This window comes from Lynx canadensis, chromosome A2 (genome assembly GCF_007474595.2).
Source record: "Lynx canadensis isolate LIC74 chromosome A2, mLynCan4.pri.v2, whole genome shotgun sequence".
In the NCBI taxonomy this organism is placed as follows: domain Eukaryota; kingdom Metazoa; phylum Chordata; class Mammalia; order Carnivora; family Felidae; genus Lynx; species Lynx canadensis.
The window spans coordinates 55,690,014-55,832,387 of NC_044304.2; the positions used below are offsets into that span (position 1 = coordinate 55,690,014).

Here is a 142,374-nt window from a genome sequence, read left to right on the forward strand (position 1 = left end):
TCGCCACAGGCTGGGAGTGAACCCCGAGATCTTCAAGGAGCTCAGACTGATTCTCCTCCTGACTCACCTGGGCTGTGCCACTGAAGGTGGGAAAGGCAGCTTGCACTGAGCTCCAAAGGCCCCCCTGACACTTCCTGCCCCATCAGGGCAGCTCACGCAGCCTCCTTGTGATGAGAGGGTGATGGATCCAGCTTACAGAGTGGCCTTGGGGTTGCACTGGCAAACACAGTGCCTGGCAAACAGTAGGTGCTTAGTAAGTGCTAAGTCCCTTCTCCCTTTAGTCTGGATGCTTGTGAATGCACGGTGGGGGCCGTTATCGTGCATAAAGGGAACCTTGCACGGGAGGCTGGGTGGGAACTACAACCTCCACTTGACAGATGGGAAAGTGGAGGTCTGGGGAGGGCCACGTGGACACAGGTTTAGAGTCCAGCACTGCAGGACTTCAAAATGCAGCTCGAGGCTGCAGCTCAGGGCCTGGGCTGGAAGGCCTCTGAGAGAACCTGTCACCCAGCCCATTTCCTGTTCACAGGTGGGAAAACCAACAACCGTGGCCCCGAAAAGGTCAAGGCAGTGCTACAGTTCACAGAGCAAGTCAAAGGCAGAGGCAGACAGGGGCTGGGTGTCCACACTCCCAGGCCAGTGGGGAGGGGAGGTCTTCAGGACCCAGGACTGGAGGGTACAGAGACAGGAGGGGCCCTCCGCCATGCTCTGTCCTCACTGGGCTCCTGGGGAACTGATCTCCCCAGGGCATGCTTTACCAGGAAACTGGGTCCCTGCTGCCCAGCCCCCACCAGCTTCGGCGCCTGGAGTCGGATGGGAGGGGCAGAGGGTAGGGAGGACCTGACCCTGACCGAGTATGTATGCGAAATCAATGCCCAGGTGCCAGGCAAGCAACAGGAGAGAAATGAGAGAAGCCGTTGGGGCCGGCAGACTGGAGGGGGTGGTGGGGACTGAGGCAAGCAGGACCGCATGGGCCCCATCAAAAGGGAGGCGGACTCAGTGCCAGCCAGTTGTTGCTGGAAATGTGGGCTGGGGTGGGGGGGGGAGGGGGCTTCTGGATTGTTGTCATAGTGTTGTCAAGAAAAGCAATAAACACAGATTTTAATTTAAAATCTCCTCATTGAATCACTGAAAACGCAGTCTCAGACAAAACCCACGTGCAGGCTGAAGGAGGCCTCTCCAGAGAGGGCGGGGGCAGGGGGAGGGACAGGCAGGAGTAAGCATGGTGGACAGGAAGGCACCTGGGGAGCGGCCAAGTGGCCAGGCCAGTCAAGGGAGGCCAGTGGGGAACCCAGGGGGCCTACTCGGGGCTCACCACTCAGCCCCAAGTTCACTGGGTGATTGTGCACACGCTTCCTGGCCTCTCCAGAGCTCCGCACGCTCCCTTTCCCCTTTGCTTTTCTCCAGCTTCTGGAAAGGAGGCGTCCATCCCTGAGTGGCCCACCCTGCTCTCTGCAGCACAGCGTTCGGGCCACGAGGCAGCACTGCGGGACAGGGACCCTCGCGCAGGCACCCTGAGATTCATGAGACCCCCGGGAACAGCCCTGAATGTGCGGGTTTGGGATAATTCCCGGTGTCTTTGCTGATGCCTTTCCTTTCTCTCCCAACCCAGGGAGCAGAGGGGGTCTGCTGAGAACCGGGATAACGTGGATGTGTTCTGCCGGGGGGTGGGGGGCAGTGAAAGCAAACCCTCGCACCCCTTTTATTCAGGGCACAACCCACCCCCTGCAGCTCACTCTCACTGGTCCAGATCCCCCCAGAGGACCCTAGTCCCTGGAGCCCCTGAATGTGTTACGTCCCACGGCAAAGGAGACTGTGGATGCGGTCATTAAGGATGTGGATGTGGGGAGACTGTCCTGATTATCCAGATGGGCCCAGCATCACCATAAGGGTCCTTAAAAGGTGGAGGCGGGGCGGGGGGCGGGGCAGAAGGCCAGAGTCACAGAGAGACCGAAAGCTGCTGGCTCTGGAGGCGAAGGAGGAGGCCACCAGCCAAGGAAGGCAGGCAGCCAACCAAAGCCAGAAAAGACATGGAAGGAGATGCTTCTCTCCTGGTCAGTCCAGGAGCAGCGAGCCCTGCTGACACTTTGGGTTTATCCCCATCCAACCCATTGTGGATTTCTGACCAGCAGGACTGTAAGGAGAATAACAGCGTTAAACCACAGTGTTTGCGGGAATTGGTCACAGCAACAATAGCAAATAATGCAGATGCCAAGTCGGCTAGAAGAGGGAGTGGGAGAAGAGCGGCCGGAGGCTGGGGGCGAGGGGGTCCTAGTGCTTCGGCCCAAGCGGCAGGCAGCCCCGGGAATATGCCCCCCGGGACAGCGCCCTAGCCCCCGGAACGGCTACACGCCTTCCTTAGATGCAGCTGTGGGGAGACGGGTGGCCTCGCCTCACCCAAGCTAAGCTGGCCTCTGGCATCTAACCCAGGACAAGGCCAACAGGAACATGCACCCTCCTCCCCCAGAACTGCCGCAGGAAGGGCCCAGTCCGTGTAAAGGCCAGAACCTTCCCTAGCTCTGCCAGAAACCCTGCCAAGTGAGGCCTAGAACCACGGCAGCCCCTTTGCCGTCGTGAGGATGATAAAGCCCAAGGGGGCCAGGACCAAGACAATGACCAGTGAGAGCTGAGGACAGTGGCTGCGGAGAGGGCAGAGGGGCAGAATGAAGAAGACTGGGGAGAGAGAATGGGAGACACTCCCTGTCGCTGAAGAAGGGAGGACAGCCCGTGGGGACACTGAGCCACCAGCACCTCGCCTACATTCTCCGCACGGGGGCCAGCGGTGTCCCATGAAAACCTAGGTCCGATCGTGACACTCCTCTGCTCGGACCTCCCATGGCTCCCACCTCCCCCTGAGCAAGGCCAAAGTCCTTCCTGTGGCCACAAGGCTCTGCACCATCTGGCCCCATGGCCTCCCCACCTCCTTCCCCCTCAGGCAGCCTGCTCTGTAACTCAGACTCACCAGCACAGGCCTGCCTCAGGGCCTTTGCCCAGGCGATGCCCTCCGCCTGGTTCACCCTCTCTCAGATGCTCACTGGGCTCACCCCCTCCTCCCTCTCTTTCAAGTCTCTGCCCAAATGTCATCCTCCCAGGAGAGTCCTTCCCTGACCCCCAGGCATCAGAACTGCAATCCCTGCCATCACTCGCCACCCTAGTTCCTGCTCGGTTGGCTCCCTAGACCATTTATTCACTAATATGTTTTCTTAATCGACTGTAGCTCCCCGAGGGCAGTGCCTAGAGTGCTGCCTTACACACAGTAGCTGTAAAACACACACCTGAGCCAGAACCTGGAGGCCTCCAGGTGGAAGTTCCTGCGCTCTGACCCCACCCTCCCATCCCCACCCAGGGCCCAGGCTTGCTCTCGGGCGCCCCCCACTGCCCGAGCCGGCCCTTGGCGCCAGACCCTGCAGGCTGCACAGACAACTCCGACTTAAAAAGAGCAGGCATTCCTGGGCGGCCCCCCTCCCATCAGCCCTGGCCCCAGGCCTCCCGTGCACGAAGGCACGTGTGCTGACAGGCCGCACGAGTGGATTCCAGGAGCCGAGGGAGCAGCCCGCCGGGCCCAGAGAGGCTGTCCACCGTGGGGCACCACCTGCCCCTGCCCCCCAAGAGCCCCAAATCTGCTACTTGAGCAGGGGGGGAGGGGGGGCTGCTCCTTGGCACACAGGCACGCACACACATGCACACACACTCTATTCAGAAGTTCTACGACCTCAGAATCTTAGGGGTCGGGAAACTTGTTTAATCCTTATTTAGCTTGCGTGGTATTCTTTAAAGTCTGGGGCATGGCGAATTGTACATATCCAAACCCTCAGCCCCCTCATGAGTCCACGCACAAAGGCCCATGAGATCATTCTGAGGCAGAGTCAGCTGGTAGCCCCAAGCACCGTCTTCCCCTTCTTTCTCTGATTTTCAGCTGGGCTCCCAGAATAAAGGCCTCATTCCCAGCCTCTCTTGTATTTAGAAGTGATCACGTGACTAAGCTCTAACCATTGGGAAGTATGAAGTGATGCCCAGCATCAACTTCCAGGAGCCTGTCTTAAAAGAAATCTCATACCTGCCCTTTGTCCCTTTTTCTCCTTCCATCCTTCCTCTGTCCTTCTGCTTAGAACTCTGATGTGACGGCTGGAACTCCAGCAGCCATCTTGGACCACAGGAACCAGATGTCCTTGGTTTTGTGATGCCAGAAGCTAGAAGAAGGCTGGTCTCCACGCCAGAACTGTACCACCTAGCTCTGGACTTAAATATGAAAGAGAGATTTCTTCCTCATTGAAGCCATTGCTCTTTGGGGTTTTCATTTACAGTCCGACCCTCTTGTTGCATAGATGAGGCAAGTGAGGCTGGGGTCAGGCACAGACCGTGAGTCAGAGCAGGGCCAGCACAGAACTGAGGCACCGGCCTTATCTTCTTGTAATCCCCTGGGTGGATTCCTCTTGTGATCCCCTGGGAAGTTTCCTCATTTCTGCTTGAGTGGATTACAGAACCCACTTCCCTCAAGGTCATGCAGGCCAGCCTTGGGACCTTCCACTCATGGAGGTCCCAAGGCCCCCAGAGGCAGCCCTGGGCAGAAGCCACCCAAGGCCTGGGCTCCATCAGAGGCATCTGTGCGAGCCTGGGCAAGGCCCCCCCGCCTCTCTGGACCTCATGTGCACTTCATCAGCCCCAGTAACTTCTCTCCATGTCTTCCTTCCCTCACTTCCTCCAGAACCCAGGATTCCTGGGTTCAAGACCAGACAGAGGTCACCAGGGGTCCCCCAGCCCAACCCCTGTCCCTTTCCTGGCATCCCTAGTAGATGGTCACCCAGGTGCTGCTTGGACACGTCAGGTGCCAGAGAGAACACTTTCTCCCCAACAGTCCACCCCAGCCCTGCTGAGCTCTGACTGGGACACCTGGGCTCCCAGGCCTCTGTCCCGACCCCACCCCCTGAGCTCACCTGAGGACAGAGGCCAGGACCCGAGGCTGCTCCTATCCTTACTCATGGGCATTTGCCGCCCTGCCACCCTCTGAATTCTGCATCCCTGGAAGACAGGAGAGTGGAGGGAAGGGAATGCCCACTGACTGGGCTTCCCCTCAAGTGCTGGATTTTATTTCCGCAGATTCAAGGCTGCAGAAGCTGACCCGGGCCCTGCATGCTGAGCCCTGGCTGTTCACCCCGCAGAACACTGAGTGCCTCGTACATCCTCTGCTCTAATTTTCATAACAGTCCTCTAACCCCATCATTAGCCCCATTTCCGAGATTAGGAAACTGAGGTGCAGAGAAAGTCGTTCATGGTCGTGGCCCTAACAAATCCAGATTCGACCCCGATGTGCCCGACTCCAAGGCCCGGGCTCCTTCGGGGAGCCCAGCCGCCCCTTGCCCCCAGAGCAGGCCTCGGCCACGGGGTCTGAGCACTGACTGGCCCACCGCCTCCAGGGCCCCTCCCGTGGCCCTCGTCAAGACAAGACTCCAACTTGCAGGAGAAATTATGAATAAGGCAAAAGAAAGTTATCCTGGCCCCTGTGCATGCCTTAAGTATTTAAATTCTTTTTCATAATTATCTCAAATAGTAATTATTGCAGGAGCAGATGCGCTTATCACAGACAAGAAACCACCTGCCTTCCCATTTTTGTCAAAAGTGGAAACACTGACATTATTTCTGCGATTTGCTTCAATAGCTGTTTTCACTGTAAATACCACCTTAACCACAAGAAAAATACCCTGGGAGACGCTGGAGGTATTCGAGGTTTCAGAGGAATTATTCCAAGTGGGCTGTAGGTGTTTCACAAGGACGCGGAAAGAGAGGGGCACAGGAAAGTGGCTTCCCCTCCACGCCAAGGGAACAAGGGCACGGGCCGAGAGAAGGCCTTTACCACTCTGGGAGGGAGTTCGCATGATACTTACTCCCCAACACCCCATCCTCCTCTCTGCCCCCAGAGCCCATCCCACTGCCACCTCCCTGGGCTGGCCGGCCTCTGGAAACACCTCATGTACCCCGAAGGACATCAACATTAGGAGGCTCCCTTCTGGGCTCGACCAGAAACGAGGGGACCCCCTTCTGATGGAAAGTTCTAAGAATTCAAAGACCGAAGGAGCAGGTTTCCAAGCACAGAGCATTGCTCTCTCCTCTGGCACCGGTGGGCACAGGGGAGGCTGGGAAAGACAAAAGAACCTCAGAAGCTATGGCCTGAGAAGCGCCCACCCTAGCAAGCTCCTTCCTCTGGGAGCACTCCCTCTGCCAGAGCTGGCTACCTACCGCCTACAGGGAGTGTGCAAGAGGGCCTGGGTGGTCCAGGAGAGTCCAGGGCTGGGTGAGAGGCTGGGGACAGGGGCCTTGAAGGGGCAGGTGCCAGCTCCAGTCAGCATAAGCTGTGACCAGGAAACTGGCATCTCAGATTCTAGTCCTGTGTCTGCCACAGGGTGGCCCTGGCCAGGCTGACAACGGGGTCCCCATCTGTCAGATGGACAGGCAGTCTTGGGGGGGGTACAAGTTAAGCAAATCCCTCCTGCTCAATATTCCCATCTGAATAGCCAATCTCCCTCCCTCCCTCCCTCCCTCCCTCCCTCTCTCTCTCTCTCTCTCAGCTCTACACCCCCAAGTCATTAATCCTCATCATTATAAATTATCATCACTGAGCATTTACTAAATGCCAGGTACTGTGCTGAGTACCTAGCATGCATTATTACGTCAGCTGCCTTGCACAGGATTCCCGCACCACAGCCCTACCATCAGCCCCGTCTTCCACATGGGGAAACCGAGGGCCGGGTGTAAGCAAGTTGCCCAAAGCAAGTTAATGAGCCAAGGCACACATCACTGCAAACGATGTTACAGAGACCTACGACGGCCCCCACAGAGATGGAGCTCTGACTGTCCCCATTTCACAGACGCAAGCATCAGGAGTTTAGCACGCACTGTTCCTGCTGCTGAGGAGGGAGCAGCTGCAAGGACCGGCACAGAGACGCGGGGGCTCTGTCCCCAGCCCCAGCTGCCCGACCGCCCCCCAGCGCTCAGGTTCAGCCCTCTGCCCCCCATTCTCTCCCAGTCGTGTTCTCTGCTGCCCCCGTGTGGCCACCAGAGCTGACGCAGCCTTTCACAGCCTTTGGGGTTCTGTGAGACGGCTTGAGTGAAGAAGGGGTGGCGGGAGTGGGAAGAAGGCAGGGGGGCTGGGGAGTGGGGCACAGCCCTTCTCTTGAGTCCCTGTCAGCCCACTTCAGCCACTCCAGCACATTCTTACTTCCGGCCTTCGCCCCGCAGGTCCCTCTGCCAGCCACGTCCTCCTCATTCAGGCTTGCAGCCCTACGATGCCACCTGTCTCCTACCCAGGCCTCCGCTGTTGCTCTGCTCCCCCGTCCATCTTCCTACTTGTCACCACCTGCCATCACATTCTAAACTTATTTGTGGACTGTCCATTTCTCCGGCAAAATAATGTCAGCTCCAGTGTCTGGCACACAGTAGGTGCTCAATAATGACTTTTGAACAAATGACTGCTTCAACATTCCCATCCAGTGGTCATTCCAACTTGCTCACCCCCATTATGGGGCAGCTGTGACTAAAATGGGAGCACTTACTCACAAACTTGGGTCCTGTCTTCCTAAGGGTCCCAGCCCTACCCACAGACCTACTGACCCCTCCTGTCCCTCCTGCCCCAGGACAATCTTGCCCAGAATGAGGGACAGGAGCTGGGACCCCTGGGGCTGCACTTGTCCTGGCTGAGCCACTCCTCACAGACAGGGGTCTCCAGGGTTCACTGCACATCTCAGAGTCCACTGAAGGGTCTGGACCTGAGCACAGGAACCAGGGAGCTCAGAGAAGAGCAAAGTTGAGCTGAACATCTCCTTCACGGCAAGCATAGATCTTTGGTAATGTGGCCTGGCAGACACAGCCATGCACTCAACAAAATAAATTCATGCTGTTCCATGCCGATACGAAGAGGTTTGCAGAAATGAATTTGGTCTGGATATTGATCATGGAAGAGACATATAGGCTCAGCCATCTTCGTCCCACCCACCTCTTTCTGGCCATGTGACCTTGGGCGAGTCCCTTAGCCTCTGACTTCGGTTTCTCTCAGGTACACTGAAGGGCTAGTGAGAATGGCCACCAAGTTCCTATACAAGCCTCTCTCATTATGTGACGCAGCTAGGGGAGGCTGCCGCTCAGGTCTGTTGAATACCTACTGTGCGCCATAGCCCGTCCTGGATGCGCCCCCTCAGCCCCGATGGGGGAGGTGACTGCGTCCCGTTCTACAGGTGGGGACCCTGGAGCTCCGAGTGCTCAGCAGCTGCTCACAGTCGTGGCCTGGCACAGACCCTGCCTTCTGCAGCTCGACCTGCTGGGGCCTGCCGTGTTCCTTTTTTTCCCCGGAAGGGAAAGTTTGGGCCAAAGGTCTCCTGGATGCTCCCGGCCCTGAGGATTTATCCATCTGCTTTTCTCGACTTCCGGAGGCTCTGCAGCTCCTGCTGTAAGTGTCTCGGTTTCCGAGCCCGTGAGTCAAACATGATGTAATGAGTGATAATAATTCCCACTCCATGGAGGCGGAACTGCGCTGCCTCCTTCGGCCCTCCCCGCAACCCCGTGAGGCTGATATTGTCATCAACCCCGTCTCACGGGCCAGGAAACGGAGGCACAGAGAAGGTAAGGGAGTTACCCACAAAGAGCTGGTACCTGGCAGTGTCGGGGTTTGAACCCAGGGCCTGGCTCCAGGGTCTGTGCTCCTCACCACTCTATACCATACTGAGATTCAGAGCACACGGAGTCCAGAGTTCTGATGCTGAGATATGAAAGCTGCAGTATCACAGACACAAAAGAGGGCGTAACCTCCTTAATCCAACGTCCCCCTGATCTCTGCCTTCCCTCTCTGGGAAAACGGGGGTGCCCAGAAATCTCTGGGTGCCCATGCCCTTCCGAGAAGTGACCCAAGATCTCTCACTACCTCTGGGCGGCCGCTTCCTTGAGAAGGGGCACCCCAAGGTGGGCTTGGGGCCGCTGCTCTGGCTCCCTCCAACCCCAGTCCACTCACAGAGGCACTACTGGGGGAAGTCTGAGTCGACCCCATCAGCCTCCCCACCGGCAGTGGTGAGTGGCCAGACCAAGGAGAGGGTGGGACCCCACATAACCCCGGTCTTGGGGAACGGCGGCGAGACCCTCAGGGCCAGGCCCGCCACCCACGGGGCCTGGGCTCCTGTACACATTTCCCACGGCGCCGCAGCGCCCCCTGGAGGCGCCTGGCTCCAGCGGCGCCGGGCTCTGGCCTTGGGCGCCTGAGGCCCTTCCTGCTGGAGCGCCGGCGGGGAGTGGGGATGCCCTGGGCGGCAGCGGGGCAGGGGCGCGCCCCGGGAAGGGGAGAGGCGCTCAAGGCCTGGCTGGGAGCCGCTCAGGGACAGGGCGGCTGGCTCCCTGGAGGGCTGGGCCTCACCACCTGCCAGAGGAGACTGACTGGCCCTTCAACAGAGCCCTGGGCTTCTTGCCCCCTTCCCCACACCCCGTTCCCCAACCCCCACCCTCACCCCTTCCAGGCCTGGGCAGCAGCCAGACACACCGGAAGACAGAGACCACACCCCCGAGCCCAGAGGTCACGGACCTTCCGGCCGGCAGCTCTGTCCTGGGGAGGCATGGGCAGGGGTTCAACCTCCCCACCAATCAGTTGTGCCCAACAGGCAGGCCCTCCCTTCCTGCAGCGCCTGAGGGGACAGCCGGAGCCCAGGGGATGTCTTCAGTTGCAATCCTGCTGACAGCTGTCACTGTGGCCAGTGACGCCCACTCAGCAGGGCCCACATTGTGCCTCAATGGGCGCGGGAGCAGGGAGATGAGCTCAGCATTGATTTTTCTTAAAGCAGAACCGTGTGCGGGTGGAAATGCCAGGGCTGGGGACATAAAGGAGGGCAGGGGAATGGAACACCTAAACACAGTGGGTTGGGGCCATGCCGGTGGTCCAGATGCCCTGGGTTTCCTGTTCCCCTGATCCTTCACCTCTCTGCAGTACACTTGGCCCTTTCATCATCTGCTTCACACTCGAGACGAAAGGGAGGCTCAAGGGTAAGGAGGATGGCCAGACTGGGGGTCCCCAGTCTTGGGCACTGGCCCTCAACGAGCACAGACCTCAGGCAGAGTTCCTTCCCCAAATCCAGCAGCAGGTGGGGTGGCCCCCATCAGGCAGCCCTTCCCGGATCTCACAAAGGGAGGTTAAGGCTCCCTCTGCTGGAGCCTAGCGCCTCTGTTTCCATGGCAACCTCTCTACCCAGGACAAAGCGAGGCTTCTGAATTACCCACATCATGCTGGCAGGCTGCCGGAGAGGGAGAGCCCAGGCCTTAGGGTACAGACGGGGAAACTGAGGCAGAGGCTTGCTCTGAGCCCCCCGCAGCCTCCTGTGTCTTCCCCATCATAGCACTCATCACGCCACAGAGTCCATCTACGAGGGACCCCCAGACAATAATCGTACAACTAAATACATAAAATAACATCAGTTGAACATGTTTGGAAGAAAAATATAAAAGGGTAAGGATGTGGGGAATGATACGGGGGCGGGGAAGGGCAAGGACTTACTGTAGATACGAGGACAGGGAAGACCTCCATGAGGAGGTGACAGTTGACAAACGAGCTGATACAAAGGAGGGGAATCTTATGAACACCTGGGAAACAATGTTGCAGGCAGAGGGATCAGTAAGTGCAAAGGCCCTAAAGTGGGAATGTACTAGACAAGGTTAGGAACAGCGAGCAGCACTATAGCGGACGTGGAAAGAGACTGAAACGAAGATGAGGTCAGAGAGGTGAGCAGGGGCCAGAACTCAGAGGCCTTACAGACCACGGGAAGGAATTTAAATTTATCCTGGGTGTTATGGGAAACCACGGAAGGTGGGAGGCATTGAGGACGGACAAGTTATTTACAATAAATGTTCAGGCAGCTTTGAGGAGAAAGGGTGGCGAGGATGGGAGGGGTGTGGATGAGGGAGGAGGCAGGTGCAGGGCTCCAGGTGAGAGATGAGGGCGGGAGCCAGGCTGGGGGCAGCACAGGCAGGGGACATGGCTGGGTTCCGAAGTGTTCTGAGGACTGATAATGAAGGAACTGCCTGTGATTGGATGTGGGGGTTAGCAAGAAGTAAAAGCTAAAGAAGAGGTTGGGTTCTAGAATGTTCTGAGGGTCCAGCAGGCCAGACTCCCTGATGTAGGTAGGGGGCGAGAGAGAGGAGCCTGGCTACTCCAGGCTTCTTTTTTGTTTTAATTTTTTTTCATGTTTCTTTATTATTTTTGAGAGAGACGACAGAGCACAAGCAGGGGAAGAGCAGAGAGAGAGGGAGACACAGAATCAGAAGCAGGCTCCAGGCTCCGAGGTGTCAGCACAGAGCCTGACGAGGGGCTCGAACTCACGAACCAGGAGATCATGACCTGAGACAAAGTCGGACTCTTACCCGACTGAGCCACCCAGACGCCCCGCTACTCTGGGCTTCTAAATGAGCAACTAGCTGACCAACGGTGCTGCGTCCCCTGCATCCCCAATCCCTCTCAGGCTTGCCAGCCCCTCCCCCGCCCCCACCCTTCCCACTGTGACTTCTGGAACTCCCGGTGAGGCCAGCAAACCTCTCCCCTTACTTCTTCACCATCTGAGCTGCCACTGTGGCTCCTGAAGAGCCCTGCTGAGGGGGCTTCCTCTCTGACTCCCGGGGCCTGGAGGGACGGGTGGGCAGCGGTGCAGGGGGACGGTGTAGCTAAGGCCTTGTGGCTCGGGGGTGGGGGGAGCTCCCCCAAAGTTAACAGTGTAGGGGTGGCCGGTACAAGAAGGGGAGGGCCACCAGGCAGACACGAACTACTGGTGCCCCCTGCAGGTGCACTCGTCAGTGAGCACACACCGCCCCTTATGCCTTCCACGCTTGAGGAAACTGAGGCTCACGGAGGCGGGATGTCCTAGCCATTGTCAGTGAGACCAAGGCTGGACTGGCCTCAGGCCCCACCGGTCGGAGACTTGCCCCTCACCATGGCTGCTGGGTGGGCCTGCCCGGAGAGTTCCCGTCCCACGGCACTGATAGGGTGACTTGTGTTCACTTTGGGCCCAGTCTGCAGGGGGACGGTTGTCTCAGGGTGCCTCTGCTCCTCCTGCCCCCCTCCTGGCCAGCTCCTCCAGGCCCCCAGCTCTTGGGGTGGGAACATCAAGGCATAAATCCTGACTCGGCCGACAGCGCCCTGGGGCCGACACAGAGACCCACTGTCCCCTTCCTGTCCCCACCCTTCCTGGCGTGTTTCACAGGGTCAGAGTGGCTGGGGTGGGGAGGACCAGCTCATAAACCTTGGCCCCGGTCGGGCCGGACCAGCCTTGAGCTTCCGACCTGATACACGGATGGAGGAGAGGATGAGGCCTCGCCCAGCAGTGACCTTTCAGGGCAGAGAGAGAGAGAGAGCCACCGAGGGCTGAGCCCCACTGGGGACCCTCAGGGGCCTGTGTGGAAGAAGCAGCAAAGCCCCCGCAAGGTGCCTACAGAGAGGAACCTAGGGCAGATGCTTCAGTTACTTGGTGGCAGTGCCACAGACAAGCCCCAGCCTAGGACCCCCCACCCTGACTGCCGCTGTCACCACCACTCCGCCCTGCTCCTCCCTTCAGCAGACAGTTGGACAAACTCAGATTACCACCTGAATAGCTGGAAAGGCCCCAGCCTTTCTCCCAAGCAGCTCATGGGGGTGGGGAATGCACAAATATGTTCGTTTATTCACTCAGCAAACATTCATTAGTGCCTCCTTTATGCTGCACCTGGAGCTAAGTGCTGGAGAAGCAGAAATGCCGTTTATCCGCATAAATCCCGAGATTTACGGGCTACCCTGCAAGGACGTGTGAAGGCAGTGGGGGCCGGAGCAAGGAGGTGCCAGCTCTCTGGGGGCAGTCCAGACGAGTAGGAGTTCGCCAGGCACTCCCAGCACAGGAAACAGAATAGCGGAGGCATGGAGGTGCGAAGGTGCTTGGAGGGGGTTGGGAAGGGCTGGCAGCTGGGGTGGCTGGAGCGCAGGGAACAGATCGAGAGTGATGGGTGATGAGGCCGGAGAGGTCAGGGTCCACAACGCAGGACTGAGGAACTTGGACCCGATGCTGTGGCGAATGGGGAGTCATGGTGGGAGTTACACAGGGGAGACCGAAGCTGAGGGCCTCGTCTGCTGGGTCAGCCTCAGACATCTCCTGACATGGCAGGTGGAGACAGCTGAGGCTCAGAAAGACCAGGCATGCTGCCCCTCATCATCCATGGCTAGACAACCTGAGCAGCCCTGGGCAAAATACCGAACCTCTCTGGGCCTCGGTTTCCACATCTGTAAAATGGGAGTGGTCACAGAAAGGAGGATGAGTTTGGTGAGGCGAGGAGGCTTCACTTGTAGCCCACCTGCCTCTACAGCGGAGGCAGGGAGGCAGGGCAGGCCCGCCCCCCCAGACCACTCGCTAGCCCTGGGCACTCCCGGGCAAGGTCTCCTCCAGAGGCCAGAAAGACCGGGCTGAACAAGGGGCTATAGGTCAGGCGGCCGCCAGAGCCCAGGCACCAGAGATCAGCATCCCCCCCCCCACACGCTCCCACCCCTGCCACCAGAACAGCGGCAGACCCCCCCCCACACACATCGGATGCTCCCTGCCGAGTTTCCACTCGGCCACAGAAACACAAGCACAGACACCTCCACTGACACAGATACCACTGTAGGCCCCGGATAGAGGGTAGCCCTTGAGCTGGTGTGCTTGTGAGAATGCATTTACAACTGCCGTCCCTGCCTAACTGTTAGTGGTGCCTCTTTCTCAAGTGTACAGACCTAGGGGCTAAATTATATGCACGGCCGCCTCATACTGGACAGACACTCACTGCTGTAGCCTTTCTTCTTAAGAGGGCTTCTCAGCTAAGTAGGTGTGTACATATGCAAATTTGTTTTGTGTGCAAATTTGTGTCCTTGTGTGTGCAAATACGCGTGTTTGTGTGTGCACGTGTTGTGTGTGTATACGTGCACACGTTTGTGTATACGTGTGTGTGCCCATGTGTTTCTGTGTGTGCATGCCCGTTTGTGTGTGTGCCAGAAACGTCTTTGGCCATATGGGGGCATCTGTAAGCTTTTAAATGCCAATTAGACTGAAATTACGGTTATCAAAATACTAAAAGGAAATCCATAATATGGCATTATGCGGGCTCCCTTCTTAACACAGTGAATAGCACGGTCTGGCAGCAGGTCTGACACCCACGGTAATTTCAAAGTACTGATGAGCTTCGATGATATTTTGAGACAATCCGAGAGGCGGTGTGAACACACCTAATGCTGCTGTGGGTTTGCTGCCTGTGTGAACAAGGAAAGGAAACTCTACAACTCCATTAGGTGAGTAACGAACAAAAGATGTCGGTCTTGCGCATCCTTAGACACAGATCCCCTGATTTCCGCCCTGGGATGCTGAGCCTCTAGCCCTCTGCCCCAGCTCCCCCGCCCCCTCAGGGACTCTCCCCGTCGGCGCCTGCGCGGCCGCCTGCAGTCCCGCTCACCAACGCCAGGTGTCGCCGCATACACGCTCAGCGGGCGGCAGCCTCCGCAAGCCCAGACCTCGCTTCAACCTGGGACGGGATCTGTGAGGCTGGAGGGAATGGCACCCAAGAGTCCACCGGCCCGCCTCTGGGGAGTTACCGCTGCGTCTCCACTCCGCGCCTGAGAACTTCCGATGCTTCCCCAAACCTCTCACTTCGGTGCCAGCGGGTTCCCCTCCCTGGAATGCCCACCCTGCTTCTCCACGTGGGAAACTGGGCAAAACCCACTGGAGGCAGCACGTCCTCTAGGAAGCCTTCTCTGATGCCAGTGTAATAGCCCCCTCTAAGAGTCCACAGCCCCCTGCGGCTTCCTTCTCATCGCAGTGACTGTGCAAATGGTCGTACCTGTTTCTATGTCTAACTCCCCAGTAGACTGTGAGCTTCTGGAGTCTGGGTGGGGCAACACAATGAGGTTTTTCTTTTGTTGTGTTTCTAAGAGACCGTTTTTCAGGGTGGTTGTAGGCTCGCGGCAACACTGTGTGTAAAGTGCAGAGCTCCCATGTACCCCTTTCCCTACACATGCACAGTCTCCCCTACCATCAACACCCATCCATGAATCTATGTCAACACGTCATCATCTCCCAAGTCCACAGTAGACAGGACCACTCTTGGTGGTGTACATGCTTTGAAGACGTATGATGGTATGTGTCACCATTAAAAGTATCATACAGAGTGGTTCCACTGCCCTAAAAACTCTCCGGGCTCCCCTCCTAGGCATCCCTCCCTCACTCCTAATACCTGGTGACCGCTGATCTTTTTACTGTTTCCCTAGTGTTGCCTCTTCCAGAATGTCATATTGTTGGAATCACACACTATGTAGCCTTTTCAGACTGGCTCCTTTCACTTAATAATATGTATCTTAGGTTCCTCTGCGTCTTTTGTGGCTGGATTGCTCATTTCCTTTTAGCACTAAATAATTCCATTGTCTGGATGGACCACTGTTTATGTACCCATTCACCTACTGAGGGACAGCCTGGCTGCCTCCACGTTGGGGCAATTATGAATAAAGCACAACATCCATGTGCAGGTTTCTATGTGGACATAAGTTTTCAACTCCTTTGGATAAACGCCAAGGAGGGTGAATGCTGAATTACACAGTTAAGAGTATGTTTGGTATGGTTAAGAAATTGCCAAGCTGTTGTCCAAAGTGGCTGCACCACTTTGCAATCCTTCCGACAACGAATGGGAGTTTTCACTGTTGCGCATCCTCACCAGCATTTGGTATTGTCGATGTTCTAGATTTCAGCCACTCTACTACATGTGTAGCGCTATCTCATTTTAATTCACACTTCCCTAATAACATATGATGTTGAGCATCTTATCTCATACTTGTTTGCCATCTGTATATCTTTTTTGGTGAGGTGTCTGTTCAGGTCTTTTGCCCGTTTTTAAATCAGTTTATTCATTTTTTTACTGTTGAGTTTCAAGAGCCCTTTGTATTTTCTGGATAACAGTCCTTTATCAGTGATATCTTTAGCAAATATTATCTCCTGGTCTGTCACTTGTCTTCTCGTTCTCCTGAGCCCTGAGCTTTTGCAGTCAGAAATGCCTGGGCCTGAATCTATACGACCTTAGGCAAGTCACATGCTCTAAGCCTCAGTTTCCACTTCTGTAAAATAGGAACAGAAGCCCTCCCTTCTGGTTGTAGAGGGGTAGAGTGAAATCTTAGCAATGCAGAGCTTCTAAGCACAGAGGCTGAAACCTGGCAGGGGTTGCCGGGTAGATGCTGGTGGAACGGAGGCATGTCCGTTCTCTGGGTGGTGCACTTTGCCCACAGTTCCACCATTACGGCAACTGGCCGTCAATAGTGGCCCCGTCCATGGCAGTCCAGGCCCGGCCAGGTCAATAAGTCCATTTGCCAGGAAAATTCTTGTGGGTGGGAATTCTTGGTCCCACAGGCGAGGCAAAAGAGCAGACCCCAGGGCAACCACAGCCTTGGGGCGAGGGACACACCTGCTGTTCAAAGGGAGGGTTGACCACTCTGCCGAAGTCAGGGCGCCATCCAGGCCACGTCCCCTTGAGGACCATTCCTCACTCAGCATCCAAAGCTCTTCCCATCTGGCCTCCCCCAGACCTCGAGCCACTACTCCTGGCATGCCCTTCCCCCCAGCCACATTGGGCCATGGGCAGAGCCTCTAGTGTGTCCATGTGGTATCACGGTCCTCCTTACCATCAAAAACACCTTTCCCTCATGCCCACTGGTCCCCATCCATCCCTCTCCATTGGAGGTAGAGCGTGGGCTGAGGCTGAAGCCACCAGGGGGCACCATTGCTCCACAGATATGCCAGAACTCAGCTGAAAACTTTGGAAGGAGCCGCCTTTATCCCACTGGCTGCACAGCAGCAGGGAGGGGAGGACAAGGGACCTAACAAAACCATGGGATCTGGCAAGACAGAACTTCAAGGCTCCATCCTGTGTCCTGACCCTCCAGGCCCACCTTGCATGCCTCCTGTGACGGGGCACTTACTACCTCTAGTCAGGCTGCCTGGCCATCACAGGCTGGCTCTTGTGAGAAAAGCAGACTTTGATCTTTACGGACACCATGAGGTTTTAAGGGACCACAGGGGCTGCCTCATCAAGATATTTTAAAAGAACGGCTTTACCCTGGGAAACTATAAGCTGATGTGAAATATTGGCTCAACCAAGCAATGGAGCACATGGGCCCAGGCTCACCGGACGGGGCCCTGGTTTGTGGTGTAGCTCAGGGACTCGGATAAAGCAGGCCTTGGATGCCCGGTGGGGTGCTCAGACACCCCCACCCCCACAGGGGCCACGGCACTGCTCACCCCGTAGCTTGGCCTGTGTCGGACAGTGAGGTCATCCATGGGGACAGAGGCTGACGTGCTGCCTTTCTGGAAGGCAGCGTGACAAAATGTGGCCAAAATAGGGGTGCAGGCGTCCCGTGACCTGCAGTTCACTCCTGGTTTCCTGTCCTGAGAAGTCCCGAAAGAGGCCCAGAGGCATGAGGACGTGGACGTTCACGGTGGCAGAGTCTGGGGCGTCGGTACCCAGGGGCGGCCTGGGTGTTGTCACAGGGTAAACTGTGGGGTGTAGGGGGCGCCCCCGGAGGGCTCTGCAGCAACAGGCCAGACACACGCAGCAACAACAGTAACAGTTTAAAACGGGACGAGTGCAAAGCGATTAAGCAACTGAAGGCCATCTGTAACACGAGACCGTCAAAGAATTAAAAATATGTGCACAAAAGAAGGCAGCAGGGGAAGAGGGAAAAGGTAACTTTACGTGGGCGAGACCGACAGACACGACCTCGGCCAGGTGGTCAGGGTCAACACCAACAGTGATGTGTCATGTTAACAGCACGCACCCTTGATATGCTGTGACATCCGGAGTCTTCCTCCCCCCAAACCACAGTCCCTGTGGAGTCGTAAGGAAAACAGCAGACGAGTTCCGTGGGGCGGCATCTTACAATGCACCCGATCAGCACTCCTCCAATGTCAATGTCATCTCAGACAAGGAAAGTCTGACAAGCCATCAGGGCCAAGAGGAGCCATGACTAACGGTAACGTGGTACCCTGGGTGGCGTCCGGGGACAAAGAAGGGCACTGATTAACAACCCAGGAGATCTGAACGAGAGGCGGACTTCAGTTCATAAAAGCATATCAGTGTTGGCTCACTCATTATGACGAATGTGTGGAACAGCGTAAGACGCTAACAATAAAGAAAACTGGGCGGGGAGGTGTGCAGGAACTGTCTGCACTGTCTTTGCACTTTTTCTGTAAATATAAAACTACTCTAAAATAAAGGGTTTGGGGCACCTGGGTGGCTCAGTCGGTTGAGCATCTGACCTCGGCTCAGGTTGTGATCTCGCATTCGTGGGTTAGAGCCCTGGGTCTGGCTCTGGGCTGACAGCTCAGAGCCTGGAGCCTGCTTTGGGTTCTGTGTCTCCCTCTCTCTCTGCCCCTCCCTGCCGGGAAGGGCAGGATGGGGATGCAGACCCAGACCCCAGGGACATGCGTGTGGGAGAGTGCCAGCCCTCCCCCCAAGGTCTGAAAATCAGTGCAACAGAAAGGCCAGTGGCCCCGGTGTTCCCCGCACGGCCCTCTGTGCACAGACACACCGGCCATCCCTCGTGGGTCCCAGGAGGGAGGTAAGTATTGTGACGGCACATCGGCACAGACACCCCTCCCAACCCCACCGTGCGGGTGCCTCTGTTTCTAGTTGGCTCTGCCCAGAGAGGGCAGGCAGGTTGAGCACAGCTGGGCCCCAGAGGCACCAGGAAGCCTCAGAAGGGAGGTCAGGGGGCAGGCGGGGGGCCTGCTGGAAGGTGTGTGTGTGTGTGTGTGTGTGTGTGTGTGTGTGTGTGTGTGCGTGTGTGTGTGTGTATGTTTGCAGGGTGGCTGGCCTCCACCTGACACACTGCTGTGAACTGCCTATCCCCAGGGTCTGGGGGGGGGGTGGGGTGGGCAAAGTGCATGCAGAAGAGCAGAAAACAAAAACAGGAGCTTGAATGTCACCAGTTTTGGCTAAGATAGTTCCAGCAGGCTTGTCTAGTGTGGTGAGTGAGTCACTGGCTTGTCCCGGAGGTAAGGAGGCAGGGGCCTGGGCATGAGATAAGGCTGGAGTGATAAAACCAGGTCCAGAGGCCTTAACCCACCAAGGTGCTTACCTCCCCAGAGGGATCGACCCCTCTAAGGACCTGCCTTCAGCCCTGTAATCCATTCTCCAGACTGCAGCCAGGGGGATGTTTGCACAACACAAATCTGGCCCTGTCCCTGCCCCACAGGGGCTCCACAGCGCCCCACGCCGCCTGGATGAGATCAGAGCCCTAGCCGAGGCCTCCCTGTCCAGCCTTCGGTCACTCCCCGCACTCCTCACCCAGTCTCCAGGCATATCAGACTTTGTGCCCATCTCGGGAGTTTGCATGTGCTGTTCCCCTTACCTGGCACACCCTTCCCCACTTTTTACAGCATCCCGTTGGATTTTCCTGTTGCATTTAACGGACGACTCAACCAAACTAGTTTATGCAGAAAAGAAAGTAATCACAGGAAAATTTAAAGGCCATTGGGACCGCAGGGCTGGTGGGGCTTGGGGCTCAGGTGCTGCCGTGGGGACTGTTGGTGGCCTTTAGCAGGGCTGGCTCCTGCCTCAGCATTCACCTGCAGCAACATGGGGGCAGCAGCTCCAGGCCTGATGGCCCCTCAGGTTCAAGGTCAGCCCAGTATTCCCAGGAAAGGTCTCACGGCACCTCCCTGCCTCTCGGACTGCATCAGGGGCCCACCCTGGAACCAATCACCGTAGCAGGAACACGTGTGCTAATGGGTCGAGGCTGAGCACAGACGGACTCCAAGGTCAGGCAGGGAGTCCCAAACAGAAAGTGAGGCGCTGTGCTCAGAGCCAGGGGCTTGCAAACGCAGATGCCCTGAAAAGCCCACCCGTTTGGCCTCCCAGCTTTATACACACTTTCCTCCCTCTGCAAACTCCCAAACACGCTCACACATCAATCGAAAGCATCAAAGCCAAGCACCACTGAGCCCAAGCCTCGGCTCTTTGGCGGCCGTGCAACGTAGGTATAACTCCTCATGCCGTAAGTCACCCTCCACACCTAATGTCCACGGTAGAAAGAGGCAGAGAACAGCCACAATAATCCCCATCGCATTCGTACCCTTGGGTGCTTTATGATGAGATCAACTTCAGGTTCAGCTTGTCTCTTGCTGTGGGATCGCAAGGACAGCAGAAAGAGGTGCCTGCTACTGTCTGACCTCCTTATTTTTCCTTCTAAGACCTTGGATGATATGGCAGGCGGACCGTCCAGCGCCTTCACCACCACCAGACGGCAAGAAGTACCATCTCTGGGCCACGGCAGGGGCACCCCCACCTCTCCCCATCACTCAGCCAGCTCCACATTCGGGGCTTCCCCTTTCTGACACCACACTCCCGGCCCCGGTTTCTGCACAGGCCGTTAAGTGGTGAGTGAGAGAAACCCCAACCTAAACCAGTTTATGCAGAAAGGGATTCACAGACTCACATAACCCAAAAACCCCAGCGTAAGCCTAGTGCCTCTCTCCCCTGGTCCCTTGAACCTTTTGGCTAGGATCGGTTTGCGACAGAGATGACATCACAGAGTAACTATCGCCTCTTCAGCGTCATCCATCCGTGAGTGTGCACGAATTCAGCTCTAAAATCAATGCCAAGACAGGATTAAACGTGCCAGGACTTTGTTAGGGGAAGTGCCTGAGATAGAGAATGGGGAGAGGTCTGGGCAAGAACCCGGGGGAAGGAGAGGGAGAGGGAAGTGCCGAGTGGAAGCATCCCTGACGCCATCAGTCTGAGGAAGGTGAGCAGCACTGTTGGGGATCCTCTGTCCAGTCGGCCATCCATCAGAGGACATCAGCAAGGCGCCTGCCTCAGTATCCCTGCAAAGCCCAGCCCCTACTGGGAGCATCCCTTGGGAAGTGTGTGTTCTTGTAACATGGCAACGGCTTGCAAAGCTTGGCAGCTCCGGGTGGGGGTGGGGCGCCTGGGTGGCTCGGTCCGTTGAGCGTCCGACTTCGGCTCAGGTCACAATCTCGCGGTTCGTGGGTTCGAGCCCCGCGTCGGGCTCTGCGCTGACGGCTTGGAGCCTGGAGCCTGCTTCGGATTCTGTGTCTCCCTCTCTCTCTGCCCCTCCCCCACTTGTGCTCACTCTCTCTCTCTCAAAAATAATTAAAAACTACATTTTTTAAAAAGCTTGGCAGCTGGGGTCTTGGGTCGCTTACACACCCATACTTGGAGGTCTGCAAGGCGTATCCTCATGGCGCCCTCCCTCTCCACACAGAGGGTCTGGTGAGGCCATCTGTGTGGCAGGAAAACTCAGAAAAGGGAGGTGAGGAGGGTGACCACAGCTCCTGTCACTGGGGCTGGCCCACAGGTGACCGCCGATACTCGTCCCCTCCTCCCTCTGCCATCAGAAAGTCCCCTCACACCTTTTTCAGGAGTTGGGGGCTCAGCTGGTGGTTTGACCCAAACCACATCCCGAGATAGCTTTTGCTATTTCACACCTTGACCGTCATGCCTGTCACTGTCTGGGGTTGCTGCGTGCGTCTGTTCACAGGCGCAGGGGCGCAAGGGCTCCTGAGGCGGTCGGGGCTCCTCACATACCCTCCCCGCCCCGCTGTGTCAAAGCGGCCCTGCCCCCTCTGCTAACTAGGGTCAACGACACCATCAGGGTGGAGGCCCCACTCATCACCTACTCGTCCTGGGCAAATGAGGAGACCAACGCACCTGGACAGCGGCTGTCACGGGTAGGCCGATGGGACCTTTGCCGTTCCCCCTGGGAAAAGTGTGCTCCCCTTTAGGGACCAGGACCTCCAACCCTGGGGGCCCCGAGTCGCAAGGACAGGAAGACAAAACCACTCAGTGGCAGGCAAGGCCTCTTCTGCTGCCTCAGATCCCAGACAGCTTACCCTTCCTTGGGGACACAGCATCATAGGGGGTCTCGGATTTAACGGGGTGCCCCCACCCTCGTCGTGTTAGCCTGCTTCCCTCCAGCTGGCACTCCGCTTGCACCTTCAGAAAGCCGTTCCCACACTCTGTGAGGCTGGCGGCCTCCGGGTCATGCGGCATGCACATGACCCGTGGGTCCCCTGGTCACGGGCCGGTGTCTCAGCTCTTCCCCTGCGCCATGTGCCGGAGGGCCACATACTCTGTAAGCCTCCAGACGATGCTTCTTGCTGAGCAACCATCTATCCCAGAATGGAAGGGGGAAGACAGAGTCACCTCGCTACCAAGTGGTCCGTTGGTCTCCTTGCGGAAGAGAGACGAACGGGGGCTCCGCGTTCATGCTTGTTGTACTCAGAGGCACATGACCTCAAAATTCGTGTGCTCATGTAGGGTGGCCAGTCGTGAAGACCGGCTAACGTCGCCCGGATGAACCATTTTGTTCTCCTGGCCGGCGGTCATCCTTCCCCGGCGGACGCGCACTCGTCGGCATTAACGTGTCACGCAGAAATCCTCATGCTTGTGCCCGCTCCCACCTCTCTACCCACAGGCCTCCACCCAGAACCCCTGCCTCCAGTCATCCCGCCCTTTCGTGTCTAGACCTCTGGCCAGATGGCCCGTCAACGGCCACCACCCACACTGCCTCGCCTCAGGTCACTTCTCCTTCCACACAAAGTGGCTGGCTGGGACGCTGCCCACAGCACCACCCACTGGGAAGGTGCTCCCTGTCCGCTGTCTTCCCAGGTCACTTCTGGATGTGGCTGTTAGGCAGGTGCATCCGTTTCCAATTCACACCTGTACTGAGCTGACCGTTCCTTTAACCAAGCTCTGGCATTTTCTTCCTCTTCCAGCTGGTTGTAGAGAAACTTCCACAAGGCAAAGGGAAAGGCTTGGAACATGGGTGACACGGGGGTCTGAACCGCCTGCTCGTGGAGCCCGCTCACGCCTCTGGTCCTGCTCAGGCTGACCCGTGGATATGTTTCCACCTGACGGCGGACTATGATGGGCTCATCCAACTTTATGACTTGGTGGGTCTGACAGACCCAGCATGGAGTGAGTGGCTCCAGACGCACAGCCACGTGGTGCCTGTGGTCGATTGTGTGGCCTCCACTAGGGCCCAGATGAACACACATCTGGCCCAAGTGGGCAGGCCGCCTGTATGTCTATCCGGACCCGCTGCAGACCCCTTTCCCGCTGCAGCCCTGCCCAAAGCTGGCAGCTTCTGCCACGGAATCAGCCATCAGTTTAGTCCAGGCCGCGAAGAGACACTCTGGCAGTGAGTATGCCCCATCCCCCAGGTTCCTTGCCCAGGTGTCCCACAAAAGTGCCCCGAGCTCAGTGAAGTCCTGCTTATCCAGCCTCTCATTCTGGCTCTGCTGGTCAAGCACCCTCAAAATCCATCTCAGGATGGCTCTTCTCAGCACCTGCTGGAGTTTTTACAATTCTTGGGTGTGCAGTCTCTTTCCTTCTTTATCAAGTCCAGCACATCTCCTGCCAGGTTATGCTGGGATTTAACCCGAGTTATTGGCCCGGCAGCCAGGAGAGGTGAGGGTGGCTCCCGAGGGGGCATGGGCTGCCTCACAGGGTAGTGGCAAGCCCTCCCCCCCCCCCCCGCGCATCTCCAGAGGGTCAAACACCCAGAAGTTTCCCTCCATTTTCAAGGCCTCGGGTTTCTCACCCTGGGGCCCGTGGGTTCCGACTGATCTTGGCTGAGCAGCAAATGTCCCTGGAGCTCCGTGACTCCCACAATCAACCAGGTCTGCAGCCTGCCACTCAGGGGTGTCTGTCCTTCCCCTGCAGCAGGCAGGTGCCTCTTCGTAAGCTGCCTTTGAAGGGCTCTGCCTCACCGTCAGCCATTACCTGTTAACAGCCCCAGATTTCTCCTTGTCCCTCTGCAGGCCAATACAATCTAGCAGTAACCGGCCAGTTCTGCTGTCTCTATGAGCATGGCTCCCTCATGTTTTTCAAATGCGTGCATCATCGCACCTGCTGCAGCATCCCCTCCGCTGGGACCACACGCTCCAGGTGACGTCATTAGCAATGGTGCTGCCACCTTGTGCCGGGGACTTTGCGCGCCCCAACCACCCATCAGCCCCAATACAAACTCCGGACTCCAAAGGTTCCTGTGAGCATCCCTGTTGGGTGATCGTCTGTGGGGATTATCACACATTGAGCCCAGGAGGAGGTAATGCCATCCGGGAGGCCACAGTGACAGTGTAACCAGAAACCCCATACTCTGAGACTCCTGGATTCTGCCTTGTGCGTCTCTTCCATTGGCTCGCTTTGATTTGTATCCTTTTGCTGCAATAAAGCTGTGAAGATAAGCAAGACACTTTCTTGAGTTCTCTGAGTCATTCCAGAGAGTTACCGAAACTGAGGGTGGTCACAGGACCTCTGAGTTTGCAGCCGGCTGATCTGAAGTGTGCCCGCAGCGGAGACCAGCACGGTGGCCGAACCCGCCGTCCCTTCCAAAGGCGGAAGAAGTGGCATACACACGGAGAGAAAGGGCATTGTAGCTGAGGGGGAAGAAAGGAATGGGTTATGCGGTGAGGGAACCCTAGCATTCCACTTATCCAGCGTTACGTTAATATCTCAGGAGAGGCTTGGAGGGAGCGGTATGGTCTCTTAGCTCGATTATACCCGATGGGCAAAGCCAAGCCCTCTCCTGCCTCTGGAACCTGCCAAGGTCGAACGGAAGCTGCCAACCTGAGTGGGCTGGCCTGGGAGACGTTTAGTCCTACAACACACAATGGGCTGGGCAAGGTGTCAGTGACAGCGTGGGACCCAGCCTTATCAGCCGGGCCTCACCCACCTGCTGGACACGCTGTAGCACCCGCACCGTGGGTGGGTTTCCATGCGGCATCGACGGCCCTGCGGGTGGCAACGCTGAGTTACAGCCTCCTCGGGATGGAGGAAAACAGCCGGGCTGAGCAACAGCTGAATCTGGCTAACCGCTAGCTCATTTCTGTGCTTCACAGCTCTGCACAAGCGTATCTTGAGGTACCAACGGCGGCAGATCAGGGGGTGAGAGAAGTAAGCTACACGCAGATGCCCAAACATGACCCCTCCGGGGGCTAGAATTCGGCTTACCTAAGGGCAGAGCCCTCAGCGCCTGGGAGGTGAGCTCTAGGCCCCTGGAATGTCCCGACAGGACTGGCTTGGCCTGGGGACGTGGGGCACTGGACAGTCTAACAATGTGACTCATAATGGGGGCTTTGGGGCAGGCCAGATGGCTCTGACCTCCAGGAAGGACTGGACACCAAAGGTCAGCCGTGCTGTCAGTATGACCAAGCTCCAAAAAAGTGCTGGACACCAACGGCTTCCTGGTTGGGAACACCCTGTGTGCGAACTGTCACCCATCACACCAGGAGAGGCACCCCTCCTGGGGATACGGACCCCTCCTACCCTATGCATCATTCCCCTTGGATGATTCTACCTCGTACCCCTTTGTCGTAACAAGGCTATCATCCTGGACTTGGAACTTCCCCGAGTTGTTCAGGTGAATTAATGAACCTGAGGGTGGTCATGGGGACTCCCAAGTCTGTGTCTGGCATCCTAAGCAAGAGCAGTCTTGTAGAGACAGTCCCTCAAACTATGGCTTGCTCCTCGCACTTGCTCCTCAAACTCCTCACAGACGTGGAATTCTAGAATCGCTGAACCTTAAAACCTCTAAAGTCAGAAGGAAATCTTGCTCTCCGAGACCCTCCGGGGGAGCCAGGCACCAAGTCAGATCCTGTGGGCGGGTCGTACAGCAGCCCCGCGAGGGAAAAAGTGCGGGCACTCCCCTCCACTGATGACGCAACTGCAGCCCAGAGAGGCGATGTCACTTCGAGGGTGCACAGGGAGTCTCCCTTGAGCTGGGGGAAGAAGACATAACCATGTAGGACAGGGCCAGCAGCCACCAGCCAGATGCTGCCCTAGCCCCTGCTGGTGTCCCTAACCTGCCTGTTGAGTGGGGGCCTGGCACCTGCCGGTCCCCACCTGCTAAGTGACTATGCCTGACACGGCCACTAGCCCTGGTTTCCCTTGAGGATGGAGCCAGTGAGGGGGGCAGGGAGGGGAGGAAAGGCCATGAGACAGTGAGGCCTCCCCGGCAGGCTTACAGCAACCAGCTTTGAGGCCGGCTCATGCCCACTGTTGAAAACGTTTAAATAATCGCCACATCTTACATTGGAAGATTTTACATCAAAATGTGGTCTGGGAGCTTGCCTTGAAGAATGAGAACATCTCGCTGAGCGGTGGGGGTTCCCAGGTGGCAGCATGGCTGGAGCCGTGTGGGACATGTGTTCGCGCACACACACACACACACACACACACACACACACACAGACATGTGCACTGCTGTTCCGTGGCACAAGCCTTCCTTCCACTGCCAGGCACAGAGCACTGTGATTCTGTCTCTGCTGTTTCAATGCCGGCTGCCACCCACCTGCCACCCACCACATCTCGTTCAAGGCCCCTGGAGTCACACACTGCCTCCATCTGAAATCCGCTGGCTTAGAGAAAGAGCCAAGGGGGGCAGCAAAGGTGCATGTGGGGGACTCAGACCTGGGCCCAGACGCCCGGGTGGCCTTGGGCCTGTCTCTTCCCTTCTCAGCCCTCCTCCTCTGCCCCAGCCTCAAGGCCCCAGAAACCTACATGGGAGAAAAAAGATGAATTCTCATCTTGGGGTTCCTGTCCACATCCTCTGTCTGACCTGATGTTTTCAGGCCCCCGTGACCAGGACCAGTCCTGGAGTCTCTAGATGATATCCCGAGTGACAAACCAGCAGAGGTCCACATTTGGGGAAGGAGGAGGAAGAAAAGGAAGAGTAGAAAAATAAGAAGGATCCCAAAGCTGGCATGCATTTATACTGCGATCCCTTCACCCCCAAGGGAGCTCCTGGTTCGGGGCAAACTCCCTGAGTGAGGCCTCGAGGAAGGTCCTGATCAACAGACGCATGGGTCAGGCTAGGGAACCCTGAGACACGCAGATACGGTCGTCAAACGCAAACACTTTACAAAAAAAGTAAACTTTTTTCTTTTTTCACTTTATAACCCTTTGTTACTATTTGAATATATTTTTTTGCAATGTGCACGTACTACAATTCAAAACACTTAACATGGTTTTTTTTTTTTTTTTTTAAAGTAAAGAGCAAATCACAGTGGGATATGAAATGGAATATCAACTTTGGGGACAGGTCACCCAGCGAAGTCCAAACAACGCGTCGTGGCCGCTGTGTTTCCTCTTCAGTCACTGTTCGGCCTTTGGCCCTCTGACTCCACCCACAGAGCACCTACAGTGACCCTGAACTGCCCTCAAAGCTTCCTCCCTCGGGTTGGGGCACGGGAGAGGCCCAGGAATCCAGTAGGAATCGAGTCAGCAAAATTAAGTTAATTTACAGAGTTATAGTAAAACCACCACCGTCACCCGGCCCTACACATGCGGTGTTCAGCAACCACGGAAAGGTGTGCACCGGCAGGGGGCGCACGGGTTGGTGCAGGGACACAGCAGGAGGATCCTGGGGTTCCGTGGCCCCCGTGGGGCGCTCAGGCGGGCACAGGCGGGCAGGCGTCTCACAGGGCAAAGGTGGTAAAGAAGATGTGCATCTTGGCCAGGAAGGTGGTGACGGAGCCCTGACGCCAGAGCTTCATCTCCACGTCCAGGGCGAAGTCCCGGGGCTCACGCACCAAGCGCTGCAGGTAGACGACGCCCGTGAAAGCATTGAGTGGGCGCGTGCCAAAGTAGCCCTCCTCGTTGCCCTTGGTGATGGTCAGGGAGATGGTGTCGCCTGCGAAGACGGGCACCGGGCTGATGCGGAAGATGTGTGCCGGCACGAGCAGGCCCGTCTGGAAGTTGAGCTGGTAGTATGTGATGCGTGCCGGCGAGTTCTGGCACTCCAGGAAGTCACGGCATGTGGTGCGCTCGCACTTCCTGTGGGATGCACGGGGGCTCGGTCAGCGGGCCCGGGGGCTCGTGTGCGTCCGCGCCTTCCCGCCCCTGACGTCGGACCATCCGCGACACGGCGCAGGCCTCAGACGCGGGCTTGAGGGCCGGCCAGCCCCGGCTACCGAGTCACCTTACCTCTCTGGGCCTCAGTTTCCTCATCTGTAAGACGGGCTATTAGCCCGTGGTCTCGCCAGCTGGCTGGGCTGAGTTAATAAACGTGCAGGGCTTCGCGATAGGCCTGGCACGGTGTGTTAGCAGCCCTCGGTCATGCGTGTGTCCCCCACTTGCCTTCTTCCTCCCTCCCTTCATTCTTACCCACCTTCGTCCGCCTTGTTTGCACTCGCACGCTTGCCATTTGCACAGATTCCTTCCCCGGGCACAGCGTTTTGATGGTTTTAATCATTTTCCAAATTCCTTTTCTTCTGCAACTGACTCTCCGTTGGAGCCATTTCCTCTCCTCACTCGGAACGGCCTGCCCTTTTCCAGGGGAAGCCTCTCCGCAGACCGGGGCCAACGGCCCGCGTGGGGCTCCACCTCACCCCCGCCTGAGGAAGCCTGGAGGCTCGGCCAAGCCACGCAACAGTGACAATGGGGGGTGAGTCTCCACCAAAGCCACCGGGGGCCTCGATTTCTGAGCACAGCACCCCTCTGTCCCTTCCTGACTCTCGGAGCCACTAAATCACCGTCTACAAGCTCACTGCTTCCAAAACGGACACTGCTCAGGCGCCAGGCCCCAGCAAGCAGCTGTACAGGATCCTCTGAGCAGAGGTCCCCAACCGGCGAAGCGCGACAGGCACCACGACAACCACCACGTCACCAGCCACAAGTGACTGAGGCCACAACTCACCGCTGTCTTTCCTCATCTCAGACGCGTGCCTGCCCCCAGGTGGCGCTGCTCTCATCCCCACGTTGCAGAAGGGGCCACCAAGACCCACAGAAGGGAGGCTACCTGTCTAGGCCGCCCCAGCCACACTCCCCTAAATGTCCCAGCGCGCATGCACGTGGATGCTACGGTGTATATGGTGCTGAAAAACGGCAAACTGCCAGCAGGGCAGCCGGGAATCATGAACGCATCCATACTGCTCGTGGCGTGCCGCACGCACAGACGTGAGACAGCTAAGAGGGAGAAACTTGTGCCAGGCTAAGAGGGAAGGTGGACACGCTCAGCAGCCATGAGATTTGGCTGCAAGGGGGGGTGGGGAGGGGCAAGAACTTTGGCCTTGCCCACTTGTTGTTGAACTACTTTTTTTAAATGTGTATTCATTTTTGAGAGAGCGAGCACAAACAGAGAAGGGGCAGAGAGGAGGGGGAGAGAGGATCTGAAGTGGACTCTGAGCCTGTCAACACGGGGCTTGAACCCACAGACTGTGAGATCATGACCTGAGCCGAAGTTGGACACTCAACCAACTGAGCCACCCAGGTGCCCCTGTTGTTAAGATAGTTTTAAAAGCGGATGTCATGTTTGCAATTCTAAAAATGTACATCTGGAAAATACCTTACAAAGTAAAATAAAGTGGGAAACAACTGAATTATAGGGAAAACAAAAGCACTCTATGAGAACGTATGTTTAGTAAAGAAAGGACAAGAAAGGGGAGCCTGGGTGGCTCAGGCGGTTAAGCATCCAACTTCAGCTCAGGTCATGATCTCGCAGTTCATGAGTTCGAGCCCCACGTTGGGCTCTGTGCTGACAGCTCAGAGCCTGAAGCTGCTTCGGATTCTATGTCTCCCTCACTCTCTGCCCCTTCCCTGTTCATACATACTCTCTCTCAAAAATAAATAAAACGTTAAAATTAAAAAAAAAAAAGGGGGACAGGAAGTATGGCAAAATGCCAAGAAGTTATCAACAAGAAGTGTGGTCACCAGTCCGTAAGATGGTCCCGGGTGTCCCGCCTCCTGATGGTCATGCCTCGCGTGGTCCCTCCTCAGGGTACCCACCTCTCGCAGTGGCGAGCTGTGTGGCCAGCGGCAGAAGGGATGGTATGTCACTTCTAACATTAGATTAGGTTACAAAGGGCTGTCACCTGCTCTCCTGATGACCCGTGCCAAGGGAGGCCACATCACAAGCAGCCTCATGGAGAGGCCCACGCGGGGAGGAGCTGAGGCCTGCTGCCCACAGCCACGTGAGCGAGCAGCAGGGTCCTGCAGCCCCAGTCAAGCCTTCAGATGACGCGGCTCCACGAGACTTTGAGCTGCAACCACCCAGCTAAGCTGCTGCTGGCTTCCTGACCCTAACAGTCATTTGTCTGTAAAGAGGCTGAGTGTTGGGATAATGCATTACACAACAGCAACTCGTGTGTGTGTGTGTGTGTGTGTGTGTGCACGCGCGCGCACGCAGGAGCAGAGATTTTCCGCGAGTTTTCTTCCCTTTGCTCTCCACACCCTGAGCAAGGTGCTTCTAACTTGTACCACGTGTGGTCAGTTAGACCACAGACCCAGTGGCTGGGGCCTGTGAGGAGCAGGAGGGGCGGAGGCAGGCGCCACGGCCTCTCCCCCAGACAGCACGAGATGGGTGCGGGGGTCCCGGGCCTGGGGCCGGGCGGGGGCACTCACGTTTCGGAGACGCGGACGTAGTTCGGAGGGCACTCGAAGCGCAGGCAGCGGAAGCCGCCCCGGATGTTATAGCAGGTCTCGGCCTCAGAGCAGTTGTGGGTGCCCAGTGCACACTCGTCCAGGTCTGGGGGGTGGGGGAGAGGAGGGTGAGGAGTGGGATCCCCCGGCCGGGGGCAGGAGTCCACACCACCCTGGCCCACGCTGCAGGCCCGGGTCTCAGGGCAGCTCATCCCAACTGTAAGCACACAGCTCCCAGACCACCCTATGCCACACGTACCCACCCAGAGGCCGAGGACCCTGTTCTAAAAACAATCATTTGTGTCTCCTGAGGGCTTCCCATGCTCCCGGAATAAGAACCTAGTCCCTTCATGGACACCACAGGCCGCTCTGGCCCTTCTCCGTCAGAGCTTCTCTCCTTCTCCTTAGGCTGCAGCCCTATGGGACTTGTCTGGGCCGCTCCAACACCCTGACCCCTATCCCACCGCAGGGGCTTTGCATATGCCGTTCCCACTACTGGAACTTTCCCCACATCTTCCCATGGCTGGCTCCTTCTCATCTCTTGGGTCTCAGCTCAGGGCCACCCCCTGCAGGATACCCTCCCCGTCCACCCTATAGTGGTCCCCTCCCATTTCATTCTCCTTCTACTTCCTGTCCTGCTCTGAAACACACTACTTAGTATGTCCTGTGTCCAGCCTTCCCCTCCTCAGTGTGAGCTCCAGAAGGCCAGGGGTGTGTGTCCCTCTTGGTCCTGTGGTGTCCCCAGCATCCAGCAGGGTGCCTGGGACACAGCAGGTGCTCCACACATACGGCCAGATGGAAGTGAGGGACCCCCCATCCCTTGTAAATACAGACTCAAAGATGCACGGCGACGAATGCCCCCCCCCCCCACCGCACAGACGTGCTCACACTCCCTGCGTGCACACACACAAACAGGCAGATGGCTGAGCACACCCATATGCTCACGCATACCCACACAGATACACAGAATCACAGCCACAGGCATACGAGGAGGGCCCTTTCAGGATGCTGAAATACACACACGCACACACACACGCACACACGTATGGATACGTATCTGACAAATGCTCAGAGAAGCACCCATGGGTGTGTGTGTGTGCACACATGTTGCACAGGCAACCTGTAAGTCAAGTAGGATACAATAAATGGGTTCCGGAGACCCCGTCCGTGAAGACCAGCTGCTCAGCTCAGACAGCGTGGCCCCCGGGGGCCCCACAAGGGCTGCCCCTGGGGTGAGGAGCAGAGTTCCTGTCAGGAGCTTCCCTGGGAAGCTTCTGGTTTCTTTCTCCAATCCTCCACACTGATCCAGTTTAGGGGTTTCTCCTCACTCAATCCTCATGCCAGACCTGTGGGGTGAGGGTCGTGGGCCTCCCCAGACACAGGAGGGGCACAGCCTTGCTCAAGGTCGCACAGCAGTCAGCAGGCAGCTGGGGCCGGAAGCCAGGGGTCCAAATGCGATGCCACGCGGTGGCAGTTACAACAACGGCAGCCAAGCTGCATCCGGAGTCTGCCGCCTGGTGTCCATCCAATGCTTGAGGCCCTGCTGCACTCACTCACTTGTCCCCACAACCCCACGAGGCAGGAACGGTGTCACTTCCCACCCTCACGTGTGCTCAGGGTTCAGGGCTCGAACCCCCAACCCGTCCCAGACTCCAGGCTGTGGGCCACCACCCCCTGTGGCGACAGATCAGCTGACATTCATTCACCTCTCCAAGCCTCCCTCCCTTTCCTCCTATGCAAACTGGGTCACGATCCCCATTTCCCAGGGTGGCGCAAAGGCGAGTGGGAGAAAACAGGGCAGGAGTCAGTGGGACCAGGATGGGCGTGGTTGTCGTCCTAATGGTTCATTAACTGAATCCACATGAAAGGAGGGCCTTCTGCTCTTCCCCCTTTGGCCCCAGCTATGCTTGGGCGGCCCACAATGGGAGCAGGAAGTCCTGACCTGAGCTTGGGCAGGGGTGTGGCGGGAAGCAGGAGGGAGCTGCTTCTTGCTGTCTGCCCACCCAGTGCTGATGGAGATGCCTAGAAGTGAGCAGGAGGAGCGCCAAGGGTCAGCACCACTGCAGCCTGGCCTCACCACGCTCACAGGAAGCTACCAAGGACTTCCCTGTGAGCCTGGGGTTGCCGCCCCTCAGTGCTTCCAGGCCCCTCGTATCTGCGGGGCCCTTGACCCTGGAGCCTCTCTCGGAGAGGTCAGGCCAAAGGGAGAGCTGGACAAGGCCATATACCCAGGGGGTGTATGTACACACACACACACACACACACACACACACACACACACACACACGTATCTATACTGGCATAATGAGACTGGAAAAAATGCATCTAAGTATCAGGAGTAGTTGCCTCTCCATTCAGGTGAGTGGTTGAATGTTCAGTAAGCACCTACTGTGTGCCGGGCACTGCCCTACATGCCGAAGAACGAGTCACAGCCCCTCCTTCACAGAGCACGTTTCTAGAACACGCTGCCGAGTCTCAATTCCTTCACATTTTTCTGTCCTTTTTTTTTTTTGACCACTGAAGAGAGGCAGGATTTACTGTGACATATTAACCAGCAGGTTCTGTTCTCCGCTGGCTGTGCTCCTATCCTCCCGCTGGAGCCGTGAGACCTCGGTGGTTGGCCTGAGTCACAACAGGACCAGGGAGCACAAAGAGGGTCACCCCTTAGATCTGAAGGTCAGCGGGCTATAGATGTGGGTACCACTGGTGACTCAGGAAGTGGACATAACCAGGCAGAACCACCAACCCGTGCTCTGTCCCTGTCCAGCCTGTGACAGCACGGAGACTTTTCCAGCAAGAGAATCTGGAGGGGAAGCAAAGGCTATCACATGTGCAGTGGGGCCCCCGTCTCACCTGACCTCCTGGTGGAGGCTACAGATGTAGCAGGGACAGAAGAGAGGTGACCCGTGCCCTCCACCTTGCCCAGGTGGCTTGCCAGGCCTAGCTTTGGTGGCTTCAGGAAGTCCCAATGGAACTGAACTTATAATCATGACTTCCCAACTTAGAAGGAAGATTAGAGGTCACAGAACCTGGTCCCCATCCACGGAAGTAGCTGCAAACTGCAAAAGCAGGTGACTGCCCACCTAGTCTGTACATCCCCAGTGACGGGAAGTCCCCCCTCCCCAGCCCCGTGTGGCCCTACCCAGCTCTGCATAGCTCCGGCTGGGACAGTGTCTTTCTGCATGCAAGCTGAGTAGACGCAGCTGCCTGCGGATGGACATTACAACCCCTGAGCTACAACCCTGAGGCTGCTCTCCAGGTTCCTCACCCGCCTTTTAGGACCACCACTCAGGATGCCTGTCCCTGCCCCAGGAGAGGGCCCAGAGCTCAGCCCAAGCCTGGAAGACTAGCCTGAGCTGAGTCAAACAGAAGAAGACTGTCTCCTTCCTCATCCCGGGCACAGACCTCAGTTAACGTGGCCACCAGCGGCATCGGCCATTCCCTGTTTATGCACTAGGTGTCGTAGCTCCAATCGCACAGCAAGCTGTGTAAGGCTTTCTGGGCCTGCTCAGAGCCTGCCTGAGGCACTGGTGGGGCAGGGACCCCTTGCTTACCCTTGCAGGACCTCCCATTGGCCGTCATGGCGTAGCCGTGCTCCGGGCATGCACACTGGTAGCTCCCTGGCACGTTAATACAGCGGAAGGTACAGAGGATGCCGGCTCCCTGAGCACACTCGTCAATGTCTGTCAGAGAGAGGTCAGCCCCTCGTGAAGCCCCTGTACCCGCAGGGCCCAGCCACTGACAGTCATTCTGGCCCTGCCACAGCCCCGGAGCCCAGGGGCCCATTTTACCAATGAGGACAACAGGGCACAGAGAGGGGGAAAGAGTTGCCAAAACCCACACAGCAAAACGGGACTCCCATTCCAGTGCTCACTCCCTGGGGCTGCTCCATCATTGCTGCTATCAGCGTAGGGCCGAGAAGTTACCAGGCACAGGCCTGGACAAGGTCTGTTAGCGCAGCCTCCGTCTCACTGAAGCCAGGACCATCGCCGCCACTTTACGGCGGAGAAGCCTGAGGTCAGGGCTGGGGAGCTCCCGCCCCGGGTCACGCAGCCGAGCAGATCGCAGGGCTGACTCCAGCTCTGATGTGACGCTAAAGCCTGTGTGTGTCCCGCGTGTCCCCGCCCGGCACGGAGCCTCTGGGGGCCCGCAGGGGAAGGCATGCCAGTGGGTCAGGGGGTCCCCGGGCAGGGGAGGGGTACCTGTGCAGGTGTGCCCATCCTCGGCCAGCTGGTAGCCTTGACGACAATAGCACTGGTAGGAGCCATAGGTGTTGGTGCACTCCTGGCTGCAGCGCCGGGTCTCACACTCGTTCACGTCTGCAGGGAGACCGGCCTGTGGTCGAGGCACAGTCCTCCCGGCCCAGCAGTGAGGGCCAGGGCCCCAGCTGACCTGGAGCCTTAGCTTGGGAAGCCACTCGTTCCAGCCCCTCTCAGGGGCCAGTGGGGAACCAGAGACCCCGGAAAGGGCAAGGAGCCCACGGGGGGAATGCAGCCGAGGCAGGGGCGGGGCTGGGGCTTGCTGGCAGAGTCTTGGCCTGCTGCCTGGAGGAGGCAGCTACAGAAAGATGGGGCTCAGGTCTCCCGGGCGGGGAGTTAGATGCCGCCCTATGGAGAGCCCGTAGCGCCTGGGAGAGACGGCTCTGGGAAGTATCATCTACGCGCCAACCCCTCGAGGGCTGGGGCCTCGCCTGCCTGCCCTGATCCCCAGGCCTGCCACTGCATGGGGCTGGGGGGGAAGGGTAAGAGCTGCACGTATGGGCGTATGGGCCAAACGATGTGGCAGCCGACAAACGAGAGGTCAATTCGTGGCTCCGCTTGAACATCTGCATCCTGAGCTCCTTGAGGGCAGGGACGCAGCTTTCCCTCATCAACCAGGAACTGCTGAGCTCCTACAACATCCCGGGTCTGTGCTGAACTTGGGGACTTAGCCGGGAACAAGACGGACAAAACCTCCACTTTGCGGAGCTCATGCTCACACGTGTGCTGGTAAAGAAGGGGGAGGGGTCAACTAAATGAGTAAAATAACCAGTATGTCAGAAGGGGCAAATGCTGCGAGGAAAGAGCAGAGAAAGGGACAGGGAGTGTGTCTGGGAGGGCTGAAGCTCTGCAGGCATGTGGGCATCTGGGGGAAGTGTTCCAGGTAGAAGGCACAGTAAGAGCAAAGACCCTGGGGTGAGCGTCTGCCTGGTGCCCTCAAGGGACAGCAGCAAAGAAGCCAGTGTGGTCAGAGCAGAGTGAGCCAGGGGAGGGGAGCAGGAGAAGTCAGTCATGTGGAGCTTGGTCACACTTCCCTGCCCCTGGGCTGGCCCTGTCCCACGGGAGGGCCAGCCCAGGGGTCTCAAAAGGCTCTCCTGCCCAGGAGGGAGGTAAGAGCCCCTAAAATGGGAAGGGCTGGGGAAGATGGTGCCAGCTAACCATGGCTGGAGACCCACATCCCCTTCCTTCGCCGACCCCCTCACCGAGCCACCTCGGGACTTCCCTCTGTCCCAGTCCTGCCAGGCCTGGTCCGACCATGCCGCAAACACACATGGGAACAGCATGACAGTCCACACATGTGAGAACTTGGCCTCAGATGCCAGCCCGTGGGCAGGGTCCAGCCCGTTCACGTGCTTGGCTTAACTCACAGTGTGTCTTTGAAAGTTTAAATCCGGGGCGCCTGGCTGGCTGAGTCGGTTAAGCGTCTGATTTCAGCTCAGGTCATGATCTCATAGCTTGTGGGTTTGAGTCCCACATCGGGCTCTGTGCTGACAGCTCAGAGCCTGGAGCCTGCTTCAGATTCTATGTCTCCCCCTCTCTCTGCCCCTCCCCTGCTTGTTCTCTCTCTCTCTCAAAAATAAACATTAAAAAAATAATAATAATAAATTTAAAAAATAAGTTTAAATCCATTGTAACATGTAAAAACCCAGCAGATTTTACACAGATACCTAAATGTCTAGCATCTGGAAAACCAGGAAGATCGGGTCGCCCCAGACTGGTGCTGCTGGGTGGCACCATCCACAAGTGCCGTGCGGCTGCTGCTGTTTGGTGGCCGCTGGGCTCTCCGGGTGGCCAGGAACCCTGCCTCATGTTTCACTCACTTCTGTTCCTCGCCTGGACCCCCAGGCTGTGCGGTCATGACCAGGATCAGAACCCACGAAGGGGCAGAGGCTGGGCTGCCACCCGGGTCTGAAAGGAGCTGCTGTCCGGGGGGTACGGACGCCTCAGAAACCCACCCCTCTGGTCCGAGATGGCCGGGCCCTGGGCCCTCCAGGAGGGCCCATGGCAGGAAAGAGCCGGACCAGCTGAGGCCAGGGTGCGTTTGCAGAAGTAGGGAAGTGGCATGAGGTAGGGACGGGGTCTGTGAAGCTATGAGGCCAGGGCCCGGGCAAGATGGCTTTCCATGGTGGCTGTGCATCTGTGCGGGGTCGGAGGTCGGGGCCAGTGGTACCTTCGCAGCGCTTGCCATCGGCGGCCAGCAGGAAACCGGAGGCGCAGGAACAGCGGTAGGAGCCCAGGGTGTTCTCACACGTGTGCTGGCACAGGCGGCCGGGTGAGGTCCAGCACTCATTCACGTCTGCAGGCGAGCGGTGGGCAGGGCGTGGGTGTCCCGTGGCGACGGCAGGGGTGGCCCGGAGCCCGCTACCCCCACCCCCAGGTAGAAGAGGGGGCTGGGTGAGGACAGGGACACAGACACCCGGGAGGGACAGGGAGGAACCAGGACAGGGAACGGCAGAGGCAAAAAGACCAGGGCAGATGAGAAAGGCAGCAAGGGTGTCGGAAGGAGGCTGCAGGCAGAGCCAGGGATGGAGACGGACACAGCAAGGGGCGAGAAAGGAGGGTGGCAGCGACCAAGACCGAGAGAAGCAGGGAGGACAGCAGCAAGGAGGCACCGCTGGGCAGGATGGCAGCAGGCGGTCCAGCCGGGGCCGCCCAGCGTGCCGGCAGAGCAGGGCGGAGGGAGGAGGAGGCCTGAGGGCCGGGCGGGGGCAGCCGGACCCCACGGGGGGGCTCCCGGCCACCAGCGCCCACCTACCGACGCAGGCCCGGCCGAAGGCGTCCCGCTGGAAGCCAACTTTGCAGTCACAGCGGTAGGAGCCGGGGAGGTTGTGACACACCTGCCCCTCGCCGCACTGGTGCACGCCGGTCTCACACTCGTTCACGTCTGCCAGGGGAGGCGAGCAGGGCACCCTGAGGCCTCGGCTCTCCCTCTGCGAGGGCCTCCCACAGGCAGAGGAACCCCGGAAGGCCCAGGCTGGATGGGAGGCAGGGAGGGGGGAGGTTGGCCTCACCCACACACTTGGTCCCGTCCTGGCTGGCGTGGTAGCCTCGCCCACAGAGCAGCGGGTTCCTCTGGCACGTGTAGGAGCCCACGGTGTTGACGCAGCTAAAGCCTGGCCGACAGGGCTCGGACAGCGACGTACATTCGTTGATGTCTGCAGAAGCGGTGCGGGTGACGGGGGGCCTGGCACAGCTGAGTCCAGGGTCACATAGGGAGGTGGCCGGTGTGGGGCTCCAGACCAGCCCTGGATAGGGCTGCAGGCTCACACTGTCCCCGTCCCGTGTCCTATGACCCCAGGGCCTTTTCCTCCAAGAACCTCACCCGCTGGGCGCTTCCTACATTCTCACAGTTGCCCTGATGAAGCAGCTGAAGGCAGAGGTCCCCCTAGGACTTCGAGCTGAGTCCTAGGCTACCTACAGTAAGTTGTGCCCCTGCTCTGCATTTTCCCACCAAACCATCAAGCTCATCGTCCATCTCTCCCTCACACTCTGCCCTAGCCTCACTGTTTCCTCATCATCCCATGATGCCCCAGCCCACCACAGGGCCTTGGCACATGCTGCCCCCCCCCCCCACTCTCTGGCCAACACTGCCCTCAGATATTTTCAGGGCTGGCTTCCTCTCTTCCTCAGGTCCCTGCCCCAATGCCACCTCCAACCATTCTAGGTAGATGAGCCCGCCCCCCTTTTTAAGACTGTTTTCTCCACTTGCTTTATTATTTATCAAAGCACCTTTGAATAACTGCCACTTCTATAAATATGTTTGCCTATTCAGTCCCTCCTTCTCCAAAATGTCTCATTAAAGTGCCAGAACTCCCTGGAGCACCTGGGCGGTCCAGTCAGTTAAGTGTCTGACTCTTGATTTCGGCTCATGATCTTGCAGTTGTGGGATCGAACCCTGTGCTGGGCTCCGTGCTGAGTGTGGAGCTTGCTTGGGATTCTCTTTCTCTCTCTCTCCACACCCCCAACCCCTCTCCTGCTCATTCTCTCTCTCTCTCAAAATAAAATAAACTTAACAGGAGTGCCAGAACTCCCTGACATCTAGAACCAGGCACATAATAGGTGCTCCGAAAATGTTGTCAACGAACGAATCAGTGAGGAACTGTTGGCCATCAGGCAGACGCCTCCCCACCTTGCCCTGACCCCGGCTGGGTATCCCAGGGCAGATCACAGGGACCTTCTTGTGCCCACGACCCTGCAGTGACCCTGTGACATTGCTAGGGTCACACAGTGAGGAGCTGTAAAGGCAGTGCCCCAGAAAGGCGTGTGACAGAGCCACACTCTCACACACCCCCGGTTTCCGTCCACACCCAGCGGCCGGCCTTGCACACCTGCCTGCCTTCCCACCTCTCTGTCTGCATCTTTCACCCCGCCCCACCCCCACATGGTTGAGCACAGCCTTGGCCATGCCCGCACCAGACGCCGTCAGTCCCGCGGGGGCTCTGGCGCCCTGCCTCTGGGCCAGACGCACTCAGGAGCCCTGGGGGAGGCGAGGCTGCCGGCCAGCAGCTGTGCGGACGTTGTCGGAGAGTGTGAGATCTCAGACCCACGCAAGGACAACCAGGCCACCGTATGCAGGCCTTAACCCAGGAGTGCGGCACGGCACGAAATCAGCCCGTCCTTTCGCCTCATCCGCCTCGCTAGCATTCTCTACAAAAAAAACTGTAGCGAGTATCACATATAGCAGAGAGAGTAACGTTTTGTGGCGTCTGTGTTCCGGCCGCATGTAAATGTGTGTCTACCAAGTCAAGATATAAAAATATTCCCTGCGGCTAGCTAGGCTAAAAGAATCTGAGACGCACTCATGCCCACAGATGGGTAAGCAGAGGCCACAAGACAAGGAGCTCAGCCAAGGTCAGACAGCTCGGGATAGTAAGCGTTCTGATTACCAAGTGCCTCCTGGGGCACGGACATGTCTATTCACGGGTAGGGACGCCGAGGCTGGGAGAGGGGACGAGCATCCAGCAGGGAGGCCCCAACGCCCCCTCCCAGAGACCGCCCTCCCCCCGCCCCGCCCCTGGGCCCTGCTCACCCACGCAGTTGCCCTCGGGGTCCTGAAGGAAGCCATCCATGCAGCGCGGCCGTGCCTGGCAGTAGAAGGAGCCCTTGGTGTTCTGGCACGTGAAGCCCGCCTGGCAATTGTGTTTGCCCAGCTCACACTCGTCCACATCTGCCACGCAGAGGCGGGGTGTCAGGGCTCAGCGGGGTGGGGGCGGGGGGGGGGGCTGGCAGGCCCCTGTCCGTACTCCCCACCGTGACCTTGACGACGACATCGCCACACTGACCGAGCTCCTCTGCAGTACCAGGCACTGTCCCAAGCACTCCGAGATGGATTTATTTACGCGACGCTCGCGACAAGCCTAGGAAGCAGGTGCCGTGACAAACCCCATCCTCGACAGGGGGGACTGAGGCACACACACGGTTGGAGCACTCGGCGGCACTGGGCTGGGCCCTGCTGCACACTTCCCGGGGCCGGCAGAAAGGAGTGTGAGCTCTCATGCTCAAGGGCCTGTGTCCAGGCCTCTCTGGAGGCGGTGCGGCCGATGGAGCCACACCCAGACAGCTCCGAGCAGGTCACCGAGGGCCCCTCACCTCTGCACGGCACTCCACTGTTTACAAAGTGCTGGCACTGCCCTTTGCCTCACGCTCCCTGCAGCAGTCACACCAGGCCTCCTTCACAGACGAGGAAACGGAGACGGGATGCAGGAGGGCCACACACACGCTCAGCCACGGGGCGGACGCTCGCTCAGGTTTGCCGCTGACTGCCAGACCAGTGCCTGCGTGTGTGTCTGTCTGTGCTCCTGCCACCTGTCCGTCCTTGCCTCCATCCACCCCCTGTCTGGTTTCCAAGGCCTCCACCACTTTGTCACAGCAGCCCAGTCTCTGGGAGGCCCTGCACGGGGTTCCAGGCACCCGGATGTGAACCAGGCACGGCCGCCTTTCAGGGACCACCACATGCCTGCGGAGGCAGCCCCTCCACAGACTAGAGTGGCTAAGAATGAGGTGGCCAGCACCTCGAGGCGAAAGAGCGGCAGCAGGCGTGGGACACGTCCAGGGTGGCGGTGCCCCTTGCCAGGCGTCAGCGTTCTCGGGTTGGGGGTGCTGGCCCTGGATCCATGTGTGCACACATGTGTGCCGAGGGGACGGGGCTCATCTCTCATCCCCCCTCCCAGCTGCCCCCACCCCCAGCTCAGGGCCGGACACGGAGCTTGCTAAGCCCCCCGCCCTGAGCTCACGCCCGACTCTGGGCCACTCCTCATCCACGGTTTCCGGGTTTGCAACAATTACGCACCTCTGTAGGTCTTACCTCTTTGGTGACATCCTCCTGGACATTTTTAGTTAGAAAAAAAACCATGCTTCCCATCACCTGTGAAACAGGCTCTCAACCCCCTCCCTAATGGGGCCTGCCAACCCCACCCCCATCCTTCCACACTCCCAGCCTGCCTGTAACCCCGAGACTTTCCGTTCTTTGACCATGCCAAGATCTCCCCTGTCCCCAAAGGCCTCACACTCGCTGTTCCCTCTGCCTGGAGCCCCATGACTCCACGTCTGGGTTCCTCGGACATCACCTCCGTGGGAGGCCTCTCTGGACCCCCACCGAAGGGAGCACCCAGCCCACAGACACTCCTGCCCCCCCATTTGCTTGTGCAGCCTCTGTCTCCCTCATCAGGGGGTGACAGAGAAGGACACCGTGCCCAGCAGCTCAGGATGTATCTGTTCAAATGGTTCAAGGAAAATTCTCCCTCTTCTTAGGAGACTAGAATTTTCCAGTGGAAGGCACACGAGTGAGCCTTCTGTGGAGCTCTACCCCAACGTACAAACAGGGGAACAACTCCACACCAAGACACCAGCAAAGGTCGCAAGCCCAGGAGCACACTCTGGCTCCCCACCACCAGCCTCAGATGCCCCAACCCTGCCCCAAACACTGTCATCCGTGGGGGCTTCCCACAGGCAAGAAACCCAAGTGCTTGGGGCCTGCCAGAGGGAGAAGGCTCTGGGCAGAGTGAGGGTGGGGCCAGGGGCAGGGCACAGCAGGGGTGGGGTGTCCAGCCTGCCCTCCTCACCTGCGCACTCGCCGTCCTGGAAGGCGTAGCCGGGCTCACAGGTGAGAGCCTTGTAGCAGTGGAAGGAGCCCACGGTGTTCACGCAGTGCTCTCCCCGGCTGCACGTGTGCAGGTCTGCCACACACTCGTTGATGTCTGCGGGGGGAGGGGCCGTCAGGGGCCATGGGGTGGCGGCAGGACCTTGCCCTGGCTCGGCCAGCCCTGCCCTCGAGGCCTCAAGGTGCTCACCACCCAGAGACTCACACGTGGTTGGTGTCCACCTGTCTGTGCATCCATTCATTCAACAAAGATTTATCAAGCATCTGCTGTGCCAACAAGCATTGTTCCTGGCACCAGATCACATCCATCAGTGACTAAGACAGACACAGCCCTGGCGGAGACCCAACAGATAAATACACAAAGTAGGGAGGGGGGTGGTCACGAGTGCTGTGGAAAAGACAGAGCAGGGCCAAGGAAGTAAGGAGTGCGTAGGGGCAGCAGGGAGGTCAGGGAGGGATCATCCGACAAGAGGGCCTTGGAGCAAGTGTCTGAAGGGGTGACAGAATGAGCCAAGCAGACATTCCTGGCAGAGAGGACAATGGACGCCAGGGCCCCGAGGAGGGAGCCTGCCAGGCAGATTGAAGGACAGGCCAGGAGGGGGTGTGGCTGCAGGGGAAAGAAGAGAAGAGAGTGTTTGGAGATGGCAGAGCAAAGTGGGAGCCACGGAGGGTTCCGGCAGAGGACTGGAACGGCCTCGCTCATTTGTAACAGGGTCCCCTGGCTGGGTGGGAATGCTCCGGGGGGGCGGAGGGGGGAGCGTGGAGGCTGTTAGGACAGAAGATGGATGCTGGGGTTCAGACCACCACCCACGGAGGTGAGGAGAAGCCAGCCGTTTCCGGAAATGCAGTGAAGGTAGAACCGACTGGATCCACTGATGGATGAGACGGAGGTGAGCAAGAAAGAGGAGCTGAGAGGCAGGGGTGCCAGCCCTGGCGATGGGGACGGCTTTGAGAACCAGGCTGGCAGGGAAGGTCAGAGCCTGTGGACACATTGCATTCGAGTGTCAAGAGGCAGCCAGGCACACACGTGAGTTCACTGAAGGGGTCTGAGCGGAGACACTAACCGGGGAGTGGTCAGTCGCTGAGGTCACCCAGGGCACAGGACACAGAAGAGGCCAAGAACCCACTCGGGATGAGCAAGTGGGAAGGGGAGAAGCTGGTGACGGTGTGCAAAGGGAGGGCAGGACACTGGAGAGTCAGCCAGAAACTGCCCCAGGCCTGGCGCTCTGGATGACGGCCGGCCCAGTGCCTGCCGCCTCCACGCTCCAGCAGGCAGGGAGGTGCCCCAGTCGTTCGCTGATGCGTTCCTCCCTTCACACACAGTAACCAGCATCTATCCTGTGCCAGGTGGCCAAGCAGGGGCGTTGGCCACAGCGCCTGCCCTCAAGGGAACTGCCAGCCTGCCGTGGGGACGGGACAGGGAGGAGAGATGCTGGGGAGAAAAGCGATAGGCTCGGAGCCCTGGCCTGTCAGAGTCACTTCTCGGGGGCAGCGACAGGTGAGCTAATTCCACGAGGATGCTGGAGACCAGGTGGAAGGGGGCAGAGCAGGGCAGTGAGGCAAGAGACTCCCCCAGCCTCACAGGTGAGCCAAATGGCATACGGGCCAGGCTGACTGTGAGACTTCAGTGGGGGTGGGGAGGTGGGAAAGGGAGAGTTTGGGGCCAGCAGTTTCCAAGGAAGGCTTGGCTGGGCAAGATGAAGACTTCTGATTCACAGGATGGATGGACAGGGGAGGTATGTTCCCACGACCCCAGAAACGCCAGAGCCCCAACAGCCTGGGAGGAATCATGGTAACAAATAAAAGCAGCCGGTGCTCAGTGAGGTTCACTAGGGGCCTGGCGGTTTACAGATGCAGCTTCACAAACGAAGAAATAGGTCTCCCAGAGGGGCTGTGACCGGACCAGTCACACAGCCTGCACGTGGCAGCAGCAAAAACGGAACCCAGAGCACCCAGCCTAGAGCTGCGCCCTTTCCACGCTGCTGTGGGAGAGGCCCCAGAACCCTCCCATCATCTAGCAGCACGGCCCATCTGGGACACTTTTCCCAGGGGCCAAGATGGTCCTCAAAGGGCTGGGCACAAAAGGCAAAGAGCAGAAATTGCACGTCCAGCAGGAGTCTTCTGAACCTGGCCCCACCCGATCCCACTGTGGCTTCCATACCTCCGGTGATGGGGGGCTCACTACCTATGCAGGTTGCCTCGGCGTGACACATTTGTTGACATAACAATGACGTCAAATACCAGGACATTCTTCACACAGACAATCTCTACAGTGACTAAGGTGGATGTTATCACTATCTCATTTCACGGATGAAGAAACAGGCTCAGAGAGCTGAACTGATTTGTCTGAGGTCTTACAACAGGAAAGCTCAGAGCCAGGATTTGAACCCACACAGTCTGGCCGCAGAGGCCATACTCTTCATCCGCGTGTGAATCTCCCATGTCACCGGCCAGGGTTCGTGAGCATGCGTGGAGCAAACAGATGACCGGCAGAAGACATCGGTACCCATTTGTGCATGAATAAATGATGGAAAGACCAAGTGCTAACAGATGGTAAGACAAGCAGGTCAGTGGAACAAGAGGAAGGACAGGAGACGCCCATGTGTCTGTGCAGAATGAGCAAGGAGGGAGACACGAAAGAATGAGAATGTGAGCTCATAAATTTTGCTGAATGAAATACACCTTTGCTCTTCTAGTCCCAGAACCTGTTTTCTGGCTACCTGGTGACCCCTTTTACTGCAAGATCTTCTGTCCAGGCCACCAGGGGAGCCCGCACACCCAGGCACGGCACGGGCATCCTGGGAGGGGTGCTTGCAGGCCTGGGCAGGATCCGCCTTCCCAGACATACACACACAGACATGACCCAGACAGGAAGAGCCGCCCAGCCACTGACAAGCAGGTTCGGGAGGGCTCATGTTGTGCCGACGGCTGGGGGGCCAAGGGCAAACATGTCTGCAGCTGCCCCTCAGCCCAGCGCCGTGGGCCCATCTGCCCAGCGGCGGAGGGTGACGAAGAAGAGGACATGTCCAGGCTGGACATGGTCCCCAAGCACAAAGAAGACAGACGGGGCTCTGATCACGTGCCCTGGACGCGCTCTGCACTGCTCCTACCTGCACACTTGTGTTCAAGCTGTTCCTCCCACCCTGCATGCCCTTCCCGATTTCCAAGTCCCATCCATCCGTGGAGACCACTGCAAATGCCACCTTCTCCGGGAAGTGTGTCCAGATGCCACCAGGTGGAGTGACCTCTCCCTTTGCCTGTGCCTCTGCTGGAGCATTTCCAAGAGTCTGTCCTGAGTCCCTGCTACTTTGGGTCTATCTCTCTGTACAGGACCATCACGTTTCCTCCATGAAAATATCAGACCCCCACACTTGGTGCCCTCCCCACTCCCTGTGGGGCACACCTGAAGCCCTAGCCACTGGCCCACATGTGCACCAAGAGGCAGGAGGGGAGGGCCGTTACAGAGCACCGGCCCCACCCATGCTTGGGCCAGGAGCTGGGTACCACTCGGTACCACCCCCTGCCCAGTCCTCTGGCCCCAAGGTTAGAGGCAAGGAACCAGGCTCAGAGAGGGAGCTCCACTGTTCAGCGTCACACAGCAAATGAACACTGAGTGGGGGTGCAATGCTAGGTCTGCCAGACCCCAGCTCCATCCTTCCGCCTCTGGAGGGGATTCTAGTTGTACCTAAGGACAACCTCGGCAGCTGACATCACGTGCTCACGATGCCCCAGGTCTGGGCTCCAGCATGCACATGTCATATAATCTCCAAAGGAGCGTCAATGTCTCCTCTTTTCACAGATGATGAAACTGAGGCTTGGAGAAGGGAAGACATTTGTTCAAGGCCACAGAGCTACTAGGGGCTCCTGCTTCAAACCCAGGCCTCCCTGCCTCCAGACCCCACGGACCCCCATCCTGCTGCCTGGACGTGCGACCTCCTCATCGCAACGCCCCAGCCAAGTCACGCATCAACTACCTTTCTGACTCGCAGGCACGTATGTCCCTGAGGAAAGCAGCCTCCCAGTGGTGTCAGTAGAGAAGCGGGACAGGACACCAGGACAGACAGGGCATGGCACGGAGCAGGGGGGTGCCGGCCGTGCTGAGAGCTCATATGCAAAGGGCAGGCCCTTTAGCATGTGGCCACGGCATGGCCGCTTGGCGTGGAGCAGAGCAGAGAGCCGTGACAGTGGCGGCAGGCGGGGGCTCTCGCTTACCCACGCACTTCCTGTGCATGTTGAGAATAAAACCCTCAGCACAGAGCACCGTGTGGCTGACACAGTAGAAGGATCCCAAGGTGTTGACACAGAACTGTCGCAGGCTACAATCATGAGTACCCATCAGGCACTCGTCTTGGTCTAGGACAGCCGCAGGAGGGAAAACAGAAGGGCCATTAGAGAGGCGTGGAGCATTCAGTGACAGAGAGGGAAACTGAGTCCCAGGGAGAGGCAGGGACCTGCCCAGGGCCTCCCAGCGCATCAGTCGTACCTCTGGGCTTCGGGCCCAAGTCTGCGTTTGTACAGTCACGTGATATCAGAGTCAGAACCCCAGTAAGGACAGGTGGCAAGGTGAGGCTCAGAGAGGATGGCAGGGTGGGACCAGAGGCCGTCCGTCTCCCACCCAGCTCCGGAAATATTCCACCTCCAGAGACAGCCAAAGGAGCCACACAATGGCAGGTGTTGCAAACTCGAGTGCCTAAGGGACCAGGCTGGCAACATATACAGGAGAAGGGGCCAAGAGGGGGGCTCTATGGGGCACTTTGGGGTCTGTGCTCTGTTCCACTGGGGGACCAGGACTGTGAACCCCTTGTGGGCAGAAGTTTGAAGAGAAACCTGAAATCTTGTTTTTTTTTTTTTTTTTTTTTTTTTTTTTTAAGTTCTTGAGTTTTCACGGTTGGTAACTTGCTTGATTATTTTAAACGGAGCAGAGCCCAGCAGGACTCCCCTGCAGGGCTGGCTGCACCACTCCAAATGCCACCTGTAACCTCTGGCCTGGACCCCACAGCCGTCACCACCAGGGGTCCTGCAGAGGCCTGGAGACACACAGACACTGGCCTGAGGCCTGACTGGGACCCAGAGGAGTCCCGACACAGGAGAGACACATTCCTCACATTTTCAGGGCCCTGAGAGATGGGGAGCAGGGCCCAGAGGGCACTTGAGATCTGCTCCTACTGCCTGGCCATGGGGTGGTTTCATCCACAGCAGAACACAGTCTTGGGATGACCTGGGTGGCTCAGTTGGTTGAGTGTCCAACTTCAGCTCAGGTCATGATCTCACAGTTGATAAGTTTGAGCCCCATGGACATCAGGCTTGCTGCTATCAGCACAGAACCTACTTGGGATCCTCTGTGCCCATCTCTCTCGGCCCTTCCCCCACTCATGTGTGTTCTCTCTCTCTCAAAAATAAACATTCAAAACACAAGTAAAATAAAACAAAACAAAAAAAGTAAAGTAAAATAAAATAGGAACACAGTCTCAGCCAAGGGGCTGGATGTGGGGTCCCAGGATGTGGCAGGGATACGGGTATTTTCTCAGATAGACTTAACCCTTTTAACAAATATCATATGACGTCACTCATGTGGAATTTAAGAGACAAAACTGATGAACATAAGGGAAGGAAAGCAAAAATAATACAAAACAAGGAGGGGGACAAACCATAAGAGACTCTTAAATACAGAGAGCAAACTGAGGTTGCTAGAGGGTTGTGGGGAGGGGGATGGGCTAAATGGGCAAGGGGCACTAAGGAGGACACTTGTTGGGATGAGCACTGGGTGTTGTATGTAGTGATGAGTCACTAAATTCTACTCCTGAAATCATTATTATACTCTATGTTAGCTGACTTAGATGTAAATTTTTAAAAATAAATAAATAAAATTAAAATAAAAAACAAAAGACTTAAATTAACCCTTTTACCCTTGGACACCCATCAAGGTCACAACTCCAGAACCTGAACCTGAACTAAAGCATTTCCTAGCCCGTCCCACGCTCCAGGCCTGGGAGGTCCTGCCACCAGATATGAGGAGGTGTAGTCTAGAGGTCTCTCAGGCATCATTCACTGTGGGAACCACCCCAGCAGGTGTCGGATCCAAACGCCCCCAAGTCCTGGTCCACCGATGTCCCACCGAGACAAGACCTGGTCCTGATGGGGTCGCCGGTGTGAAAGCCACATGCTTTTGGACCTTCTTTGGCCCTTTTGTGAATGGCAGAGTTACCAACATCTACTGCCCCTTCTTTGGATTTAGTAACAGAACTGAGCGCATGCCATTCAACTGGGGCTCCTACTCCCCAGCCTCGCTCCCCATCAGAGGCAAACGTCACTTCCAGGTCCCGCCTTCACAGCGGGTCATGGACATCCCCCTTTCTCTTTCTCCACACATGACCACAACAAGGACAAGGTAGTCACAAACCAACCTCAGCCTCGCAGACAGGGTGAGTCAGGAGTGTGGTCCAGGGATCTTGTCAGAAATACAAACCCTCGGGCCCCACCCCGGACCCAGGCCGCCTCGTTCTGCCTGCCCCGTCTCCCTTCCGGGGCCCCCACCACAGGCCAGCTCAGGTTGGCACAGGTACGAGAGCAGCCCCCGTGGATCTCACCTTCACAGGACACACCATCCGCCATGATGGCATAGCCAGGGAAGCAGGAGCACATGGCCGTGTCCCCAATGACGCTGCACACCTGCTTGCAGGGCCCGTTGTCTGGGAAGAAACCACACAGAGATCAGAGACCACTGGGCTCATTACCCCCGGCTCCGCCCTCCAGGCAGAAGGAACCCCACACTCCTGGTCCTTTTCACGAGGTCCCCGGTAAACCAGCTCGCACAACTGGTTGGTATCTGGGACAATCGCCACCAACACTCGGATACCAAACCCCTCCCGGGAGTCACAGTGCTGCCAAAAGGGAAGGGGACAGAGAGGACAGAGAAGGAGGGAGAGCAAGGATGCAGAGACAGAAGGAACAAGAAAGAGGAAGAGAGGAAGAACAAAGAGAACTTTCTACGCAGTACTGCAAGCAGTCTCCAAGACAGTTCTCAAGCAAGGATTTTATTCTCTCAGTACTCTAGGAGCTGAGACAAAAGCAGCTAACTGACTTGCTTGGGGTCACACCCTGGCCCTCAGCTCCCCCCATCCACAACCTCACCTCCTACCAGCTACACTCTCAACTCCTGACCTCAGACAGGCGAGACCAACCAAATCCCCAAAGCAGAAGCACCCCTTTGGCAGGAGGCCAGCTTGCACATGCCCAGCACTGGGGAGCTCACCCCCTGCAGGCAGCCCAGACCCACCCCATGGCCCAGGTTACCTTTGCAGGTGTTGGGTTGTGGCTGCGGTAGCAGGATGGTGTTGGAGGCCACTTGGGAGGACTCTGGTTTCAACGCGGACTCCTCTGGGGCCTCCGGCTGTGGGGGGTCACTGTCTGTCATGGGCAAAGCAGACAGGAGGGGAAGGATGCATGTCTTCAGCCTGGCCTCAGACTCAACTCACACCCTGGGCACCACGCCAGGCATGTGTCAGAGACTGCCTCATTTAATCCTCTCCTCCTACCCATTTCACAGGAGAGAAAACTGAGGCTCAGAAAGCAACATACTACATTACAGCTATTTGGGGCAGAGGAAGAGAGGAAGCAGGGGAGTGAGTATCTATCCCTGGAAAAGCAGCAGGCAGAAAGCACCCCCAGAGCAGGGGCTAAGGCAGCCTTGTAGGCTGCCTGTCAGAGCCTGACCCCCTTGGGCCCAGTGCTGGGGACACAGCTTGAGTTGGGTTGGTGGGAGCCTCTGCAGGCTGGGTCCTGGCCCTGCACTGGAGTCTAGGGTGGGGTGCTGGGGCTGCCCGTGCAGACGAAGCTTCAGATGGAGCAGATGGAGTTTCAACCTGCCTGCCTGGCCTTACAAATCCCATTGCTAGAGGCTTCCGATTCCCAGAGATTCCAGCATGTAGGGTGACAGGAGGGGAAGGAGCCCATTGTGGCCATCACAGGACCACCATGCTCCACTGGCAAGATCAGCCCCTGCCCCAGCCATCTGGGCCCTTACCTGGCCGGCAGGTACGGCCATCGTCCTGTAGTGAGAAGCCAGGAAAGCAGGCACAGCGGTACGAGCCCACGGTATTGATGCAGAGATGCTGGCACAGCTCCCCTGGGAGGAGCAGGCACTCATCCTGGTCATCGCCAGGCAGGCTGTTGGGCAGCTCAGTCTCCGTGCCCAGTGACAGGGCCTCCCGGCTCGCCAACTCTGCCTCTGAAACTGGAGCGGGGGTCAGTGCTCATGATGGGACACGAGTTCACCCAGTGGGTGGCTGACACTACAAGCCCCCATGGAAATCAGTGTAGGTCCTCGTCAGAACCTCTGTGTGCCCAGCTAAGATAGCATGGATGGACAAAGGATGGATGCATCGATGCATGGATGCATGGGTGAATGCGTGGATGCATGGATGGATGGATGGAAGGATGATAGATGATGAATGCAGGGAAGGATAGATGGATGGATGGATGGATGGATGGATGGATGGAAGGATGATAGATGAACTCAGGGATGGATGAATGGATGGATGGATGATAGATGATGAATGCCGGGAAGGATGGATGGATAGATGGATGGATGGATGATGGATGCATGGATGGATGGATGGAAGGATGATAGATGATGAATGCAGGGAAGGATAAATGGATGGATGGATGGATGGATGGATGGATGGATGGATGGAAGGATGATATATGAACTCAGGGATGGATGAATGGATGGATGGATGGATGGATGATAGATGATGACTCCAGGGAAGGATGGATGGATGGATGGATGGATGATAGATGATGACTCCAGGGAAGGATGGATGGATGGAGGGATGGATGGATGATAGATGATGAATGCAGGGAAGGATGGATGGATGGATGGATGATAGATGATGACTCCAGGGAAGGATGGATGGATGGATGGATGATAGATGATGACTCCAGGGAAGGATGGATGGATGGATGGATGATGGATGCATGGATGGATGGATGGATGGATGGAAGGATGATAGATGATGAATGCAGGGAAGGATGGATGGATGGATGGAAGGATGAAGGAACAGACCTCCAGCAACAAGAATGCACCCATCAGAGCCAGGTCCAAGTCTTTGTGCCCTGCAACATGACAGGGCCAGGCCCACAACAGTCCTCAGGAAGCTTTGGCTAAAGTGTTGAACTGGATCCAGACCCCTAGTCTCAGTGACATCTGGGAGGACCACCTCTAGCAACAGAAAGACCCCAAACATGTGTTCTGTCAAACAGAGATCTGAACTCTTACTCAGGCCTCCCTTAGCCATGTCACTTGGGCAGTACTGGGTCTCTCCATGCCTCCCCAGGCTACAGTGGGGAGCAGGTGAGTGTGGCAAAGAAGGCTCCCGGGGTTGAGCTGCACTGGAAGCTCTTCATATAACAGTAATAGGATGGGGAAGGGAGAGGGGGCCGCAGCCCTCCACATTCCTAGTCGGCATGGGGCTTCAGCCTTGCTCACTAGCCCCAGACAGCTGAGCCCCACAAGAGACCAACTGCATGAGGTCACATCTGATAAACATGTTTCGTACTGAGGATGCTTACACTGCGCTCCAGCCCGGTCAGCCCTGGCCTGGCACATGCAGGTGGGGCTGTGATGGCTGGTGGTCCAGCCCAGAGTCCTGGCACTATGGGTGGGCAGCAGACAGACCTGGGCCCGGGCTCCAATAAGCATGCCACACCCCGGGCAGCATTTCTAGGATTCATGTTCAGCCCACCCTCATCAGCATGCTCTTCAAACAATCCTCCTGGCAGGGGGGAAACTGAGGCTCAGAGGAGCAAAATGATTTTGCCCAAGGTCACCTGAGCAGGACTGGAACCCAGGTCAACTTGACCCTGCCATCTACGTCCCCTAAGGCCCAGGTTAGTTCCCCACTAGAGGACAGGAACATGTACCTCTGCATCTGGACCCTGACTAGCCCTGTCCCCGTCTTGTGACGCCTGAAGCCTAACTTCCTCCCAAACTTAACCTTGAACCAAACACTTCTGGGTACTCACCAGGCCTTCACACTGCTACAACAGGCCCCTACAGCCAACCCCAGCGAATGGTATTTCCTTGGACTGGACACAGATCAGTGTCCACACTAGCCTGGTAAGGCTAGCCACTCCCTCTTAGTGGAGTTTCTGTGGGTTCACTGGGACACTGCATCAGGCTCCTGCTGGCCCACAGGCACAGTGGAGGCTAACAGTCATGAGTCCAGAAGACATCCCTGGCTAGGGTGACAGAAGCTGGACATGGCACCTAGAACAGTGACCACAGCACGTGGAGGTCAGAAGAAGGAGGAGACCCCCGGAGACACTGAGGGCTCAGGCAGCAGCAAACAGCTCCAAGCTCTGCACTGGCACCAGAGTTCTCATACCCATAGCCTATGGCTGTTTGGGAATGGACACAGAGGAAGAGGGCGCAGGGCTGGTCAGCCCTCAGAGGGCTTGTGGTGGTGAAGGGAAGGCCACCAAACAAACCCATAATCCATTCAGTTATTGGCGAGTGACTCTTAGGGGCCGAGCACTGAGAATATAGGGAGAAAAGACAGGGCTGGTCTGAAGGGGCTGATCAGGTGGGCAGGGCAACATTTATGAATGCATTCTCTATACTGGTTATATCCTGTATCCTGAAGACACAGAATGGCACAGTGAGTGGGACGGAGAACACATGGATAAAGGAAGGGTAAATGAATGAATGGATGAGTAAAAGGTTTCCTGGCTGGGCTGGCAGGTGAATACATGAGCAGAAGGCAGATAGATGATGGATGGATGGATGGATGGATGGATGGATGGATGGATGGATGATGGATGGATGATGGATGGATGATGGATGGATGGATGGATGGACGGGCAGAAGGTAAGTGGATGGGCTGCTGGGTAAGTAGATGGGTGAGTAAACAAATTGATGCAAAGATTGATGTGTGAGTGGATAGATAAGGGACAGAGGAATGGATGGTGTACTGGAAGGATGAATGGATGGAGGAATGGACCAGGGGCCAGGAGAATGTGCAGGGGATGGTGAGATGGATGGACGGATAAAAGAGCGGACGGGAAGGAAGACATATGGATGTGTGGATGAACAAAGACATGGGAGGGTGGGTGAGTGGAGAGTGGAAAGGTGGTAGGGGGTTGGTGGTTTGGTGGCTGGAGTACAGGCATAGCTGTATTCGATTACCATCTCAGAAATAATAGGGCAGAGTCACCATTGGAGGCTACAGAAGAACTCTACCTAAGAGCTGAACTTGTGCCTCAAGCCACAGGTGACAGTACACACAAGGTTCCTACAGGAGGCAAGAGGGCATCCGACCTTGGCCAGAAGCCCCCAAAGCTCTCTCTGCCTCTCACTCAACTGGCCTACACACCGTGGCCCAGTGGGCAGCACTCACCTCTCCGCGGTACGGCTTCGGGTTCCAGAGGCCGGCGGACCTCGGGCACAATGAGGGGGTCTTCACCCTCACAGCAGGAGAGCATGACGTGGTTGCAGGGGTAGCCCAGGTTGGGGTTCGACTCGCATGAGTGGCCCTCGGCCCGCACACGGAGTCCCAGCCCACAGCAGTCACAGCATTGCTGGAAGGAGAGGGGCCATCACTGCCCACACTCTGGCCCCTCAGAGCCCATCTGCCTTCCTCACAGACCGTGAGCCCATGGGACTCACTCAGGGCCCCCAGGGCACAGCCTGGGTCCAGGCTTGGGGACTGGGATGAATTCATCCTTGTCTTGTTTCTTCCGGCCCTGTACGTGCTCCCTGAGAGCAGTGCTCCCTGTCTCCACTTCCCATGTCTGGCTCAAAGCAGGGCCAATATAAGCTTTTTGCAATAATTAACAATTGGCCACCTATGAAAAGAACCACAAACTAACCCCAGACATACCCACCCTCCCCACACACCAATATTGACTAGCAGAACCCAGTTCTACTCAGGCCCCCTAAAAGACAGAATTTCCCTTGAAGTTAGAGACAGGAGTGATATGATGCTTTCAGGAGAGTTTTAAACTAGGGCTGACTCAGCTTGGAAGTGTATCTCTTTTGCTCTTCTCTTTCCTTGATTTTGGTTGGTGTGATGGCTGGAACCCCAGCAGCTATACAGGGTCATGAAGTAACCCGGAAGATGGAAGGTACAAGCTGAAGATGACTGTGCAGAGAAGCAGAAGCCTGGGTACCTGAAGGTATCACATAGATCCACCCCATCCCAAACTGTCTACCTCCAAAAACAAAATAGTTAATCTGTTGAAACTCCTATGGTAGATGGATTACAACAACAGCCCCGTTCGTTCACTCTTCACTGTTCTGCTGTCTTTGCAATGTGATAGCTCAGTTTCTCCTTCAAAGGAGAGAATCTATGTCCCAACGGCTTGATTGGGCCTCAAAAGGCCGTGCACATTTCTACGCCCGGTGTTGGAACCCAGCCACTAACGGAATAAGTCCAGGTTAGGCTACTGGAGGTTGAGAGACCACATGCAGCAAAGAAAAGCTGGCACAGCCGTCATCATCCCAGAGCGGTGCCAGGAGAGCCATCGGCTTGTGGCAGACGGGTAAGCGAGCCCAGCCAGATCAGCTGAGCATGGCCTAGGTCAGCAACTCATGAGTTAACTCATGAGTTAAGTGAGGCATAAGCCACTAAGCTTTGGGCTGGTGTGTTATGTAGCAATAGCTCATGGATTCTCCAGACCTGCACTTCCCAATGGTGAGCACAGCCACCATGTCCTTAATAGTTTGCATTATCTCTGACCCTCACAGCCACCCCAGAAGACGTGGATTATTAGCCCCACTTTACAGATGGAGAAGCTGAGGCCTAGAAAAGAGGACTGGTCCAGGGTCGAACACACACAGTGGAATGCCAAACTTGCCTGGCACCAAAGTCCTCTCCCTAATATCAGTTTTTAGGAAATTGACCCCAACATGACAAAAATCAAAGTCCAAATCCTCTCCCAAATGGTGCCCTCCTTGTCACAGTCATCCGGGTTCGTGACACAGGCTTCTTTCCACTCCTTCCCTTCCTCTCTCTCCCAGTCTCCCGCAAACACCTCCTTCCGTGGTTTGTTCCTGAGACTGTTCTATGGTCTTAGGTTTGCTCTCGGCCCCTGCTGCAGACAGTCAGCTGTCCACCCCCACGGTCTGTTTCCCCTTCCTCCTGACGTTCAATGGACACACGACCTCCCCAGAATACAGACTGCGTTCCCCAGCCTCCCTTGATGCTAGGTGTGGCCACCGGGCTAAGTTCTAGCCAATGCAGTGGAAATGGAAATGCCTTCTGTCCTCAAGGAAGGCAGCAGCATTATTCACAAAGGGTACCAGGCAGCTGTCGGCGCCCACTGACAGAAGACTGAATGAACTGTGTTACTTCTGTACAACGAAGTGTTATTTCACCTTGAGAAGGAAAGACAGTCTAACACATGCTACGACATGGGTGACCATGGGGACAAGATGCTAAGTGAAATGAACCGGACACACAAAGTAAAAAAAAAGAAACAGAAAGCCCTCCGGGGGGCAGGAATTTTCACGTGTTACTCATTTCTGCGTCCTTAATGCCTAGGACAGCCCGGCACATGCTGGTATTGAATAAATATTTCCTGACTTAATTGGCCGCTATAATAACCGATGATGTTTTCTGTACAGATGAAGAGGCCCCCCACCCCAACCCCAGGCAAGAGTGTCACTCCCTATGGGGGAGTCCCCCAGGGAGCCTGACGCCCCAGCCCTCAAGGACCTCGGGCCCAGGCTACAAATGCCGCAGGTCGGGCTTGCCTTGTACAAGGAGACGCCACAGGTGTCGTTGTCCTCGGCCCCACAGGCCTCGCCCTCCTTGGCCCCCATGACGCCAGCCATGCAGCTCTTTTCCTTCAAGTAGGACACGCAGCAGTGCTTCTGGGCTGTCCTGCAACAGAGGTGTGCATCAGCCACACCCGAGCGCCTGCCCCCATCCAGGAGGGATCACAGGTCCCATTTCACAGAGGAGGAAACTGAAGCTCAGAGAAGGAAGCCCCTCCCAAGACCCACTGTAAGCAAGACCAATGCTGGTGGCAGGGGCATCAGCAAAACTAGCCCATCCCCTGCCCAAGAACACGCGTTCTATTTCTGAGCTTAACCAGGAACACTCGGGGCCTGGAGCCCACCAGACTCCATGCTGTCTATTCCTGACCAATGTGGGAGGGGGTCAGCATCCTGAGGTCCCCACAGGGCTGAGAAAGATAGGGGGACTCAACCCCAGGAAGCAGAAGGCAGCTCAGCCCGGAGGAGAGTAGCCTCCAGGCTCCCTGGCCATGCCTCCCAGGGTCTGTAGGGCTGCCCCGGGCAGAGGTAGTTGATGAGCCAGCACACTAATAGGGGGGCTCACAGAGAGGTGGGGTTCAGCCTCACTTGGGAAAGGGCATGTCTCAGTGGGAGCTGTTCAGTGATGGGACTGTCTGTCTATGAAGGAGTGAGTTTCCCATCACAAGACAACACAAGCACACTCTCAGGGCCCCTAAGCTCAAAACTCCTGAATGATAACATTCTCTAACTCCTAAGTAGCTCCTGAACTGGTGCAATGACAGAAGGGAAAGGAAAGAGACAAGGCTAGAACTTAAATGTTTCCAAAGGGCGCACAGTGGTCCAGACATTAGGTGACAGGGGGTCTAACCCTGGCCGTGCTCCTGGGGAGCCGTGTGGCTTCGGGTAAGTCATACCACCTCTCTGAACCTTGCCCTCGTTGTCTAGAAAAACAGTAGGTTGCAAAAGAAGGCATCCTTGGGGAAAAGGAGGTGAATGGCCGGCCGAGACGTCTTTGGGGCCTGGCACCGAAGGGGCAAGGGTATAAATTCTTCCTTTGCAGAGAATACGAGTCAGAAGAAACAATCAACACAGGCAGCAGAGGACAGTGAGAGGCCAGCCTTTTGGAGACGCCAGGGTAGCAGAGTGGGGAAAGAAAGAGGGCTGAAGGCTCCCGGCTCAAAGCCAAGGAGGAAAAGCCCGTGCGGGCCAAGCACTGCCCCAGCAGCAAGGGCAACATACAGCGAGTGAGGCACCCAACCGTTCCTGGATGATAGTGGTTCTTTAACACTTGCTCCAAATTGTAGGATCTTTTTACTCTGCTCATCAGTCCAGCTACAAAAGTACGTGCTTAGCTTACTCCTACAGCCAGGCTTGGGCTCTCCACACCTGGAGAAAGCCGGCTAGCAGGCTCACAGCAGCCACAACCCAACTGCCCCTATACACCTGGAGACAGGTGAGACTCGTGCTCACCTTGCACTGCCAGGGCCCCGGGGGCCAAAGCAGGCAGGGATCTGGAAAAGGCGAATGGGCAGCTCTTCCTGCTCCAGTGTGCCCACCCCTACCTGCAGGCGTCACCCTCAGCGCCACTCTCGGGGATTTCCAGGCATTCATCATTGTCGATGGCCCACTGCTGTCCAGCTGCACAGCACGTCTCGATCAGATCCTTCGTGGAGACTGTGGGTGGCAACATAGGCAGAGTCACTACTGTGGAGGAGGCATCTGGTTCCAAGGTCTCCCAGGGCCAGCAAGCACGGTAAATGTTGCTGGTGCTGTCCAGACCCCCGTTACTGGGCCAGAGACTCACTCGCCCCCAGCCCACAAGGACGACCTTCTTCAGAGAGCTGCCTGCGAGGTTAAGTCCACCCCACGGGGGAGGAGGAGGGGAAGTATGGCCAATACGGGATGAGTGGGGGTACAAAAGCCCAGCCCTGCCTCTAAGGGGACAGCCCTGTGGAGCTTCCTGTGGGATGGAGAACATTGGTCAGCTCCTTCCCTGCCCCCTCCCCAGGCAGCTTCTCCAAATGAACCACCACACGCACAAAACCCTCAAGTCAGGCTCTGCTTCTAAGGAACTTGACCTACGACACCAAGACAAGACAAGGCATAAGAAGCAACAGCAGCAGTGAGGGAAGTTTAAAACTCGTCCGGGAAAGTTCGTGGGGGAAATATCTGTGCCTGGGGAGAGAAGGAGGAGGCAGAGGTAGGGGAATGTGTTAAAACTGAAAGGCACAGACCACAGCTTAAAAAAACAGATGAATTTGCCCACCCCCAAATTCAAACTGTATAAAAAAGAACCCCATAGACAAATAGAAGAGACTGCTGACAGGTTAGGAGGCATTTCTGGAATGTCTAAAACTGGCAGGACGTCTGGATGGCTCAGCTGATTAAGTGTCTAACTCTTGATTTCAGCTCAGGTCACAATCTCATGGTTCATGAGATCAAGCCCCACATCAGGCTCTGCACTGACAGTACAAAGCCTGCTTGCGATTTTCTCTCGCTCCCTCTTTCTCTGCCCTTCCCCTGCTCATGTGCATGTGCACTCTCTCTCTCTCTTTCAAAATAAATAAACTTTAAAAAAAAAACTGGCAAAGAATTGCCAGTGAGAAAATATAATAATCTCCTGAAAATTAATATTAAAAAAAAGTGAAATACCTATTAAACTAGAAAAATTTTAAAAAGCAATGCATGCCAGGCACAGGTGAAACCCTCCTGCCCTGGGGGCGGAAGGGCTCACCGGCACAGCCAGTCTGGAAGGAGATGAGGTACTGCTGACACAATTAAGTATATACCTCATCCTGACCCCAGTGGTCCTGCTCCTGGCTGTGCATGCCAGGAAAGTCCTCCCCCAGGCTCACTACAAGGATGCAATGCTTTGACACCATTTGTGGAAAGGGGTTGGAGGCAGCCTAGGTGTTCATCAGTGGAGAAGTGGATGAATAGAATTTGGGGACGTGCTCCATGGAGGACTCCACGGCTGTCAGAAATAATAGAATAGACGTACACCCAACAACATGAAGCAGGACATACACACAGCAACGTGGAAGCGCACAAAACAGAGCGCTGGGGGGGGGGGGAGCAGGAGGGGGAGGAAGAAACCAAATGAGATCTATTACACAAATTAAAAATATTGCACACAAAATTATAATATGTTTTTGCACATAAATTAAAAACACACACATGCAAATTAAACAGAAGAGAACATCTACCTCGGGTGGGGCAGAAGTTGGCGATGGGGACAAGGGCCAAAAGGGAACATATACATAAATAAAACAAGAGAGAGTCTTACAGAGACAATAACATGTCAGATGCCAGAGATGAGTACAATTCACCCAACCATTTGGCTCTGAGATCTAAAAATAAATGACATGCAAAGATAAATCACATCTAAGCCAAAAGACACATGAAAAGGTGCTCAACATCACTAATCATAAGGCAAATGCAAATCATAACCACAATATTAAAAAAACACAAGAAATAACAACCACTGGCGAGGATGTGGAGAAAAGGGAACCCAAAGGGGTTCCCAAAAGGGAATGCAAAGTGGTACAGCCACTGTGGAAAATAATATGGAGGTTCCTTAAAAAATTAAAAATAGAAATAGCCTATGGTCCAGTAATTCCACTACTGGGTATCTACCTAAAGAAAACAAAACACTAATTTGAAACACCCCTCTGTTTATTGCAGCATTATTTATAGTAGCCAAGATATGGAAGCAACCTACATGTACATCTATATATAATGGAATATTACTCAGCCCTAAAAAAAAAACAATGAGATCTTGCCATTTGCAATAATATGGATGGATCTAAAGGGCATTATGCTAAGTGAAATAAGTCAGACCAAGAAAGACAAATACCATATGATTTCACTTACATGTGGAATGTAAACACACACACACACACACACACACACACACACAACAAGTGAACAAACAAAAAACCCCAAAGAAAACAGACTCTTAAATACAGAGAACGAGCTGGTGGCTGCCACAGGGGAGATAGGTGGGGTGGGTGGGATAATGAAGAGAATTACAAGTCACAAATTTCCAGCTACGAAATAAACAGAGATGAAAAGTACGACATAGGGAATACAGTGGATAATGTTGTAATAACATAGTATGGTGACTACATTTATGGTGCTCTGAACAATGCACAGTATTGTTGAATAGATATTTTGTACACCTGAAACTAACATAACACGGTATGCTATTATACTTGAATAATAATTTTAAAAAACAAAGGCAAAGCTCGTCTAGAATACCTACATGCATGCTGGGGGGCAGCAGGGTGTCACAGAATAACTTTGAGCCTGGATCCACCTCTTTGTGCTACCATGTGTAGGCATTTTTTCTCTCTAAAGACTCCATGTCCTTCTCTGCTGTGAAAACCCTTAGCTGCACAACCACTGAAACCTATGAAGACTCTCTAAATGTCTTTGAGCAGGTCACATAACCCAGCAGAGCTGAGGAATAAATGTACCAAGGGATGTCAGCAGCCTTCAAGGTTCCAGGAAAAGAGTGACAGCTCACTAAGAATCATCAGTTTCATCCCCTGAGTGGGCATTTCAAGTTATTGAACTCTTCTAAGTTTCAAGTCCCGTTCCTTAAAAGAGGGAAAATAAATTTCAGTAACAACCTGAGGGCTGTACCAGGAGGAATGAAAACAATTCTTAATAACAACCATCTACCAGAAACAAACTCAACATTAGACGCCTGCCTCACTGAAGTGAGAGATACGAAAAAATGCCTACAACACTCTAACTGGTATTGTCTTAGAGATAGATACTAGCAGATACAATAAAGCAAGAGAAAAAAAAGAGGCAGTAGAAATAGAAACAAAGAGATGATGGGCAGCTCAATCCAACTTTGGCTCAGATCATGATCTCGCGGTTCGTGAGTTCAATCCCTACATCAGGCTCTGTGCTGACAGCTCAGCACAGACTCGGATTCTGTGCCTCCTTCTCTCTCTGCCCCTCTCCCACCTGTGCTCTCTCTCTCTCTCTCAAAAATAAACAAACAGCAAAAAAAATTTTACAGAGAGATGATGGTCATTATTTGTAGATGTTATGGTTTCATCTTTCTAAAAAATCCAAAGGAATCAAAACTCACACAGTACTAAAATGAATAGTAATTAATAATAATTATTATTATGTGGTAGCCAAAATCAAAACCAATGTACTCCGTTTAGTGGCTTTCCTATACAAGAGCAACGATTAAATAGGAAAGTAGTAGAAAAAATTCCATTCAAAACAGAAACAAACCTAGAAATAAATCCATCGTAAACATGCTAAATCCACATGAAGAAAAAAATTTAATTGTCTAAAAGATATAACAATATATTTTATTAGAAATATATATCATGAGGCTGGACAAGAAGGTGGGAAGATTCAGTACCTTAAAAGATGTCAATTCTCCTCCATTTAATCTACAAATTCAATGCAACCCAAAATCCCAACACAATTTATCATGAAACTTGTCAGGCTAAGATTCTAAGATTCATCCAAAACAAGAAATGTCTAAGAATACCCAAGAAAAATTCTGAAAAGAAAAGAAGGGCATACCTGAAAGTTCCAATAACTAAAGATACGAGGAGATCAATGAAACAACAGAATTTAGAAACAGAACGATATACATTAGGGAATTTAGTATGTGATAATGGTGGCATTCAAACTCAGTGTGGAAAGGACTGAATATACAATGTTGGGACCTACTTCACACTACACACAAAAATAAAGTCCAAATCCAAAGGCAGGATTAGAAGAAACCTAAGAAAATAATTTTAGGATAAAGAGAGCCTTCTTCAGAAGTAAAATCCACAGAAGAATGAAATTGGACCCTACCTCACACCATATACAAAAATCAACTTAGGGCGCTTGGGTGGTGCATTGGGTTGAGCCACTGACTCTTGATTTCAGCTCAGGTCGTGACTTTGTGGTGGCGGGATCAAGGCCCATGTCAGGCTCCACGCTAATCATGGAGCCTACTTAAGATTTTCTCTCTCTCCATCAGCCTCCCCATCCCTGCCCACACTGTCTCTCTCGATCTCTTTCTCTCAAAATAAATTTTTAAAAAAATACGTTTTCCTCTAAAACATCAACTCAAAATGGATTAAACATTTAAACGTAAGACCTGAAATTGTACAAGTCCTAGGAGAAAACACGGGCAAAGATTCTTGACATTAGTCTTGGCAACGAGTTTTTGGTAATGACATGAACACACAAGCAACAAAAGCAAAAAATCAACAGGTAGGATGACATCAAACTAAAAAGCTCCTACAGCAAGAGAAACAATCCATAAAATGAAAAGGCAAGTTACAGAAAGGGAGAAAATATCTGCAAACCACGTATCTGATAAGGGGCTAATATCCAAAATACAGAAGGAACTCATATGATAGCCAAAAAAAAAATTATTTTATTTTAAAATGGGCAAGGGACCAAAATAGACATATAAATAGTCGACAGGTATGTGAAAAGGGGCTCAACATCACTCATCACCAGAGAAATACAAATCAAAACTGCAATGAGATGTCACCACACACCTGTTAGGGTTGTTAATGTCAAAAGGCAAAAGATAACAAGTGTTGGTGAGGATGTGGAGAAAAGAGAACCCTCCTGCACTGTGGGTAGGAATGTAAAGTGGTGCAGCCACTATGGAAAACAGTATGGAGGTTTCTCAAAAACAAAACCAACAAACAAAAAACTATGGTTTAGCAACTCCATATACAAAATCTTCCGGGTACACATCTGAAGGAGATTAAAGCACAATCTCAAAAAGATATCTGCACCCCCATGTTCATTGCAGCATTATTTACAATAGTCAAGACACAGAAGCAACCTAAGTGTCCACTGATGGATGAATGGAGAAAGATGTGCGCTGTGTGTGTGTGTGTGTGTGTGTGTGTGTGTGTAACGGAATGTTATTCAGCTATTAGAAAAAAAAGAAGGCAATCCTACCATTTTCAGGAACATGTTTGGACTCTGAAGGTATTATGCTAAGTGAAATAAATTACAGAAAGGTAAATGCTGTATGATCTCACTTATATGTGATATCAAAAGAAGCCAAACTCAAAGGAACAGAGTAGTTTGGGTGGGTCAGGGGGGTACTCTGGGGAGATTGGGAGATGTTGGGCAAAGGGCACAAACTCTGGTAATCTAATGCCCAGGATGGTGTTTGTACACTTGAAAGTTGCTACGAGAGTAGATCTTAAAATGTTCTCACCGTAAACAACAACAAAAAATGGCAACTATGTGCGGTGATGGATGTTAGTGTTATTGTTGTAATCACCTCACAGGGCATATGTAGAGCAAATCATCACACTGTATACTTAAACTTACACAATACTGTATGTCACCTACGTTTCAATAAAGCTGGTGGGGTGGGGGGTGGGGGGAATAAAATCCACAAGTACAAAGGAAAACCTGAATACAATAAAGTGTAAAATACCTGTACGGCCAAAGACAGCATATCCAATCAGCCCCAGCTACTCTCTTACCCCGTCACTCCTTTTCAAGGCTCCTTGAGTAGCATTCATCACTATGTGAAATCTTGTTTACTTATGAGCTTACTTTTCCGCTTGCCTGTTTCTTTCTCTACAACGGCACTGGGGTCTCTGTGGCCACGGAAAGTGATGCCACCATTCCGTGCTTAATCCTTTCGCATTACACTCCGGGCACGTGGGAGTCACGCCTAGCTCAAATACTTCTGGTGATGGGGAGCTCCCTCCACCCAAGCAGCCTGTCCCTTTTCTTCACAGCTCAAGTTCACAGCTTTCTTTTGCTGGACTGAACTCTTACTGCCCCAAGCCTTCTCCAAGACTGCCTTACTGACATTAGGAGATTACAGTGGATCCCTGGGTCTTAGCCAGCTGATATGAGATGGGTGCCCTATCAAAGTAACAGTAGCAGCTAAAATGAAGTGGGAGCTGGGCTCGGGTCCAAGCACTTTCATCCTCACAGTTTCGATGAGTACTCTCATTTGCCTTATTTACAGCTCAGGTGGCGAGCCAGAACTCCCAAGCCTCAATTTCCTAACTTCTCTTCCCCTCTCCAGGCCTCAGCTTCCCCACATCTGTGGCATAGGCTGCTTGATGTAGCTGATCCTGAAGGCGCTGTCTGAGAATCTAACCAGAACCAGCCTGAGAGGGGGTGCTGCTTCCCTGTGGATCGACTGAAGTTCTCTTCCTGCCCCCTCCTTGATCAGAAGCCAGGTTCCAGCCTGTGCTTGGCAGACTTCCCACCATTCTCCCCTGGCCTTTCCCACTCCAGCTTCCCCCTGTTTCAGACAAAGGAACTCAGAGGCCGTGAACCCTTATGCTGGGAGGGCCACCCACTTGGAGCAGGAGGGGGAGTCCGTATAGGGGCCAAGCCTGGTGCTGCTCGGCACTGTCCAAGATGTGGGAGGCAGAGCCGGGCAAAGCCCAACAAGATGTGTACCCCTGTATCCTTGTCCAAAACACACACCCGCCTCCCCTACCCCAGGGCTTCGAGGCTTGGCCCAGAGGCCCTCTCCTCCAGGTCTCCTTCCTTGACCACCCCCTCTGAGCTCCTCAGACTCTGTCTTTCCCTTTGGTTCTTTTTAAGTTCCCAGGCACCAATCATTCAAATTTCCAGTTCTAGGGTTTACTTCTTCCCTTCTCCGTCTCCACCCCAGCCCTGGCTGATCTCATCCAGTCTGCGAGCTTCAAGTGCCTTCTCCAACACGATGCCCTCCCCCCACATCTGTCTCCAGCTGTAGTTTTTTGCACACACATGCAGCTGGCTAAGGAACCACCACCGATGCTCCCTGGTGTTCCCACTGCCAGAATCTGTTCGGCAACTGATTTCCCTGGGTCTTCCCTGTGTCAATGAGGGGCCCCTGGAAACCTCAGGACCCTCCCGGGCCAATTCCTCCTTGCTCACGTCCCTCCATCACTCATGGGGCCACCTCGGAAGTGATCCCAGTCCAGCCACCTGGCCCCTCACCCTGCCACCACCACTTGGCTCAACAGGGCCCCTGCTCTCACGGGTATCCTCCTCCAGGCCATTTTCCAGAGGGTGTCAGAATGAGTTCACAAATACAAATTAGATTGTGTCTCTCCTGGACCCACAGGCCCCCAACTGTTATCCCTTCTTTACAAAGCCCTGCTGACTGCCTCACCTCATCTCCTTTCTCTGACCCTCTTTCTCACTCACTCCGTCCACTCCTTGAACTCCCTGGGCTCATTCCTGCCCCAGGGCTTTTGCGTGTTCTGTACTTTCTGCCTGGAATCCTCTGCCCTTTTCCTGTGCCCTGCCCCACCCCCACTGTCTACAGGGCTGCCTTTCTTTTCTCCTTCAGGGCTCTCACCTCCTCAGAGAGGATCTCCCTGACTCCTGTATCTAAACTAACCTCTATGCCAACCCTTTTCACACCACCCTACTCCGCCTTTTAACCCTGGCCTTCCCCAGTCCAGAGTCAGCTCGGGGAACCTGTGGTCCACAGACTCCACTGGATGGCCACTGACGTATGGGATGAAGCACCCCTCCCTGGTGTGGCAATCACAGCCCAGAGTCATGTCCCAGCTCTCACCCTGTACCCTAGCTACACATGCTTCCCCTTACCACTTTGTCTTTGCACATGCTGGTCCATGTTAGGAATGCCCTTCTCTGTTCTGTCCAACTATCCATCCCTAACCAGCCAATTCATATATGACTCCCTCTGAGCTCCCACTGGCACCCACCTCCACCCCGGGGGGACCAGCAGCCCCCTCCTCTGGCTTCATTCACGTCAGCACTCGGTACATGCTTTCACCGTAATGTCACTCTCAGATGACATGCTTGTCTCAGCCACCAGACGGAGAGGGTCTCGGGAGCCGAGACTGGGTCTGAGTCCTCTCAGGGCTCCCAGGGCCTGGTGCTGAATGAAGTATCCCAGGCCCTTGGTGTATATCATGTCAGGGAAAGCTTACATCAACAACATGAAGTCAGATGATTATCTTGATCTTCCAGATGTGTAAATAGAATTTAAGATACACAGCCCCGGGCACAAGCTTAGGAAAATGAGGAAGGAGAAAGAAGGCACACCATGGCCCGTCCACCTTGACCGCACCGCCTCTATGCGGCAGTTTCTACCGGGGGTCCCAGTGGGCCCAGACACGTCCGTACCATCACCATGAACATGGGCTGGAGGACATCGGCAGGCCACTCATCCTCTGAGCCTCCATTTCCTCGCCTGTAAGATGGGCGAATAACCTCTCCCTGCCATACTTCACAAAGTGGGGAGGTGAGAAGATTCAGTGTCTGGCAAAAAACAGATGCTCAGGAATCGGTTCCTCCCTACCCCTGGCACACAGCAGGTGTTTGGGGACTACTCCCCAATTAACTAATTAATTAAAACACAAAGGAACTGGGGTACCCGGTTAGCTCAGTCGGTTAAGCCTCTGACTTGGGCTCAGGTCGTGATCTCACAGTTCGTGAGTTCAAGCCCCGCGTCAGGCTCTGGGCCGACAGCTCAGAGCCTGGAGCCTGCTTCGGATTCTGTGTCTCCCTCTCTCTGCCCCTCCCATGATCACACTCTGTCTGTCTCTGTCTCTCTCTCTCTCTCTCTCTCTCTCAAAAATAAATAAACATTAAAAAAAATTTTTTTTAAACGCAAGGAATAGACTAATAAAGGGGCAGATAGGACAATAATCCCTTTAGCACAGGTAGCCGATGGGGCTTTCAGCAATCTCTCCCTGCCTTTTTTGCTCTCCTCTGGGCTTTCACGGACTCCGTCATTTCTGGCCACTTTGCCACCTTGCCTGAGCTCTTGGCCAAGAGGCCGTGCGGTGTCCCTCGCCTGCTGGTTATTTGCAAGCACTATGGACAGGACGGGAGGGGCATCTCCCACCGTGACAGCTACAGCCTGGCCCTCTTTCTGGCCTCCAGTGACATGGGCCAGCATCACATCATCCTGGCTTCTGAACACTCCACCACCATCTGCCTCACGGACTCTGGCAGGGAGCCTGCCTCTGACGTCCCCGAGTAGCAGAGGGGGAACAAACCCACTCCGGGAAACAATCACCTTTATCTACTAAAGCGGAAGATACCCAAAGCCAATGATGCAGTGATCTCACGTTCAGGTATACGCCCAGGAGAAACAGGTGTCCACGGGCTCCACCTGGAGACCCACAAACAGAAGCCCCGAACTGGAAACAAGCCAGGCGCCCCTCCACAGGAGAAAGGGTGAATAAGCCGTGACAGGACCACACAATGTGAGCACATGCATTACAACCACACACAACAACATGGACGGATCTCAGACAGGACCTTGGGGGGAAGAAGCAAGTCACAGAAGAATACGGCATACTGCCTTTTACATGAAGTTCAAGAAAGGGAAACAGCGGGGTGCCTGGGTGGCTCAGTCGCTTAAGCATCCAACTCTTGATTTTGGCTCAGGTCATGATCTCATGGTTCGTGGGTTCGAGCCCCACACTGGACTCGAGGCTGACAGCACAGAGCCTGCTTGGGATTCTCTCTCCCTCTCTTTGCCCCTTCCCTGCTTGTGGTCTTTCTCTCTCTCAAAAATAAACATTTAAAAAAAATTTTTGTAAGTAGTATGATTACAAAATTCTAAGACTCAGACTAAAGTCTAAGAGTCTTTAAAAAAATAAATAAATAAAATAAAGTCTAAGAGTCTTTTAAATTGTGACCTAAACAATGACATTAGCCAGACATAAAAGGACAAATATTATACGATTCTACTTACATAGGGACCTAGAATAGGCAAATTCAGAGAGACAGAAAGTAGACTAGAGGTTACCAGAGCTGGGGGAGGAGGGATGGGGAGTCTCTTGGATGGGCACAGGATGTCAGTTTAGGAAGACGAAAATGTTCTGGAGACGGATGATGTACCATGTGAATGTACACGTGTCACTGATTTGCACACTTAAAGCTAGTTCAGGGTGCATGGGTGGCTCGCATCTGAGTTTGGCTCAGGCCATGATCTCAGGGTTCGTGAGTTTAAGCCCCACTTGGGGTGAGCTCAAGCCTTGCTTCATTCAGGTGAGCCCTGGTTCTCTCTCTCTCTCTCTCTCTCTCCCTCTCCCTCTCCCTCTCTCTGCCCCTTGTGGAATTCTCTCTCTCTCTCTCTCTCTCTCTCTCTCTCTCTCTCTCCTCCCTCACTTGTACCCTCTCTCTCTCAAAAACCAAACTAAACCAAACCAAAACAAAACAAAACATTTCAAATGGCCACTCTTATGTGTATCTTACTGCAATGAAAAAAAAATGCATTGCAATGTAAAAAAAAAAAAAAAAAAAAAGTGACCCAGCACTTCCCCATCCAGAAATCTAAACTGACAGACTCCCCTTCCCCACGGGCTCAAACATGCAGGACTGGGATGCTTGTCACAACTGAATTTGTGACAGCAAAGATCCAGAAACAACCCAAATCTCACCAAGAGGGCAGTGATTAAATAACTGATGTTCTATCCGTCCACTCTTACGCAGATGTTAAAAAGAATTAGACAGAACTTCATTACACTTCTATGGTATAATTTCTGAATGTACTATGAAGCATTAAGAAGAAAAGGCTCAGCGCTGTAAAGATGTCACCATCTATCACTTTAAAGGGATGCGCGGACGTACGTGGAGTATTTCTGGAAGGACATTCGGAGATACCGATGACATTGGTTGGCTGGGGGAAGGACCCGACCGTGGGAGGGAGGAAGCAAACTGACATTTCACTGTCTGCCCCTTTTGTATTGTTTATCTGTTTCCCATCGTGTGCAGGTACTGCCCATTCAAGAGGCATTCTGTGATAAAAAGGTCCTGAATTCTGGAGATTATACCCTCCTTTGATCACAGGACAATAGGTGCCCTGAACAAGCCAGCCCAGAGGTCACGACCCCTCTAGACAGTCCCCCACCTCCCAGACATTAAAGCCCTAAAGAACTGTGCTTGGGAAATGCCGCCGAAAAACGTGTGCACCTGGCAGGAGGGTGATGAGCGGGCCATCTCCGCCAGCGCCCTGTTTGGACAGGATGTTTGAGGGGCCTGAGCAAACAGCCCAGTGCTGCAGCTCTGATGCTCCCTGCAGCCTGGTATTCTTAGGAGCGGGTACCTGCAGGCCCTGGGAGTGCCTGGAATCCTCTTATAGTGACTGCAAACTGGACAAACAAGAAAGATTCCTGAGTTCCGTGTCCCTGCACCAGGATCACAGACACAATGGCCACACACAACCGGAGCTCCCGGGCTGAGCCCACCCGCCAGGGCCCACCCAACTCAGCCCCTCTGAGATGTCTTCCTCCGCCACCCGCCACCCAGCACCCGGGAAGGGCAGTCCCCAGCCTCCGGTGCCCTTTCCAGCACCTCCCATCATCCTGCTTCCTTGCGTGGGGGTGTTTACTGCCTGCCCACATCTGCCCAAGTCACAGGCGCTGGGCTGGCTGCTCATGCTGATGGGCTGGAGGCTGGGTCTCTGCTCTGGCTGAGCCGCCTGCAGGGGCGGATGGGGGGGTGGTGGGGTGGGGGCCCTGCTGGCACTCACTGCATCTTCCCCTCAGCTCCAGAAAGGGGCTCCTATGCGCACCCCCATTTTACAGAGGAGCAGTCTGCTGCCCAAAGAGGAGGTCCCACTCGCCCCAGACCACATAAGCAGCCAGGATCCTAGGGGAGCGGTGCCTCCAGACTGCGGGCCACTGAGCATAGTGCGGAAGCCAGCAAAGGAGAGGGTGAGGAAGGAGGCAGGCAGGGGGAGTCCAAGATCCTCTGTGGCAGCTGCTCCAAGGGAAGCAGCCCCCCCTCAACTCCTCAGGCTCCTTCCCCATTGTCACCGTGGGCAGAAAAGAGACTTACTTGTATACAGCCCCTCTCGATTTCTGACAAGGCCAACAAGGACAGTCTTTTCAACACCTGGTGCTGGATGAGCTGAATATGCATTTGAAAAAAAGAATGAAGGGGCGCCTGGGTGGACTTCAGGCCCAGGTCATGACCAATGGGCTGTGAGCTCGAGCCCCGCATCAGGCTCTGTGCTGACAGTTCAGAGCCTGGAGCCTGCTTCGGATTCTGTGTCTTCCTCTCTCTCTGCCCCTCCCCTGCTCAGACTCTGTCTCTCTCTGTTTCAAAAATAAAAATTTTTTACAAAAAGAAAAAAGAATGAATTTTGATTCCTACTAACCACCCCCCCGTGAAGAAACACATCTAAATATGATCTAATGTGAAAGGTGAATCAAGTTAAAATGTCCAGAACATAACATAGGAAAATATCTTCACAATTCTGCGGCAAAGATTTCTGTAAAGAGACACAAAATACATTAACGTAAAAGTAAAGATCAGTAACTTGGATTTCATTAAAATTAGGGATCTGGGTTCCTCAGAAGACAGCATTTGCAATGTACTCATCAGATACCATCATTAAGAGAGTGGAAAGAGGGGGGCACCTGGGTGGCTCAGTCGGTTAAGTGTCCAACTACGGCTCAGGTCATGATCTCACGGTTCCTGAATTCAGGCTCTGGGTCCAGCTCTGCGCTGACAGCTCGGAGCCTGGAGCCTGCTCTAGATTCTGTGTCTCCCTTTCTCTCTGCCCCTCTCCCGCTAATGCTCTGTCTCTCTCTGTGTGTGTCTCAAAAATGAATAAACATTAAAAAAAATTTTTTTGTAAAGAAAGTGGAAAGGGGTGCCTGGGTGGCGCAGTCGGTTAAGCGTCCGACTTCAGCCAGGTCACGATCTCGCGGTCCGTGAGTTCGAGCCCCGTGTCAGGCTCTGGGCTGATGGCTCAGAGCCTGGAGCCTGTTTCCGATTCTGTGTCTCCCTCTCTCTCTGCCCCTCCCCCGTTCATGCTCTGTCTCTCTCTGTCCCAAAAATAAATAAACGTTGAAAAAAAAATTTTTTTTAAAAAAAAGAAAGTGGAAAGAGGGGCACCTGGGTGGCTCAGTTGGTTGAGCGTCCAACCCTTGGTTTTGGCTCAGGTCATGAGATAGAACCCCACCTCTGGCTCCTCGCCGGGCATGGAGTCTGCTTAAGATTCTCTGTGTGTGTGTGTGTGTGTGTGTCTCTCTCTCTCTCTCTCTCTCCCCCTCTCTCTCTGCCCTGCCCCCAAGGACCCTCTTTCTCTCTCTTAAAAAAAAGGAAGAAAGTGGAAAGAAAAGTCACAGAACAAAACACGGTAACATGTGATCCAAAAAAAGACACACAGCATAAAGAACTCCCACGAATCAGCAAGACAAAGAAGGCCAATTTCAAAACAAGCAAACGACGACACAATGGCCAACAGTGATATGAAAATGTGCTCAACATCATGAGTTATGAGAAAATGCAAATTAAAACCATAACGAGATATCACTACATGGCCACCAGACTGGCTGCAATGAAAAAGAATGACAACATCCAGTGTTGGCAAAGATGGAGAGCAACTGCCTGTGGGGAGGCAAACCGGTGATATACTTTGGACAAAGGGCGGTGTCGGCTAACGCTGACCAAATCCCTTATCGTAGCAATCTGATTCCTAGGTGTCTATCCACCGTGAATGCCTCTGTTGTCCAAAGACTCTTGATAAAAACGTTCACAGCAACTGTATTCATCACAGCCCAAAACTGATAGTGGCCCAAACGGACCTCCATGCTAGAATAGAAAAATAAACCATGACTTGTTTCCACAATGGAACAACAAAGAGCCATCTTGCTAAACGAACCACTGCCATATGCAACATGGTGAGTCTCCAGCTATCTTGAGTGGAAGAAGTTAAAAGCAAAACACCACACGGTTCCCATTATACAAAATAAATTCAAGGACAGGCAAGATGGCGATAAAAGCCAGCATCGTGGTTCCCACGGGGGAGGGAGAGTAGGAATGGCTGAGAAGGGGCACCAGGAAAACTCTCAAGTGCTTCAAGTGTTTTATATCTTGATTTGGGGTGGGGGGCTGCCCTGGTGTATTTGTATGTGAAAATCCACTGAGCTCTTCTGTTAAGATCTGTGTGCTTCACATATGCTGCACTTGACAAAGAGCATAATAAATACAATAAAAATACGAAAATAAAAGTTGTAAAGGGAGTACTGTTACATTAATCAAGACTTAAAAACACTCAAGAGTATCCATGGCATAATTTAGTACAAACTTCTAGAAAGAAGGAAACTCAGAAGATGTAACAACTACATAGGAACCAAATAATGTCTAAATCACCCTTGATTAGATATTACTTTACAAAACTAGGCAAAAATACACTTTGGGGACAAGGTGAGGAATAAGAATATGGTCTGAGAATCGGATGGCATTAGGGAATTAGTAACTGAGTTAAGAGTAGGATCATGGTACGCAGTAGTATTGGAGAGAAGCGTCTTTATTTTTTAGAGTTACGTCATATACACGGCGGCAAGACTGAAATGCTTCCATCACACATATACACACGTACGTGTGCACACGCACTCCATCTCAAAGGGGACAGAGGAGCAAGACCTACATAATTAGGGGGCTGAGACTTCCCTGAGCCCTTAGAGCAGCCCCACTGAGGGTCCATCCCAGCTGCCTGGTGTGGGCCGGGTTCCAAGTGGAATCCAGGGATGCTGGTATGTTGTGGCTGGTAGAGCCACAGATACGAAGGGGACTCTCTGGTGGGCTTTGCCGATGTGGAGGGCCTGTGAGGCCCCACGGCACGTGGCCGCAGCATGATCTTTGGGAAGTTTTGGGAGATGGTATCTGAGCAGCAGGATGACCCATGGACAGGCCCTACCCTCCACGGCTTTCCAGGGAGCAGATGGTGGGATGGGGTGTGTGCCTGCCTTCTGCATTTTAACTGGCCATTTTTGCTGAGGCATTTACAGTCGATGAAAAGTCAACTCTGTGCAAAAAAAGAAAAGTAGCTTGCACAGAAAAACAGGCTTTCCTGATCAAGAACAGTGCAAAAACGTTTGACAAGCTTAGTTCTGTTCAAAGGGAGTATGCAGGGGCATCTGGGTAGCTAGGTCGGTTGAGCCGCCAACTCTTGATTTCGGCTCAGGTCATGGTCCCACGGTCTATGAGTTCGAGCCCTACATCAGGCTCTGCGCTGACAGCATGGAGCCTGCTTGGATTAATTCATTCTCTCTCTCTCTCTCTCTCTCTCTCTCTCTCTCTCTCTCTCTCTCCCCCTCACTCTCTCTGCCCCTCCCTCAAAATAAATAAAATTAAAACAAACAAACAAACAAACAAAGGGAGTATAAGGAAGTGACATCATTTTTAGAGGATGCCACCCTAGAAAGAGTCACCAGACACAGAGAACCTTGAGGCAAACTCTGAAAAGCTGAAGAATGGGACCAGCCCCATCTTCTGAGAAAATAACTTTCCCAGAACAGGGACAGGACAAAGGTCCATACGCTGGGACACAGGAGTGGGCAGCTCACATTCTAAGAATGAACCAGTCATTGGAAGATCACTCCAGAATTAAAACATGGCAAAGAGCCTTCCGAAACAGTACACGTGTCCAAGGGCAGATGCCCATTACGGCCCTTCACCAACTGCTGGCCTTCATCTAAAACACGAGACGAGCTATCCCTCCTTCCGCTCAGGATCACCCCAGGCTACTGGCCATATCCATGGCCTGCTGAAGCTCACAGAGGCACCAGATCCAAGGGCGAGACCCCTTGCTCGCTATGCTCCTGGAGGAGGCCTCTCCCAGCCCCCACCCAAGTGCAGCCTTCCAGTATCACTCCAACCTCAAACCAAGTGTGTGGACCTTCCAGAACTTCAAGACACCCGGGATGTGTTCTGTTCCTCCTCAAAAAGCACTGTGAATTACATCTCCTTCGTTATGAGTTTAAGAAACTTGCTGCTACTTAAGACACTCTATGGACTTCTGCTCACAGAGGAGTCTGATGAAATTCTGGTTCTCGGGACGGCGTTTTGTTCTATACCTGAATCTTACAAAGGACTGAATTCTATTTCACTGGTCTTTCTGGATAGTTCGATTTAATTACCCGTCCATACATACCACACATATATACAGTTTAGTAAGAGAGGTTTAACTATAAGGCAATTTTGGTTTCCCCAGGCCAGTTTTTTTTTTCCATAAGAGCAAGGTAAACATTTATTTTTACCTTAATAAATAGTGATGGGTTGAAAAATCACAAAAATTAAAATATCACATAAAAAACTGGGTCAGTTTTTTTTTTTTTTTTCTCCTCTTAGAGGCAAACAGGAAGCAGGGCGTCACCAAGGTTTCCTGCAAAGCCCCAGGTGGCGGTGCTGACGTGGAAATCTTGCCTGGAGAAGAGGCAGTGGGTGCCCCAGGCTCAGTCACCAGAAGAGGCAGAGGGGCTGCGAACCTGTGATCTCAGGCTCCCAGCATTCCCAGGGGGGATACCACAGGGTCAGGCTGGGGCCCTTCCAGAACCAAATTCCCAGTGACTCTGCCCAGCAACTTTACATTTCTCTTAACTGACATATTTGGGACTACAGCCCCACCAAGCCCTGACTCCACCTAGATCTTTACCGGATCTCTCCCCCACCCCCCACATACCTCCATCTTCTGTCCCTGCAGCCTGCAAGGGATTGGCGACTCAGTACTCAGCAGAGCAACGAGCCCATCCCAGGAGCCCAGGAGAGGTGGGCTGACAACCCCACAGTCTACACTGAGGGCCACATCTGGGTGTCAGTGGGAGCAGAGAGCTAGGACGCCAGAGAAGCCACCCAGAGCCCCGTTCTGCCCTCCACTGACTGAGCACCCTCGGGCAAGACCCTTGGCCTCTCTGTTCCTGCATCCAGGTTTCAGGGGCCATGGGGTGACAGACAGGGAATCAAGGGTCCTTCTTTGGGTGCTTACCCACCACCCACGCACTGCCTACCTGCCAAGTGGGGCAAACTTGATGGGGAAGAGACAGAAACCCAGCCATTCTCTAGCCAGGTTCCCACCTCTGGCCCAGATCTCGGCCTGGCACTCCAGACTCACACACCCACTGTCAAGGCAATGTCTCTACCGGAGTGTCAGCAACTGTCTCCCACGCCTCCAGAACGAGACTGTGAGTAGCCCTTGCCCGCAGATTTGGGGTCACTCCTCTCAGGAAGCACATCCCCCAAACCATACCTGGGAGGTGTGGCATCTTGGAGAGATCCTGACACCTCCCCAGCCACACCTATATATCCATCCTCCACCAAACCTGCTGCCTGTCCCCATCTGTCCTGGATCTGCCCCTGGCCCCACTCTTCGCGGACAGAGGCTGGCCTGGAGGGGCTGCAGCACAGGTCCCCAAGCAGGCGTGGCCACCTCTACGGAAGACCACAGCTCCTTTAGGACCTCAGCTCTTGCTAGGTTCCCCTTCAGGCCTGGGTGTGAGAGATGCCAATGCTTGCACGGGCCCTGCTGGTCCCCTAACCCCACCCTCACTGTGTATGTGGCCTCTTCACTCTCTCCAGTGGCCCTTCGAGTGTGTCACTGGTTTCCTGGGCTTTGACTCTGCCGGGCAGGGAGGACTGGGAGGAAAGCATGCTGGGCTGGGAGTCGGGATTTCGGGGCCCATGCCCTGAACTCACGGAGAGTCTTTGTCCACCCCTCATCCACCTCCGGCCTCTGTGTCTTAGCTGTGTAATTAGGGGTGGGAAGGGGTAGGGAAGGTGGTGCTCTGTGGGTCTAAATTGTGGCAAACCAGACCACTGCATGCTTCACCGGGGCTTTAATGTATGTGAATTCGTTGGCAACATTTACAAATTGGGAGCCTTCATATAAAATTCCAGGTCCCTGGCTTCTTTTGGACAACCCAAACTTAGGGGCCACGCTGGACCTCCCCTGCCCCAGGGCAACAATCGGAGCTGGAGAGCAGCTGCATTCCAGGTGCCTTCCTGGTCCCACGGCCCGCACGGGACCCCATCAGCTGGCGGCTCTTGCCTTCCAGCTGCCTCACCTCAAGCATCTGGCTTTCCTTCCCCATCCTGTGCCTCCAAAGGTCTGCTCATTATAGCAGGTACATGCACCCCAGGGTGGGGCTGGGGGGTGTTCTCCTTTTCGGTTCCCACCGGATCCCTGGCTCAGAGCGCGTGGCCCATAAACATGCTGAGTGAGTGAGTGGGACAGAAGAGAGGGTGGAGGCTGCGGGCTCAACAAGACAGGTTCTCTCACTCTCCCCCACCCCACCCCACCCCTCTCAGGGGCTGGGTGCTCTCTGTACCCAGGCAGGTGGCTCCCTGCAGCCAGACTGTGTTCCTCAGCCTCTTCCACCCTCCCCGACATGGATCCCAGAGAACCCCGGAATCCCAAACTCTATCCCAGGAAGGGTTCTGAGGGCCAAGGACACACACACCGCTTGGACCCTGTGTGCCCCTTGCGGGCCTGTGACACAGGGCAGTCCTGGAGCCCCGGTCTGCTGACGAGAACTACATACTCGTGCCAGGCAACTAGGCAAACCCGAGGAGGCAGTCAGGGCAAAGGGCTGAGAGTCCGTGGTGGCAAACATCTGATTCATTGCCCTCAGTGGCCGTGGACAACCGCCTAACCTCTCTACACCTCAGTTACCCCACCTCTCGTGACAGGGGCGTCACGAGGCTTAGCACCCCGGTACACATCCCGTGACCAGCACGGCAGCAGCCGTGGAACGAAGGCTCCCACACACAGGCCAACCTGTGATGGTGGAGACTCACGGAGAGCAGCCCCTCCCCATCTTGGGCTGTCGGCCTCACCGTCAGGCTGTGCCACTGAAGCAAAGACCTCAGGGACGGGGCGTTCGCTGACTCAGTTGGCAGGTGCTGAAACAGAAGTGCAGGGTGGGGAGGGAACAGCCGGGGAGGAGTCCTGCACATCTGGAGGCAGCTGGAGTGACAGCGCAGGGGTGGGGAGCAGGGAGTGAAAGCCCCCCACCCAACCCCACTAGGCCTGGCCTCGTTGCTTTTTCAACAGCGGGAACAACTGCCGGCCACCAGAAAAGACACACACACATCTGTTCACGTAAACAAAAACACAAGTCCGCACCCGCACGCCCACCCCCAGAGAGCAGGGGCCCTCTGACCCGGGAAAGATGGCAACTCAGTCCTAAGCAGCTGCCCCGTGGGGGCTGACATCCCCTCTCCTACTCCTCTTAGTAATCCTGGGCCAGTAAGATGGCTCCCCCATCTTGCGGATACAGAAACTGAGGCCCAGAGAGCGAGAGTCAACTGCCTGAGGTCACACAGCCACAGCAGCAGAGGCAGGATTCACACCCAAAGATTCACCCTCTGAGGACCAAGCTGGCTCATCTCTGATACGACGGGCCCCAAGCCCATTTTCCCAGTATGGAGACTCCCGGAGTGGACAAGGAGGGCCCAGGAGAACTCCAGCCCACACGATGCTGACCTCAGTCTGCAGAGGCCTCCCCCTCAAAGCCCCAGATGCTGCAGGACAAAGGACCCAGAGGCCACAAAAAATCCTAGCGGGGGCTTGGAGGAGATGCTGGCAGGCAGAAGATACTGACACTGCCCTCGGGGAAGCCCTGAACACAGACTCCTCAGCTCCAGTTCAGCAAGGCACCCAGGATTCTGGGAGGTTCAGGGTACAGGAGGCCAAAGGGCTTGGTTCAGCCTCAGGACAGCCACATCTGCTGTCTCAGGTTCAGTAGATAAACAGGAAGCAGCCCAGAGCACAAAAGCTGTTGTCCTCCTGACAGAGACCCTGGGGCTGGAATCAGCACACAGGACACCAGCTGTGAATAGAGCCCTCCTATGCAACAGACCCCAGCCCAACACCAGCCTTCTGCCAACTGAGAACACAGCCTCCTACAGGAGGCAGCCGTCAGGAAAGCCCATTTTACAGATGAGAAAACCGAGGCCCGGGCAATAACGCAACTTGCCTAAGGTTGCACAGTCTAGGGAGGGGCAGAGCCAGCTCAAACCCGGGGAGCTTTGTACCAGGCCTACCTAAGGAGGCAAGCAGGAAATCCAGACATGCCTTAAGCACTGACGAACCTGGGTTCAGACCTGGGTCCGCCACTTGCTCCTGGGCCACGGGCCACACAAACGTTTCCCCCGTTGTGGGAAGGGACTCACTGTAAAGTCGTTTGGGACTAAGTGAAATGAGGTACATGGGGCACCCAGGGCAGCGCCCGGGGTAGATTAACTGCACTGAAAGCCCCAATTCTCCTCCCTTCCTTTATGCACACCCTGCGCAACGTGACCTCACAGCCCTTGAACCTGGGCTGGCCTCATGACCGGCTGGCAACAAAACGTGGCAAATGAAACAGGTCTGCTAGTTCTGAACCTAGGCCCAAGAATCCTTGCCTGCTTCTGGTCTTTCTCCCGGAGCCCTGTTTCCGGGGCGAGAACAAGCCAGGGTTAACCCGCTTAAAGGGGACAGAGTGCAGAGAGCGGAGATGGGACACCCAGGCAGAGGCCGTCCCAGACCAGCCAGTCCCCACGGAGCTGCCAGCCGACCACAGACACTCACAAGCGTGAGCCCAGCTGACATCAGCCACTCCTGGCGGCCCCGTGGACTTGGGAGCAAAAATGAACGTTGATTGTGCGGTTGGTTGCCCCTCACACTACTATGGTGATAGATCGTTCATACCGCGACCAAGGTATGTCCCCAGAAGGAAGGGCTGGCGCTGGTGTGCTGAGAGGGGCGGAAAGACCAGCTGGCACCCCCACACGGGGTTGGCCAGACTTGCCGAGGAGCTCTAGGCCAAGGTGGGAGGTGGGGGAGCACAAAACCCACATGTACACTAAATCCACCCCACCCCACATGCCATCTTCCACCTCCCAGGCTGGCCAAGTTGAGAACATTTTAGAGCACCTGCTTCATTTTCTCCTTAGCGCCTTGCACCATCTAACACAGATCTTCCATACTCCTGTGACTGTGTGTCCCCCTCCAAGCCCGCCACGGAGTGGGAGCTCTGTGAGGGGGATGTGAGGTCCACCCATATTCTGATCACTGTGCTGTGTCCCCAGCACCTGAAGCCATGCAGGAGGCACTTGGTAACTATTTGTGGAATAAAGAAACGGGAAAACGCATTCTCCTGTATTACAGGTATGAGCAAAACGTGGCACCCTTTTCAAAGGAGGTTGAGCGGCATCTACCAAGGTTGTTAAGTACGCATCCTGTGTTTTCTAAAGAGGAGCACACGGGAGCCAGCACCTCCCAAAAGGGGTGTGTGCGAGCGGTCACAAAAAGACTGGCTCGAGCAGTTACAGGGCAATACTCTTCCTAATGGTCAGACTTGAAACAGCCCCAACACCCCTTGACAGGACAATGAACAACGGGACTGGGGTCCACACATACAGCGGAGCACCCCTCAGCAATCAGAAGGACCAGCTAGAGCACACGTAACCCGGGGAACCCTGGAAAGGCTGTGCTGAGCCAACAGGAGCCAGACGCAACAGAAATCAGACTATATGGTCCCATTTATAAAAGTCTGAGAGCAGAAAATTCACGTCTGCTTTAGAAGTCAAGGCGGCGGGTCCCCGGGACGTGCACTGAGGGGGTGACCTGGCTTGTCGCATGATGCTTTATGATCTGAGTGCCTGTCACATGGGTGTGTTCATTTGTGAAGACATATTAATGCGCTGTGTGCTTCTGATAGGTTCTATTGATTATACTTCAATAATGTTACAAAAAATATCTAAAATATGTAAAGAAATGCACAATGACCCAGCGCTCCACACCATGGCATAGCATAAAGATATTCACTAGAGCATTGCCTTTTTTTTTTTTTTTTTTGACAGAGAGAGAGAGAGGGAGGGGGACAGAGAGAGAATCCCAAGCAGGCTCCACACCGTCAGCACAGAGCCCGACTTGGGGTTCCATCTCATGAACCGTGAGATCATGACCTGAGCCAAAATCAAGAGTCAGATACCTAAGCGACAGAGCCACCCGGGGAACTGCTAGAGCGTTGCTTTTCAATGGCAAAAGGCTGGAAACAAGCTGAACATCCGTCAGGAGGGACTGGAAAGTGAAGCTGGAACACTGGCTGGTAAGGGAACTCTCCACATACTGACAAGGAAGAACTCCAAGATGTGTTGTTAATGGCAAAAAAGCACAGGGCAGAACGGTGCGCATGATATGTTAGTGTTTGCATACTGACCAGTGGTTCTCAAGTGTGGTCCCAGGCCCTGGAGGGCTCCCAAGGCCTTCCCAGGGATCCCTGAGGCAGCATTATTTTCATAACAACACTACATCACTTGCCTTCTTCATGCTCTTTGTCCCACGAGTATACAGCAGAGCTTTCCAGAGACAACATGACATTGTGGTGACGCCATCGCTTCAGTGGCTAATGGAATGTGTGCTGTGTGTTCTGTGTTTTCTAGAATTTTCTAAAGTGAGCTCATGAAAAGATGGTCAACATCATCAGGCATCAGAAACACTGCAAATCAAAACTGCAGGTATCATTCCCAGCAGGTGGGATGACTGTACTCAAAAGGACAGACAATAACAAGTGTTGGCGAGGATGCGGAGAAGTTGGAACCCTCACGCATTGTTGGCAGGAATGTAAAATGGTGGGGCTGCCGTGGAGAGCGGTCTGGCGATTCATTCGATGAGTAAACATGCCGTCACCACATGACCCAGCAATTCTACTGAGAGAACCAGAAGCAGCTGTCCGCACAAAAGTACGTACGTGGGCATCGATAGCAGCAGTGTGCCCCTAATATCTGAGAGGTGGAAACACAATGTCTGTCAGGGGATGAATGGATGAAAAACACACTAATCCACACCACGGAATGTTATTCAGTCACAAAAAGGAACAAAGTACAACGCTTGTTGCAATACGGATGAACCTTGAAAGAATTATGCTAAGTGACAGAAGACAGTCCCCCGAAGACCACATATTGTATGATTCTGCATCCAGGAATGTCCAGAATATGCGAATCCACAGACAGAAAGTAGCTTGGTGGTTGCGGGGGGCTGAGAGAAGGAGGAAACGAGAAGGGGCTGCTACTGGGTGTGGGGTTTCTTTTGGGAGTGATGAAAATGTTCTAAAAGTAGAGTCTGATGATGTCTGCACAACTCTGATAAAAACTATTGAATTGTACACTCTTAAAGAGGGGACTTTATGGTGCATGATTATATCTCAATAAAGCTGTTCTGAAACAAAGAAGGAAGGCAAGAAAGAAAGAAAGAAAGAAAGAAAGAAAGAAAGAAAGAAAGATGGAAAGAAGGAGGGAAGGAAGGAAGGAAGGAAGGAAGGAAGGAAGGAAGAAAGGAAGGAAGGAATAAAGAAAAAGGAAAGGAGAAAGGAGGAGTTCGATATGAGTGATGGATGAATTGACATAAAGGTAACGAGATAGGATGATTGAGGTATTGTATGTCAGGAAGATGTATGGAGGAGGAAGGAAGGAACATAGTTTTAAAAATTAAAACAAAGAAACCCACTACAGGCCTAGCCTTGGCCTGTGACCCTAACTATGGGGAGTGGCCATGAAATGCACCCATTTCCTCCAAGTGCTATATGCTGTGGGACAGGCAAATACAGGGAGGGCCCAGCTAAGGCCACTCAGACCCACTGTGGCTCCAGGTGCCCCGTGAGAGCCAGGAACCCACCCACCCCCCACACTGGGAGACTGCAGCCCCCTGCCCAGCTCTACCGACACCTCCAGAAAAGCCACCATCCCCTCTCAGGATGCCAGTTTCTCTTCCATGAAACAGAATGGCCACACAGACCACGGGAAGAAAGTCTCTGCTCTCACAGGTGCCCCCAGCACAGGACCCGACCCCACTGCCAACCAGGGCCAGGCTGGGGGTGGAACCGGGCAGCGCTGGTCCAGCGGAGCACAGAGCGCGCACCCAGTCTGCAGGGCGGACAGCCCCCTCCCAGCTCCCCCGACAGCCCGCCTGGGGCACACAGGCCTGGTGTGCCCACAGCTGCCAATGTTCAAGGAAAGCCCGAGAGCTGAAATTTACATGAAACCTTCCCATTTCAACCTATTCCCAACAAAATTCCACTGCTTACACAAGTGCTCTGCTGAAAGAAGGTAACGGGCGGACCGAGGGGAGGGGCGTGTGCCATTTTGACAGCACAGCAGGGAGACGCGTGGGCAACACCGGCCCACGTCCTCACTCCACGCAGGCCTTGCTCCTAACGCCTTCGTCCTCACCACAGCCTCGGGCCCATGCAACCGTGCCATTCTGTCAACAAGGAAAGTGGGGCTCAGAGGGGGTGACGTCCCAGATGTCCCAGACCCCAGATCACACAAGTCAGTGGTGGGCTTCAGACTGAGGACTGACGGTGGACGTGCAGGGTCTGGGGGGGAGGGGGGGGGCGGGACCCTTGCCTGCCCATCCTGTCGCTCGCGGTAGGCCCCACACGGCCCTAGCAGTCAGATACCCCATTTCAAGGCCCTGTGGTTTGGAGTGAGGACAGGAAGGGCTGGCCGGGCCCTCTTGTGAGCTCTCCCGGCCGGGCTCTGCTGCTGAGTAGGGTCACAGCCCCCACAGGGCGACTCCGTCCCCAGCCTGCTCCAGGAGCCTGGAGCTCTTGCAGGAGGTAATTCTGTTGCATGCGACCTGGGCTCAGGGGTCAGAATCCCAACCAGGTTCCTTCAGGCCCCACACAAATTTAAATCTCCCGCAGGCCAAGACAAGAAGAGAGGGGAGGGTCTGTGAGGATCCTCTGGGGAACAGGAAGAGTCTAGGCAAGTCCCTTTCCTAGAGTCACGGCCTGGCGATTCTGGGCAGGAGGTAGGAGGGGGCAACTGGAAACCCACAGACATAGGGAAGGCCCAGTGACTGTCCTGTGTCCCTCCTTCCAGCACCCAGAGGGAGTGCTGCACTGCACAAATAAGATCATACCACCTCCTGCCTTATACCTTCAATGGCTCCCCACTGCTCTTGGGACAAAGACCCAAAGCTTCATCCTGAGGATCAACACCATCACGGTCCCCTACCCCTCCCCAGCTTCATCCCAGCCACACAGCCTCCTTCCCATCGATTTCACTCCCTCCAGCTACAGGGCCTTTGCACGTGCTGCATCCTCGGCTTGAAGCACTCTCTTCTCTCTGCTTGCCACCTACTGGCCACTCAACAAGCCCTTGTGCCCAAATATTACTTCCCCCAGGAAGCCTTCCCTGATCCCCAGGAGAAGTCAGATCCCCGAGACAGACTCACAGAGCACACCCACCTCCTTCCTCAGCCCTAGTCATGGCTCAGAATGTCACTGGGTCATCTCCCCCACTAACCCGTAAGCTCCCCAGGAGCAAGGATGGTGCTGGGTTTTGTTCTACACTGTCCATTCAGCATCTGCCACAGCCCATGGACACACCAGGCACTCAGAAATGACAGGGATGAAGACAAGAAGAAACGCAAGGGAACCCTGGATCCAACATTCCCTGCATGTGTGTCCGCAGACGAGCTGCCTGATGCCTCTGCTGTGACCTAAGGGGGCGGCAGTGAGTATTAAAGGGGTTAATTATCACAGAGTTCTCACGACGGTGCTGGCACAAGTCACAAACACTACAAGGGGTGTGCAATTAATACAGTTATTTGAGTTTACAGTTTCTCTGTTAACCGAATGTCAAAGCATCCAAGGATGCCTGCCCTGCAGAATCTGGTTACATGAGGGTCCTGAGTAAGGGGCCCCTTTCCTGCCACGTGGTCTGGGGGCCCACAGGGGTTTGGCTGGAGCCTTTTCCCAGGAGGGGGAAACTCCGACTTCCTGAGGGCCACCCTGCCCCTTGGGGCTCAGAAGGGCGGTGGGGAAAAGTCCCTGGCTCCCTCCATCATGCCAGCCCAGTGGCAGAAGGGGAAGGCACTCTCACAAAGCCCCCTGAGTGACAACAGACATCAGACCCCTTCTCCCCGGCCCAGAGAGCCGGGCATGTGGCTTCCATTAGACCACATCTGGACATGCTCAGAGGCAGCCGGGATCCCTGGCACGGCTCCGCCTCAAAGACGAGACCCCCACCCCAGCAGGGCCTGGAAACCTCCTTCTCCTGGCCCCAGGGCTGCCATGGCAACATGGCTGGGGGTCATTTCCGGCCCCACGGCCTGCCTCTCAGCCAGCCCCACTGGTGAGCAGGGCAAAGCTACCTCCCCAGCTTCTCCCCACTGAAGGCCCCTCCATCACTTGGGATGATGCCCCAGTCCTCTCTCCCCACAGCAGCAGCCAGGGGCCTCTAACGTCCCCACTTCCCAAAGGATGCTCAGTCGGGCACCTGACCCCCACCCATGAGCTGTGTGTCCTCAGTTGCGGCCACGAAGAAATCTGTGTGTGTGCTTATCCATTTAATACCCATCTCCGCCATCAGACCTCGGAAGGGAAGAGGCTGTGCCAGCCTTGTTCGCTGGCACACCCCTGGCACAGACAGCGTGCTCCAAAAACATCTGTAGATTGGAGAAGAGAGGGGGAAGAACCACGGCTAACAGTTTTAACTACTCAGCAAGCGCTGAGCTCCATGCTGAGCACTGGGCACGCATCAGCTCCCTGAAACCTCAAGACATCCCCATGAAGCAGGGACTTTCCTGCTTACAGATGGAGAAAACGAGACCGGAAACGGCGAGCCGCCTGCCTAAGTTGTACAGTTAGTGGAGCAGAGTGCATGGATTGGTGGGTGACGGTGGGAACACTGGGTGAGACGAGGAGGAAAGACGGATGGGGTGGTGGGAGGCAGGCCGGTCCTTGTTTATCTGGCCAGGGCCAAGCTCCCCCAGCTCCCAGCGTCCCACACCTTCCTTTTCTTGCACACCAAAAAGTGCAGCCGCCTGTCCATGCCCTGATGACTCTCTCTGGGCTTTCCATGTGCTGGGCCCTCTGCCAGGACAGCCCTCAGATGGGATAAGGGACACCCAATCAGGGGCCCCTGCCCCCAAGCAGCCCTCCTAAAAGGCCACACCCCAAAATCCATCTGAGAAAGCTCACGGCAGAGAAAAAAAAAAAAAAAAAAAACTAGGGCTCCTCAGAACAAAGAAAGTCTCCAAGATTCCAAAGGCCCAGAACCACAGAGAGGCCTCTGGAGCAAGAGGCAGGGGTGGGGGCGGAGGCTACAACCCAAACACACTGCATGTACCATGCTCCAGCCAGGCCTGCAAGCTCTCCCCGGCTACACATGTACTTCATTACAGCCCCCACCCCACCCCACCCCACACAGGCTCCCCACATCCTGCAGGCTCAGGGCTGGGTGAGGAGGAGCCCCCCTGAAGCCCACTGCTGGGTCTGGCCCACCAACTCCCCCTGTGGGACCTGGAGCCACTCCTCTCTGACCCGCACGCGCTCGGTGCTCAAGAAGAGCCCACCTCCCCGGCGTGTGGGAAGGATCCAGCCACGGCAACGGGGCCTGGCACCCGGGAGGTGCTCGGCAAGGGTAAGTTCTGCGCCCCACTCGCCATGACCGGGCTGGAAGGAGAGCCATCTGGCTGGGGAGACTGACTGCAGGTGAGGGGAAGCCTGCGGCGTCACCCCCTCGCCGCAGAGGCACAAGCTGTGCACAGTCTGTGTCCGACCAGAGCCGCAGGACTTGAGAGCTGTGGGCAGCAGGGTGGGCGTCCGGGAATGCTGCAGAAATCCCAGATCCCTCTCCTCTCTCTCTCTCCCTCTCCCTCTCGCTCGAGAGGAAGAGAGACCGGGGGAGAGCAAGAGGGAGGCCCCCTCGTGCCCCCCGCTCCAAGAAACCTTCCCAGACACCACCCAGGCATCCCTCCCTCACAGCCCCCAGCCTACGGACATGGGCCACAGCGGTCCATTTCTGCCTCCCCAGGGCCCACCAGGGCCTGTTCACAGTGGATGCCTCAAGAAGGCTTATAAGGAACATTTACACAGAACACAATAGCTCCCTCAGCTATGGGGAGGGATCTCTAGACCATCAGACACCCGCCTAGGGTACCCTCAGAGGTGAGCCAGGGAGCCAGGGAGGGGTGGTGGTGAGGGGATCAGACAAGGCATAAAGATTCAGGGAAAAGCTTCCTGGAGGAGGTGCTGCCTGAGCTGGCTGGGAACAGTGTGAGCAAATGGGTGGAAGAGAGGGAATGTGTCAGTATAAGGTGCTTGTGGGATGGAAGGGGAACTAGGGTGAGAGAGGGTGACAGGGGGTGGCCAGAAAGCCCCCACCCATTCCCTTTCATTCACCTTATGTTTACAAAGCACCAACGGTGTTGCAGGCCCTGCTGGAGGCCCTCAGGCATAGCAGAGGAGATGACAGATGCGGTCCCTTCACTCGTGGTACTAACATTCCACTAGGGGAGACAACATTAAAGAAACTATATACTATAATGCCAGGTATTTCTAGGAGAAATTCAAGCGGGGTAAGAGAAAGGTGGGGTGCTCTTTTAACTGGTCAGAGAAGGCCTCTCCGGGGAGGTGACCTTGAAAAGAGAGCTTACAAGAAGGAAGGAATGAGCCAGATGGACACCTGGGAGAACATTTCAAGAGGGGGGAGCAAGTGCAAAGGCCCTGGGGCTAGAAGTTACCTGACAGGGGGTAGGAAGCCAGTGCAGAGTGGGTGAGGGGGAGAGACCCATAGGGACTGAGTGTTTAAGCCCCAGCCACAAATTCATATGTTAAAACCCTAATGGGGATGGTATATGGAGATGGATCCCTGGGGACATAATTAGGCCATGAGGGTAGAGCCCTCAGGATGGGATTAGTGCTTTTCTAAGAGATGCAAGAAAACGCGCCCCTTCTCTCGTGTATCTCAGGTGAGATATACCCTCATCGGCCAGGCAAGGACATAACGAGCAGACAGCCAGCTGCAAACCGGGAAGCAGGCTCTCACCAGACACCAGGTCTGCCGGCACCTTGATCTCGGCCTTCCCAGCCTCCAGAACCGTGAGAAACAAATACTTGTTGTTTAAGCCCCCTAGTCTGTAGCATTTCTGTTAAGAGCAGCCAGAAGAGACCAAGACAAGGGTGACGGAGAGGGGGTCCAGGAGGTCACACTCCAGACTGTGCCGAGCCTGTGGCCCGAGAGTGAGTTCTGGCTTCTACTCTGAGTAGGTGGGAGCTAGAGCAGAGTGCTGAGCGGAGCAGGGACGAGAATGACAGGTGTGTAGACAGGACCCATGGCCGAAAGGGGTGGCGACCTGGTACCGGGTTCTCACAAGGGGCCCCAAGAGGCCACATCCCTTCTGCTGCCACCGCGGGACGGAGAACACAGCCCTGCCCAGAGGCTACTCTCAGGGAGGATGTGAGCAATTAGCTGTGTCTGCAAAACTCCCCACTTCCTGCCAGGGCACCTGTGGACCCCACTGGGCACCGCCTGTCCCTGAGCTAGAACCCTCCTCAGGGACCCTCCAGCCCTGATAAGGTATGCCTAAGAAGCCCTCAAGCACAGCCCTAGAGGCAGCCCAACGCCTACCGCAATGGGGACCTCACCCCTACCTACCCACCCCACCCCCAGGAGCAAAGCCAGGGAGAAAGCTCCATCATGTTAGAGTCCCCGGCCCCGTAGTGTGGGGGCTGGGCTGGCTGCCTCTAGCCTGGCCCCACAGACTCAGCTTCCCCTGCCCCAGGCAAGTGTGCAGGGACCTGGGGCACTGAAGGGGCCCTAAGGCCGCCCATCCCTGGGCTGAGGGCTCCTGGAGGAACTAGAAGAGAGTCTTACCTTCAGGGTTACCTCTGGGGACAGAATGGACAGAGTTGGGATCCGTGTCCTCCTCTGGCCGAGAATGGAGCAGCACTGGCGGCTGCCTGGGCGCTTCCTGGGTAGGTGGGACCCAGGCTGCCTCACGAGGAGATGTCATCAGGATGGTGTGGGTACTGGGCTTCGTCGTGCCCTCGGGAGAGCTCGGTGTGGACTGCGTCGGGGGGACGCTGGCCGTGCTTGACACCGGAATGGGCCCGGCTCCCTCTTGCCCGGCCCCGCGGGGAGTGACCTGGGCTTCCGGGATGAGGTTCTCTTCAGGCCCTGCCCTAGCCTCTGCCTTGTCCTCCTGGGCAGGGAGACCAGGCCCAGCTGGGCCTTCAGTGGGCCGGCCATCCAGCTCCCCGGGGCCACCTGCGGCTGGCTGCTCCCTGAAGGTCAGCTCCTCTGTCTGCCCCTGCCCTGCCCCGTGGCTGTCCTCCGTCACTCTCCTGGCTTTGGCTTGCACGGGGGCCGGGGGACCCAGGGCAGCAGCCGCCGTGGGCCTAGGGAGGGCGGCCGGCCAGGGGGTGGCCTGGATGGCGGAGGACGGCTGACTGCCACCTCCCAGAGCGGCTGGGCCCCCTGGGCCCGCCTGGAGCTCTCCCGCCAGGGCTGCTGCAGCTTCCGCCTCAGCCACCTCCTGGTCATAGCTGTAGGGGTCCTCGTAGTGCCTCTCGGGGTCACCCTCCTCAGCATCCGAGAAGTTCCCGGTGGCAGCGGCACCTCCATGGCAACCGGGGAGCTGGTAGCAGATGAGCTCACCCCCGCTGTCGGGACAGTGGCAGGCCCGGCAGGGCGGGAGGTGGACCGTGTGGCCAGCAGCATACTTGCGACCGCCATGGATGCAGCCCACCTGGCCGCACTGCGGGCAACTGTCGGCCACCAGCACGGCCTCGATGCAGTTGGGGGGCAGCTCCGGGCACAGCATGAACTGGCAGCTGATCTTGCCACCACCAGGTGGACAGGTGCACTCGGTGCTGCCGAAGTCCACGAAGTAGGACTGGCCGGCAGGCACCCGGCCACGCACAAAGCCCCCCTGCAGGCAGTCGTAGTACTGGTAGCCTTCACAGGCACAGCCCCGCTGCACACATGTAGCACAGCAGGCACCCGGCTCCAGGGCCTCCTCGATGCAGTTCTCCAGCGGCGGGCACTCGACACCCGTGCAGTCCTGCCTCGGGGCCGCCGTGCCGGCGCTCGGGCCCAGGGCCAGGGCCACGGCCAGGGCCAGCCAAGCTCCTGCGGGCTCCCAGAGCAGCGCCATGGTCCACGGCCAGTCCAGATGCCGCCTCAGGATGAACTGCGTCCTCTCCTGCGAGGCCCTGGGGGGAGCAGAAGGAACACCCATCAGCACACAGGTGGACGGAGCGTCGGCCACCTTCACGCAGGCGTGTGCGCCCCTAGAACACGGCACACCCACGCACATGCTCCCGGTCGCGACTGCTCAGATGCACAGACGGGGGCATCCACAGTCACTCAGGCGCCACAGGTGCTGACGTCCTGTCACCAACACAGCCCCAACTCAGGGCCGCTGCCCCCCCCCCCCCCCGCCCTCACCTGCTTTCTGACATATGCCTCCTGAGAGGGAGCCTCCTGCCCACAGTCACACACACACACACACACACACACACACACACATGACCACCCAAAAGATTTCTGTTCTGCAGCCATCCACCCAGCGGCTCGGGCTGCCAGCCAGAGGATGTGGTCAGACAGACGCTGAGCAGGAACAAGCCCCCTCCCCCCAGCCAGCCGAGCCACCCCACCCCGACTGTAGCCCTCAGACCCCAGGGCTCAGGAACACCCCCCAACAGACCTCCTTGGACTACAAGCTTAGCCACAGGAGAGGTTCCTGCCAATGTCCTCAGCTGCCTCAGCAAATGTCACCACCATTCCCAGAATTATCCCCGAAAATTCTGTCCTTCACACCACCCACCCCCACAAGACCTGTCCACTCGCCCCCAGAACAGCTCTCTACCCTCTGCCCTCTTCTCCTCATTTCCCTGGCCCTCCCCCACCTCCAGCCTCACCTCCCATCTGCCCTAGGATATGCCCGTCACGCTCCCCGCCCTCCCCAACTCCACTCAGCCCTTTCTCTGCAAAGCCTTGTGACCTGAGAGCAGCTGAGGGCCCCACACGCTGTGGCCCCAAGCCCTGTCGACGCTTCCCTGCTCCGGCAAGGGCAGATCTGCCATCCGGGTGGGAACCGCCCTGACCCTGCCCTCACTCCCAGACATGGGCTCCTTCTCCACCCACCGCAGCGACCTAAGCTATTGTTTGCAGTCACTTTGCTAAAACCGGCTGGCTTTCTAAAAACAGGAAGGGGAAGAAATACACAATAAAGTGACATCTCTAGTATTTTAAGTGTTTGTCATTGCAAACCTAAAAATATATAATAATAACTTCTTAGAAGTTTCTGATGGGAGGAGAGAGGAAGCAGAGAGCAGAGCCACCACTGTTTCTAGAAGACGCAGCCTCGTGCTGCCCGCCTCCTGGCTGCGCCCAGGCAGAGCGGGCGGGCGGGACTGGAGTTCAAGGGTCAGGGGGACAGTGACAGCAACTCAGCAGCACCCAGCACGGCAGGACAAGAAGGTCTGCCTCTGCTGACCAGTCAACCAGAACTGGTGCTGGGTTATGGCTTCATAAGACGGCTTCACGGCCGTTCTGCCCGTGCAGACACTCTGGTGTGGGGAGGCAGGCAATAAACCCACAGCAATTTGGCAGATTACTGAATGCCCGGCAGTAAGAAGCACAATGGAGAAATGAATGACAGAAAGCAAGGAAATGTGACAGGAAGTCACTGGGCTGTGGGAAAGCCTATTTTAACAGGGGTGGTCAGGCAAGGCTTCTCCAAGGAAGTGCCATTTCAGCTGAGGCATGAATCAAAGGAGACGGCCATGTGAATATCTCTGGAGGTAAAGGCATATCTGTATGTCAGCTGGCCAAAGAGCAAGCGCAAAGGGTCCGAGGCAGGACCAGCAGGGGGGAGACGAGGAACAGCAGAGGGCCACCATAGCTCGGCAAATGAGCAAGGATGAGTGTGGGAACAACAGTCAGATCAAGCAGTGCTTCTGGAAGCCTTGGATTGGAGTCTGGAACCATGTGATGGGACTCTTTACTTAAAGGAATTCACCTGGCCTTTGTGTTGAGAACAGGGGAGCTAGACAGGAGCAGGGAGACCAGGGAGAGGGCATGAGATAGCCAGGGTGGCAAGGGAGGGGAAGCAGGAGAGGATGATGGAAAGGGGAATTACTGAGAAGGTAGAACTGACCAGATTTGCTGATGGACTGGATGGGGTGTGACAGGAGAGGAGTCTGGGACGAGCCAAGGTTTTGGTCTGAGCCCCTGGAAGGATGGAGCTGTGGCTTCCTGAGGCAGAGAAAGCTGTCAAAGGAGGGCCTGGTTGGGGGGATGCAGCCCAGTTTGAGCCATGCCAAGTTTGAGAAGCCCAAGGAAAGCCCAAAAGATGGCAAAGACACCGACAGACATCCCCACCCCTGACCCGAGCTGAGAAGCCATCTCAGAAGGCGGGTGGCTCCATAACATGTGACTAGGAATGGGCCATGGGAAGACCCGGGGCCTGTGATCCCCACTGACCAGGGGGATGGCCCTCTACCTGAAGATGGTGGGGCACAAAGGCCCCAAAGCGGCCCTTGAGTCCACTGTCAACAGTGTCATTTAAGGAAGGAAATCTTCACAGACCAAGACTAAAACCCTCTTCCCACCTCTACCCCAATCACACAAACAACACATCCCCCAGGGGCAAACATTCCCACCACCGGCTGGCAGGCTTCTCCCAGACCTTCTCCCAGAGGAACTTTGGTCCCAGCCAGCCCTGCCACACTCCACCCACCCCACCTCACTTTCTCCCATGAGCTGGTCCCCTAGTTCCTCTCGGCCCCCTGGGTGCCCTGGCCCTTGATCCCCCCCAAGCGTCACATTCTGCCCACACCTAGGTGATTCCAGATCTTGGGTTCGCCCATCACTCCCACCCCAGGCCCAGGGGAACCATAAAGAACATCAGGCCCTGACTTTGTGTTCTCATTTGCTGTGCAACCCTGAGCAAGGCCCTCACCCTCTCTGAGCCATTTGTATATAGTGAAGAGCTCCATCACACCTTAGGTCACAGCAGGGGGCCCACAGGTGCTGGTTAGCCGAAAGTGTGTTTTGTTTGTCCCACACAGTGGGTTTTCGGTTTTAAATTAGTTATACCAGCATTTACAAATTAGAAATGTTCATGTGAAAATTCAGGTGGGAAGGGAAGGGAAGGGAAGGGAAGGGAAGGGAAGGGAAGGGAAGGGAAGGGAAGGGAAGGGAAGGGAAGGGAAGGGAAGGGGAGGGAAGGGGAGGGAAGGGGAGGGAAGGGATGGGGGAAAAAAGGAAATCCAGGTTTCTGACTCTTCCTGAAAACCACCAAGCCCTGGCCACCCTCAGATGTCACACAGGGTATGGGCTCCTATAGTCTCCGTGGCCTCATCACTCACATACATGTGGTTGGGTGTGCTTGAATTCAAGGTCCCCCAAGGTCTGCCCCTAAACTGGAAACCTCACGGTCATTCTATGATCTCCAGCTGAAAGAATGGAAGCCTGGGCCCTCTACACGCTGCTCAGAGCCTCCTGGTGCCATCTGAAGGTTGCGTGCCCACCTTTGAGAAGGGTCCACAGGTGAAAAGCTTTCCTCCGTTCAAGGATGGACCAAGCTGCTAGGGGAAGGGGTGAGCTCCCTGTCCCTGGAGATAGGCAAGCAGGGCTGGAAACACACAGGTGAGAAGTAGGAGGCCACAATCTCCACACTGCTGGTTCTCAGATTCAAACATGTCCCTCCTGGAGACTCCAGCTGCTGTTTTCCCACGGCCCCCACAGCAAGTGGCCCCCTTAATGTCTGGCTTCTGCCGACACCCCCTCCCTCCAATCTAAAAAGAAGAGCCACAAGAGGAGGGGCTGAGAAAGGGAGCCTGACCTCCCTGCAGGGGGGAGCCCCAGCAGCCAGACTGTGGTCACAAACAAAGAGCCTAGAGCCAGGCTGCCCAGTGCCTGCAGGCTGGGTCACACACTCCCAAGGTGGGAACTTATTAAGGGCCAGGGAAATGCAAAGCAAAACTCTCACAGATCAGACTGGCAAAGCTGGCAAGTGTTTGCACATTAGTAACAAGAAAATTGTTATTATTATAATGCTAGTTGGCCTAAGTGACCACTGGAGCAGACACCCTGGAGAGTGACCTACATGCCATCAGGCCCACATGGGCATGCACCGCGGGCTTGCAGAGTTCTGCCGCCAGCAAACTATCCAAAGAAACCTGCAGCAGGTCCACAGGCCCACGGTCATCACCGGGTATTCATCCCGTGGTCGGTGGGGATACCACAGCAGGTGCGGGCCACTGTGCCAGTTACCTGTCCCTAGATCCACTCCCCTACCCTTATCCACCCTGCTCTGCACCTGGGAGGCTGACCTCTTCAGACTGGAGGTTCCTGCATCCTTCAACAGCAGCCAGAGGGAAGGAGAGAGAGAGCGGGGAATCTATTCCCCATCTCCCTCCCTTCTTCCCTCCAGGGCAGGGGTTTGGTCACAACTCCAGTTGGGTGACCCTGCTGGGCTCTGAGAGCCGCCTCTCCCCTACCCCTGCAGGCCCAGGGCTCCAAGGACTCCCCACCCACAGCCATGACTCCAAGAACTGCCCCAACCCTGCCCACACTTCTGTTCTAGGTCTCCTCATTAACCACTCCTCTGGTAAACCGTGTGAGCCCCACCCCCACCCCGTTTCCGGCTAGGACCCTGACAGACACACACCCACAAAGACCCTACAGAACTCTAAGTCAATGATTTGGTGTGCACAGAGCAACAAGGATGGACCTTAAAAACAGAACACTAAATGGAAAAGGTAAGAAAAAGCACAAGCCAGCCCGACACCGTTCATGCGGAGTAAAAATACACCCGCCCAAGGTAAAATACACCATTTGCAAAACGCAGGCGAACAGAAACGCACTGAGCAGAACTGGATGTCTGCCATGGTGGGGAAATGGAATGGCGTGGGGAGCAAAGATAATGGGAATAAACCAACCAATAAAATAAAAGCAGGACCCTGCAGAGACCAAGATAATAGTGTGTTATTATTGAGGAGTATAATTAACTTAACTATTAGTGCCTGAGGTCTAGCTGAATAAACAAAAAGAATCCCACGTCCTAACTGGGCCCCCTCTACAAGCAGGAACCCCACCAGCCTCAGGGAGGGTTCAGTGGGGGGTCCTTCCTGCACCCAGCTCCAGGGTGGGGCACGGTCCCATGACCACACTCAGCCAAATCCACAAAGCTTATCCCCTCTTCACTGTGACTGGTTGAGGGATGGGCCTGGGAACACCAGTGAGACTCAGAACCCCAAGTCCTCCCATAGGGGAATGGCAGTGGGGATGCAGGGCCGCCTGGATGAGGCCCGGCAGCTTCCACCTGGGTCTCTGAGGGCACTGGGCCACCAGGGAAGAGGTGTGACCACCCTGCCAGCGAGACCACGTGAGCCCAAGATCCATCCCTCCTGGTCACAGCACTGATGCCCAGAGGCCAGGTGAACACCACTAATGTCCCCAACTGATGCCATGTGGAGCTGAATAAAGGGCCAAGGCAGCCTGAATTCCTGAGCAAATTCCATGCTGCTGTTGTTGTTGCTTTCCTCTGCCAAGGGTCGGGGTCGCTGGTGATGCAGGGACAGGCAACCAGAACCACTGGGATCTAAGCAATGAAAAGCAGATGATCCAGAGGGGGGACACCCCACGGGACAAATGTCCCCCGCCTGTTCAGCACATACGAAAAGCAGAGAGAGGAAACAGACCTGAGACAGAGCAGCCCAATTTGTGTGGGGTCCTGACGGGCCCCAGGTGTGAACTAACCACATGAGAAAGACATTTCAGCTACTTGAGGGGCTGCAAGGACAGAGTAAGGAGCAGCCCATCATTCTGTGAGCTGTGATGGCTGGCACACGCTGGCATTTTTTAAAGATGAATACTTCAGGGTGCCTGGGTGGCTCAGTCGGTTAAGCGGTCAGCTTCGGCCCAGGTCATGATCTCACGGTCCGTGGGTTCGAGCCCCGCGTCGGGCTCTGTGCTGACAGCTCAGAGCCTGGAGCCTGTTTCGGATTCTGTGTCTCCCTCTCTCTGACCCTCCCCCGTTCATGCTTTGTCTCTCTCTGTCTCAAAAATAAATAAACGTTAAAAAAAAATTTTTTAAAAAAGATGAATACCTTTTTTATTAATACTTAATTGGTCATTGTGTCTGTAATATGCCCTAATATATTTCAGCATGAACAAAGGTCAAAAGCAAAATGGCAAAATGTTCACAACCGTGAGATCTAGGTGATGGGTGTCTGGTGTCCTTTCGGGTCTCTTCTGTTTCCGTTTGCCGCTCTCTACAACGAAGAGCCACAGTGGGTGTGTAGGGGGGACGGAAGGCCAGGAAGCCACCGACACTCACATCCGGGAGTGTGTCCCGCTCGGGGGGGGGGGGGGGTGACTCTTTGACTCCCTGAACTGGAGATCCCAGAGCGGCCTCCAGGCAGGACCAGCGGAGGGTGGGGGGGGGGGGGGCTGCAGTCACGGTCTGGGCTGCCACAGCTTCCGTCTTTGTTGATCAGACACCTGCTGTGGGTGGGGCCAGTGGGCATTCTGATGTAGCCTGGGTCAGGTTCTCACGGGTGGGGGTGGGTGCACACTCAGGAAGGATCCCTTCCCAGGGAGCATCCCCCAAGATAGGTGGCTAAGCGCACTGTGTGGAGACATGCCTGCTCTCTCACCACCCCTCGCAGGGTTCCAGGGGCTGGCAGCATCAGGAAGGGAAGTCCCTGGCACAGCGGAGTCAGAGGTGCCCTGGGTGCTCGTCAAACCTCAGCTACCCTCCCTCGCTCTGTCTGCAAGCTCCTCTCTCTGCTGCCCTCACTGCTGCTGCTCCCAAACTCAAACACACATCTCTGCAGCACCTCCTACAGCTCCCATCCACAGCAGGCCCAGATGAGAATGGTCTGGGCCGGCCAGGCCACCCTGGTGTCCCCCAGATGGCCCTGGGAGACACCGATTCATCGCCAGGGCCGTTATCAAAAGCGGGGTCTGGCTCTATACAGCGTCAAATCACAAGATAAGGAAATGCTTCCTTTCGCCCGTTCTCTGATCCTTCTGGTCTCGACAAGAGCAGGCTTGCCAAAGCCAGCAAATAAAAGCATGAGACATGCAGTCACAGTGGAACTTCAGATAAGCAACGCGTAATTGTTTAGCACAAGTATGTCCTGTCTATCTTATTCATCGTCTATCTGAAATTCCAATTTAACTGGGCATCCCACATTTTTACCAGGAAACCCCAGACAGAAAGAAAAGCCCAGGTTGGTGCTGGTATGGCTTCAAAACTTTTTAAATATTCACAGGGGGTTCTCTCTTTTTACACAAGAGACAGCTATATGAAAACAATGGGACTTTCAAGCACCTGGGGATGACAGAAGGGAAATAAACACACAAGACACTTGTAGACTCACCAGTTACAAACATGTGAGTCATCAGGACCACCTGGCCCTGCTCCTTCCAGAAGCCCGGCCCACACAGCTGCCCCCTGCGCCCCCCCCGCCCCGCCCCCCGCAAGTCCAGCCAGAGAGGGTCACAAACCAGCCGTCTGCTCACCGTCCACGTTCGGGGGCCCGTGTGTGCTTTTGAAATTAGTTGCTAATGTTATAACATTTCAGTGTCATTAATGTATAATGAACTTAATGATAACATTTAAAACCAGAACACTTTGGGGGAACCTGGGTGGCTCGGTTGGTTGAGCGTCTGACTCTTGGTTTCAGCTCAGGTCACGATCTCACAGTCGTGAGATTGAGCCCCACGTCGGGCTCTACACTGAGCGTGGAGCCTGCTTGGGATTCTCTGTCTGTCTGTCTGTCTGTCTCTCTCAAAATAAATAGATAAACATTAAAAAAAAAAAAAAAAAAAGAAGACTTTGCACTGAAGCTAGACCCCCAACTTCTCCAGGAAAACCAGAAGGTAGGACCTGACAGCAGGGTGTCTCTGGTCCACAGCAGGTCCACAGTCATTCCCCGTTGGCATCAGTGGACTCCCTGGTTCCTCTCTATCCCCTCGGACCCTCCTGGGCCTCGGGCTTCTCTTGTCCACACCCAAAGGACGGAGGCCCAGAGGAGGTGGGAATTCCTGCTCCCTCCTGCCCAGGGTCACCTCCTGAAAGTCCTGGTCTCCTGGGTTAGGACCCACCTCTTCTCTAAGTGGTAGACAGTGGGGATTTTGCCCCTTGCAAGGATCCCCCTACTGTCCGGGTGGCACAGGAGGCCACAGTATGTCAATCCTAGCAGATTCTGACAGCATCCCAGTCGTACAAGATACACAACCATGGCGAGGAATGTGGGAGTTACAAACTGTCTTTCACGGAGACCCCCAGAAGCAGAGCCTGACATGGGTTCTCATGCATGTGACTTAGTGGGGGACGACTCTTGGAAGAAAGGGAAGGGACAGAGGGGACAACACTGGGCAAAGATGTGCTACTGGCTGGAGTCCGGCACCAGCCTGATCCCTGGGGAGCCTTGTAGTGCGACTGGCACCCCAGGGCTCATCCCATTCAGGGACCTCAGACAGTGACTGGCCAAGGGCCACGGTGGGGTGAAGGGGGAAGGATAACTTGCCGGGCATGCAGTGGGAGGCAAGACCTGTGGGCCAAGGACGAGGATCTGGAGAAAGATGCAGGTGGGAGCCACTAGCAGCCAACACCTGGGGCAGCTGGGGGATGAGTGTGCCCCCAGGTGACAGGGACCAGACAGGGCACCAGCAATGGCCACAGCATCTCACACACACACACACACACACACACACACACACACACACACCAGGCAGAGGCAGATAAAATAGTACAGTCCTACAAAGTGTCCCAACACCTACCTTTAATTTATAATTCAGTCTGAGATCACCCCAAGCTCAGAAAGGTGAGAAATAATGTACTGAAACAGCATTTGCATACCCACGTTCATTGCAGAATTATTCACAACAGCCGAACGGGAGAAGCAGCCCAGGTGTCCATCAACCGATGAGTGGATAAATAAAATATAGTCTCTATATACAATGGAATACTACTTGGCCTTAAAAAGGAAGTTCTGACACAAGTCACAACACGGATGAACATTGCACTAAGTGAAATAAGCAGGCACGACGGGACAAATACTGTATGATCCCACTTATATGAGGTCCCTGGTGTCATCAAGCTCATAGAGATTTAAAGTAGAATGGTGGCTGTTAGGAGCGGGGGATGGGGGAGGTGGGGAACTGTCCAACAGGGACAGAGTTTCAGTTTGAGAGACACAAGTCCAGGAGATGTGATGTTTGCACAGCAGCGTGAATGTACTTAATGCCACCAAACTGCACAGTTAAAAATGGCTAAGATGGTCCATTTTATGGTATGTGTATTTTACTACAGTAAGAAGCAAAAACGCATGCACTGTGGGGCCGGAAGTGAGTTATTAGAGAGCACAGAAAGGCAAAGAAAGAAGGATTGCACTGAAGGCCCAACAGGAAACCAGGGCTGTTCCTGAGACCTCCCCTTGATAGTAAGCTTCCTGGCAGCCAAGGCCAGAAGGGAAATCAAAGGATGATCCAATGCTCCTTGTCTGATCAGAGGAAGTCATCTAGTTCATCGAGAAAAATAAACTTGTTCTTGGCACAAAATATTAGCGGGGATTTTAGCTGCTGGCTAGGTTCACATTCAACGATCACTTCCTCAGTGCCAACACAATGCCAAACCCTGGCCCCACAGTTTCCAGGGAAGGTCAGATCACCAGTAAAAGGTGGCATGGGGGTTTGAACCCAGGTCTGTCCAGCTAAGGGAATACAGCCAGAGTCCTTTAGCTTGTAGATATTTATCACACACTTGCTACCTCCCAGCTCCTATTATAGGTACTGGGATGTGGCAGAAAACAAAACCAGCAAATGGGGCCAATGTCCTGGTGGAGGGAAAAGACAAGGAACAAATAAATAAGAAGATAATACGGGCATTGTTTAGAACAGGGACCGGGACCCTTCTTTGGCAAGAGTGGTCAGAGTAACCACATGTAAGAGGCGACATCTCAGCTGAGACTTGCCTGGCAAAAATGTGGTGGCCATGCAAAGATCTGGGAAATGGCATCTCAGCAGAGGTAACAGTATGTGCAAAGGCCTTGAGGCAGGAACCAGCCTGACACGCTGTGGCTGATATGCAAGGAACAAAGAAGAGAGCAGGACATGGCGAGTTGAGCAGCAAGAGGAGAAAAGGTGGAGGAAGCGATGTGAAACTGAAAAAACAGAGAAGCTCTGAAGAGGAGGTCCACCAGTCCCCCAGGTGCAGTGCCCCCCAGAGAACTCAGCAAAGCATCTAGTGCATTTAGCAGACACTGTTCCAACAGGGTGGTGGGACCAGCACTGCGTCCAGCACACTGAGAATTCAAGAGGGAACTGCAGACATCCTTTTCAAGGAGCCTGAGGAAGATTCCAGTCTATAAGGTCCAAAACCAGGTAAAATCTGAACACCATACAGGGAATGCAAATATAGGAGGCAGAACTGAAAAGCCAAGTTAGAATGGTCACCATAAAAGTCTGGTGGGGGGGTACCTGGTTAGGGGAGGGAGACAGGGAAGGGCCAGAGGAGCTCCTGGGGGTGGGCGGGGGTCCTCTCGATTGACCCAGGTAGTGGTTACTCGAGGGCTTGTTCAAAGGTACGCTGACTTTTATGTACTTTCTTTGTATGTGTGCTTTTTCACAATAAAAGAGTTTTTTTAAAGAAAAGAAAAAAGGGCCAATTATAGTAGCCCAGGAAAAGAAAACAAGAGCGAGAGAGGGTGTTGGCAGAGACATGGGAAGGGGGGGGGGTGTGAAAAACAGTCACAAATTACCAAAAGAAAAGTGATCACGTTTGGCTTCTGTCTTTGCAGTCTTATTTTCCTTCATTTCCTTGTGGGAGAAAGTCTTTATAATTGCTGGCGTCCTTTGCAAGAAGACAGGGCTGGCCATGAGGAGAAGGGTTACAGGGCCAAGGGTTTGTCCGGGAGGTGGGGGTCTGGGAGAGCCTCAGCAGGCGTGTGCCAGTGGACAGCCAGGCAAGGCTGAAGGCACAGGTCAGTGGCCTGAAATCCCCGAGGAGGTGGGAGGAGCTGGGGACAGCGTGCAGGGGGACACCGCATCTCTGAGCTGGGTGCAGAGTGCTGAGGAACATCAGGGCCCCGGGGGGGGGCCATAGAGAGGGGCAGGGAGCCTTGTGTCCTCACATGCTCACTGGCCCTTGGGGATGGCCAAAGGGGTGAGCTCATGAAAACACTGTGAAAAATCATCCTTCAAATAGAACAGCCAGGGTAGTTTCCCCTCCCTACCCTCTCCTCCCTTTAAAAAAAAAAAAAAAGAAAGAAAAAAAAAGGAAATGAATAAAAAGCTCCTTACAGGCTGAGCGAGAGCTGACCCTGTGTATATAATCACTAATCTCATTACCAACATAAGCAGGTGAAAAATTACAAAGATGAATGTCCGTGACTTATAATCAACCTTTGAGGAAAGAAAATGTTGCTTTTGGCACTGGGAGGGAGCTGCTATTTTCCTTCCCCACAAGTCACAACTCTGGAAAGAGGAAATGCTCCCAGAGAGGAGCGATGAGAAATGGGCCTGCCCATAGCCACACTGAGCTCACTGCTCTCCCCACCTGGCGTCCAACGCCCTCCACCCGGCCCCAGACGGATGGGCAGTGTCACACCCTTGACCTCTCCCTCTCTCCGGGAGATCCAGGCATCTTCCACCCAGCCCGCCCTGTCCCAGCCTCAGGAGGCTTTTCATCAGATCTCCTCACACCCCTGCTCAACATCCTGAATGGTTCCCTTGGAGAACCCAGGAAAAGCTATGCATAATACACCACCCTCCACCAATGAAAGGGAAAATGTGAGCAAAGCTTGGTAGTGGACAGGGGGTGGTTTCTGACCATCCCATTGTACATTTACCTGCCTTCCAAGAGCAGCCTGGGGGCTTCATTCTGGCATCCACCCCCCCCCCCCCCCGTCCCCCACTATCAGGGTTTCCTATTCCTGTCACGACATGCGGAATTCAGACCCGGACACCAGGCCAGCACGAGCCCAAGAGACCCAATACAGGTGAGATTTGGGGCAAGTGGTCTCTCTCTTCCCCACTGGACTGGACATGAAGTGATTTAATGTCCAGGACCCCTGAAGCCATCTCATCCTCAGGTGGAGGATGGCACCAACACCCAAACAAGAAAAACCCAAAAGGTGGGGAAAACAAACAGTGATAGCTGTCGAGAACCTGGACCCAGCCACGCCTAATTGAAAAACTGACAGGAACCCAGCGTGTTAAGCTAACCGGGACCAGGTTTTCTGTCACTTGCAATTGAGAGTCTTAACAGAAAAATGGGCAAATACCAAAAACTTCTGTGTATCATTTTAGGTGTCTCACAGACCACTGGTTGAAGACCCCTGGCCCAGGAATAAAGTGAAAACCCCTAAGGGTGGCATTCAAAGTCCATCACCATCTAGCCCCACCTATCTTCCAAGCCCATTTCCCTCTGCTGTCTTCCATTCACCCAATTCTTGATAAACTGGAAACTCTGGTTCCCAACCCCTCATCTTTGCTTATATCACTGTCCCAGACCAGGGTGCCCTCTGTTATGAATCTCTGAAGACTAAAATCCCAGCTCCTACTTTAAGGCTAAGCCTTGTAGATAGATGGACAAGTGGATGGCTGGGTGGGTAGGTGGGTGGATGGATGGATGATGGATGGATGGATGGATGGATGGATGGGTAGATCTGTGGGTGGATGGGTAGATGGATGGGTGCATGGGTGGGTGGATGGGTGAATGGGTGGGTGGATGGATGGATGGATGGATGGATGGATGGATGGGTGGTGAGTGGCTGATGAGTGGGTAGCAGGTGGAAGATAGATGGATGAGAAGGTGGATTAGTGGATGGGTAAGTGAAATGGTACGTAGATAGAGAGTTGATGAAGAGATGGATGGGTGAACAGACCGATGGTGGACAGATCATAGATACATGGGTGGGTGAATGGATGGCACACAGAGGACAGACGGAGGGGAAGGTGGGTTAATGGGTGGGTGTATCAGTGTGGGAATGAATGGCTGAGGCACGACTCGATGACCAGGCAGGCAATGGATCAGTGGACAAGTGGAGGCATGAATGGTAGGTGGGTACACAGGTGGTCGGGCAGCAGACAGGTAAGTTCTCCTGATGCTCAATCAGTGCTCTTCCCAGACCCCCCAGAAAACCCTAGAACAAGGCCAAAGGCTCCCCTATAGGCCAGCATCTCAGACAATTCTTGGCCACGGTGAATAGCTCGGAAGCATAGGCCCCAGCGTCGCATTGGCCTACATTCACAGCCTAGCTAAGCAGATTCCCACTGTGTGACCACAGACCAGAAGCTGAGCCTCATTTTCCCCATCTGTTAAATGAGAAGCATCATGCTCTCCCTACAGGGTGCTGTGTGCTAAAACAAAGAATTATGTGCAGAGTCTAGCCCTAGGCATGGCATAGTCAGAGCTGACAATAATTTCCATCCTATTAAAATAAAATTGTTCCAGGGCCTAGAAAAAGAAAAGGGGTGGCCTTCTCTCATTTTGTAAGACTAGGAAAATCCTGATACCAAAACCAGACGTGGATACTATAAGAAGAGAGAAGTATAGGCCAGTTTCACTTATGAATCTAGCTGCCAAGTCCTAAATAAAATACCAGAAAATTGAATCCAGCAGCATATTATGGGGATAATAATATATTGTGCCCAAACAGTGTTACCTCAGGAATGCAAGGGTAGTTCAATATTAAAAAATCAATGCAGTTCAATAAAAGAAAAATCCTAAAGGATCATCTCACTAGATGCTGGGGAAAAAAATTCAATAAAATTTGACATTTTGCAATTAAAAGCTCTGAGACTAGTCAGCTCCTTCTGGTAAAAAGGACCACCTCCAGGTTCCTATGGAAATGGATTCACCCATCCCCCCCCCCCCGAAAATAAACTGGCCTTGGGGGAATTTAATGCTTTTCCCATAGGAACACAGAGGTGGGATTTTAGGCACTGTGGCAGGCCAGTGGGAGAGAATACACGAGGATGTGTGCATGTGTACGTATGCACACACACACACACACACACACACACACACACACACACTCCACATGTGCTGGGCCATCCTCCCCTTCTCCAGCCCCAGGCAGTGGGTCACTGCTCCCCAAGGCTCCTGACCATTCCCTTCTCCTTACCTTTGCCCCCTCCCCTTGGCCCAGATCACGCTGTCTATTCAACACCCCAGGGACTTGCTTCCTGCTCCCTGCCACATCCCTGGCCCCCCACCTTGTTCAGAGCTCCAACAGAGCCCATCCGGTCCTACATCACTTCTCTAGCCCCAGTGTAGACAGCCCTGCTGACATCACCACACGCTGTCCTGGACAGGCTCATTCTGCCATCAACTGCATTTCAGAGATCCTATCCCCCACCTAACCAGATGGAATGCCAAGACTGGAAGTTTCCTTACCCATACTTAGGAGCTGACATCTTATACTGATGTGTCCACCTGCTGGTCTCCCCAACTGGACTGTGATTCTGAGGCAGGAATCCTGCCCTCATGTTCAGCCTTGACCCAGGGTCTAGGCCACAGCAGGTGCTCAAAATGCTTTGGGTGGGTGGGTAGATTAATTAGTGTGTATGGCCCCAGAAAAGGACTGACAGAAGACACAGGATGACTTATAAACGTGAGTGTTACCAACACTCATCCCAGAAGGGTCTTTTTTTTTTTTTAAGTGTTTATTTATTTTAGAGAGAGAGAGAGGGAGAGAAGGAGTGGATGAGTCAGGGAGGGGCAGAAAAAGAGGGAGACACAGAATCTGAAGCAGGCTGCAGGCTCTGAGCTGTCAGCACAGAGCCCAACGGGGGGCTCGAACTCACAGACCGTGAGATCATGACCTGAGCCGAAGTTGGACACTCAACTCGTTGAGCCACCCAGGCGCTCCCCCACCAAGAAGGGTTTTTGAAATTGGCAAAAGCTTGCCTGAGGTCACCTGGAGAGTCACGGCCCAAGCTGGGAGCCCCCCACCATAACCGCAGGTGCACACCCACCCTTTATACAGAAGCCCTTTTCTCATGTGTGTTCTTTGAGCCTCATGACTCCATGAAAGGCAGGGGTGGAGTGTAAAGGGACAGGCAGAAAGAGATGAGACAGAAAGGCAGACAGAGAGCAGCAAAGACCAAAAGCCAAGGAGACACACAGACAAGACACAGACAGACAGGAGGAAGAGATGATGGAGACAAGCAGGCAGGGCCGGCCCACAGCAGCCCCAGGCTCCCTTGGCTGCCGCGGCATCTCGAAGGAGGCACCAGCCGGGGAAACTCTGTGACTCCCTCCGGCCTCTGCTGTGCCCAGAGCCCCTATTTATTCGCACGGCCCTGAAATTCAGGAATTTCTCAGGGCTGCCAGTGGGGCGGCAGTGTGCAGCAAATGGTGGGTTCTGGCCCAGGCTGTGGCATAACTGTTGGGCCCCCTGGTGCCATCAGCCGCCCCGCCACAGCACAGACAGACAGCAAGCAGGACCGAGCTCTGGACTCGCCCAGGCTGCTGGGCCACTCCAGTGTGTGACCCTCTGAGAAGCCATCTGCACATGGGCCCAATCAAAGCAGCCTCTCAGCAACACGGGCAGTGGGGGATGGGGGGTAGGGAAGGGACTCAAGGAGATGATGTAGAGACCCTAGCACTGTGCCTGGCAAACAACAGGCACTCAAAACATGCTCAATATTTTTAAAAATTACTGTTCCCAGCTACTCTAAATCTGTCACACCTCCTCAAATCTGCCCGTTTCCTCGGTTCCCTCTGCCAGGCACATCCTTCTTCCTCTTAGCAAACTCCTATTCATCCCAACCCCTCACCATCCCCTCCTCTGAGAAAGCTTTCCTCAGAGTTCACAGATGCTTCTTTTGACCCCCCTGCACTCTGTACGTGGAGTGCCTGAATCTTCACAGGGTTCACGGACAAGAAGGATGTGAACAAGAGGATTAGACCAAACCCTCGGAGAGTAACGGACTCTGCCCACATCCTCACCACGGGGTAAGTGTGGTTGGGTTGGAGGCCAAGACCCCACAGCCCCCACCCCCTCTCTCAACTCCCTATTTAATGAAGGTCTAGCCCAGATGGGCCCGTCAAGTGAGATAGGAATGGGGAAAGAAAGTGTAGGCCATTTATACAGAGCAATCCAGTGATGCTGTGGGGATTCCCACCCTTTTCTCCTGGCAAGAGAACCCCAATTTCCCTCTGGGGAGCCATCCTCTCTCGGGCTACATGGACCACATGATCCCAGAGCTGCCAGGCCACCTGACTGCCACATGGCTGAGCCTGCCTGAGAATAACACAGCATGGAGGATGGAGACACAGTCCTAAGGGCATCTTTAGAGCCCCTGGATACAGCCAAGCCTGAAACTACACCCTATACTTTTCATTCCATGACTTTTCTTTTTTAAGTTTATTTATTTTGGGAGACAGCGAGCATAATAAGCGTGGGAGAGGCAGAGAGAGAGAGAAAGAGAGAAAATCAGAAGCAGGCCCCACACTGTCAGCATGGAACCCAACCTGGAGCTCAATCTCATAAACTGTGAGATCGCGGAATCAAGAGTCAGACGCTTAACTGACTGAGCCACCCAGGTGTCCCCATTCCATGACTTTTTTGTTTATGTGATACTTTCTCTCACCTACGATCAAAATAATCCTGACATTTATGATGAGAAAGTCAGACTAGCAACCGTGTTGTCTGCTGCTGACATGACTCCAAGGATGTTTGTTTCTGGAATTAGTAAACTTGGTCCCTGCCATAGGCCCCTCTGGCACTGGCAGTCTGCTCCACTCAGGGCCTGTTCTCAGGGACCGTCTGGAGACAGCCCAGAGAGCCATGTCAATATCACGACCCCACCGCTGGCCGCAGCCCATTGGCCAGGGGTGGAAGTTTCGCCCAAGCTAGGCCAATCAGGGCTCTTCCCCGGGACTCTGAACTGGAACTAAAGGAACACACGGACCATCCGGTGGAAGAGACTGTGAGCCAGGAGGCCTCCAAGCTGAGGGCAGGCACGTTTCAGTCAATTGGAGAGAACCAACCAGGCGCACAGAGAAAAGCAGAGACAAAACGAAGTTGGGGTGTCAGGCAGGCTTGGCGGCATCGGGGTCCCTAGCTGCAGCCTTCTGGGGCCAGTAGGTCCCTAGTCTTTCCTGACGATGCAGCGGAGCCCTCTGCTCCTCCTGAGAGGCCTCAAGCGAACTCCACATGGAGGAGAAATCCCTCACCCCACAACACATAGGCCCCCTCGGAAGCCGGGAACGGGGAAACCATCCTGAGGGACAGAGTCCAGGGCGTGGCGGGGCCACCGTGCCTTACGCTCAGGCCCTACCACCCCCGTGAGACTCCCGAGGTCTGGAACCGAGGGAGGGTCACTGCTCCCAGCCCATGCACAGGAAGCCACAGCCATTCCAAGGGAGCACACCTGGGTCAGGCATGTCTTGCCTTGGGGTCACAGTGGGGCATTTCAGGCACAGGCAACTGACGTCACCATATCCTCTCCACGGCCAGCACTCCAGTAAACTAGTCTGTCTCCCTTGTCAGGGGGTAAGGTCAGCCACTCCGTTCAAGAAAACAAGTTGCAGGGGTGAGGGGAGTAGGGCAGGACTTTCCCTCACGCCAGGGCACGTGGCTAACTAAGGGCTCACCGGCCATTACTGTGCGTGTTACTGGCATTATCCATGAGAAGGAACGTTAATGGCATCCGCTCACTGCACTTCACCGCCTGCGAGGCACTTTGCTGCCTAGGTAGGCCTAAATTCCCCATGTCACCCAAAGACTGGGCCCAGCCTCACCTCACCAGGTACCATCAACCTCTTTCCTCAGTGCTGGAGCCCTGGCCCTAAGGCCCCAGCCCCTTACCCCCTTGGCATGGACCCTGGGCCACCCGACGCCTCAGGGAAGGCTCCCCACCCCACCCCACCCCCCCCCCCCCCCGCCTGAGAACCAGGGACTTGGTCTCAGAGAAGACATCCCTGCTGGAGGGACTGCAGCCTCCTCTCACAGCCCTGCCCAGCAGGAAACATGCCAACAAGCGCCCAGAAAGTGGGAGGGGGGTCCCCAGCAGACGGGAGGTGCGGCATGACCAGCTAGAGGGGTCTGTCCAAGTGGGGCTACAGAAGACCGTGCAGGGTGAGGTCAGATCTCAGGCACAAAGCCGGGGTCACGGAGGCCTGGGGACAGTAATTATCCCCCTCCTCATTCTCTTTCACAGAGAACATCTCCCTGACACTTGCCAACCTTCCTCTGTACCAAGAAAGGGCGGGTCCCACAGCCGCAGGCTGAGGCAGGGAACAGAAGCAGCTATAGGACCCGAAGTCCTGCTCGGAGGCTGTTACCTGCATTTTCATGGGTATTGCTGATTTAGGGCAAGTCTGATTTTTTTGTCTACTGTTGTGACAAAAGATCTCCTTTTAAATAAATTTAACAGGGGAAGGATTTTTAAAAAGATACTATGGGGCGCCTGGGTGGCTCAGTCAGTTAAGCGCCTGACTTCAGCTCAGGCCATGATCTCACAGTTGATGGGCTTGAGCCCCTTCATCAGGCTCTGTGCTGACAGCTCAGAGCCTGGGGCCTGCTTCGGATTCTGTGTTTCCCTCTCTCTCTGCCCCTCCCCTGCTCACACTCTGTCTGTCTCTCTCTCAAAAATAAATAAACATTTTTAAAAAAAAAATTAAAAATAAAGAATAAAAATATACTATGTATAACATCAAGGCACAGGAGGTTGGGAGATATGGCAGAAAATGTGCTAGTATTATGCTAATCATCCCTTTATCAGAAGAGGAAGCCGATACCCACTGGCTTTTTCCCCAAGAAAGGACACAAGGCCCCCTACGGGGCCTGCCTTCATCAGCCCCTGTAATCAGACAACAGCAGCCAGAGACCCTGGGGTGCCGATGGTCAGACAACATTTGAAGGAATCCGCTCTGAGGACATGCCAGGGGAGCAGATAAGGGACACGGAGATGCTCAGCCAGCACCAAACCACCACGAGGACAGCTAATCTCTCAGCTCCCGAGGACCAGGAAGGCTGACGCGGAAACCACAGTGAAGAGCTGTGGCCGTGTGTGTGTGTGTGTGTGTGTGTGTGTGTGTGTGTGCGCACATGCCTGCAGGGGGTCAAGGAAGGTACAGTGTGTCTGTGTCTTTGAGGAGTTGGCACTGGTCAAGCCCACCCATGCCTTGACCCCTTGTGCTGCCCTGGTCCTCCGAGATCCTGTCCCACTGTGCCTGTCCCATGCATTCCGAGCCGGCTGTGCTCTCCTGCTCAGACTCCTTCCCTGGTCCCTAGGACTCAGGCTACAGACTCTTTGGGGGCTGGGGAGGTGTTCTCAGGTGTCCTGAGAGTTCTCTACCACAGTATTTTTAATGTTGTATTTTCATTGTGAGGAGACAGGAGAAGAACAGAATTTTCTGGGTCACCTAGAGCTCACTTAGGGACGGAAGACACAGCTGGGAATTCAGGGCCAGGATGGGAGACCCAGGCTGAGGAAAGAGCTCTGGGAAGCTCATCAAGGCCTGATGTGTCCTGGGGGCACCTGAGTGGCTCAGTTGGTTAAGTGTCTGACTCTTAAAATTTTTTTTAATGTTTATTTATTTTTGAGAGAGAGAGAGAGCCACAGAGTGAGAGTGGGGGAGGGACAGAGAGAGTGGGAGACACGGAATCCAAAGCAGGTTCCAGGCCCTGAGCTGTCAGCACAGAGCCTGACGCAGGGCTTGAACTCACAGACCTCGAGATCATGACCTGAGCCGAAGTTGGATGCTTAACCAACTGAGCCACCCAGGCGCCCCAAAGTGTCTGACTCTTGATTTTGGCTCAGGTCATGATCTCATGGTTCATGAGTTCAAACCCTGTGTTGGGCTCTGTGCTGAAAGCATGGAGCCTGCTTGGGATTCTCTCCCTCCCTCTCTCCCTCTCTGAAAAATAAATAAAAATTAAAAAAATAATAATAACTGATGTGTCCTGACCACAAGGCCAAGGGCTGGCCCCTACGCAGACCATGGCGTCCCAGTGATCAGAATATAGAGACACAAGACAGGAGAATGGGGTCATGGCACTCAAAGAGCCTAGCTAGCACGCATCAGAGAAGCACTGTGTACCTACCAAGAGCCGTGCTTGGGGCTTTCCACATGTCCTGCAGTCTGCACACTCAGGCTACTAGGCAGGCCACGAGCACCAGGCCCACTTCACAGATGGAGAAGCTGAGGCTGGGAGACACGGCCCTCATTATCCAGGATCGTGGGACGTGTGCCAGCACCCTCCTTGCTTCCCTGGCCTGGCAAAGCCCTCACCCCACCGTCACTCCACACGTCAGGCCCTCTTCCCACATTTCAGGCCACTCCTGGGCATCAAACAGCAGAGCCGGGATGAGGAAACTGAAACCCTAGGAGGTGAGATTAAAGGCCCAGGAGGCCAGGGTCTGCCTGAAGGCAAGAAGCCTCCAGTGGCCACAGGCGGCCGTCCCACTCCCCAGGAGCAACGGTGTGCACTGCCCCTGCCCCCCACCCTCTGGGCCCGGCCAAGTCTCCCAGCCCCGGGCGGGCAGGCGGCCCACTTCCTCACGAGCACTGTGACCTGGGTGGGGTCACTCTGGCCTACAACGCAGCATCCCCCCCACCAGAAAAGCTAGGCTCCCCACCCTCAAGGAAGGAAATAACCTTTCCCCAAACCAGCACTTTCTTTGCAACAATCTCCATATATGAGAAGACAGAGGCATTTTTGCAGTGTTTCCAAATTCCAATAACCGTGAGGACAATGGTGCAAAATGACGCATGCCCTGACCTGACAGGGGCCCCGGGAAGGGACCTGACTGGAGCAGGAGAATGAGCAGTGCGTGCCAGCCGTGCCTGTAATGAAAGGGCAGGCCATCCGGAGCAGGACCCAGAGGCGGACAGACCTGGCTCCCGCTCCGTTCCTCCTCCCCACTTGCCGTGTGACTACAGGCAGGCATGCCCCTCTCTGAGCCTCAGTTTCCCTGCCCTGTCACTCTCACAGGACTTCCACCTACCATTTTACCCCCTCCGGGCCCACCCTCGTGCTTGGGCTGCCAGAGGGACCGTCTAATGCTTTGGCCACGTCCATCCTCTTCTAAGAAATGCCCCAAGGCTGCCCAGCTCCAGTTCACAGACCAGGATGTGAGGTGCTCCATTGTCGGAGTCTAGTCCACCAGCACACCCGTACTTCCCACCTGCCCTTCTCCAAGACACGCTGGGTTTTCTCCCGTCCTTGTCTCTCTCTCACCCTTTTACCTTCACATCACAGTGCCCGTATCACCTCCTCCAGGAAGCCCTCCCGGACCACTGCCAGACTCAGCTAGGTGCCTCTCTGGCTCTCATGACCTCTAGGCTATCCTTCAGGACAGCCCTGACTGAAGCATGTCAGAACTGCCTGTGTGCATCCCTGGGGCCCTCGGGTTAGCATGGGAGGGACACTGAGCCACCCCACACCAGAGGCTACTGCAAGCACCCCAAAACCTTGGGCACACATCCTTGGCGTGATGTCTAGGGAGCCACTGACCAGGAACCTTGACTTCATAAGCCTCTCCCTGGCTGTTCAAAGCAATGCTCAGCCATGGTTCCTAACCCTCCCAGAGAACGACCACAATTCCACTACTCGCCATTGCCCCGTAAGGCCCAGCTCTAGGCCCCAGTGGTCTTCCCCCAACAGCCCAGGGGTGCAGAACTTTAAAATCTCAATATGGGTAACCTGGGTGGCTCAGTCGGTTAAGCGTATGACTTCAGCTCAGGTCATGGTCTCACTACTCGTGAGTTCGAGCCCCGTGTCATACTCTGTGCTGACAGCTCAGAGCCTGGAGCCCACTTCAGATTCTGTGTCTCCCTCTCTCTCTGCCCCTGCCCCATGCTATCTCTCTCAAAAGCAAATAAACATTAAAAAATAATAATAAAAAGTTTTAAATCTCATTCAGAGCTCACCCCTCCCTGAATTGAATGTGTCACACCAAGAATAAAAATGAAAGCCCTCCTGTGGCCCCCAGACCTGGCCTACCAGTGGCTCTCCTTGAGCATGGGGGTCCTGATCTCCACCTGCTCCAGGTCATTTGTACCTACTGTGACTACTCCTCCCAAAGTGTCTGCTCCCCTGCTTCCTCCGATGCTCTACCCCACCTCCCAGGCTTGGACCAGCTTTGCCATTTCTTCATTGCATGCACGGCCAACACAGGACACCACAGTGAGCACCTGTAAGTCTCCTGTGTGTGTTTCCTGCCAGAACGTGCTCTGTGGGGGCAGAGGATGTTGTCTTGGGCACTTATTCCCAGCACTTAAAGCAGAACCCAGTACCCAGTGGATGCCCAAGAAATATCTGCTGAATGAAGGAATGAGTGACCTCATTTTCTCCTTCTGTTAACCCTAACAGAGAGAGATATGACACCCATTTTACAGAGGAGGAAACTGAGGCTCAGTGGGGTAAGTCACTGGCCTGATGGGAGCACAGCCTGTGGTGTCAGGACTGTGAATCTGAACCCTACAGGATGCCAAAGCAGGGGATTTCCTGCACCTGACTGCCCCCGGTTCTGGACCTGTAGCCAGCCCGGGGCGGGGGGCTGACTATGGAAACAGTCTCAGGACTGAACAGTCAATGCCATGGTGCCCACGCCAGGAAGAGCCAGCAGTCACATCACCAGAAGGAAACACACCCACAGGAAAAGGGGGTAAGAAACAAGGAGAGAGAAAAAGGGTGGGATTTTTCTTTTGTCCATTGGCCAAACTTTGCAAAAAGTGACTCTGTTACCATCTAATTTGATCACAGTGGAAACTTTTGCATGCCATGCCAGGAAGAAGTCCGTCTGCTCAACAACAAGGTCAGTAAAGCAGGGAATTTAAAAACCATCCTCAAACACTCCCACTTAAAATTCACAAACCAACAGTCACCCACCAACTGCCCAACTGCTTTTTAATTTGATGTTTTGAGCAGGCAATCCAGTCACATGGTTCAAAAAGCAGAAAATATAAACAAGGCACAGCGTGGGGGGTGTCACCTAACCCTTGCACCCTAGGCCCCCACCTGCCCACTCCGACCCACCCCCACCCCCAGGTAACCACACCAGTGAACCTTGTTCTTTATGCACATAGAAGCCAATGTGCATTTGTATTTCTTTCTTCTTCTTCTTCTTTTTTTAGTTTATTCATTTATTGGGGGGGGGGGGGAGGAGGGGCAGAACGAGCAAGGAGAAACGGAGGATCCCAAGCAGGCTCCACACTGTCAGCACAGAGCCCGATATGGGGCTCGAACTCACAATCCTCAAGATCATGACCTGAGCCAAAATGAAGAGTCAGACACTGACCCGACTGAGCCACCCAAGTGTCCCATGAATTTGTTTTTCTTATTTGACATAAGAGTAGCATGTTTTAGGGGCACCTGGGTGGCTCAGCTGGTCAAGCGTCTAACTTCGGCTCAGGTCATGATCTCACAGTTTGTAGGTTTGAGCCCCACGTCAGGCTCTGTGCTGACAGCTCAGAGCCTAGAGCCTGCTTCAGATTCTGTCTCTCTCTCTCTCTCTCTCTCTCTCTCTCTCTCAGCCCCTCCCCCACTTGCGCTCTCTCTCTATATATATACCAAAAATAAACATTAAAAAACTTGTTTAAAAATTAAAAAATGAAAATTTTTAATAAAAATTTTTTTAAATAGTATGCTTTACATGCCATTCAGCACCTTGTTTTCCTCTCTTAACAGATCTTGAAAGACCTTTCTTTCCACAGAGAGCATCCTCATTTTTTGTAGCTGCATAATATTCCATGGCGAGGCTGTGCCACCATCTACTTAACCAGCATCCGTCACCCTGGATCTCAAACGTCTGCCCACAGACCTGTCTCCCCCACCCGCCCATAGCTTCTCAAGGGTGAGAACTGCACCCCAGCACGGGGCCTGGCACAGGCCTCCTGATCTTATGGCTCGAGGGCATGTTTTAAAACAGAAATCAGATCTCACTGTTCCTTCCCTCAAAACTTTTCAGTAGCTTTCAAACTCCCTGCCCTGCCCCTTCTTCACTTCCTCGGCCCCCTCCCTCCCCTCCCTTACCCACTCCCACCTCCTTCTTTTCCATCCCTCACACACACCAAGCAGGGTCCCACCTCAGGGCCTTTGCACTAGCTGTGCCCCTTGCCTGGCATTCTCCCTCACCACTCTGGTCTCAGCTCAGAAATCCTCTCTTCAAAGGACCCTCCCTGCCCACCTGGATTTGGTTGTCCTGCGGACTTAAACTTCTCTACAGCATCTGAAATCAACCTAATTCATTTGTCACCTGACTCACCCCACCTCACCCCTCCAACTAGAAAATAAACTGCATGGGAGCAAAGACAATGTCCGCACTGTCCACCGTGAGTCCCTACCTGGACGGTGCCTCACCTAGGATGTGACTCCCGCACTTGGCCCAGGGGAGCCAAGCTCCTGCAGCAGCTCCCGCCTGACAGAATTATTCCTGCCAGCCCTCACAGAGATCATGGGACCATGGGAGCACAGCGGCCAGAATCCTGTTGCAAGCTACAACTGAACTGCATCCCCGGGGCCAGGCCTTCATCCGGGGGAGGCCCTTCGGAGTTCAGGAAGCCCGGGAGGCGGGCTACACCCAAATGCCTCCTGGAGAGCAGAACCCAGGATTCCATCCTCCCCTCCCCACTTCAGGACCATGAGCACCGGGAAGCCATCAGAGGATATCCACTTTACAGAAGGTAAGACTGAGGCCCAGAGAAGGGAGGGACAGGCCCTCTGCACTACCCTGTACAGCCCAGCAGGAAAGAAAACCTTCAGCAAGTATGAGGAAGAGGCCAGGGCTGCCCATCACCCCCAGTCACTCTGGAAGGGCGGGTCCTCATTCAGTCAGGCCAGCAAACGTCCAGGAGGTGGCACATCACTAGGGCACTTCACTTACGTGAATGTAGCCATGTACATGTGCTCACAAGAGACAGCATGGGAACTAGGTCTTAAAATAACACAGCAACTGCCCCACCCATGCCACCCATGGAGAGGCCACCCAAGGAATGGGAGCCGGGAGCTGGAGCCTGTTCCCCACCTGGGTCCCTCCTCGCAAGGCATCTTGGGCACCAAGGCCGACCTGGGCTTACTGAGGAAAATGCTCACACCCACGGCCCCCAGATGTAAGACCAACGTGAAATCTGACGTCCAACACAGCACACGATGATGCTCCTGAGGCCATACAGACTTGAGACTCAGGAATCTTCACCCTGGTGGTCACGGGGTCACAGAGACTATGACCATAAAGACTAAAGCAGAGGGGTGCCTGGGTGGCTCAGGCGGTTGAGCATCCGACTCTCGATTTTGGCTCAGGTCATGATCTCACAGGCATGGGATCAAGCTCCTGAGCGTGGAGCCGGCTTGGGATTCTACCCCGGCCCTCTCTCTCGGTCTCTCTCTCCCCCTGCCCTTGCCCCTCTCCCTGCCTCACTCTCTCTATATAAAATAAAAAAATAATAGTACAATTTAAAAAGCACTGAAAACTGCTGAGCTTTCAGGCTGATAAAAGGAACCTGGGCGGTCGGTCAGTTTGCATGAAATCTTCACTTTAGGCCCTGAATTTAGCTCTACCCTGACCCCTGAAGAGAAAGCAGCTGCACTTCCCTCGGTCATTCCACAAGCAGTTATTAAGCATCTACCGTGTGCCAGGCGTGGACCTGACTCAGGGAATTCGCCCAGGGTGGATGAGACCCAAGTCCCTCCTCTTGTGGATTCCTTGGGGGGAGGGGGAGAGGGGGGACAAAGAGCTTGGCTGTAGGGTCAGGAAAATCTGGGTTGACATCCCAGCTCTACCATGTGTCTGCTGGAAAACTCCAAGCCTCAGTTTCCCCATCTGTCAAACAGGGTAAGGATGTGACCTTTGCAGAATCAATGACAGGATCTAGGAAGAAATGTGATGGTCAAGGTCTGGCTCTGAGATCATTGCCTCCCTTCCATGGGGCTCCCGGGACACTGTCCCCCACAGCCCAGCAGAAAGTGCCCGCCATCACCACAAAGATGCCTTGCGGTCCAGGCCCTAGCATGCCTTTCAATGCACTGAAGAAGTATGAGGCTCACTCAAGGCTTCCCCAGCCATGGGTGAGTGGACTAGCCTAGACCCCTTCAGGGTGGGCAAGGCAGCAAAAACAGCCTAGTTTATACAGCAGGCACAGCCAACACAGAGGCCTGTGCAAGGCAGGTAGGAGCTGAGAACGTACAAGCAGGCCTGGTGGAGACTTTGGCCAAATGGTGCTCCCTCCCACCCTCAGGGGCAGAAGGCAGGCAGCCCTAGCCAATGGGTACCGCAGGGGGACGTGGACCCTGAGCTGCCAGGCACTGCGATTTTTCAAGTGAAGATGGAAATCCGGACTTTTATGTGAAACCTGCCAATTTGCAAATGCTGGCAGCTAATTAAATATTTAAAAATAATAACAACATGGTAAGAGCCAAACAAAACACACAGAGCCAGTCAAAGCTAAGGCTGGCAGGTTTGCACAGCCGGAGTAAGATTCTTTGATTTCACCCATTCCCTGCCCACTTCCCCCATCTCCCAGCTCTGGATGCAGGAGGGGAGGGTGAAAGTAGAGGGAGCAACACTTACAGGTCCCTCCCTCCTCCTGGCGGGGGTCTTCACCCTCATCTGCATGTGGGGAAGGTGAGGCAGGCTCAGGGCCCCAATCTTTCAGCTGCAAACCCACGCTGGGACCACTGTGGAGGCTTGCTCTGCCAGGGACCTAGACCAGTCCCCATTCGAGGGGCTCTGGGTGATGCCCCGCACCCAAATCTTTTTTTAGTTTGGCTTGCCATGGTAACACCTGCTGGCTCACACCAGCTCTGGACCAGTCCAAAATGCAATCACCTGGTAACAGTAAAGACAGAAAAGGGCAACCCTGCTTGGGAGAGCAGGGTGGGGGAAGGGGAGAGGATGCAGGGGCTGATAAGGACTGAGCAGGCTGGTGGAGTCTGGCCCATCCCCGAAGGCCCCTCCCTAGGCTCTCAATGCTCCCACAGCCTCCCAGGCCCCAGGGCAAAACAGCCTCAGCCAAGAGACATCCCCCCAGCCCTACTCTGGCTCCCAGCAAACTCAGGAGAGCAGTGCCCGTTAGAGTCGGGAGTGTCAGGGCACAGGGGGACCGTGAAGTTGTCGGCGTCTGTGACTCTGTGCAAGACTCAGTGCGTGCGGGGATGTTTGTTACTCCAGCTACGCGCGAGACACGTGTGTGACACATGTGAGATAGATATGCCTGTGTGACAGACACACGTGTGGCAGACACGCATGGGTGCTAGGGGAGGCACACGCGTGGAACGGAGACACAACCGTGTGAGAGAGGCGTGCGTGTCTGGGAGACGCCCGAGCGAGAGGCACGTGTGTATGAGGCATGGGTGTGCAAGAGCGACGTGTGTGGGAGATGAGTGTGAGGACCCGGATCATGTGTGTGAGAGATGGGAGGGGGGGCAGCCCTGAGCACGGGACTTTATGACTGGGGGGATGGGGTGAGGGATGGTGGGTGCGCCCAGGCAGAGGGTGCAGGAACTCCTGGATACTGGTGTGGGTGCCTGTGTGGCAGTGAGCGTGACGGGCGGGGAGGGGAACTGACGATGTGAGCGTTGACGGTGGGGGTGGTGCCCGACGACGGAGGGACCTGAGGGGCAGGGGGAGAGGGGGAGGGGGCGTAGGGAAGGAGTGGAGCCATGCTGGGGCTGGGGGGCGGTGACCGGCTGGGTGCAGCGGAGGGCAGGGGCGGCAGCACCGGGGGTGGGGGGGGGTGGCTGGGGGGACCCTGCCCGCGGACCCTGAGACCCCCCGCACCCCCCTCCCGGCGCTGGCCTCAGTGCCCGCATCCGTCCAATGGGACCGGGACCGGGACCGGGATGGCGAGCCCGCGGCGGGGCGGGTGTGGACACCCCGTGGTTCCGGGCGCCCGTCCGCGGGGCGGCCGAACCGTCGGGGCGTCCGAGGGCCCCCAAGCCCACCGCGGCGAGCGGCGAGCGGCGGGCTGGCGGGGGCGCGGGCGCGGGAGAGGAGGTGGGGACCCCGCGCGGCAGGGGCTCGGCGCGCACTCACCGCGGGGCGCTCCGCACGTCTGGCCGCCCGTCCGTCAGTCCGCCCGGCCGTCGGCGCGTCGAGAGCCGCGAGCCCCGGCTGTGCGCGGCGCGGGGCGGGGCGGAGGCGCGGAGGGGCGGCCCCAGCCGGCCCCGGGCCCCCTCCCCTGCCTCCGCCTCCGGGGCGGGGTCTCGCCGCGGGCCGGGGAGGGGGCCGAGCCCGTGCCTCTGGCGGCGAGCGGAGCCTTGCGAACCGACGCCCAGAGACTGCCCCCCCCCCCCGCCCCCAGCGCGTCCGCGGCGGAGCCCTGAGTACCCGACCCGCCCGGCACCTCTCTTGCCCCGCCCGGTCTAAACTCCGAGTTCCTCAGCCAGCCTGGGCCTCAGTGTTCCCACCTAGGAGATGGGCTCAGCAACCCGGGGCACGCTGGGAGGGCCTGAGGGTGTGGGTACCACGCTGCCAAGGGGCAGGCGGTGTGATAGGGGCAGAAGGCAGGCTTCTCCGTCCCCCTTGCTGCCCACCCTGGGAGCTTCCGCGCTCCGCCTGACCTGCATGCACCCCCACACTGCTACCGCAGGTCCTTGGGCAGATGGTTCCCAGCCCCGGCTTCGGGGCAGTCCAGGTTTGTCCTTTTCCTCGGCGCATCCAGCTAGCTGCCTGTGACCCCGGTGTGACCTCAGCCTCCTCATCTCTTGAATGGGTTAACCCCGACTGGTGATGGGTAGCCCAGGAGAACCGGGTGTCATACCCACACCACAGGCCCCAACAGGTGGTGAACACACTGCAAAAGGGAAACTAAATGTCAGTTACTGTGGCTGTCATGCCCCGAGTTGAGGCAGAGTGGGGCATCCCCCGTCTGACTAGGAGCGGACCAGGAGCCTGTGCCTGGCAGGAGGCCCCGTGGGGACCAGCAGTTGGCCCTGAGCTAGCCTCCCCCCCCACTTCCTCTCTGCCAAGGGCTCGAAACCCCATCCCCAAAACACACAAGCAAAATCTGGTGCTGCCAGTCCCACATTTAGCCCCAGGACAGCCCAGGTGGAACAGAACTGACCCTCAAGCCTTTGGGCCCTGCAGGCCTGGACTCTGGCACAGGGACCCCAAGCCCCCAGCCCCTTCCCACTCTCTAGCGTCCCAAAGGCCAGTCAGCCCCGAAGAGAGTCAGGATCCTGGAATTCTGTCCTTCCATCCCTCTCTGTCCCTCTCTTTGCCATCTTCTGTCTCCCGATTTCTCTTTTTATTGTGGCAAAAGACACAACAGCATAAAATTCGCCATTTTAACCATTTTAAAGTGTCCAATTCAGGGGCATTTAGAACATTCACAACTTTCTCTGTGTTCCTCTCTTGGCCACGTCATCTCTACCTGTCTGTCCGTCTGTCTCTCTCTCTCTGTTGCTGTGAATCAACTTCTATCTGCATCTATCTTGGCCGGGTCTCTCTCTCTCAGGTCTCTCACTCTTGCCCCACTTTGTCTCTCCTTTCCATGTCTCTGTCCATGTCTCTGTCTCTGCTTTCATACCACTCTATCTCTCCATCTGACTCTCTCTTCCTTGGTCTCTTCATTTCCCTATGACTCTATCTCTTGCTCTCCTTGTGTTTCTCAGTCCCAGGGCCACACCTCTAGGACCCTAAGCCCAGACCAGGACCTCCAGGACCGTCTTCCACCTGCCCGGAGACAGGTAGCCCAACAGTTGCCACCTCCCATCTGGGCAGCAGCCGTGCTCCCCCACCCCCACCCAGAGTTCTCGCTGTAGCTCGGGACAAGGATAAGGCCGCCAAGAGCAAAGGCAGAAAGAAGGGAAGCAGCTTGTTCAAGGTCACGTGGCCAGGAGGAGATGAAGCCAGGAAGTGCCCAGGGGCGAGGACGGGGCTGACCAAAGAAGAGCCAGGAGGGGATGGAGGGCCAAAGCCTGAACTGAGAACGTCGGTCCAGCCTGCCCCAGCTTTCTGTCTAACCCTGGGCTCTCTGGGCCCTTTTGCCAGCTGGAGCTTTCTTTTCCCCAAGGGCCTTTGCACATACCTGCATCCTTATGACTGGCTCATCCACGTCACTACCCTAAGACCCCGGCAGAGGTGGAAACTACCACTCTCTCACTGTCTACCCTCTCTACTCTCCAGAGTACTTGTCACTAGCTGACTTTTTTTCTTCATTTAAAAGCGACTGTAGGCAGCATAGCCTGCGGTTAAGAACTCCACCACTCACCAGCTGTGTGACTTTGAGCCCGTTACTGCACCTCTCTGGGCCTTGAATTCCTCAACTGCAAAATGAGCAGAAGGACGACAGGGCCTATCTCAAGGGGCTATTGGGAGGATTAAGTGAATCAAAAAATAAAAGTATTGTGAAGAGGGCTTAGCCCAAGGGAGTGTTTAGCAAATAGCTAATGAGTGAGTGATAGATTGAATCCTTCCTTCTGTCAGCAGGGGAGGAGTCCTGGGGCATAGAAGGCACTGGGCCTTGCCTCCCTTGCACCCTAACTCACCGCCCCCTGGCGAGGCTCCCTTCCCCCGCTTCCCCCACCCCCACCCCCCACAGGTCCCAGGCCTGGAGGAGAGGCAGTGAGCCAAGATTTGGCCTCACCTTGCAGCAGAGGCGGAACCCAAGGCCTGGCCAGCTTTCACAAGATAAAGTGGAGACACGTTGCCCGTCCTCTGTTATCTGAGCTGCAGATGTGGCCAAGGCAGCTGACTCCTCGGAGTCCTGCCAGGGCTGTTATCACACACAGAGCGCGCATCACCCACCAGGAATTTGGGGCCCGGGGCCTGGCCGAGACGCCAGGGTTGGAGGAAGTTCCAGGCCGATAAGGCGCAGATAGTGCTCACAGTGGGCAGCGGAGTTATTCACATCAGCAACAATGTGACCAGCCCCCCGGGCACCAAGGCGCCGTGGCTCGCAGGCCGGGAGCACACCTGTACCCCCTGGCCAGCGGGGCTGGGGAGGAGAAGGCTCGGCTCAGGCTCAGGCTCACTGGGCTTCATGAGACGGAGTCCTCGCTCGGGTGGCCTCGGGCAGGTCACCACACCTCTCCCGTTTCTCTGAGAAACGGGAATAATGATAACACCCCCAATACAACAATAGCCTAGGGCCTAGGAGCAGTGAACTTGCAGCCAAACGGCCTTGATTTAAAGCCACATCCCCGTGTGACGTTCAGCAAGTGGCTTCAACCCTCTGGCCTCAGCGCCCTCATCTATAAAATAGTTCCTGCTTCATAGGATAGTTTTGAAGTCAAGATGCGGAGAGCAGAGTTCGGCGTGTGATAAGCCCTCAATTAAATGTTGTTGGAGCACCTGGGCGGCTCAATCGGTTAAGCGACCGACTTCGGCTCGGGTCACGATCTCACCACTCATGGGTTCGGAGCCTGACACTGGGCTCTCTGCTGTCCGCGCAGAGCCCACTTTGGATCCTCTGTCCCCTGCCCCTCCCCCTTTCATTCTCTCTCTCTCTCTCTCTCTCTCTCTCTCTCTCTCTCTCACTGTTTCAAAAATAAATAAACCTAAATTTATTTTTAAGATTTGTTGGTGTTAATTGCACACAGCCGAAACCAACGTGAGCCTGCAACCCACCTGCGTGCAGACAGCACGGGGCTGCCCACTCCTTGAATAATGGGCCCGGGACTCCACACCAGAACTTCTCCGGCCACCACTTCTGAGAGCTGATGGGAGGGGATGGGAGACCCCTTCCTCTGCGCTGGGTTCACTTAGTCGTAGCTCCTGCCTTCCCTCCCACATCTCTTGTGGCCACAGTGACTGGACAGTATGAGGCAGCTGTGTGTCCCTGGCCACAAAGAAAGCTAGGAGAGAGGGTGTTTGGGCCCAGCCAGACCACCAAAAGGGAGAATCCCACAAATACGGGAACGATATTCAAGGATGATGGTGGCGATTTGCAGACAGAGGCTCTCCTCACCCAAGGAGGAGGCATTGCCTGCCATCCTGCTGTACAACTGAGACCCAGGGCGGCATCTACACTCAAGCTCTGGAACAAGGCAGTCCTGGAGAATCACGCAGGCCCTTTTATTTTTATTTTTTTTCAAATGCCAATGTCTGCATTCTACTCCAGAACAATTAAATCTATGTTGTCTCCGTGGGTGCGGCGAGGCCTCGGTATTTTTTCTAACCCCCAGCCGACTGTAAGGAACAGCCAAGTATGGAAAACACTGCTTCAAGGACTTCCCTCTGGATTTCTTCTTCCAGCTGTGCCCCTGCCCAAGGAGACACCAAGGAACTGTGCCCACCTGGGGCCCATGACGCCTCACACCAGTCCTTGAATTCCCTCCCGAGTGGCCCTGAACCCCCGGGTTTGTGCTGGCTTCTTCCACTCATCCCTCCCTCTCCCCAGGACTGGGCCATAGCACCAGCAGACACATCCCAGGCCCGAGGGGTGGCTGCGGGCAGCTGCCGGCAGGTGACGTGAATGACGTTCCCAATCCGTGGGGACACAATCGGTCCTTGGAACCCAGGCCCGGACCTCACCCGGTCCTCCAGCCTCTGCCCCCACGCACACCCCTGTCTCTACTCTACCCAGTGAAGAGCTGATTATACACCGGGAACTGATTCTACACCCCACTTCCCTGCCTTTCCATCCACCTGAAAGCTGTTCCATCCAGAACAGTCATGCCCCACTCTTCATGTTAGAAACCTAACTGTAGACGTTTTACACAGACCCCTGGCCTCCTAGCTGAAGACACATCCCCAGCCCCCCGGCGGCCAGGTAGGAGGTGTGGCACCACTGAACGGAAGCAGAAGTGATGTGGCCTTCCCCTTCCCTCCCCCCTTCCTGCTGGCTGAGTGAGGACCTGGTGGTGGACAGAGAGCAGGAGAAGCCAGCCTATAGAGCGGGCAGAAGTCGCGCTTGGGTGAAAGGAACCCCTGAGCATCGCGGAGCCACCATACCCGGCCTGGATCATCCCCTGGAAGAGAAATAAGCTTTCAAATGCACAAGCCAGTGTCTTAGGGTCTCTTGGATAGAGCAGCCTAACCTGTACCTAACTAATAACCCCCATCCCACTTCAACCGCTGGCCCCAGTGCTCCATGAACAGGTCACAGACGCGTCATATGCACTGTTCTTCCACAGGCGCTGCGCTCATGGTTCCGAGGCCTCCGTGAACACCCGTGCAATCTACATCGGCCGTGGCCACCAGCCTCCCGAGTGTCCTGCACAGAACCCTCTTCTCTCCATTCTGAGTCCACGGGTTTTGTTTGGATGGAGCCTTTCCTCCCTTCCGGGGAGGAGTGGGGGGCACCTGCTAAAGTAATCCATCCAGATGAAGGGAGGAGCCCCTTTATTTCAGGCGGACTTCCCGCGTCGGAGCCCGGGACGGAGGCGCTCTTCGTGCCGCATTGCCCAGCGGCGGGTATGAGCCTGTGGCATGGGAGCCACCGCGTAGGGATGCCTGCTAAGAAGGAAACACCAGCTCAGAGGAAAGCCGGGCAGAGAGGAGAGAGAGACGGCTTTCGGATGGCCTAACATTTAAGCACCTGATTATAGCTTGGCCTGGCCAAGCCACCCCTGGATGTTTCAGTCACAAAGGCCAATACATCCCCTTTGGGGCTTCAGCCCATTTCAGTTGGGGCTCTATCACTTGCACCCAAGAGTCATGACCAACAGAATTGGTCTCATCGGGGCAACGTTACCAACCACGTCTGGCGCCTGCACTCCCCAGGCTTGCTTCCGACACCGGGGCTAGTTAGCAATATAGGGATCAGATTTTATGATGTCCAGACTCTCCCCAAAGGTGCTTTGTCCTGAATGAAGGAGACAATGGCCGGAATGAAAAATAAACTCCTATCTGTTAATCATACACTGCGTGCCAAGCATCGATTTGAATAGGCACCTTCTATTGATTCATTCATTTCATCCTCCAAACGATCCTAGAGATGCTGGATATTATTACCCCCATTTTACAACGAGTCGGGCTTAGCGGCACAGCCAGGGCCCCTGCCCAGAGCGGTCTGACTCAGAGTCTGGACCCTTCGCCCTGCCCTTGCAGAGGGAGGAATGGAGCACGCTGCAGTGAGGCCGTGGGCTCCCCTTCCTCGGGTATGTGAGCAGGGACTGGGTGACCCCTTGCCATAGTGGTCGGAGGGGCTGAAGCACACAGAACGGGGTGTGCGGAGAGAAGAGGTGGGGAACACATTACAATTTTCCTTCCGCTCTGGGGCTTCTCTGCACTTTCCCAAGCTGTCGGCTTCTTACAGGAAAGCTGGCCAGCCCGACGCCTCCCATCTGGGAATGGTCAGCCCCTACCTCCTCGAGGCCCGGCTCGCTCGGCTCATTCGTGACTCACTCCCACCCGTCTCTCCGCCTGGTGTGATGAAATTTCTGGCACTTCTGAAAAGTTCTGGTCACCCCAGACGAGACTTGGTTCAGCCTTGCCGTTCAAGCCAGCTCTCCTGGCAGTGGGCAAGACCCACTGAGCGCTGAGCTCAGAGGCTGAGATCTACCCAGTGGGCTGCAGGGTCTCAGAGCCCCTTCCCTACTGGAGCAGCCCAGAGAGGGAAGGGATTTGCTTAAGGCCACACGGTGAAGCCCAAAGGGGCCGAAAGGGGCCCTCGAGACGGAGAAAGCAGCCCAGAGACAGGAGGCCTGGTCCCAGCAAGTGTCTTGTCCGCTCTGAGCCTCAGTTTTCCCACTTGTGAAATGGGAGAGGCTGGCTCTGATTTTAATAAATAAGTTGGAGAAAACATACAATAGAACAGTTAACACCAGCAGATCTACCCTCGCGAGAGAACGCCTTCCAGCCGCTTTTGTTCTATACGTATGTGTGTATATATAGGAAAGTGTGCATATGCATGGACGTATTTACATACAGATGTGCACAAATTCTAACGGACATTTTTTTTTCTGCTCCATTTTCCTCTCCATATATCGTAGCCATTTTTCTATGTCAATAATGTATCTACACAATCACTGTCAACAGCTGCAGAGAATTCCACTGTCTGCTTTTGCCACAGTTTACTTATTTGATCCTCCACTGATCATTCCTAGTTTTCTTTATTATAAAAACTGATTCAGGGCGCCTGGGTGGCTCGGTCGGTTAAGCGTCCGACTCTTGGTTTTGGCTCAGATCATGATCTTACGGTTCGTGAGTTCCAGCCCCATGTCAGGCTCCACAGCTGGTAGTGTGGAGCCTACTTGGGATTCTCTTTCTCTCTCTCTCTCTCTCTCTCTCTCTCTCTCTCTCCCCCCCCCACTCGCACTGTCTCTGTCTGTCTCAAAATAAATAAATAAACTTAAAAAAAATGAAAAGCTGATTGGAAAAACAACCCTCAATCTGTGTATTTGGACACTTGTCCCCCTCCAAGAAGTTGCAAGGGCAAAAGGCATGTACGTTTTTAACTGCTTTTGAGATATACTGCCAAGGACCCTCCCCGGAAGTTGTACAAATTTCCTCCCACCAGTAATGGTGAGAATACCACCCCTGGGTGTTCTCAGTCTTGCTGATGTTTAGTCCATCTCTTAGGTGAAGGTAGTATTCTGTTATTTGAAGTCGACCATCTTTTTAAACAGTTACCAACTACCTGTGTTTCTTCTAGAACTCCCGTACATATTCGTCATTCATTTCCACTATTGAAGTGTTCGACTTTAGCTCGACCATTTTTAACCATTCTTTATATAGTAGGAGAGCTGGCCCTTCATCTCCCACGCACACGCAGCAAACACCCCTGTTTTAACTTTGGTGCTATACTTTTTTTACATACAGAACCTGTAAAATGTGATGTAGAAAAACCTACCGCTATTTTCCTTTGTGCCTGGAAAGGCTTTCCCCATTCTAAGGTAGACGTAGTAAGCTACTTATGTTCTCTTACGGTGCCTTTTTCACCCATCCATCCATCTTTCATTCATTGTTGCCCTTGCATCTAACCCCAAGGCCTCTGGCCACCCCACCCCGCACAGCTGGCGGCTGGGTCCTCCAACACACTGCCTTGCTGTGGGGCAGAAATTTCCAGTAATCCCTGGAAGCTTCCCCTTCTAGGAATGTGCGGAGGGAAGGCATCTCTGCTTAAATAACAAATCTTGGCCTCTGAGACTCAAAACAATCTCTGGTTACCTGACAGGGCTTGCCCAAGCAGTCCTCGGATATCAAAAAGGTTAGAATGCGGGTAATTATGGCCACCAGGAAGGCGCATCACTGAGACCTCCTGCTTCAGGCGGCACAGGTGGCTGCCCATCCCTGTAGAGCCACCATTGCATTTCTGCTGAGGCCACAGTGAGCTGCTCCCCACCCCACCCCTCCCCGTGACTACTAATGCAGGATCATTCCAGCAAGACTGGGGCTTCCCCCAGCAGGAAACTGGCCAAGGGCTCCCCCTCATCCGGCCTGAAGCTTTCAGGAATCGCGCCACATTCCGAGATGCTTCCTCCCCGTCCTTCTCCCTTCCCCATCTCTTGTAGCAAGTGTCTGAGCTGCACTGGCCTGAGTTTCTCCTGCCTTCTCCTGCTCCCTCTCCCAGTAATGTCCTCTCGCATCTATCCTGTCTTGGCAAAATTAGTTTCGGCTTCTTGACCTAAACTAATGAGATGATAAAGGTAGTAACTAAAGTCGTCACTGTTACATGCTTATAAAGCTCAGCTACAGCCATCTCTCTTGTATCCCTCTCTCACATGCTGGAGGTTAAACGCTGTTCCCACTTTACAGATGAGAAGACTGAGGCTCAGAGACAGGATCTCTGTCTTTGGTCAAAATCCAGGCTCTCTCCTTCCCACCAGGAATCTGGGGAGTGCCCCGTGGCCCCCGGGAGTACCAAGGTCTTCAGTCTGGGCATCTGGGTCCGTAGCATTTCCCCTGGGGCCACAGCCCAGAAGGCTCTGTGTTTGCTCCTCCAACTCTGAGACCCTTGGGCCCCTCTAAGCCGTACGAATGTCAGGCAGACAGTGCCCAGAACCCCCTTCCCTGGGTGCAAGGAGCCCAGGTCCCCCTGCCCCAACCGAACTCAGAGGAAGGAGCCAGAAACTCAGCTATGGGATGGGAAGGCAACATGTCCATTCTTAGGCAACTTTAGGTGTTGAGCGAAAAGGTGATTGCCTTCTTCAATTCCAGTCGTGCCCTCTGTTGCTCCAGACTTTCCTTCTCTTCTTCAGTCAGAGCCCCAAGGCTGCTATTGTCCACGCCAAGCCACCCCAGCTCCTCCGGTACCCCGCGGACAGCTCGTCCTGTCCCCCTCCCAGGGCCGGGCCAAGCTGAGCACAGGACCCGGGGGCGGTCTGCACGGCCCAGAGAGCATTCACCTTCCACATTCCAACCTTTAGACTTCAGGTAATGTGGTCCAAGGTAGAGGCAGTTATTTCATGCCAACACACACTGACTCCAGGATCTCTCAACTTCCCAGCTGAGCACACAGGGCTCCTTGGCTCTGCGCTAACCCAACTGGGCTCGGGAACCTGTGAGCCGGCCAGGCCATCTGTCCTGGGCATCTGCACTGAGCTGCCCTCTGGTCCCTTTCCAGCCCACGCAGTTCTCCCTGAAGCCTGCCGGGCCTCGTCTTCCTTCCACCCTCCTCACCAAAGCCCTGATAAGGCAGGCGGCAGGGGACTCACACCCTCTGCAGCACATCAGCCAGCTGGCTCCGACCCCAGCGGGCAAAGAAGGTCCCCGGTGAGGTATATCTTAATCCCGCATCGCTATCTGTCCAGCCCTGGCCTCCTGACATGCTCGGGACGTGGGCCCAGTCTTGGCTTCACATACCTGATCTCCACTCACCCTGAACCCCACCCCCCCAACGGAATCCTTCCTCAGTGTCCGTCCATCCATCTGTCCACCCACACACAGGTTCTGGAGCGACGCTGCTTGGGTTCGAGCCCAAGCTCTGCCACTGACTAGCTATGTGACCTGGGAACGTTCCATGCCTATGTCTCAGGGTTCATAGCTGGAAAGTAACCTCCAACAGCAGTGTGCTCTTGTGAGGACTGAGGGAGCTAATACGTGGGAAACGCTTAGGAGGCGGCTTCCACACGGCAAGTGCTCAGTGAGTCCTGGCTATTCACTCAACAGGTCTTTCCTGAGCACCCACTCTGGGCCAAGCATGGGGCCCAGCAGGAGGGCAGACTCCCCCTTGCCGTCACGGAGCCTGCCACGGATATACATTCAGCAGCCTCGCCAACAAACAGTAAGAAGCACCCTGAAGAGGCCGTGCAGGGGAGGCAGCGTGGGGCAGTGGTCAGCCCACAGATGCTGGCGCCTCAGTGTCTGGGTCCTAGCTGCATGATGACCGGGGGAGGCTCCCAACCTCTCTGGACCTCATTTCCTCCTCTATACATGGGGACAATGGCGCCTAACTCATCAGGTTTCGTGAGGGTTACATGCGCTCACAGGTGGGCAGGACCTTTACAGGGCCAGGCACATGGTAAATGCTTAAGGAAAGTGCTCCCTGGGGGTGCTGTGGAAACTGGGGCACTTTTTGAAGGAAGGGCTGTGGGACGGAGGATGTGGCAGGCAAGGGGCCACAGGAAGAATTAGGCGCTTCTTCTCAGAGCGAGGGGAGTCCTTGGAGGATTTCAATGGAGCCCCCAACGAGGCGGGTGGTAGACTCCAGGTGGGAGATGATAGGGTTCAGACGGGGGTAGTGGCACCGGGAGGTGACAGGATCGGAGAGATACTGAGAAGAGAGACTGTGCACTCACGCGGGCGTCTCACCAATGCAAATAGGAACATTTACAGTATGTCTGCTTACATCGGTTCCAAAACCAGCCCGAACTAAATAACAATTTGAGAAGGTATTAACTTGTTGAGACCTTGCAGCTGGGGAGGGGCTCAGGAGAGGATGTGATGTTGGGAGCCAGGAAAGGGAGAGGCAGGGATGACTCCCCAGCTTCTGGTTCAGGAGGTGCTCCTGATTAGCTGGGGAGGGGTGCTGGTCTGCAAATCATAGTGCACTTGACTCAAACAGGCTTAAGCCCAAAGAAGGGAGATGGTAAATTCTATAAAAGAGCAGAGGGATGGACTTCAAGCATGGCTGGATCCAGGTCTGCAAATGTCTCCAGGAACAAGTTTCTCTCCCCTTGTCCCTCAGCTCTCCTCCCCTCTCCTCCATTTACCGCCAAAAGCACCTCTCCTGGTGACCAAATTTCCCAGCAGCTCCCGCCTCCAACCCTTTCCATCCAGACAAAATGAAACACTAGTCCACTCATCTTAAAGTTCTCTCTGATTGGAGGGTCTTAAGTCAGGTGCCCAGGCCTAAACGAATCACTGCAGCCAGAAGAATGGGCTGCGCTGATTGGCTCAGCCCAGGTCCTATGCTCTCCCCTAAAAGCCTGAAGCAGGGGTGGGATGAACTTCTAAATGGAAACTGGGGGCCGCTGCCAGATGCTGGAGAGGAATCCATGAATGGCCCCGGCAGGGTGGGTGACTTGCAGCCTTGGACCTGAAGCTGATTTTTGTCGACATTAGATTCAGACAGTGTCAGATAATAGCACATATTTTTAAAACATGTTCTCTGTAAAATCCCCAACAGTCACAAGGGGACTTCATCAAGTTTGTCAGTGATTGGCTGTCAGCCAAGGGAGCCCCTGGCTAGTCCAGCCAATGAGAGCCCAGAGATTCCTGGATTTCACACGTCATTGACTCACACTAGGCTGGGTACCAGGGGCCAGGCGCAGCGCAAAATGCGTCTGATAGGAGAGTCCTCGCCTGTGGTTGGTGACTAATAATAAAACAAGCAGGTTACGCCCATTGCAAAACTGTTAAGCCGGCAGGAGGGAATGTGATACGAGCCCAGTGTCTGATTCCAGTTATGTGGAAATACCAGAATGGGGGACTCTGAGAGACAGAGACTACCAGACCTAGAAATCCTCTCCTGCGCCCCTCCTTAGCTGCAAGCCCTCTCCAGTTTATGCATCCTCAAACTGTTATTGAGTTCGGGCTGGTTGTGAACTTGACGTAAGCAGACACACTGTAAATGTTCCTATTTGCATCGATGAGAGCCCCCTATCAGTGCCTGTAGCCGTTCCTTCCTTTCTTTTTAGTGCTGTATAGTATTCCTCCAACTGGCTAACACAGAGCGATTCTCTCCTCTACGGCTGTTTAGGTTGTTTTCTGGGTTTTCTTTCCTCTTAACAAATAGCGCTGCTGTAATGATCCTTGTACCAGTCTTCCTGTGACATTTGTTTTAGTGCTCTAGGGCCAGCGGCCAGGAGAGGGAGCGCTGAGTCATGGGGTGTGCACATGTTCAAGTTCACCGGCTCATGCCAGACTGTTGTTTCAGAGGGTTTGTACCCATCCCGCCAGCTGCCGCTGAGGGCTGCACCTCCTCGAAAACCCTTGTCAACATTTGCCCACGCAGCAGGTGTGAGATGGTATCTCGGTGCGGTTTTAATTTCCGTGTCCCTTGTCACTAACGAGGATGAGCATCTTGACATGTGTTTGTCAGCCATCTGCGTTGCCTCTTTTATGCAATTTCTGCGTATGTCTTTTGCCCCTAAAAAACATTGTATTCTTCTTGGAAATCATTGATTTCTAAAGCACAGTCCAGCCATGTGACTCCCCGCCTTTAAGCCCTTCTGTGATTCCCAGGGGGCCTCAGAGTAAAGCTCACGCCCAGTGGCCTGGCCAACAAGGCCCTACAGTGGTTTGGCTCCCATCTGTGTCTCCATTCTTGATAGGAGCTGTTTCCTGACACTCTCTTCTCACATTCTCCCCTCCCTTCTTCCACTTGCTTGCCTACACCCTGCTTCTGCAACCTTCCTGCTCCTGCTTGCTCTGGGCCACTGCCAGAAAATGCCTCCCTCTCCCTACGGACCCCACATCCTTGCCTGGCTACTTCTTTCTCAGCCTTCAAGTGTCAGCTAAAACATCACCTCCTCCAGGGAACCCTCCTGGATTCTCCCCACCCCCACCCAGACTGTAGGGCCACAGCACCTGCTCACTCTGTCTCAGGGCCACCACCCCTGTGCCGGAAACTGGACGGCAAACTCCCTGAGGGCCAAGACAGTGACTGCTCTGCAGGCTTATATTCCTGGTAACTGGAAATGTGGCCGCAGTCGGCCAGCTCTCTAAGAATCTGTGGAAGGGGGAGAAGGAGGGAGGGATGGCAGGGGCAGCACGGGACTGTTAAAGAGAAGCGCTTTCACCAACGCAGACCCCGGGAGGGACCCAGGGGCCACTAGGATCCAACACTAAGGTGGAGGAGGGGAACTGGGTCCTGCCTCCCCCGCTGATGGATGGAGCTTTCTAGACAAGCCTGATATCTTCTCTGTCTCAGTTTCCCCATCTCAAAGAAGGGATCCCCAGCCTTCTTCCCATCAGAGATGTGCCCCTGGATGGCCGGCCTGAGGTCTGACCTACAATTTCAGGCCCAGTGAGCTGGCAGACCCCGGGCCAGACAAAGGGGCCTTGTTCCCAGCCTCTTTCACGGAAACTCCCCCCCAACAGCTTGGCCCCAGCTGAACAAAACCACATGCCAACACGTGGGAGGAGGGGGTGGGTGTGCAGGCAGCATCCCAGCACCCCTCTCAACTCCGGGCCCTGCCCAGAGTGCCAGAGGCCACAGACGCTGAGGAGAGCTCCCCTTCTGCTGCCCCCCACACCCCCAGCCACTCCCGTCTGAGTCTCCTGTGGGGCGGGGGGAGCCAGCCAGATCGTGTGCCCTCTTCTCCTGTCAAGCGAGGCTCACGCCAACCCTCCAGGCAGGCCTTGCCACCAGGCCCACTTAGCAGATGAGAAATGCGGGAGGCTTAGAGGTCACGGTCACGAGCCCTGGGCTCAGCCAGGAGAGGCAGAGGGCGGACCACACGTGGGCAGCCTGACTCCACTGCTCTGCTGCCCTGAGGGGTCCTGCCCGGGACCACACCCCAGCGCACTCTCTGCCATCAAGGTGGGCTGCAGGGGGCGTCCTCTTCCACCAGACCTCACCCTGGCCTCCCTGCAAGAACACGCGGGCCGTGCGGCTTCCCCTCAGAGAGTCCGAGAGTGGAAAGGGACAGGGTGTCAGCGCCGGCCTGCCCGACAGCTTCCAGGGGAAGAGGGGGAGGCCCCAGCCCCACTCGCCACTTCACATCTGGAAATCTGAGTATCCACCCTGCCTGCCTGCCAGCCCTCAGAAGGTCTCCTGCAAAGAACTCAAGTTCCCAGCCTGCCACCCACAAGCTGTGTGATGCGGGGCAAGGGCCTCCCCTCTCTGAGCCTCCATTTTCTCACCCTCGAAATGTGAGTGAGGGCTGGGGGGGTGGGGTGGGGTGAGGGGGGTGGGGACAGCACAACACGGAGAGTGTGCCAAAGCCGAGGCCACTCGACCCCCCGGAGTTGCAGAGGGAAAATAATGGAAGGATCAAGTGTGGGCAAGAAAGTGAAGCAACTGGAATTCTTGTCCGCCGCTGGTGGGAGTCTCACATGGTACAATCATTTTAGGAAACTATTTGGTGGGATTGACTAAAGCTGAGCACATGCACAGCCTATGACCCAGAAATTCCACTCTTGAGTGTCGACTCCAGAGGAGGACAGCATGTGTCCTCCAGAAGTGAGGACAAGACCTTGGTCCCCAGCAGCCCTGTTTGTGATTCCCCAGCCCGGACACCCACGCAAACGTCCAACAGCAGCGGGATGGAGACGCAGGTCGCGGTGCGTTCGCACAGCTGAGGGTACCGCAGCGCGGCGAAAGCAAAGAGTTCACGGCCACGCGCACCAACACGGATGTAGCTCACTAATACAGCTCCGAGCTCAAGTCAGGCTCAACAGATTACACACGTATGAGTCCGTTGTTTACCAAGTTCGACAACGGGCAGAACGAATCCCTTGCCATTAGGAGTTGGGAGCAGGTCCCCTGTGTGCGGTGGTGACCGGAAGGGGGCACGGGGGCGACTCTCAGGGGGCCGGCTGGGTTCTGCTTCTTTTTTTTTTTTTTTAATTTTTTTTTCAACGTTTATTTATTTTTGGGACAGAGAGAGACAGAGCATGAACGGGGGAGGGGCAGAGAGAGAGGGAGACACAGAATCGGAAACAGGCTCCAGGCTCTGAGCCATCAGCCCAGAGCCCGACGCGGGGCTCGAACTCACGGACCGCGAGATCGTGACCTGGCTGAAGTCGGACGCTTAACCGACTGCGCCACCCAGGCGCCCCTGGGTTCTGCTTCTTGATCTGAGTGCCAGTTTCATGACTGGGTTTGATTTGTGAAAATCCAGCATGCACACTTAGGACGGAGGCCTAAGGGGTTAATAAAGGACAGGGCTGCGGGGTAAGCCACGATGTCCCTCACTGGTCTGCTTCTGCTTTTATTAAGACTCTAAAGGGATGGCTAGAGAGTGGCCCAGTGGCAGACAACATCCATGCCCTGCCCGTCACCTGTCAGCCCGCGAGGGCCGTCACTGTGGCCTCCGTGGTCCCCGCTGCACACACCAATGTCTTCTGTTGACAAGAGAGCACCTGGCCTGCAGGACAGCCCCAGGTGCCGTGCGGTTCGTGCCTCCGGGAACAGCCTCAACCAATAAAGGGCAGGACTGGTGGGTGCACATCCCAGCTTCCTCGGCCCATGCCGGGCAATTCTGAGGTTTGCCCTGCACAGTCTCCTCAGGGTCCCCAGCTGGCTCGCGCCCCAATTGCCTCCAATAGTGACTCTTTGGTAAACGCAGCTTTTGTTGGCTTTCTTCCTTCCCCTGCCTCACATCGTCACTGTGGTTTCTGGAATCATATCCCAAATACACTACCTGCACTCAAATCCTTGCCCCACATCATCTTTTGTAACCCTAAATGTCAGGACAAGAGAGAATGACGGAGGGAGGGTCCCCATCAGGGGAGGGAACCCAGTCCCAGATCTGACGAGAAGACCCCATGTGGCCATGGGCAAGTTACCTGCTTATCTGAGCCTGTCAGTAGCACAAGGTGCTGAGATTCTCACTTTAGCAGGAACTGGTGGCCATGACCCAAAGCTGAGGACAAAGAAGTCCCCGAAGCCCACATTTTAAAGAAAGCCAGACGAGGTGCCTGGGTGGCTCAGTCGGTTGAGCATCCAACTTCAGCTCAGGTCATGATCTCACAGTTCATGAGTTCGAGCCCCGCGTCGGGCTCTGTGCTGACAGCTCAGAGCCTGGAGCCTGCTTCGGATTCTGTGTCTCCCTCTCCCTCTCTCTCTGCCCCTCTCCCGCTCACACTCTGTCTCTCTTTCTCTCTCTCAAAAATAAATAAACATTAAAAAAAGTAAAAAGAAAGAAAGAAAGAAAGCCAGAAGCCAATGAGGGACGGAAGCAGCCTGCAGCTCCAGCCGTCATCCCAGGAACCCTCTGCCCTACTCCATCAGTCTGCATATACGGACCACCAGGAGGAGGGGCATAAACTGTTGCTTATGGGGGCAGGAGCCAAGCTTCCTTTCCCCCCCAAAAAGTAAAGCCCCCTCAAAAGCCAGAATGCTAAGGGATTGGGTAGATCTGCAAGGAGGGGAGGTGGGCACCCCACTCTCAGTTTGGATGTCATCTCTTGGAATGGACCAGGACCCCTGGGTCCTGGGCCTGTGTGCGCAGGGGAGAAGAGAGTGGGAAAGATGGGGCAGGGCAGGCAGAAGGCACAGGGACTGCCTGTCAAGGCCCACGGATGGTCACCACAATAGGGGGCCAGGTGTGGACTGCCTTGCCAGTTCCTTTCCCTATGGGGATGCCTGGCTATGGGGGGACGACAGCAGCAGGGGACCTTGCTGGGAGCAGGAAATGAGCAGGTAGGAAGGAATCCAGCGGCATCTAGGGGCTTTTTGCAGAGGGGGCTTCTCCCAGTAGGGCTTCGGGAAGAATTACATGTGCCCAGGAATGTGCTGGTGGGGATGGAGGCCACACTAAGGATACTGTCGGCATTGATAGCCTGTCAGTGCAGCCTAGGAGGCTACAGAGATGGACAGAGAGAGGCTGGCCTTCCTCCCGGCAACCTCCTGCCTCCCCGCGCTGGATTGCAGAAGAGGGTGGAGAGAGCAGGGGAAGACAGGCCACGCCCTCCCCACCCTGTCCAGGGCCACAGGCAGAATCTAAATCTGAAGGAAAAAGGAGGGGTGGGGGAGGGAGGAGATTTTAAGTCCCCAGGGACCTGAACCTGACTCTTCCTGTCAGAGAACTCTAGGTTTTGTCCCCAAACCCTGTCCGCATCTGCCACACCAGGCCCCTACCCACTGTGCAGACTAGGGGAGTCGGCGGGAGCGGGTGGTCTCTACTCCCTCAGTGACTTTGCCAGGAGCCACCAACTTCACACATCATGAACCCTCCCCCCAGAGCCCTCCAGGCTGCACAGATGGGCTCATGCCCACCCAAGGCCCCACCCAGGGCCCTCCGTCTTGGGGCCCTGTCCAGCTTTGCTGACTGAGCTCATGAGCATGGCCGGGGTGTGGATGTGCTGAGAAATAGAAGCTTTCCGCCCACCCCCGCAAGTATGGGAAGGTAAAGCACAAGTCAGACTCATCCCGAGACACAGAGGGAAAAATCCTAAACGAATAGGGACGAACCAAATCCAGCCATCTCTAAAAAGGTAATGCAGCACGTGCAAGTATGATTTATCCAGCGGCACGAGTCCGGCTTAACTCTGGAAGAGCAAATCATTTCGTTCGTCACGTACGTAAGCGAAAGGACAACAACCATACGGGCGTCCCCACAGGTGTGGGGAGAAGAATGTCTTTCCTCAGGGCAGCATCTCCTCGCAAGCCAGGAACAGAAGGGAGCTTCCTCATCTGATAAAGTAGACGCACACCCGTAAACTTGTATACGCAATATGCAAACTCAACTTCTACCGAAAATTGCAGGTAGAGCCTGAGCTGAACGCGCCCGTCTCACTTCCATACCAGTTCCCTCCTCCCGTCAACAAGCGTCCCTCTGCTGGGTGCGGAGGTCACAGCAAGGCCTAGGGCGTCTGTGGAAACAAGCATGCTCATCGGCTGTGCAGAGCCCTCATCCTGTTGCAGAGGGATTAGATGCCTTAGAGGTTTGGGAACAGACAGGACCCGCCCCAGTGCCACCACGTTAGCCTCCCGGCCTGCCTTCGCCTCCCCTCCCCCCCAACATGAATATCATTGCCATTTTTTTTTTAATGTTTATTTATTATTGAGAGACACAGAGAGACAGAGCACGAGCAGGGGAGGGGCACAGAGAGAGGGAGACACAGAATCTGAAGCAGGCTCCAGGCTCTGAGCTGACAGCACAGGGCCCGATGCGGGGCTCGAACCCACGAGCCGTGATGTGACCTGAGCTGACCCAGGCCTGAGAGACCCAGGCCTCTCGGGCTGTATCACAGACACCGAATGAAAACCTGACGGTGTGAGTGGTGGCTGGATGCTCAAAGAGAAACGTGGTGATTCAGCTGCACACCCCTCCTCCAGCCCACTTTGCTCTTGGGTCCCCACCGCCATCTGCCCAGCCCCACAACCAGTCCTTCGCCGGCAGGATGAGTGTGGTCCTTTGGCCTGTGTCCCCATTCTTCTGCTCTGCCACCTCTCCCTTGGTTCACGCAGACCCCTGTGCCCACCTCACTGTGTCTTGCTGCTGCCTGGCTCCCCTCTGATCTTCCCAGAAAGTGGCCATTAGGAGGCGCTTTCGGAAACGCACCTTGTCCACAGAACTCCTCTCCCTAGAAACCTGCCTCGGCCCCAGTGCCTTGAGGATGGAGTCTGACCGCATCATCCTGGCCTTCAAGGCCCATGTGAGCAGGCTCAGCCCTCCCCTACTCCCTGTCTCGTGTCCCACACATCTGCCCCCCTTGCACACCACACCGTTCGAACCCCCGTGCCTTTGCAGATACTGTTTCCTCGCCTTTTTCCCTGGTAAACTCCCACTTGCCCTCCAGAACCCGGCTCAGGCATTGGTCCCCCGCCCCTGTGTGTCTGCCTTACAGCTCTGATCACCCTCACACCTGAGTCATGACTGACCCCCCACGGCCAGCTGAAGGCCTGGAACAAAATGGGGCCAAATGGATAAATAAGTGGATGGAGGGATGGATGGGGGCAGAGATGGGTAGAGAGGGGACTAGGCAGAGGGATGGAGGGATGGACAGAGGCTGGATGGAGGGAGGAAAAGACAGGGAAGGGGGCTGGAGCAAGGGAGAGGTGACTGGAGGGACAGACGGAGGGAGGGAAGGGAGAGGGTGGGACGTGACAGCTCGCCTTACTCCGCTGCTGGTGAGGCCCTTGGGAAGGGGACGGCATTTTTATCTGCCCTGTGGATCTCCCACAGAGCCTGACCCAGGGGTGAGTGTGCAGCAGGAACTCAGTAAGCTGACAATGAGCCCAATATGGATGTGCAGGAAGTGGTGACCAGGGTGAGGAATGGGGCCCGGCGGGTGGGGTGGAGGGAGCAGTCAGGAGGCTGGGGGCTGGAGAGGTGAGACACTGATCAGCTACAACAGAGGCAGAACCAGCTGGGCTTGGTGACTGGGGACATCGAGGAGGGGGAGAGGGGGGCACAGGGTGTGGAGCCAGCTCAGGGAGCAGGGGTGAGCCTGGGATGGACGTGCTGAGTATGACTGTCCATCGGGGCTCCGCCCAGAAGCAGGATTGGAGTTCAGGGGAGTGCTCTGGGCCAAACCAGGTTTGGGGTTTCTAAAAGACAGAGGCTAAAGGAACATGTGGGATTGAGGGAAATTTCCAGAAGATCTGGGTGGGAAAAGCCAGGGAATGGAGGCAGAACCTTGGGGTGGGGTGAAGAGGGGGGTGAAGCCAGTCAAGAGGAAACCAGAGAGAAAGGCTTGGGGAGGAGCCAGGTGGGAAGCCCCAGAGAGGCGCAGTCCACAGAGGGTGGCAGAGAGGGTGCACAGGGGGCATTCCGTCAGGGCATGCTCCCTGCCCTGAGGCCCCCTCTCCCGTGCTGTCCTGCCCTTGGTGTCAGACAAATGAGTGCAGAGAAAGAATGAAGGAGCTAGGGCTTGGCAGAACAGTCATCATTTGCTGCAGAGTGGTGGGGCTGTCCACCAAGCAGAGGCAGCCAAAGATCACGTTAACAGAGATACAATGTGCAGAAAGTGGGAGTGGTGGTTCTGGTAAACTTGTCCCGGTCACAGCTGCCCCCAGCCCTCTCTGGGCTCCATCTGGAACCTGGCCATCCACAGCCTCAGTTTGGGACCTCTTACCTCCTCCTACTTCAGCTGTGCCTTCAGGAACCCCCTCCCCGGCCCAGCCTTGCCTTCTACTCCGACTTGGGATTTAGAGCCACCTTCTGTAGGACTCAGTTTCTCAGACCCAATTCAGCTCTTTCTGTGGCTGCTTTGACCCAGTGGCTGACCTAGCGTGTTGGACACTCAGGATCACTGTTCACAAGCCCTGTTCTCTATATGCCAAACTTTTTGCTTGTAATAATCACAAAATGGAAATATTTTATGTGTGAACAAACATGTGCACTTACCCAGCAAAAGTGTTTCATTCCAAGTTTGCATTTCTTTTCACTGTACGAAATTTTAAGCTTAAATAAAAACTCTGTGTGGTCACACAGAAAGGACCTAAGTCAAATACTGCTCCTTCCATCGTTATCATCACTGTGCAATTAGTGATTGTCTCAAGTCCACTGCCCCACACGAGAGTAGACGGTGCCACAGGCGGGTGGAGATGCCAAGTTGCCCAAATGTGGGTGCCTGGGTGGCTCAGTCGGTTAAGCATCCAACTCTCGATCTCGGATCGGGTCTTGATCTTGGGGTGTGAGTTCAAGCCCCACCTTGGGCTCTGCACTGGGCATGAAGCCTACTTAAAAATGAACGAATGAATGAATGAATGAATGAATGAAATTGCCTGAAGGCTTCCAAACTGTCACAAACTTGCCCTCCAAACATATGCTCGCTGTTAAGTCCCCACGTGTCTGCGTGTCTGTGTAGGGGGAGTTTATACATTAGCAAAACATGCGAATCTGCGGCACGCATCTATATTATTAAAACTTAACAGTATCTACTGTAATTGTTTACAACAGGGAGGAATATTTTTATCACTGATCCTTTTTTAGAATTCCCAGAGCATGGTGATAATAAAAAGCAGACCGCCTTTTGGTGGGGTTTGTTACTGATTCAAATCAAATCATGTACAGTCCACACACCCCCTATGGGCTGTGCCAGGAGAAACTGGTCCCACCGCCTGCCCTTGGTCCGTCGTGGTCCTCGAGTGGCACCAGCTGTGAAAGAGGCTTTCTCCTACTGCCCAGGCCTAGCATTGTGACCACCACACAGGGCTGTGGCTGGAGCCTTTGTCTTTTTCTCTTGGCCCACCTGGTAGGCCGGTTATCAATCGGGTCGCCACCCCGACGGCATCCTGGCCAGGGCAACCACCAGGCCCCTGACATGAGTGGCAGGACAAGCCCCGGGGGGGGGGGGGCGTCTCTGAGAATGAGGACACTTCTGGCTCTGCCCTATTATTCCAGAAAGACACTTGTCAGGGTCCCTTCCTCACTCTCCCAGCCCGGATGGTCATGAGCCCACTGCCATGAAAATGTAACCTAGTGGCCAAGCCCCCCTCCAGCAGGAATCCCAGGCTCGGCATGCGGCCTGGATTAACCCGTGTCTGCTCTGCCAAGACTGATGACCCTCATCCCACGTGCGGCGGGGCCAGCCTGAAATCTGCGTCTCACAAACGGCCTTTGTTCTTCTGCCCCTTGCCCCCGGCCCCCATTGCGGCCTTCCCCACAGCCCGGGAGAAAGGAGGCTTCCTGCCCTGTGTCTACCACCAGCAGGCTTTGTGCTGGCCTGCCCTTGTCCTGCAGCTGGGAAAGTTGCTAGAGAGGCCAAGCGTGGGCTTTGGTGTCCCCCCCAGGGGGGTTTGCTCCCGATGGCCACACACGAGCTACACAAATACGGGCCCGTTCCTGAGTTGCCCTGTGCCCCACTTCCTGGATCTAGAGATGTTCGACCTCCCAGAACATATCTGAGGGCGATGGGGGATCACGTCCCCCTCCCTCCTTGCCACGATTCCAACACCCAAGCCTGGACCAGGCCCCTGGTAGTCACAGAGACTCCTGTGTGAGCTCCCTCCCCTTCACGGTCCACCCAATGTCACTGTGTCCCCGACCACACTGAACTAGTGATCTCCCTCAATCTCTGGATTATTACCCAGAATAACACTTGTACATCATACCAGCGGTCCTCAGATATTTGGCTCTCACGATCTTCGGATAGGGCTGCCAGGTTTAGTACATAAAAACACAGAATGCCCAGTTCAGTTTGAATTTCAGATAATTACCAAATAACCTTTGTAATATGAGCGTGTCCCAAAGACCGCGTAGGACAAACTCACATTTTATCTGGCGACCCTATTCTTTACGCTCTTAAATAGCATTGAGAACTTCAAACAATTTTAGTTTATGCGAGTTGTAAATATCACCATTGGATATTTGGAAACTAGAATGGAAAACTTGTTTGAATATACATCTATTTTCTTAAATAATAAATAACATATTTGTGTGAAAAATAGCTACTCTTTCAAAATGAAAAGCCAATGAGCTTGCATTTTTGCAAAGCTCTTTCTTTAATGGGTGGGAAGGGATGCTTGGAGGGCAGGGGCCTCCCAGATGTGGGACAGAGCTCTGCCCCCACCTGGGCAGCTGGCCACTCAGCCTTTCCCGCTGCAGGCCTCGGAATCCAATGAGAAGTCCCCAGGAACAGTGTGGAAAGAGCTGGAGTTGAGAAAACAGAGGCCCAGAAGAGCGGGGGACTCTCCACGTCTCTGCAAAGCTCAAACTACAAAGGGCTGGGTGCCCCTCAGAGACCTCCCCAGCCTGGGGGAGGAGGAGGGAAAGAGGGGGCAGGCCAGGGCCAGGGGGGCAGGCGGGGGGCATCTCTGCCATGCCGGGAAGCAAGGAGGGAGGGAGGCAGGAGAGCACAGGGTGAAGGTGCAGCCCATGAGCCCACGGCTATCGATGGGGCAGCCGGTCATTCACAGTGAGCTCCGTGGTCTCCCATTGGTGACGCTCCATTCTCACTTCCCTCTTGTCCTAAGTCATCACAAGTTTCTGTAAACAGTCTAACCCTGGTGCTGCAGGGCCCCAGGGCAGGACCTCCAGCAAGCTGGGGCCAGGGTGTCTGAGAGAGAAAGGTCACCCGACCCCCACCGCAAGGCCTGAAGTTGCTGGGGAGGGAGGGAGGGAGGGAGGACGTGGGTCAGAGTCAGCAGGGGCACTGTGATCCAAGCCCGCCCCCTACCCCCCAGCCCCTGACTAAGGAGGACGCTGTTTCAGGATCAGCCTGGGAAGGCATCAGCTCTGAGGATGCCCAGGGCTGCCGTGTCTAGTGACATGGGCACTTGGTGGAGCGTGCCAGCTGTGTCTGCCAAGGGGGCACTTTCTTCTAACGTGCACAGGGGCATGCTGAGGTCTAGCACTGGGGCCTGCTGCGTCTTGCCAGCCCTCCCGGAGAGGGAGCTCTGGCCCCTGGAGCTTCGGCCCCAGGCCAGGACACCTGGTCCCAGTCCCCGGCCCTGCGGTCTGACTGTCAACCCCGGCTGGACACCCTCTCCTCACTGTCGGCGGGTGCCGCCTCCCTCCCCCCACCCAGCATTCCATGTGTCCAGCCACCATAGGCAGCTCCTTGAGTGAGCTTTGTTCCAGCATCCTTTGGGAAAATATTTACTCACCGCCTGCAGGCTTCTCCAGGCTCCCGTTTCCAGCTCTCAGTGGGGAGCGCCACGGTTCGCGTTGGACCCTGGCCATCAGCCCCTGGCGCTGGGCTTAGCAGGCAGGGCCCACTCTCCATCCTGTGACCAGGAGACCTTGGCAGAGCCCCGGTCAAGCCTGCACCTTGCCCTCTCTTTCCCACCATCCGGCCCACGTTCCTGGGATGGGCCCAAGTTCCCATGGGCAGAGAACGTGTCCCTGGGCTGGCATCGTCTGGGAGAGGCAGCTGAGGCCTGGCCTAGAGGTTGCCAGGGACTTGGGAACCGATGCCAGCACGAGCATCACCCGTGCCCGCTTCCTCGGGCACCCTAGACAGGGAAGTGAAGGTGGAGGAGGACAGAGGCACGGAACACCGACTACACCCTGGGCCTTTCGTGCACACTGTGTCCAAAGTTCACACATCGAGGGCATGACTCTCCTGTTTGTAGAAGAGGACGTGGGGACTCAGAGAGGAGAAGGGCCTTGTCCAAGGTCACGCAGCTAAGAAGTGACATGGGTGGGATTTGAACCCAGGACCCAGTCTCCAATGCCCCTCAAGGCAGCCTCTCCCTGTTTGGGGCTGGGCCTGACCTGACCAGTGACGGAGCGGGCCACAGCCTCCTTTCCGCCAGCAGGTAGGGTTTGGAGTCAGTGGCCTGGAGCCCCGGGTTCACAGTGACCCTGGGGCCCGAGTGTCCATACAGGAGCCATGTTCCTCAGGCCCGTGAGGGGGCTCCTGTCTCAGTTTCCCCTGCTGCCGAGAAGGCTGGGTTCTGCTGCCTCTCCCGGTTCCAGCGCACAGGAATGAGACTGGGGTCTGCCTCCCCCGGATCTGCCTGCCCGGGACCCAGGACGTGCTCCCCCAGCCCCTCCCCTTCCCGAGGGCCCCCGCGGCTCGCTCTGCAACCCTGCGCAGTTCTGGGGAATGTGGTCCATCCGCGCGGCCCAGGGGCCGCTCTGCCCAGCCCAGACCCATGCTGGGTCCGGGCAGGGGGTAGGTGGTGGACGAGGTGGGATGGCTGAGGCTGTGGTAGGGGAGACGCCCCGCCCGCCGGACGTGCACACTCCACTCATAAAAGGGCAGTGCCTGTGTCTGCCTCCCAGATGCCATCGGGGGTGTGGAGTCCCGAGTGGCTCCTGGTGCCCAGCGGGCACTCGCCAAGTGTCGGCCCTTTGCGCCACACCTCCTGTCCTCTTGCCCCACGGTCTTGGAGGGGAGGAGCACTCAGAGAACAGCAGCTCCGTGCACTGGTGTTCAGGTGGAGGTGAAGGACCGAGGTCCTGGGGGCAGCAGGGCTACCCCGGGTCACCTAGCATGACCTCCACCGGTAGGGGCCGCGCAGGCCAAGGAGACAGGGGAGCCAAGGGGCGGGCGGGGCTGCGGCTGACAACTGCTCTCTCTTCCAAACAACAGCAGGGGACGGCAGCCAGAGAGTCGGGACAGCCTGTTCCCATAGCTGGGCCCAGGGGAACCTGGCTGACCACACCTAGCTCTGCTGGACCTAACATCTGCTCAGCAGCCAGCCCTGTCCCTCTCAGGCCTCCATTTTTAATCCCATGCAAAGGGAGGTGGGATGTGAAATACCCCGGGGCCCACAGGTCCACTTTTTCTGCTGCTGATGGAGCTGGCAGACCCTCCCAGGGGGCAGGTGGCCCACGCCCGGCCTCGGGGGCAGTTCCCAGGCTAAAGGAAGAAGGAATGGAGGAAGGGTGGGGGGGTGGGGAGGGAGGAAGGCAACTTTCACCTATACTCCGCCTCCTTCGCACAGCCTCGGGGCACTCACAGCCTCTGTGTGGGCACACTGAGGTCCGGAGATGGGGAATGACAGCCCTGAGCCACTAGAAGCCCGGCAGGAACAACTTACGGTCATAATAATCGTGACAACTCATTTCTGGAGCATTCACTACACGCCAGGCATTGTTGTAAGTGCTTGGCCTGGGCCCACTAATCCATCCCTCACAGCCTGGCTAAGCCCCCCCCCCCCCCCCCCCCCACCCCCGTACTGAGATTATCCCATTTTACAGATAAAGAAACTGAGACCAGGGAGGTTAAGTCATTCACCCAAGGTCAAAGGAAAGTGGACCCCAACCAGTGCTGTACAGCGGATCCCAGAGCTCCCTCATGGGCGGAGAGGGAGAATTTGGTTCCTCCCACGCCCACTGGCGTCTCACCCGGAGCCCCCCAGGCTGGCTGCCAGCAGCAAACCAGAAGCCTCAGGCAGAAAAACCATTGTGTTGGCCCAGGGCTCCTGGAGGGGCCTGGGAGCTCCCCTTCTCTATGTCCCGCTGCCAAGAGGTGCTGACTGGGAGAGCAGGGAAGGGCCCAGAGGGGCGTAGGGAATGGGGAGTGCTTGCTCAGGAGTGGGGTGGGGGCCCCATGGATCCAGAGGGGACACGGGGGCCCCCTGCCCCCAGAAGTGTCAGGGAGAGGTGGATCTCTAGCATAACCGGCCAAAGACTGTTCCTGGCCTGTTCCCCCGCAGCCTGGAGGGCAGGGACAGCCCCGACAGGCACAAGCCAATTTCCCTCACAACTGGAACAGTGACAGGGTGTTTATGGAGCACCTACCAGGTGGCAACAGGCCCTGCTGTGAGTGCAGGCTGGCAGGGCAGACCAATCCCCGCCCCCTCACGGCCTGGCCGCGGGGGGCGGACAGTGGGATGAGCTGTGACGAAAGCTGTTCACTGAGCACCAACTACAGGCTGGTGGTTCCCACACCCACCTGACCCTCCCAACGACCCCGCAGGTGGGTGTCAGCATTCCCGTTTTGGATAAGTGGCGACTGAGGCTCCAGATGAGGGGGTGGGGGGTACTTGTCTG

The 142,374-nt window shown here is 55.3% G+C and overlaps 1 protein-coding gene across 3 annotated transcripts; it reads right to left on the bottom strand.

Annotated features, from left to right (window-relative positions):
• Window positions 1-27,000: 27,000 nt before the first annotated feature.
• On the bottom strand, window positions 27,001-116,136 carry FBLN2 (fibulin 2). 3 transcript variants are annotated; one of them, XM_030307493.2, is made up of 18 exons: window positions 116,075-116,136; window positions 86,933-88,272; window positions 57,109-57,220; window positions 55,541-55,670; window positions 53,184-53,364; window positions 49,811-50,020; window positions 49,081-49,194; window positions 48,375-48,476; window positions 46,000-46,140; window positions 41,750-41,884; window positions 39,718-39,855; window positions 37,700-37,843; window positions 37,444-37,572; window positions 36,859-36,984; window positions 34,632-34,748; window positions 33,984-34,112; window positions 30,412-30,535; window positions 27,001-27,846 (listed from the first exon to the last, which is right to left on the bottom strand). In XM_030307493.2, the coding sequence occupies exons 2-18, from the start codon at window positions 88,212-88,214 to the stop codon at window positions 27,489-27,491; spliced, it is 3,672 nt and encodes a 1,223-aa protein (XP_030163353.1). In that variant the 5' UTR covers window positions 88,215-88,272; window positions 116,075-116,136; the 3' UTR covers window positions 27,001-27,488. The 3 variants fall into 3 exon arrangements, with proteins under 3 accessions (XP_030163353.1, XP_030163354.1, XP_032448252.1); XM_030307494.2 differs by lacking the exons at window positions 46,000-46,140; window positions 116,075-116,136 and having other exon boundaries at window positions 27,066-27,846; window positions 86,933-88,214; XM_032592361.1 differs by lacking the exons at window positions 27,001-27,846; window positions 46,000-46,140 and having other exon boundaries at window positions 30,408-30,535.
• Window positions 116,137-142,374: the final 26,238 nt, after the last annotated feature.

Coding starts and splice junctions, on each gene's coding strand:
- FBLN2 (XM_030307493.2), bottom strand. CDS start 88,214: ATGGCGCTGCTCTGGGAGCCCGCAGGAGCTTGGCTGGCCCTGGCCGTG. Junction 36,985..37,443: donor CTTCGGCCGGGCCTGCGTCG/GTAGGTGGGCGC, acceptor GCTCGCCTGCAG/ACGTGAATGAGTGCTGGACC. Junction 30,536..33,983: donor CAATGGGAGGTCCTGCAAGG/GTAAGCAAGGGG, acceptor CCCACCCCCCAG/ACCTGGACGAGTGTGCACTG.